The following is a 144179-nucleotide window of genomic DNA, read 5'->3' as shown; positions in this document are numbered from 1 at the left end:
CCAGCTCTCACAAAAATACCTGAGTGACTAATAAATGTATTTTTCACAGGACTACAGGAGCAATCTTTCCTACTGACTGTCATTGCCAAGATAGAACTGACTGAAGCCAAATACAGAGATACCTATATATATAATAGTGACTGAACTTTTTCTATGGCCATCAGAAACATCTGTTAAAAGCAGAGTCCATTGTACGATTAGGGCTCTATAATAAGCATGTATTTATGACAAACAGCATCATCAAACACTGATGATACCAGGTGTTCGCAAAAAGGTGAGCGTATCCTACCCAAGCCATGGCACAGTCACAAATACATGCAATGGCAAGTCAATTGTTCACCTGAATTATTTTAAATGTCCACCACACGTCAACAAAATACATTTTGAAAGTTTCACCAAGGCCGTGAATGGTGTAGCCCCGATCAAACAACTTTTGAACAAGAGTATGTATCCTTCTGAAAAGTTTGAATGGGAATAAATCAAATTTATTTCAATTTCCAGGGTGGGATATACATAGTAACACTGGTCGAATGGTACGCCTATTTCCCTTCCACAGCGCTCTTTGCCTTGACGGAATGCATAGTGATGGGATGGCTCTACGGTAAGAAGCCTGAGTGATGCTATAACACTTCTGAATTATTTATGAAGGAATATGGCATTTAATTCACCACTATAACGTCATTTTGCCTTCATATTCTTTCAGATCTTAAAGATCGCATATTGCAGAGAAGCATTTAAACAACAGATGTTTGAAGAGTATTACATGATCGTTAATAAATGAAGACTGGTGACCTTGAGGATATAATTATTCATCACCGTCTATTGTCTGACAAACCCCGAAATTGTGCGTGCATGTTCCTACCAAAATTGAAATTGCAATGTGTTGTGTGTTGTGGGGCTTGAGTCTTCGTACTTTGAGGGTCCAATCAGGACAAAGACAAGAGCGTTATATCTCCTGTTACAAGAGGTATGGGATATCAAAAATGATATGAGAGAACTTTCGGAAAAAAAACAGAGGTTGCAATCTAGTTTCATCACTTTTTTGCCTTTACACCCTATTGAATCTGTTTCGGCAGATAATCAAGGCTGATTATTCCCCACTCGTGGTTGGTCAAAGCCTTCATTGCTTTTGTCTCCACTCGCTAACTATAAGAACCTCTGCATGTTTGGAATGAATCATTGCTTGTATTTCCCCAATGTGTTTTAATAGTTTTTTGATAAGAACTAAGTTCACTGTATATTGAACTCAGGTGGTCATTACTATGTTTATACCGTTAAGGCACAACGAGACTTCAAGCGGACGTCCAGCTGATGTGGGGGAAGAAGATCCCTGAGCTTTTCATCATGTTAATCAAATTTGCATCGCCATTACTCCTTGTGGTAGGACAGTTTCAGCTTTCAATTTCATTTTACTGAGTCTTGCATTAATGCAATTATTCATTTCAAAGGCAGCATAATTCAACAGATATTATAAGGCATTTCAAGGCAGATGATCACGTCCACACCTTAGTAGCAAAGACTATTTTCATTGTTATCTTATGTAATATTCACATATTTTTTCATATATTAATATATCTTATAAAAGTACTTTTGCGGTGTCTTTAAAATATTAGAAATAATACCTTTAGAATTCAGTATCAGAACATGCACATATCCCAATACCCTATAATCTTATTTTACACGCTTTGTCCCAAGATTGATAAATAATCCCCACAAGAAACCATTTCCTTTAAAATATTCTTGGGAGATGTATACTTGAACAAGGACATTTATTTCATTGTAAATGTTTTGTTGTTGTTGTTTTTAATTCAAGCGGCGAGAAGACTTTTTAAAAAAATATTATAATATCTTGGGAATCTATCAATTGGATTTTGTAATTTTATGTATTATGTGCATTGCACCAAATTATGGAAATGGTTTTGTGGCTTTTATTCAAGAATGCAGTTTAACTGTCAAATTGAATGTCATTGGATGTCCCAACACTGTAATTACTTTGTATGTGTAATGACAAGGGTGGATAAGAGCTATGTAGAGGTCTCAAGGGGTTGGTCCCTTTCTTCAACAGGTCAAAGCTTTGGAACCAATGAAGCGAAGAGAGCAAATAAATAAACTTGTGGCATGGTTCATGTTCATTTGATGGTGTTTAAAATTTAGAGTTTATATATTTTCTCCTCAAAATGTTTTTTGAAAATTTAGTTTTTTCTTGTAGGTTAAGAATAAGGGTAAGTGAAACTAAATAACATCAACAGTGCTACAACAAAACAAATGGGTGATCCACACAAAACACCATAGGTACACTATCAACCATTTTCATGGCATGACCAGGAAAGTCATCATAGATTATAGCACAATAGCGATTTTAGCCAACTGATAGTGGAACCAGCTCACGCATCAAAGATCGAATAAGTAATGTATGTAATAGCTATCTGCAAGTTCCCTTTGTGTCAAAACTGAATATCTAAAAAGTGTTATCACCTCATACATAACTACCACATAGAGTGGCCACATAGAGTGTTTAAAAAATGAATATTTAAATTAATTGTTTGATAGTCATTACTTAGAAGTTGACGGCTGACACAGTAGACACAATTAATGCATAACAGTATCAAAGAAGTTGTTATCCATCAATTGTGTCTACTTTGTCAATATATAAATAGTTTTTGCAATTCATTCTTTTTTCCGTCTGACATCTTTATATCAAGAGGGGGCGTGTAAGGCCCAGTTGTCTTAGGTATCAGTCTCTGTCCTTCTTCCCTTAGTCGTACTAGAATCTTATGATCACTGGGTCAAGAGGAGGCATGTGAGACCCAGCTGTCTAAGGTATCAGTCTCTGTGCGTCCCTTTCTCGATCCCAGATTCACCCTGATTATAATTCTACCTTTGTCAGGGGCACACATCTGGGATCGTGTCCATTTTTCAGTGGGGTATAAATGACTGCGTGTGCTTTCCGTCACTGGCTTTTCTGATTCAGATTGCATTATTTACAGATAACTGGACTATTGCGGACTATCGTTAAACAACATTCACTCACTCAGTCGCCGTGCCATAGAATTTAAAGCACCATACCCGTTCTCGTGCTTTGCACCAAAGTGGTAAACGTCTAGGAACTGCTTCAATTCAGGCTTTCCTTCAACATTAAGCTGACACGCTGTGATATAGCTTGAATGCGGTTTCCAAAGCAGCATTTAACTAAACTCTCTACTGCACTCACCTTATTATTAGGAATATCTCTATCTCTATCTCAAGAATAAGAAATGCAAAGAATGGCACACCCAAGGGTCCCTGTCGTCTTTTCATCCAGATTACCTTCGGCTACTCCCTCTACTCCTACCGACCTCCTAAGTACGAGGACTACACCTTTCCTGCTTGGGCCACCGCCGTCGGCTGGATGATATCCTGTGCCTCCATTATTCCCTTACCTGCCCTCTTCATCTGGGCAGTTTGGCGGACTCCAGGAAACACTCTCATTGAGGTAGCACATACAGCAATATTTAGTGTGACCAACCGTCATGAGTGTCATATGGATGACAAGTATTCACACATGTTTTGTTTATTCGCTACACTAAAGATAGTATGGTAAAGCTGGACGAGCTGTGGTGAGCGGTTGGAAATGTTGTCGTCCTCAAAGTGTTGGCTCAAAGATTTAAAATCGACCACCAGGATTGGATGGACCAACGTTTGTTTATTGTTATAAATTATTATGTGGCACCTATTCTTAATTACACAATCATTTTTTGTTTTATTTCTTGGAGAAAAGATATAATTATGTTCAGGTCAATTTGTTACGTACACAATTTATGGTTATGATATTCTTATGTTTTGATACATTTCAAAACTATACAAATCGTAGCTTTCTTATTCATAGATTCTTGTTGAGCAAACTTTGGCCCAATATTACCATAGAACACTATACTATTCTGGAAAAGAAGCTATGAGAAATTTCAGTGCTTTTACTGAATGAACATGTCGTCACATTGAAGAGCTGTAAATTGATTAATCACAGTGTTATTCCTGGGGATGTTTTACATACTTTTTTTACGATGTTTCAATTAATCTCTTGACGGTTAAGAAAGTCATGCCATTTTCACAAACTATACATTTCAGAAAATTAGACAGTCGCTGCAGCCAAACAAACATTGGGGTGAGCAAGCTCTGGATGCAGCCTCCAACGAAGTTCTACGCACTTAGAAGACATCAACTTTAACCATCGCAAAAACAAAAAGATTATAGATTCATCAAAGACCTGGTGAAGTCATGCCAGACCTTTGATGGTAGACATTCAGAGGAATATATTAAATATGGCACATTGCTTCTCCAATTGCTTGATGTCCTATGCTATGACCTTTAGACCTTCTTACTCAATGGCACGTATTTGAATGACAGTTGTGCGAATAAGGGTGCTGCCAAAAGAGCAGAACATGCTTATCCTGGCGTCATCACTGATTTTCAGTGATCCATTCACAAAAGACTTAATGCTCTTTTGACTTTTACGCAAATCTGTTTCAGCAAATATTTGAGACCGATTATATTCTGGCATTGACGTTTTTAATTTAAGTCATGTGCATTATTCCCATGCAGTATGTATATGACACAATTCAGCACAGACAGCCAGAAAGACGAGTATGTTTATTCAGAATTATTAGTTGGGTGGCCCAGAGAACATTAACTGATAATAGCATTTCTGTACTTGGTTTCAGACGTTTTGACAGTTATCTTCCGATAGCATACCATCAGATCCAGATGAATACGCAAATGAACGCAAAATTGTAAAAACGTGACGACTATCTCCTTTTTTGTATAAATGATACCCTAATCACCTGATGTAACCATACACCATACACATAAGAGCAAACATCAATAAAGGTGGCATTAAATCCATATTTTGGAAGAGTGTTGTATATTAACGAAAAAATGTAACTGTGCTTTATATGACGTGTAGTAAATGAAAATGAAAATAACAACATATCATTTAGTCATTCGTCTGATCAATGTTGTATCAAAAACATACCTGGTAATACGAGGCAGAGAGACACGCGGTAAAAGAGGTATGGAATGAACAATGTCAATACTGGCTGTGACCACCATTTGCATTGATACAGGCGAGGCAAGGGCGGCGATTTCGCCCCGGAAGAGAACGCCATTCTAACTGCCATTAACCAAAATGCTGTTCACATGAAACCTGGACTTATCTGTGAACCCGTACCTGGTTGCGTACGGTTCTGCCTCTGGTTGTTCTGAACCCAGGAATCGTCCGAACTGTTAATGTGGCAGTTTGGTATCGATTTCGCTGATGCCACAGCCGAATATGGATGTCTTCTTGACGTGACGTCACACGTGGACGAGTTACAAGTCATCAGTGTTGCCCTGTTGTAGATGAAGTCTCCAAAGAGACAAAATTATGTTTTGATAATGTCTGGCAACTTCGTTTTGTGCCATTCCTGTTCGCAGAATACCGACAATGCACATACCTTTATTTTCAGCAAACCGTGTCATTGCCAAAACGATATTTACGGTCAGACAACAGTGTTTTTATGAGCACCTGATAGCTAAACATTCATTGTGCGTTGTTCACATTAATGAACTGCATATGTCCGTATATGCATCCACCAAACACACAAACATCCAAATTAACATGCATGTACAAATTGTGAATCACGACCTGTTGGTCGAGAAGATGTCCTCGTGATTATATATGCATTATTTAATCTCAGAATACATTTATTTTTATTGAACTTAATATGAAGCACATTTAATTATTTCCGTTAGTATATAAACAAAAAGTCAACATATAAGTTTATAAAACCCTACGTGGGGTAGCAGCCAAGACGATTTTACAGGAAGGTTCTCTTAGCAATTGGTCACACGCCACTTTCAGCCAGAGGTGACGTGGTGTTGTCTCTGTGATGATGAATTCACGTTTCAAGGACATTGATATATTGTTCTGTTGCAACATACGTTGGTTTTTTTATTGTTGTTATTTTACTGTCCTTTCTCTCGACAAGTGTTTACCTCCAACCTGCTACTATGGCTTAATTTTAACTTACTCACTCACTTGATTTTGCTGGTGTCATCCACTCGGCCTGTCTTCCTCCTCCCTTCATGATGTATCTCAAACTGAACAAGTGTGTGAAACACGAACTCGTCATCTTCGTAGTAGGTAGCACATGGTGCCTATATAGCATTGGTGATTTGGGTTTAATATCTTCATTATATTTGTTATTTCATTTAAACAAAGGGGAAATATATAAAGTTCTATATTTGTTTCGCTAAACTTATGATACTTCACCACTCACTGATGTCAAACACTTGGACAGTGACATTGTCAATCTCATTAAAATCATGATGAAAGGTCGTTCTGACGTGGCACATCGTGGCTGGTCGGTATTAGTTCAAAGTGATGCCATGCTTCGAGAATGCTGCTGCATTATTTCATGGTCTTATCAATGACATGACTAATAGTGTCCGGGTGTTGAAACCTACATCCTAATTCAATCATGAAATGACTTGGAAAGATATGAAAATGATCTTTGTGTTAGCTTAAAGTGTATTTACGCTCTCCGGCCGCGTCATACCAAAAGACGTCAAATTTGGTACTTGGTGTTACCCTGTCTGGCATTAAGGGAGTAAAACAAGGACTGGTCGGCTCGGAGTCAGTTTACTGTGTCTGAGTTGGGTATTCATGTTAAATTGCGGCATGGTATCTCATTGGGCTAGCACTATAAATCGGCATCAGTCCGGACAAGAACAAGCAGCCACACACACACGTGCATGCACGTCGCTGTATAAGTGCAATAATCTTGGACGCGACGTTAAACCCAATTTCACCTCACCTCACCTGTATTTACGCATTTTGAATTCCGTCTACTTGTTGGTTCTACAAAATGCATGAAGCAATAATTTGTTTCTAAATTCAACTAAACACATTAATCAATCACTGATGTACTGAAAAATAAAGTGTTGTGGGTACAAAAAGTTGTTTGGCTTCTTGTTTCAGAGAAATAAATTGTGTTTTGAATATTCTGTCATAAACATATAATCTAAAGTCATGGTTTTTGCCTCCTGTCCTCCATAATTGCCATTTGTGGCAGAAGTAAGATCACTTGATGAAATCAGAAATTATCCTTTTTTTCAGGGATCCTCATTCAGGTTTAGTAAGTTTATTATTCCCCGCCACGAAGTGGAAGGGGGATATAGGAATTGGTGCCGTCCTTCCGTCCACCCGTGCTTCCGTCCGTCACATTTCGTTTCCGGAGCAGAACACAAAAGCCATGAGAGATATCTTAACCAATCTTGGCACATAGATAGGCCTAGTCGGGAACTGGTGCCTTTTGTAGTTTGGGATTTAAAAAAATAAAAATTTCGAGTTTCCATGGCAACTACTTTGACTAAGACTGAAAATTGCGGTAGTCCTCGTTTCCGGAGCAGATCTTGAAAACCATACCATATCTCTTAACCAAACCTGGCACATAGATAGGTCTAGTGGTGAACTGGTGCCTTTTGGTAGTTTGGGAGTTTAAAAAAAAATAAAAAATTCTAGTTTCTATGGAAATGGCTTTGACGTAGACTGAAAATGGCGGTATTCCTCATTTCCGGAGCAGATCTTGAAAAACGTATCATATTTCTTCACCAAACTTGGCACATAATGTCATCTCGCAGTATTGAATACATTTCCTTTCCTGTTGGCACGTTCTGCATTGCTTGTGTGTATGTTCCTCCAAAAGTGTCATGTACACGGTTGTTGCATTCACTGACTAACTACATGCAGAAACTTCAGGATCTCTCAGATGATTGGTGCTGTACTTCTCACTACACCTCATGGCGACCCCTGCTCTCATTGATCTCTAAGTAAAGTAAGAACTCCCTTACTTCTCATTATTGTTAAAGTAATAACACAACTCATTACAAATACAACAGTGTAACTGATCTTAAAACTACACAACTGTATAAACACTGCCTCCTATCCTGTATATATTCTTGTCAACCATACACTGTACTTATTTCATAACGGTGTTAGAACCTGCACCGAAACCATCGCTCCTAATTGTAATAAAGAAGTTGTTCGTCCATATGTCTCATCCTTACTCATTACAAATACAGTTTAATATTCTATCATAAACTGCAGATGGCAGAACAACACCACTAATAACCTTTTTTAGTGCTGCAATTAGGCCATTTACAAAAAGGTCCAGTGAACATAGTTCACAGGAGCTAATGCATTGCACACAACCGGACATGTCATAATGGCGGGGGATATGAGTATTCCATGCTTGTTTCTGTTTTGTAGGCCATCGGCCCACGTACACAGTTGATACAACAATATCATATATATGTGGCAATTAGGTGGTAGATGAGACAATATACTTACTACCAGGTGCATACTTACATTTTAGAGCTTCTTTAACGAACTTAGCACAATTGTTAAGGATTGACACATCATTAGAAGTCAGTAATTTATTAAATTTACAAATGTTTGATTAAATATGCCACTTCAATATGTACGTATATCTCAATCATACATATGCCTCGCGAACAAATATGAAATGGAGTTCATCTTCAGTGGTATTAGTATTACACATCCCACAAATTCGGTTAACAGTTATAGCTTCTTTACATCTGGTATCACAACACAACGGCAGTTCATGCAATCTCAACAAACATATATCTTTTTAATTACCTAACATTGATGTTTGTAAGATAATATTCAACAGTCAGCAATGACTTAATATTCTTATAATGTACAAGTCATTTTGAATCATTGATAATACTAAAACTATTTTGGTTTCCACAATCTTCTAATCTCTGTCTGAACATTGACAGAAAATATCAAAATGTCTCCAATATCTTGACTGACCTATGCATGTCCGAAAACAATACGTGTATAACAACAATCTTATACAGGATGCCAATGTCTTCCTTCCTGCTGAATCTAACTTCTTAATACGTAGGTAACATTGTCTGGGATAACGATCATCTGACATTCAATTTACACCAGTACTTTACACATTTTTGGTAGTAATCTATATAAAGTCCATGTCTGCTGCAGTCAGCTAAAGCTGCACTACTCAGTACATGTTTACCAACACCCTATGCATATTTACAAAAATTATTATGAAATATTTCAATAAGAGCTCTTTCATGGAAGCCCCACACCTCCGCCCAATATAACAAAATAGGTATATTGTTAAAGTGATCAGAAAAAAACCTTTTAAGACGCGCATTTAGAATAGAGGTGAATAACTTCCCAAAAATATCCATCAAAGATATGCCTCTATATTTATTAACACAGTCAAAGCTTCCTTTTTATAGGGCGGTACAATAACACTCTTAGCCTATTCGGATGGAAAATTATCCGTTGGAAATTTATTATCATACATAACTAACAAATATGGAATTAAAACAGAACTGCAACATTGGATCATCTTAGCCTTAATACCATCTGGTCCTGCAGCTTTACCCAGCTTCAGATCTTTTATGGATGATTCGATCTCTTCCTGTGTAATATCACCATTACGAATAGTATTTACATCATCATCAGTACAGAAATCACACAATTGTTCATTATGGTTATTTATAACATAATCTACCTGCTCAATGATGTCCGAGTCCACAAGTATATCAGTATGGTTTAAAATGTTCTTAAAATAATCAAACCAAATCTTCTTGGCAAATCTTGTTGGAAACAGTACTACAACTTGTCTTGTTTGTCAATGCACTTATCTTTTTCCAGAATGTTTACTTTCTCCATTCCTGTCTACAAGTTCACGAAAACAACAAGTCTCTTCGTTACTCTAAACTTGTCAAATACATTAAACATTTTAGTCTTCATATACTCACAGTCTTTATCGTACCATTTATCTACAGATGTACGTTTTGATTTTCTAGCTCTAGAAAGTAATCCGCATGAAATAGAACCATTATGTACAGCACTGGTCAAAGCTTCAACAGCTAAATCAATATTAAAAGACAATAAATGCATAGACATGTGAAGTGCAGACAATGACACAGAAATATTATGTTTAAATGTATCACTTATTTAATTTCTCCATGTATATCTAGGAATATTATTTACATATCGGGTTATGAGTCTGCACGCGAAGTTCCTGGCCCGTTGTCAGACTGATTCAAAATAACAACCTCGCCCTTGTCAATAGCATAGGTGTACACACATCTGTCAATATACAACTTGTCAAATCTTTCAAACGCTCGTTGGTCATTTCTCCTGGCCTCATCATCATCGATTTCAGATGCCTCTCCTAGTGTTGTGTTGATTGTAAGCAAACTGATTGAGGCGCTCGTATATTATAACAAAACGTGACCCCAATCACCAATGCTATATAGGCACCATGTGCTACCTACTACGAAGATAAGGAGTTTGTGTTTCACGCACTTGTTGAGTTTGAGATACATCGTGAAGGGATGAGGAAGACAAGCGGAGTGGATAACACTAGCAAAAGTGAGTGAGTGAGTAAGTTAAAATTAAACCACAGTAGCAGGTTGGAGGTAAATACATGTCGAGAGAAAGGGCAGTAAAGAAACAAAAAAACATAACATAAAGGTTAAAATACCAAAATAAATATACGAGCGGGAAGTGTTACTAAGCACCAACGTATGTTGCAACAGAACAATATATTGACATCCTTGAAACATGAATTCATCATGACAACATCGTGCCAACACAACGTCACCCTGGCTGAAAGTGGCGTGTGACCAATTGTTAAGAGAATCTTCCTGTAAAATCTTCCTTGCTGCTACCCCACGTTGGGTTTGATAAATTCATATGTTGACTTTTTGTTTATATACTAACGGAAATAATAAACTGTGCTTCATATTAAGTTCAATAAAAATAAATGTATTCTGAGATAAAATAATACATATTCTCGACTTACAGGTCTTGATTCACAATTTGCACATGCATGTTAATGTATGACACACAATTTGGATGTCTGTGTGTTTGTTGGGTGCATGTACTCATTTAAAAAATTCTGACATGGTTGTTACGTTTGACCACTTTCTAAATGGCATTGTGTATTCATAGCTTTCGGCCATGGGAGCCGTGCCAATTTACACTTGTCAGAGTGCTACTCAAAGTACGTGATCTAGACTACCAGTTGTCGGACTTTCATTTTGTGGAAGCCTCGGTGGCAGAGTGGGTTAGATCGCTGACTTTGTGTGCTGGCGTTTAGGTGCCTCACTCTGGCAAGTGTGGTTCGAATCCCGGACGGGACTCAACCTAAAAAAGTACGAGAATCTGTACTTTACTAAGAATTTGCATTAAATAAATAAACTGGTAAAATGGTGGAAGCTGTAAAAATAGTGGATGAATATTCAAAATATGTTTCAAATACTCATATCTTAAATCTAAATACAAGTCACATGTGAACGTCATTTTCAACCATATTACTTTTACAGTATTTACAGATACGGTTTTGTAAAGGGACTCTACCGGTTTCTATTTCTTATGGCAGAGTGCCACAACGTAGTTTGCTTAAGATGCTTCTATGTTTTCTTTCTATTGGAGCAGAAGCATAACTCTCTACATTAAAAGAACTTTTAAATAAACGATAAGTGCGAAATTTATTTCCATTTATTTGACCTTTATCATTGCAAATTTGGTTACGCCAATTTTACAAAACTAAATTTTCCAACCATAGTTTACAGTTAACAAAATGTGAAGTTGATATATTGCAAATGTCTGCCGACACTAATTGCCATGAGTTAATAGCTGCACGTACATTATTATACCAGGATTTTCTAAATTTTGGTGACCATTTACTAATAGAACGAACAATTTTACAGGAATTTTCAAGGTGCAGGTGACGCCAATAGCGTACAATTTCAATATTTTGTTTACAGCGTGTTGAAGACCAACCCATTTCCCCCCTTACAGCCAAATTAGGGGTTTTACTACCAACTGACAAAAAAAATATCTACAGACTTTATTTTGTACAGCATTAATGCAACTAAATTCTTCAAGACCCCAAATAGCGGAACCATACGTCAAAATAGGTTGCACTAAATTTGAATAAAGCGTGTTAAAAACGTCATATGCAAACCTCCCTACAGCTTTGGACACTAAGGGCCCGGCTAGCAGATTAAGCAATCTCACTTGCTGTAAACTGTAAATCTAAATAATAATCTGAAACCATAAACCAAGATATATATAGGATACTGAATATTCAGCAGTATCATTTCCCATCATAAACACAAAATCTGAAAGTTGTTTACAACAAGGTCTGAAATGTACAACTTTAGTCTTTTTAATATTTACTTATAGGCGCCATTTCTTACACCAATCTGACACACAGTTCAACATAGCTTGAAGACAATATTCATCCGGCGCAATAATGTCATCGGCATACAATTAACAGTTCAACTTATTTCCATCCATTAGTATACCACAATTAAGATCATTTAACTCTTTCACAAGGTCATTTATATAAACGGAAAACAAAGTGGGCGACATGGCACAACCTTGACGGACACCCGTATTTACCTTGAAGACATCAGTATAGGAGTCGTTGATCTGCACACGGGACCAAGTATTGTTGTTCATAGATTGATTGCTGAAAGGAACTTGCCTTGTAGTCCCAACTAATGAAGCTTATACCATAAACAATGTCGGTTTACCTTATTAAAAGCTTTCATAATGTCAATAAAACATAGAAAGGTAGATTGCTTAGACAAATTTCTATTATTAACCACAGAATAAACACTATAAATGTGATCAACTCCACTGCGTTTTGATCGAAAACCATTTTGCTCTTCAGCTAATAAATCATTGTATTTAAGCCAAGCGCTAAGACGCATATTTAAAACATCAGCAAATATTTTACATGGTACAGATATAAGAGAAATACCCCTATATGATAAAGAGTTGGGTAAATTACTATCAGGTTTAGGTATTGGATTTATGATACTAGAACACCATACATCAGGACAAGTTGAATTAACAAAACAATATGAACACAATTTAAACAGAATGTCAATACACTTGTTTTTCAATGCCTCGACTAGTATTATAGGCATGAAAGTGTTATACATATTTAGATAATTAAAGGGAAGTTAAATCAATAAGGGATAGAAATAAGAGGGAATGTATACCAGATATCATAACAAGAATTGGCACCATCTCAGAGTGTGGGGACACACTCTTCGCCAGAACGGGGGTCGTATTATAGGCATAAAAGTACAGTAATTAACAACTAATTAAAGTAATTAACAATTCATTAAGACACCTACATGATTGTATATAAAGGTCAAGAAGAGGTCAAGAAGAGGAGTTTCAACCAGTAAGATGTAAACATAACACATTGATATATATACGAGACGGGCAACTCTGATAGCTGAAGACTACGGTGAACATACTTGGCCACGAATAACCAGGGGTGAGGGTAGTAGGTCGAGGGTTATACATTAATGAAAAACGATTAACCAGATGGGAAGTGGATAAAAAGTGGAACGGAGATGAGAGGGACAGAGATGTTAGGGACCTGAGACATATATGGTATTGGGGGGAAAAAAGTTCGAATTCCAGAAGGGTGAGAAGCTACATCATAACAAGTCTGAATGAGGTGCTGGTTATTAGATAAGAGTGGGTTAGAATGATCTAGTGTAGGGGGGAAAGGTGGTTGACCAATGATAGATGGAAAAATGAGTAGAGCTGTGACGTAGGTACCGGTTCAAAAAGGGACAAAAGGCCCCAAATCAAGAATTGGCTTAGGACGGGAGAGAACGGCTAGAGAGCGGCTAGGGAGCGGCTAGGGAGCGGCTGGGGAGACTACATCTGGACTGGTGCTCCGCTCTCGGCTTGTTGTCACGATCTTTCGAACCAGAAACCACACCTAGGCACCCGCATTTCAACTTCGGCCTCAAAGCTTCAGTCTCACTACTGTAATGTATAGTTCTCTCTTTTTTATGATTCTATACTAGTTTTATATCTTTTTCTGTGATAAATGTAGCGTTTTTGCTGTCCTTCGATGGCAGGTTTACATTATAAGTTGAATAGTATTTACTATATCAAATCCTTGATAGTCACGATATGGCTGAAATATTGCCGATGTGACTTAAAATTTTAACTCACTCACTCACTAAAACAGTTGTTTTATTAGTCGATAAAACACCATCGACTTCTATTTCCCAGGGAACAAATGTACTTTCACTGTCATTAGAAATTCCAATCTTACCAATACATTTCCAAAATGAACGTGAGTCACTATTATTATGTTTATCCAGTAATCGTCGTTGTTTGTCCATTCTATATTTACGTTTACTTTTATGGAGTAAATAATCAAAGGTCTTTCTTTTTGCTATATATTGTTGACGTACATTTCTTTGTATATTAGTCTTGCATGTTAACCTAACGATAGCGTGCTTTAAACGCTCAAATAACTCCTTGATGCAGTGGCTGCAACACAGGTGCAGTTAGGAGGTAAAAATTTAAATTTTAACGTTTCTCAATACGATAAGTGCATGAGATGGAGCGTTACCTATAAACAGGGAAATTTTCCTTCACTGTGTACGCATCTGTTTATCTCTTCAGCAAATTAAAAAAAAGCTTGGAATTCACCCAAGTTGAATGATGAAAGACGATTTTTTTCCTTATTCGTCAATTGAATGACTAAACAGTTTGTCATTCACTATTGAGTGCATTTAAATGCTGTAAAATAAATGACAAAAGTTGATAAAAATCATCGCCTTTTGTGATTCGCCATTCGAATGTACTTAATGTTGTAAGTTGAAGGACGAAAAATATTCCCTATTCCATTATATTGTAATCTTATAAGTTGAATAACAAATGATGAAATAATTCATCATTCGCCATTCGAATGTATTTTGATGTTGCAAGTTGAATGATGAAAGATTATATTTTTCGTTATTCACCATTCGTCAATCAAATGACGTAACAAAGAAAATATAATTTGATTAATACCTTTAAGAATTAAAACAATTCGCATAATACACTAATGTTGATGAGTATCCTAGACATCTTATGCTTAAGAATTAATAAAAATTGCTTTTCCGTCACAAATTTACATTAAAAAATGGAGACGTCATATAGTGACACTCTTCATTGAACCAATTTATTTTTATACAAAATTACCTAGCCACAGATTACATTTTAGAAACTATTGCAAGAATCGGTGGTGGTTAAATAGACAAAGTCGGATTTAACAGTTCTTTCAATTTCGATTACATTAAAGTATTCTTGCTGTACTTTCTTTTGACCCTCATCGTGTTACTAACCAGGTTTGTCTAAGTTGTTTGAAATATTATTTATTGTATCCCATCCTAGAGGCATTCATTTATGTCTCATAAATATTCATGGTTATTCAGTGATGATACAACGGACGCATGTTACATCATGATGTCACAGTTCTTTGTTTGCACCGACCGTGCATGAAAATATAGTAAAAACTAGTGCACCATTTGGTGGTTTATTGTTTTGTGCAGATCATATCATTGTGTAATATTTTGCCAGCAGGCACACGTAACATAGTCTGACATACTTATGTAAATACATTTTCCGCATCAACGAATGAATACCAACACACAATAGAAGCAAGCATCATGATCAAACAAATATTTAGAGTAATAAAATACCCTTAAAATTTGTTATCAACCTGTTGCACATTTGTACTGTTCAACCTTATCAAATCCAATCATACGTGAATAGTTTGTGAATAATTAAATTATCGTCGTGTTCATTGATATTCCTGCATTCTGATTAGCTGAATTGGTCACGTGTTGTTACATTCATTTCCCGATAAATGTAAAAGATTAAGCCATGCCCACCGAGGCGAACTACATTTTTTACCACGAAATGTCGGGGAATCCCCCAAAATACAGTTGAGCGACTTCGCTTTCTGCCCAAGAGTATCGTTATGCACAGGACACTTTGCGAAATTCATACATATTCATTGTCCAAACAACCCGTTAACCCCCTGGATGCCACAAGGACATATATGTCCCTCCTCTACAACCCTCACTTTGAAGTCGAATAAAATTGAAAAATACATCACCCACACAGATATACTTCACAGTTTTGGATAAGGTGGGAAGTTCCTTGTTCTGTGATATCACCCACTGGCATTTCAGGCCAAGCAAAAGTACTGAAAATGACTTGAATATTAGGTACATCGTAAATGTCGCCATTTTGTACATATTACCAAATCACCACTCACGGCGTTATTTACAGCATGTTTTGAAATCTAAATTTTGGATATTTACTCGGAGAAATGAATTTAAAAAATAGGAAATTAGTGATCACAGGTATCTGACTTTTATCAAATCCCAAATGATGATTCCAAAACGTCTCAGAAAACCCTACAATCGTTTCGAATGTTTAGGAAAATACGCAAAAACGAACGCCGAAGTGAACTTTCCGCCATATTCGATAGTATTTACAAAATCACGTTCACGTACACAGGTTATGAGACGCCTGTAACATCACGTATATTTCAAACTTAGCCGCGATAAACACATCCTTGAATTCCTCATACATTTAAGAATGAAATGACCAATGGTCTTTGTCACCAATACAAATAGGCTTGAAGAAATCAAGCAGAATAAGTTAGGTGTGAAAACGAACGCTGTGCTGGAGAAACTTCACTTGTTTGAAATGTAAACAAAGCAATATTCAGATTTTACACAGTGTAGCATTTTATCCTATTTTGAGCTATCAATTCGTCTATTCGTCACAGATATTGGCTAAACATTTTCAGAATATGCATGGGAAGAGAATCGTAGGAAGAATTAGGGAATTTAAAATAGATACATTGCAATGATTTGATATTTTCAACAGAAATTATCAAAGTTATCGTCCTGTGTGACTCCATGACTGACGCAAAATCACGTACAAAGACAACGGTATTTATAGGAATTTCTGACTATTTCCGTTGGTTTCAATGAAAATTATAACAACAAATACATAGACAGTACATAGATTGTTAGAATGTTTCTGATTGCTTACATATCACATTTATGTTCATACGATCCCTGAATCAACGAAAGTCCCCTCGTAAAATCCCGCGTACTAATGACAGTGAACACACCATTTTGTTAAAGTCGGTCACCGGTAGGGATGCCATACGTCAACATTGTTGTACATATTTGGTAATTTCGTTGAGGTAAAGGTCCTTGAATGAGAGTGCTCACGATCATTGTACCATGCTGTTTACAGTTTCAGTTATGATGTAGATTTTGCATATCTTTTATACATTTTTTCACACAAATAATTTCACTTTGGATATTTGTCAATGTTCAAAATGATATATGTTAATATAGGCCACAACATGTATGAACGAACCCTTGATAATCTCCTGTTTGTTTGAACATAAGAATAACATAAGAATTGATAAATCTTTAGTGTCAAATACGATTGTTCTTTCCTTCGGACAAGTGTTCAAGTTTATATAACCAATGTCCATGAATAGCCGTTTCACTTGTTTTATAACTAAAACTGAATATTGCTTTAACGAAAAGGATAATATTTTTCGTTAAAATATATGCACACATCTCTAAAAGAATTGTCTTGGTCTTGGAATTGTTTTTTTTAATGTCGTTTGATACACAGAACAGTGATATCTAACGATTCGCTAGGTGTGGATTAGTCACAAACAATTTACGAATTATTCCTCTCGTTTTGCATCATATAATCAATGGGTTCATTCTTTTTTCAAGAATATTAAACTGTATAAGGTATAGGTTAGATAGGGCCATCCATTTCTCTACTACCTCTTTTTATATGAAGTACGATTTCATAATTTCTTATGTTTTTTTTAAATAACTAAACGTATACAGTTCCAATATTGATATTTGTGTTGGATTAGTTTGGTTCCTCGTGAACAAAACACCACGAAAATATAGTGTCCTTACTCTAGGCCTAAGCTAATTCTCACCAACTGCCCCGAGTTACAGTGCTAAGCATAGCGGAGTAATGCCCCCTTTTCTTTGTACGTGTGTAACCTCTCTTTCGGCTTTTGACGTCATAGAGAAAAGTCAGTTTTCGTCATTTACGGCATGCTATTTTTGGCATTGAATGTATGTCGTTACACATACGCATATAACTCCATTTGATATGTAGTTATGTTGTTCAGATATTAGGCAGTATTTTGTTCATTCACAGTTTCTGTAAAGCTTCTAAATAAAAAAAAGAAGTCACAAAGTACTTTTATTGGTGCACGATAAAAAGCGGACAAATTTACTGTTTTTCAACGCAGAATACATTCTCGGACAACACTTAGAAGTGTCTTTTTTTAAACCGGTTTAATATTTGCAGTAAACTTTACACCATCAAATAGGAAATTTAATATTCTCCACCTCTGCGTAATTTTATGACCAGAGGTAGATCCAGTGCCGCGTGAGCGCAATTCGTGCACAACCTTCACTTTCCCTATCTTAGGAAAATGTGCGTCAGAAATAAAACACAATACCGAAGCCAACCAGACCTACAGAGGTCCCTATCCATCAGCCGACATGTACGATCCCGATGGCACGTCTCCCACGGAACGCACCGCCTTCCTCCAGTGGCATGCCAAGAAAGTTCAAGAAGGAGCCTTGTTTGACTTGAAAGAAAAACTCTTAGCCTACTGCCAGAGCGATGTCGATATTTTGAGACGTTGATGCGCTAACTTCCAGACAGAACTTCATCAGGACGGATCGCATGGATCCCTTTGTAGAGGCGACAACACTCCCTGCGCTCTGCATGAAAACCTCCAGAAAACATGATCTGAAACCCCAAACCATAGCCATTCTTGCACCTCAAGGTTACAAACCCAAGAGAAAATATTCCCAGGCCTGTATGAAACTAGTTATGTGACCTCATGGAGACTGACCCCGATCTGCACATCCAGCACAAAAGACGTTCACGCGCGGAGAGAGAGGGTAAACATCGTTACAGTGGGGATGGGTACGATCCAGTGACAGGCACCGTCTATGAATTCATGGGCTGTTTCTGGAATGGGTGCCAGAAATGTCACAAGACCGAATGTGGAGAACCTCATGCTGTCCTGGGCACAGCGAAGGGAACACGTCATACCAACACCAACTATCGCCTGGGTCTCTTGAACCAACACCCTGATGTAAAACGTATCATCACCTTGTGGGAGCATGAATGGGAAAAACAGCAACGGTGAGACCCTGCTTTGCGCGCTTTCTTGCAGAGACCCCACGGTACTAACCTACCTGGGCCGCTAAACCCTCGCGACGCCTTCTGTGGAGGACAAACCAATGCCACGCAATTATGCTCCCACGCCCAAGAAGGTGAAACCATCAAGTATATCGATATCTTTTCGCTTTATCCCCACATTTGCAAGACCAGAGAGTTTCCCACGGGACACCCGACCATTCTCCATCAACGCCCTGTGGAGACGTTGTCTGATCTGAAAGCGCTTAACCAATGTCGTGTCTTAACCAATGTCGTGTCCTACCCCCTAGACGGCTCTACCATCCGCTACTGCCCTACAGATCGGGTGGAAAACTGCTCTGTCCTTTGTGACGCACGTGTGCCGATACCCGGTCAGACCCGCCGCGCGAGCACACGGACGAATAGTGGGTTTGGGTGGGCATGTACACCACCGTAGACACTCCATGAAGCCGTGAAGATGCAAAGTATGACACCAACACCCAGGAAGAAGGACTCTTTTACCGCAATATCGATAGTCTTTTTCAAGCAGAAGCTTGAAGCCAGTGGATAGCCCGAGGAATGTAGCGATCACGATGCTTACATCGAGGAGATCTATGGGAAAGAAGGCATCCGGTTGGACAAGGACAACATCAAAAAGAACCCAGGATTCCGCGCTCATGGCCAAGCTCTGTCTCAATTCGCTCTGGGGCAAGTTCGGACAGCGCTTAGACTATAGTCGGACCGTCTTTATGAACGAACATGCCCAGTACTTTGCTTTGTGGAGAGATGAACGAAATACCATCGATGATATCACCGTCTTCAACGAACATGTAGTGGAGGTGACCTATACCCACAAGGAAGAATTCCAAACCCCTCATCCTCATTTCAATGCAGTGGCTGCTTGGCTCACCACACAAGCGTGTCTCAAGCTGTATGAGAGCCTCACCCTGGCGGGTTGCAGGGCCTTGCAGTTCAACAAGGAGAGCCTGATTTACATTCACCGACCCCACGAAACGAATCCATAGTTGGGCCATTCGCTGGGTGAGTTTACAGACGAGCTGAACGGAAACACCATCAAGGCGTTTGTGTCAGGATGTCCCAAAAACTATGGTTATGAGTTAATGAAACCAAGACCCGATGGAATGTGCAGCACGGTCTGCAAAGTCCAAGGGTTCACCTTGAATTACAGAAACCAACAACACCTCAACTTTGATACCATGAAAGGACTGATTATGGGACAACGGCCTGGGAAGGAGGGGGAGAAAATCGGCTTGCATTACCCCCATCAGATCATTTGTAAAGGCCCTCATCATGGTAAACATCTTGTGACCCGACCTACCTGAAAGGACTACCGTGCCATTTACAACAAGCGATGGATCGTCTACGATGAAAACACAGGTCTGCCTGCAGACACGCTCATCTTTGGGTACAGGGACTAGACCATTTTGTTTTCATGATGTTACCCTAATTTTGCCTAGACGGGTGGTAAGATGGGCCCCATCCTATCAATCAGCTGGTCATGCCAAGCCCTGTGCATGCATATTGTGTAGCACAAATTTATCCAAACGTTTTGTTTTGCCTTGGCTAAATGTTTTTTTGTATGAATTTCAACTGTTTACGATATGACTGAAATATTGCTGATGTGACTCAACATTTCACTTTCTCACTCGAATGTATAATTCCAAATTCGTAAATTGCCTAGAGTCTTATGCCCAGAAGGCGGTGGCTCATGGGCAAATCTGGTGGAAAAATTGATCTTTTGATTTTTCTGCTTGAGTATATCATCCGAGTATCCTTGGTGCTGCAAGTCGGAGGTCTACTTGCATTTAGCATTGTGATACCCCATGGTGTGTGGGGAGCTCAGGTGATGAAAATTACACACTAAACATGGATTACGAAACCCCCCTAAAAAACCCAAACGTCCTCTTGACACTGATCATGATGATAACGAACGTAGACCATCCACATCCATCAAAACTGGCCAAGACGCCTCTTAAATTAAACCCCTTTGCCATATCAAAGGGTATTCAGGGCATTGCAGGCGAGGTGAAAAACATCAAACGATTACAATATGGCTCTATCTTATATCTTAGTAGAATGTAACAGAAAACCTCAATCTACTAACCTCTTGTCAACAGAACTGTTTGTTGGAGTCCCGGTCTTGATCTCTGCTCACAGAACTCTGAACACGAGCAAAGGGATTGTGAGAGATAGAGACAGATTATTCACTGACATGGCTGAGATTGACATTGTTTCTGAGATGAAAGATCAAGGAGTTATCTTCGTCAAAAGGTTCACAACCCATAAGAACAACCAAATTCAACCAACCATCACATACCTCTTTTCTTTCTCCTCTCCGACTGCTCCAAAATCAATGAAGGCAGGGTACTGCAGTATCAATGTTGATACATACATTCCAAATCCTTTGCGATGTTTTGAATGTATAATGTATAAATACTTGCACATTGGCTGTTACATGTGCTCACTACAGTGAGAATACACATGTAACAGAAAAATGTGACAGCAACTTTAAGAAGTGCACCAACTGTTCGGGAAACCACTCATCCTTCTCCAAAGAATGTCCCATCTGGAAAAAACAAATGGAGATCAACAAAATTAAATTCCCTCAAAACATTAGTTTTGCAGATGCAAAACAACTTGTTCAAACTCATGAACCAAATGAATCTTATGCGTTCATTACCAGTGCACCAGCTGAACCAACACACAAAGTACCCACTTCATCTGTAACACACCTTCAACATACTGCCAAACAGACTGAACATGGGTTACCTCGGACATGCCTGAAATTTTCTCAAATGAACAGTCCACTCAGGCTGCAGAATCTCAACTTCACTCACAATCATCTTCTACATCTCAGAAAGAATCATCATCCCAGTCAGCGTCAAACCATCAATCACAAACAAACTTTATAACAAGCTGGGTTCTCTTGAGGACATGGATCGATGTGTCCGAAAACATCAAGCATAGGGCACATGGCTTGTCGCCCTCAAGGAAAGTCCGGGACAGATCGCCGGTTAATCCTCCGAAGAGATAGTTTCTTCACATGTTGTACAGTGGAATTGTAGAGGCCTAAAAAATAATAACCGATTACAACCTACTCAATGAATTTGAATGGTCAGTCCACAATGACCTTTGTGGAAGTGACCATTTCCCAACTATCCTATCAACTGTAAATCCGTTTGATGTTCCTCCTTCTACATGATGGAATTTTACAAAGGCAAACTGGTCTTTGTTTCAAACACTGTGCCTAAATAGAATAACTGGTGTTTCTGATCCTATTCAGGATTTTTCTGACGTTTTAACTGGAATTGCTGACGAATGTATACCTAAATCCTCTACAATTCCACATATACGTAAACCATGGTTTAACACCGAATGTAAACCAGTTAGAAAAGCTAGGAAAAGGGCAGAGAAATATTTTAGACGCCACCCTACTGTCCACAATTTGAATAAATTTAAAATTTTAAATGCAAAAGCTCGTCGTGCATTTAAACAAAATAAACGCCAATCATGGCAGAGCTATGTCTCTAAAATAAATTCCCGTACCACAATATCAAAGGGTTGGAATACGGTGCAAAGGATAAAGGGAATGGTTCAAGTGTTCACCATCTTAAGGAAGGTGACACACTATTAACCGATAAAAGTGATATAGCAAACAAATTAGGAGAAACTCTAGCTACTAGTAAACATTCTTCCTCATCAAATTATACACCAAAATTTCAAAAATTTAAAGCCCAACACGAAAAAAAGACAATTAATTTTAATTCGGATAATGGTGAGGATTATATCGAATTTTTTTCCATCAATATTTTTGATTTAGAAAAAGTGTATGATACCACCTGAAAACAGGGAATTTTAGAAGATCTTTATTACATGGGATTGAGAGGGCGTTTGTCTAATTTCGTCCCAATTGCGTGGATCGATGCTCATGATATTAATCACTGGATTGTCTGGTCCAGACAATTACAACTCCCATTAAAGTTGTAAAAGAAGCACAATTTTTAGGAATAATTTTTGACCATCACCTTACTTTCTTATCGCATATTAAATATTTGAAAGCCAAATGTCTGAAGGCATTAGATTTATTAAAGGCTGTTTCTAATTCCAAATGGGGAGGAGATCAGACCACCCTCCTTCACTTGTATAGATCACTTGTCTGTTCTAAACTCGACTATAGCTCCATCATCTATGGTGGAGCATGTAAAAGCAACCTTATACTGACAGATACAATCCATCATCAAGGTCTAAGACCCTGTCTTGGATCTTTCCGAACCTCTCCTATTGACAGTTTGTACATTGAGGCCGACGAACCAACTCTTAAACAGCGCCCTATTAAACTTTCATTGCAATACATCACAAAGTTATATTCTAATCAGTCCAACCCTGCATACAGTGTATTTAATCCCCTGTATAGTAAAAAGTCATCTCTTATTCAGCCTCTCGGAATAAGAATTATACCTTTTATTTCTGCTGCTGATATACCTGAAAATATATCTCCTTTCCGGCTGCTTTCTTCCCCTCCTTGGCAATTGATAAAGCCACAGGTGGATCTTACATTGTTTAAACTCAAGAAATCTGACACTAACCAACTACAATATCAACAAGATTGTAATCAGTTAAGAAGCGAATATAACACTTTCAAATTAATATTTACAGATGAATCCAGTGCCACTATCATTGGATCCAGAACTATATTAAACAGATTACCAGATGACGCTTCAGTTTTTACAGTTGAATCAAAGGCCATATCATATGATATAGAATATATCAATAAACAATCTAAACATAAGGAATTCATTATTTTTTCAGACTCCTTATCCTGTCTTCAGGCAATAAAAAATACTTCGTGTCAACATCCAATTTTACTCAACGTCATTGAATTACATAATAATCTTGCTACTGGCTAATGCAACATCGTCTTTTGTTGGATGCCGAGCCATGTTGGAATTGTTGGTAATACAATGGCTGATGCTGCCGCAAAAGCAGCACTTAACAAATCTGTGACACCACTTCTTATACCATACAGTGATTATAAACCTGTCATTAGATGTTACATCAGAGATTTAATGCAGAAGAAGTGGGACACCCAAGTGGGTAGAAATAAGTTACATGCAATAAAAGCAAATATCGGTTATACCTACTTGGGTTATCAGTTCAGATTTGAAGAGGTCGTATTAAGACGATGTCGTATTGACCATTCTAGATATACTCATGAATATTTATTAAAAGGTAAAGATCCTCCATTCTGCATCCCTTGTGATGAAAGAATCACGGTCAAGCATGTCCTGCTTGACTGCATTGATTTTTCCAGCACAAGGGATCAATAATTGAAAGTTTCAGCATCAAGGATCATTTTCAGATTTCCCAGAAACAATCTTAGATTTCTTGTCACAGGCAACAGCTACAAGGACTAACGTTTGCTCCCTGTTCATATCTTCTAAATATGAATCCTTAGAATAATCAGTATGACTCAGTCATGTATTCCTAGACCCAACATCGAATGCTGACAAAATGGCTGAACGAAGACAAGGAAGACTAATGACAATGTTGCTAGAAGACACGGTGGGTGTCGTTTGTGAGCAACTACACCACATGAAGAAGGGGAAAAGAGAGCAACCTGTCCCAAGCCATTTCTTTTGTACATTGAACTGCATAGCCAATCACTAACTGTAAATTAGGTCTTAACATAAACTTATAGTTGCCATGTGGCAGTATACTGTTATGTATCGTAGGGACGGCGGGGTATCCTAGTGGGTAAAACGTTCGCTCGTCACGCCTAAGATCCGGGTTCGATTCCCCAACAACAACAATCTCAACAACAGTTTTAACATTAACATGCATGTTGTTATCTCAATATTGCCAGAGTATGAAGTTATCCTTTCAATAACATTTCGCCGCTGGGAGTGTCGAGCTTACTGTGGAAAAGTTGAGTTCCTCGGCAAAATTCTTCTGGTCTGCAATACATGATGTTCGTTTGTGGACTCGCTATATAAGTGCAATAATCTTGGACGCAACGTTAAACCCCATTTCACCTCACCTCGTTTGATGACACACAGTTCCACGTAGTGTTATAATATAAATAAGTAGTCGTCCTTGAAAGTTGTCCAAGAAGATTTGGTTTACACAGTGTAACAATGCACCTAAAAGTTGTCCTGGAAGATGTCAAACATGCAGTTTTACGATACACCTAATAGATTGTCCAAGAATATGTCAGACATGCAGTTTCACAGCACAAATAATAGTTGTCATAGAATAAGTCGATCATCAAGTTATTGTTGAATACGTCAATCATACAGTTGTACGATGTAACATAGAATATGTTAAGCATACAGTTTTGTGGTGCAAATAAGAATTATTTAAGAATATGTTAAACATGCATTTTTGCAATGAAACTAAAGGTTGTCATACGTATACAGCATGTCAATATGCAGTTTCGCGAGGTATACAGAGGTTTACGATGCATGATGCCATCCCATACTCTGACCTTCACTCCTTACTCACGGGCACTGACTTCTATTGGGCCTTGACGGCAAAACAGTCTTGTACATTATATGATTCTACCATGATATTGAAGGATGGTTGGTGCTGACTGGTTAGAAAGAGGTATCCTTATTCCTACTGACACCTCCTTTAAATAAAGCCATTTCACACAATAACCGTGCGTATGACTACACGTTCTATGAGCGATGCATATAACAATGGCTGCCGATAACCAATTAGAATATTGCATACTTTCGATATCAGAAGAACATGATGAAATTGTCACATTTTGAATCAGCCACAAAGGCAAATTCAGTTTTAATCAAGATTTATTCCCTCTCTTAAGTTAACTTTAAAGCCCAATAACAATATTTAAATGCACATTAATTCCAAATTCACTAACAATTAACTAAACTAGCTTAACTTATCCTATCCTACTTCTATTACAAATGTCCTACTACTAACAATAATAACATCTACTACTAATACTAATATTTTATTACTAACGATACGAATAGCTACTACTAACAATACAAATATCTACTACTTACAATACAACTATCACGATACTGCTATACTAATAGTAATAGTCTACTTCTAACAATACTAACACAACACTAATACAAATGTTCTAAAACATAACACAACTAATACACATTAATAACTTCATGGATGTACTTATATACCACAAACACACACACACACACACACACACACACACACACACACACACACACACACACACACACCAAAAAAAGCCACTCCACTGTCACTCTCACATCAGCTGTATACAGAAAACTCAAGAATCTCTGATGTCACTGATCAGTTCACACGAGGATACTTCCTCGTATTATAGAATGGTGATCTTTACTCACAAATTAGCCCATTGTGTTTGTTGATTTAGTTGAGTGAAAACAGTGCAAATAAACAACGGTTTTTTATGTACAAATGCAAATATAAGGTTTCAAGTGCAACATCAATTTTATTACTCAAAATATTAATTTGATCGTGATGCTTGCTTTTGTTGTGTAATAGTATTTGTTCTTTGATGTGGAAAATGTATTTACGTAAGTACGTCACACTTGGTTACGTGTACCTGTTGGCATAATACTACACAATTAAACTACTCTAATGCACCAAATGGTGCACAAGTTTCTACCATGTTTTCATGCACGATCTTTGCAGGCAAAAAATTGTGACATGTTGATGTACCATGTATCAGTTATACCATCACTGAATTACCATGAATATTTAGACATAAATGTATGGCTCTAGAATGGGATACAATAAATAATATTTCAAACAACTCAGACAAAACCTGGTAAGTAACATGATGAAGGTCAAAAGGAAGTACAGCGAGATTACTTTAATGTAATCGAAATTGAAAGAACTCTTGTTAAATCCGACTTTATCTATTTAACCATCACCGATTCTTGCAACAGTTTCTGAATTGTAATCTATGGCTGGGTAATTTGGTATAAAAATGAATTGGTTCAATGAAGAGTGGTGTGAGAAATGATTTTGTCACCACATGACCCCTACATGTTTTAAATGTAACTTTGTGGCGAAAAAGCAAGTTTTTTTTATTTTCAAGCATAAGATGTCTAAGATACTCATCAACATTAGTGTATTATGCGAATTGTTTTAACTTTTTCGAACTGTTTCGTCATTTGATTGACGAATAGCGAAACAAGTCGTCTTTCATAATTCAACTTGGGTGAATTCCCAGCTTTTTTTCTAATTTGCTGAACAGATAAACAGATGCGTACACGGTGAAGGAAAATTCCTCTGTTTATATGTAACGCTCCATCTCATGCAAACATCGTATTGAGAAACGTGAAAACTGAAATGTTTATGTCCTAACTGCACCTCTGTGTTGCAGCCACTCCATCAAGGAGTTATTTGAGCGTTCAAAACACGCGATCGTAAGCTGGTATAAAAATCACTTGTGTCTCGAATGGACATCACCATAAACCGGATGTTTTCACTGGTCCCAACCAAGTCCGAATGAGGGGAACCACTCAGCTGTGGTGATCCGATTACAACCCGGGTCGTCTTATTTTTAGAGCTTCACTGTGCCTTGGTTGTCTAGCCATGCATGAGTGGTTTCTCCATGGCTAAGTGTAATCCGTGTTATCAATTACTTGTATAATCTGTTTGGGAGAGGGTATCAATATGGTTTAGGGGTGTTTGGGTAGGGTCATCTTGAGATGGAGGTGAATAAAGCAGTGTATTTATTGAAATTCTTAGTATAAGGCTAAGATTAATTAAAGTTTTTTTTCAATCAAGAAAAGGTACGTGAAATAACATAGTTTCACAATATTGTGATTATTAGCAGATTGTCGATAGAGCTTCAAATCACATGTAGGTTGATCGGTAGTTACTTGATATTTCAACAGCAACATTCTGTGTTGTTGATATGCTATATGTGAATACAGATACCTGCAGTAAAACTTGTAAAACTTTGCCAGTGCCATTTTATTGTTTATATGAAAACTATATAAAGGAAGCTACTCCATGCTATCTTGTTACCGACATCTATTTTAAGAATCATGTTTGAGCACTGGTGGGACGAACACTTCAATGTAAAGCACACACACCCACCACTAATGCAATGATAGATGCTGGCACTGAAGGGATATCTAATGAGAAGTTAACACACGCTTTAAAAACGATTTTTCAGGGTCTGTTTCTTGATCACTGGATTGTTCTTTGGAGTCCTCAACCGCAGTAGGATAAAATGCCCTTCACGACGGGTTTCATCCACAGCTTGATCGTCGCAGATGTGACATCCGGATCTATTTCTTGATCCATAGATCTATTGTATCATTGGCCCCACTAAGACAACATTGTAAGGGATAGTGAATTTGAACTGCTCAGGAGTGTGGTATATGGGCGACGTCGGCGAAGGCGGATATGCAGCAACGATTTTGTCGAAAGTGCCGTCAGCTTGAGGTCTGCTGTTACGATTTTACTACGTACATGTACGTTGTAAAATCGTAACAGCAGACCTCAAGTACTGTCATCCATGGAGTCCACATGTGCAGAATGTCAGAAGGCGTTCTCAAGGAAATATGTTATGTTACAAGAAACAAGCACCAGATGTATACTCTTTGTAGATTTTTCTCTAGGGTTCAGCTGTTGTACTGTTTAGAATAAGTCATCCCGTAAGATATTCAGGTGATATGTCGTGAATGTTGTATCTGTAGATAAATGTTTGAGGGTACAACTCAGAAGACGTGATATGTTGACGTAAAAGGATGATACTTAAAAGCTTGTTACCCTTCCTGGCGCTCGTCATTACGGGACTAAACAAGCACTGGTCGGCTCGGGGTCAGTATAGCTGTATTGTGAGAAGACAAGTTGTCATCGTATTACCCCGGCCCACAATTGGTGTGGAGGCAAACAAATCGAAACATGAGATGAGTCAATGTTGCTCCTTCATAAAATTGAAATTACAATATGACTGCTGTATTCTTAAATAATGCCCATATTTTCTATTAAGCGGCTTATACCCTCGATTCAAATTTATGGTGGCATGATTTCATGTAGCTAAATATTATTTTCTAAGGCACCAGAGCTTTATGATCTCAACAACAAAACATTCTGCCTCAAACACAAATCGCATATCGTTGTGCAAGAGAGCTTTCAACGCAGCAGCACCATGATTCAAGCGTCATGAATATTCTGCAGAAAGTATATGCAGCCCATCACTACCATTCTCATGTGTATAGCGATTGAGATCTTAGTCAAGCTATGGACTTTTTGAAAAGATGAATTTTAAGCAGAGATTTAAAAGCGTTGAATATTCATGACGCTTTAATGATGGTGCTGCTGCTGCTTCGAAAGTTCTCTCGCGCAACGATATGGGATTTGTGTTTGAGGCAGAATTTGTCAGAGGTGTTCATCTGTGTTCGGTCCGACTTGGCCCGGGTTGTCAAAATCAACTTTAAACCCACAGATGTATCATCAAATGTGTTTACATCTATAGACTTGTGTTATATCTACCTATATACCACTTTATAATGGCACAGTACATCGCATTGAAAGACAACTGGTCCATTAAAGTCAAGCACTTCTACTGTATTTCCTCAAGAAAATTTCTGTCACATGTGTTTGGCCCCAACCCGGACTGTCAACTTAAACCTCATCTATAACCGTTTAAGCTGGCTCACCCTGATATAACTTGAAGGGTTCCGGTGGTTAAAGAGTTCGTTAGTCATGCTGAAAGCCCGAATTCGATTCCCCACATGGGTACAATGTGTGAAGTCCATTTCTGGGGTTCCCCGCCTTGAACCCAAATCACATCACTACACAGCCACTCACCAAATACGCACGTTGACCTTAATAACTGAGCGGCAAACAGAGCGTTAAAGGTGGCATGGGTGGCCGAGTCGTCTGAGGCGCTGCGATTCGCTGTGCAGAGTTGCGTCCCTTGGGCACGCCAGAAACCTATGATTGTAAGTTGGCATCCTGGTTCGGCCTGGTTATGTTTCTAGGTTTGTCAGCACCATACCCGTGCGCGTGGGTTTCACCGAAGTGGTAAACGTCTGAGACCTGCATCACTTCGGGCTTTCCTCCCACATTAAGCTGACACGCCGCGATATAACTGGGATACTGTTAAAAGCGGCGTTAAACCCAACTTCCTCACTCAGAGACGTGAATATACCATTCTGAAGGGACGCAGCTTTGGTTCGCCTACAAAAGAGAAGAGGAGCTTCACCACAGAGACAAAATAAGGAACAATCTAAGTGGCGAAACGGCAATTACCTCCTGTAAAATGTAAACAAGAGAAAAAACAGAATCACTGACTTTAGACACAAAAAGACGACTTGAGGGGCACTGTCTAACACTGCCCGCTAGGGCACACTAGCTGCCGTGAGTCGATTTGCTCGCTAACACAACTAAGTGTGACAAGAGACTGGGCTACCCTCTGTAAGGACAGCATAAATAAACTTTGAGGCAATATCAAGACACATTTGTGAACACTGTTAATTCATTTCTTGAACCTAAACAAACAGACAAAAAGAACGATGGAAGCTAATAGGAGGTTGTTATTTGGAAGTAATTACAGTTTAATCTAAAAAAAATATCCCTGCAGTGTCGCTTGCCATATCCGGCAAGTTACGCTCGTTCACAGACAGGCAGAGAGACAGATATTTTTATCACAGTCTCACACCAATTCATTACCACACTGTTACATAATAAAATACTTATATGGTCTACTCCATACAGAGTTAAGAGAGACAGTAATCACATATTTAGCATATATATTAAAGTTGACTAGCAGATGTATAAACACTTTTTCCCTTTTGTAAATTGTCGTTGCGGGTTTTGGCGTAAGAGGACACATCATATTATCCGACAAAATATAGGTTAATTTCTGTACATCAAACATGTTGATAAAAGTTGAATTTAACTCATGGCACTTGTTTAAGAGACCACGTTGCTCAACATTATACACAGGACAATTCATTCATCTTCAAAACGTTAAGACAATGAAGACAACTTCCTAAAGGCACGTTACTATACCGTCCTATTTAAATTTGGATAGGAGGGGTGCCACATCTGAACATAGCTAAAACCCTTCTGTGGGCACGCGTCATAGGGCGGGTGATATACTCATCAACAGTATAGTCCTGCTTAAAACACGTGCGCGATGGACCAATGTGGTGTGAAAGTGCATTTTCCATTTAATTCATGTGGCTCAGTTCGATGTTGGAATGAGATTATGACGTCTATGCGTTTATCTCTGAACAGGATTTTTCCTTAACTGTCTACGCATCAATTGAAGTCGTACAAGCAAACAGCTGGTACTTCACCCAAGCCTTTCGATTGGTCGTCCACGTAACTAGAATCGCGAGAACTGGGAGCGATCGATAATGACAATCAGTATTAACCGCGAGTTATTGACAGGCTGAAGTTACCACTGAGTTAATCTAACTTAGCCGAGTTTCTCGTTAGCAGCTGAGTAAATACAAATCAACAAAGCGGACAAGAAGTCGGTAAGAACAATATGATTACATGCAGGATTGGCATTATTGTTTTAGCTGACAGTGACTGAGCTTACTTCAAAGTAAGAGAACATACGGTCCGATTGTTTTGGGGGACCGTAATTTTACTCGGAATTTGACAGAGGCCGATACTGTACTTAGGCGATGAACAGGGCAATGACATTGATTCGTTATCCGTTGTGAGGGTTCCCTGTCGGGAGTCAGGTTTGTCTGGCCTGGCGTCCCGGAGTCCCGGAGTCCCTAGGTAACCTCCATGTAACCAGTCGTTACACGTAGAAGGCTAAACAATAGTAATAGCCTCAAACGTTTTGAGATGGTCAATGAGTCGATCATAATCAAAAGGATGCTTTTTTTTGCCTTGTTTAGTTGGGAAAATGTACCTATTTTCGCCCGATATCTGATCATGTCGGAGAGCTGTTGGAAACGCGACTACCCTCCTCGCGCATGCCCCATGATGATATACATGAAGTAGTATAGGTAATGGTGATTCTGCCGCAACCCCACTGGAGCCAGATTTATATACCTACCACCACTACAGGTGGCATTTTCTATGTTAAATGACTATGCGATTCAACGATCGTCATGAGATTAAACTAAATTGACTCTAGCTCACCACCACCTGGAGTCAGTCAATGCTTCTATGATATAAATTTTATAGGTAATAGGGGTTCTGGACCACTTCCACTGGAGCCAGATTCATATACCTATACTACTACTACAGATGGAATTTTTTATGTCTCCATCGGACTTCTTTATAGAATACATCTTAGGTCTTAATCCGACATACTCCGCTATAGGGGTCCCAGCACATTCATCCTTCATCTTACCTAACAGCTTTTTATTTACTATGCTGTGCAGTGGATTATCTTTTGGGTAATCGCTCGTGTCGTACATATCTATTTTTTTCTGCCATATCTTTATACACATCCTCAGTTTGTATTTCCATCAACAAAGAATCTGTGTCGGCATATAACACCTCGCATTTATCGCCGTATTGCTTCTTAAGTTCATTGTAATAAAAGTCATACATTAAGTGTTTTGACAAGTCAAGAATACTCATACCAACGTACACCGGTCTGTTGAATTTTATATTACTTTTCTGCACATGCAACGCGGCTAAGTCGTTTTCGAATATCTTGCTTCTGTTAAAAGCCAGACTGGCTATAAGTTTCCTAAGTCTTTCTTCCTCATTAGATCTGACTAATTCAACATCAACACGCTTCCTTAGATTCTCCATAGTTTTACCAAATACTGAGTTATTCATGAGCTTATATAGATTCTTTTCGAAATCGCTAGTAGCTATCTTTCTTAAATCTGTGTTCAGTCTTATATAGGGCTCCATCCAAGGGCTTTGATCAAACTTTAGAACTCTGTGTATTTTCTTTAGTTTCATACCTAACAATAGATATAACTGGAGATTTCTGTAGTGAACTATATATTTTGTCTTATCCATCAAATTTTGTACGAGTTTTTCTACGTTTGCTAACTTACCTTACCCATCAAGGAGTGTTGATATTCCGACATCCAATCTTTATTAACCATTAATCTTTCAGGAGCTAGCGGATAACTGTTATGGGCTTTATGTAACGAATTTGGATATTCCAAGTCCACTTCCCTTTTTTCAAATCATTCGCATTGATATCATCAACCCACTCAAAACCCCCTGTGGGTAAAGGTTGACTCATACCCCATCCGTACAAATTGTTAGTGTCGAGATATGATATGTGCATGTCGGGTTTACTCAGATCATATCCTTCCACTAATTTATTATCAGCCTTAGAATACCTTTTTGCTACCATCGATATACCACCTCTTAATCCTTTCTCAACAAACAAGTGCATATCGTAATCGGTGAGTAATTTTAGTTGTACACTGGTCTTCTTCAACAATGCATCCCACGATAGTCTGGGACTGGAATAGTACCATGCCGGATCCAAGCCGTATTGTTTTAAACATGTCTTTCTAAATATCTCGAATATATCGGCGAGTAACAGTACATCGGTTTTTAAGTACAGATCGTGATAATCACCTAAATTCTTACAACCTAATTTATCCCACACCGTCAGAGCGTGTTCATAATCGGCATCTGTTATTTTAGATTCTGTTAAGTTACTATAGAATGATTCAAGAGGTGGTAATTTAGTTTCGTCGAATCTAGACCAATCATCCATATATTCGTAAGGATAAACACCTTTGCTCAGCAACAAATGACGAGTTAACCTATCCGTATATTGATTTGTTATCGCAAAGTCATCGGGATTGTTCGCATTAGCTAAATTGTCCAGGGAAGATAACAGAAACTGTACGGAGTCTATGAATCTAAGCCCATTACTTTGCTTTATTCTGGCTTTCCCATCCTTGTCTGTATAATGTATAGTTTTAGTCAACGAGAACAATATATATTTTTCCATATTGTTAGGAATGCACTTTAAGCCGCCGTCGGTCTTTGAGATAGCTTGCATGATGAGATGTGAATCGTATCCTCTAAGGTTATGAAACACAACGGGGATGGGTATTGTTTGAGAATTCATTTTTAGTTTCAAGTTACACTCGTTATGCGCGGCTCCCCGATAATTACCCGTGACGTGGCACTGATCTCTTACGGAATCCCCATTCAGGGGTTTATTACAAACATGACAACTCGTTGACCTCTTATAGGCCCTCCAATTATCCCTCGTCATACACATGGGTTTCTTACACGATAAATTTTCCCTGATTATTCTCTCTTCATTTTGTAGATATTCTAGGAACTTTCCCACTGCATCGGGACCTCTGTTAATCACGGGCTGGTTTTTTTCCCCCATCATACCTTACAACTATATATCCAAACCCACAAGGAATATGTTCTTGAGTTTTGTACGTATCTTGATTATTATCTTGATTATTTTCTATAGGTTTGATAAGCGCTTCGAAGTCAGCGTAAATTACCTACGGTACTAGCATTTGATTACAATAATGTTCAAATTTTAATATATTTTTCCCCTCTTTAATCATATCGATTCTGATAGCAGTCTGTCCAACACCTCTACAGTCTTCTTAATGCGCTTCTAATAGATCTTGTCTGCTGTACCCATGTTGGCATTTTTCGCAGAAATATTTCTTTCCTGCATGTTTTGTTTGATCGCATAATTGTCTGCTTAAACTCTTTATCCATGTATAATGATTTTTTCCATCTTTTTCGATCAGAAATGAATTGATTCTGGGGATATGTTCTGGAGCGCAGCTTATCCTGTGTACAACAATTCCTTTAGAAGAATGTCCGAAAACATTTATAGCTAAATTATTTTGCTTTTCCACCTTATCAATTTGTGATATTGGTGTAGGTTCGCCTATACCATCGAGGTTGAGCCCATCGTTTTGAGGATAGCTAGAAGGTCTTTTTGCAATTTTAGAACTACGGGGAACAATGCAGATCTTATCATCATTCTTAAACAGTCATCGGAATTTTTTTTACATTAATTATGGCTTTTTTCTTTTTATAATACGGAGGTAAATCTATATTAATCCAACTTTGAAGGGTATATAATTTGCTATATCTAAATATAAACTATCGATTTTATCTACACCCCAACCCGAACCTCTGTTAGTCCAACGTTCTAAAGTTTCCTGTATCCTCTGAATTGATGTATCTAATGATGCGTTTATAGTATCGGATTCGGTTATAACTTCTTGATTGGTACAGAAATATGGTTCAGTATATTCAGTGCTATCGTCTGTGTTACTTTTACTCAATGACATTTTAATTGTCAGCTGGTATTTTATACTATGTAAATCATCTAACTCCTCGTTAATTTTTCTCGATATGATGGGCTTAACATCATTAACATCCATGTTGGAATTAATATCCATCTTCCAACCTCTTAGATATTTACCAATGCCGGCAGAGTTGGGTCAAAATATTAATTCTTGTTGTTGATTATTATCACATCGTCAACTGATTTATTATCAACATCATTATTATCTAGTAAAGCGATCAATTCAACTCTTCTCATTCGAGAATAACCTCTCAGCCCACTGTTTTTTGCTTGAGCTTTGAGTTCTCTAACAGTCTGGGGTTTGTTGTATTCCAAACTGAGTAAATCGATCAATTCAGCTTTTCTCATTCGAGAATATCCACGTAGACCACATTGCTTTGCCATAGCCTTCAACTCTCTGACAAAAACCATTGTGGTTAAATGGTATATGCAAAATGATTTTTTGTCTAATTGGTTATTTTTCATATATCTAAATACGTATTCTCCCCAACCTATTTCTCTCATTGATGTAATCTCTCTTCCTAGCATAAATAATCTGGTTCCTGACCCTATCAGCACCGTGTTTCTTACATAAACAATAACGACCTTTGACCCCTATCCCACATACAGAACATGTATGGTTTATATTTCCCTGCCTGATGTAATAAGAGTGTATACCACAGTAAATACCAACAGAACGTCGGTTACATTGAGTCTGCTTTCCCATGAGTGTAAATCTGCATAGATTCATGGTTATACATCTAGCATATCATTTGTCTAAATGCAAATCACATTTCCACTGGTGAGACATGGCTATTTATTGATTTTCAGTCGCTCGCCTAGGTCATGGTTTATGCGTAGTTATTGTGTAACTATAAATAGCCACAGCAGTCAACCCCATTATGATGAATTTTACCTCGCGTTTTTTTTTAGCCTCTGATGGTGTATAAAACTGACTCATTGTTGGTCTCGGCATAGGGTCAAGTTTTTTCCCATAAATGAGGAAGTATTCGTGCATGGCAGATTTGACATCCTTAAACGTTTGAATTGAATGTCCTTGTTTACGTAGTTCTTCATGAATAAAATCTAATCTTAATATCCTATTTCTGGTCCATTGTGACTGGGCTGCTTCGAGTTGTTCAAATGCTTTATTATGTCTTTTCTGCTCAGAACCTCTCATACTAGAAAATAAAAAATTACTCCCCAAAAAAGCTAGAGCATTAACAACAGCTCCACCGACCATCATCGCAATTGATGCCATGTTTATATGAATATAAAATATTCAAATGTTTAATTACTTCATTATGTCTTCCGGGATAAGCCCTTGTTTGATGAGCATATCTTTTGTTGCCATAGCCAATCCTATATGAAGATTGGCCATACCGATATCATAACCATTAAAATCTAGCTTGGGTGGTGTGGCTTTAGTAATCATTTTAGCCATACGAGCATAGCCAATGGCCAAGCCGCTGACCACTGCTGAATGATACGTTGCGTTTACCAACATTTTACCGTCTGTAACTGGAGTAGTCATGCTTCTTATAGCATTGTCATAGCGACTGATTTACGACTACCATTGTCTGAAGTACATTTGACTCCAAAGGCAAATTACCCTGTAGCCATGTCTCCATAACTTAATTGTCATTACGTTTTAGGCGCTAATCCCCATTGTTAATCCTCACCAACATTTCATTGTATATTGACTGACAGCCAAACTGGGCTACTTTATCACTTCCCGTTAATTACTGTTATTTATAGTATGACATTTATTGCCTTAATTGTTCATCCCCTGAGTTGTGTCGGTACGTCACCCCCGGAAGTCCCATGTCCAGAGCAACGTCATTTTATTTCCATTGTTCAGTACTATATATGTGCTACCATTACACAGTTACTACGGTGTTAGTCAGGCTTGGTATTCCGAGTGCTGGCATAGGGACGACCTCGAGCAGGATGTGCCGCTCAAAGGAATAGCTGGATCTCCGCTCACCTCTTGTACGCCTGAGCTCACCAGTTGTCAACGCGCATGTTAACTGGGAATTAGCTCTTGGGGGAATAAAGGACAAAATCGACATCACTGTCCCCGAACGCTTTATGCACAACATGTAAACAATAAACAACAATTGCACAATGAGGGGAATACCTGCTCTGACAACACAAACACAGCCATGAGCGGACCTTCCAGCTCAGGCGTACAAGAGGTGAGCGGAGCTCCAGCTCACCTCAGGGTGTTTCCTACGAGCGGCACATCCTGCTCGAGGTCGTCTCTATGCCAGCACTTGGAATACCAAGCCTGACTAACACCTTTGAATTCAGGAGTCTGGCTTGGCGGTGCAACTCAGTTCCGATTAATGATAATGAGTAATGTCATAAAAAGTACGACTTAAACATCTCAGCAAATATTTCGCATAAAGAAATTTGAAACCAGGAGTCTAGCTTTACCGCATGACTCAAACGGTACTTGTGGGTACGTTTGCCCTTTTAAGTACAATGGGTGCTCTTCCCGTGTCTTTGACGGAGCTTGTCCAGATATTGTTTTTGCGATACCCAAGAAAATAAAAATCCTTAATTCCGACATCAAAACTCTGAAATGCTGAATACTGCTGTGCTGTTAATTACTTAATACTGACATACAATAAACATATGTGTGGGGTTGGCTTACCCAAGAATATCCCTAATCTGAATTCAAAGTCCTAGACAATACATTCAATTTTGTACCAAATTGTGCACATTAATAACATGTAACAAATGACAAATTTTGTCGTTTAGATGTTTGAAATTACGAGTCTAGCTTAAAGGTGTAACTCGATAGGTTTGTCTGGGCCCGATCTGCATGATGATGACTGTGGTCAGGATCACTGTGGGATAGATGTTTATACTTCTTTGGTCCTGTGTATGAACGAAATCTTGAGAGATTCGGAGAGATTCCTGTTGTTTTCTTCAACCTTGTTTCTTCATGGCTTGAGTTGATGATTGTTCTTCAGGGTGGTAGGCATACAGAGAGGATACTGGATCGGGAGTTAACTCAAGAGTTACTCCAGCCGGATTCTAACACCAGTTGTCAACGCGCATGTTGACAGGGAATTAGCCATTGGGGAAAAGAAAGACAAAATCTACATAACTGTCCAGGAACGCTTTATGCACAACATGTAAACAATGAACAGCAATTGCACAATGAGCGGAATACCTGCTCTGACAACACAAACACAGCCATGAGCGGACCTTCGAGCTCAGGCATACAAGAGGTAAGTGGAGCTCCAGCTCACCTCAGGGTGTTTCCTACGAGCGGCACATCCTGCTCGAGGTCGTCCCTATGCCAGCACTCGGAATACCAAGCCTGACTAACACCGTAGTAACTGTGTAATGGTAGCACATATATAGTACTGAACAATGGAAATAAAATGACGTTGCTCTGGACATGGGACTTCCGGGGGTGATGTACCGACACAACTCAGGGGATGAACAATTAAGGCAATAAATGTCATACTATAAATAACAGTAATTAACGGGAAGTGATAAAGTAGCCCAGTTTGGCTGTCAGTCAATATACAATGAAATGTTGGTGAGGATTAACAATGGGGATTAGCGCCTAAAACGTAATGACAATTAAGTTATGGAGACATGGCTACAGGGTAATTTGCCTTTGGAGTCAAATGTACTTCAGACAATGGTAGTCGTAAATCAGTCGCTATGACAGCATTATATGAGGGCTAACCTCTAATTGAACTTGTTGTTGTGACATCGGGGGTGACGTTTTCTCTTCTCCGGTCTTATAAAACAAACATACAGCTGCTATAGCAACAACTCCTACTAGTGCCCAAGTTTTTATCGGATCAATATTTGAATTATTCATTAGTTTCCCTTTGCGAGCGAGTCCGCCCATCCTTCCTGCTGCTATTTTTGGGGGGTTCCTAGTAACTCTGGCTTGTTTTTGTGGTATTTCCTCATTCACTCGTTGTGATTGTTGAGTCTCCATTATTATTAAGTGGGCATGTATGTTTAAATTGACAATACCTAGCCGTTATTAAAGCTGTGGTGAGTGGAGCTAAGAACATTCCGTATCTATGATAAAACTCACAGCTCACTGAGCTTATAGCGTGTTCGATGAATGGGTCTTTCTCTAGAGATTCGCATAAATACATGCGATGTTCTGCCGGGGAAGGGAGAAACGTACTAGCTACGACTGTGTATAGTTGTAATATAGCCGACCCTATCGTTTTAGTCATGCTAGCTCCGAGTCTAGACTCGTAACGCGCGTACAGTTTTTTAATTTCTTCGTCGGTCATGTTATCAATTTTTTCGATGGTATAATTTTCCCCCAAATATTGGGAACATTTTCCACCAGCTACCAAAGCCGAGAGTCTTTCTCTATGTTGATCTAAAGATTTATCTGTAACTACTTCTCCATGTTGATCAGATTCTTTGAGCATTTGTTCGATGAGTTCGTCACATTCCATAAATATAATACCTAAGGAGATATTTAAGTCTAACATAATATAATATGACATATCCAATACATCCCGTAATAATAAACTGTTGCGAAAGAATGAGTATTTCAGACCATATTATGTCATATTAACCGCTAATGTTCAATTTATCCCATTTTTTCGCTATAATTTTGCTATATTTGCTATAATTTTGCTATATTTGCTACATTTTGCCACATTTTGCTATAATTTTGTCATATTTTATTAAGCAATTGCATAAGCAGCTGGTTGATCGGTTTTTAATACGAGTTTACAGTGCTTCATTGCTGCTAACAGTTTTCTGACTTTATCTCGTTCAAGCTTGGTATAAATAACATCATTTTCGCGTAGACATTCCTCGAATGAATCTCGGTCTTTGCAATGAAACAGGGCTACCCATTTGGTCTGCTCTCTGAGATCTTTCAGGACAGAGTTGTATTTTTGAGTAAGTACCCAAACGCTATGCTGAGTATGCCGTTCAACTGCCGTGTAGTTGGTCATCATCCGTTGTTCGCATGTCGAGCCATAGCGCGTACTTCGTGGTGAGGTATTCACCCATCGATACACCCCCGAGAGACAGATCTTTCACGACCACGTTAACTTCTGGACTTCGTTTTATAGAAGGGAGTTTTTGAATCTCATCCCACTGTTGATACGCTAGAATTCCTTGACTATATAGTTGATTAGGAACGCCCTCGATAGTCAATTCTACTTTTGTAATCTTGGGATTGTAGAACTTCTCGGTATTTCTTTTAAATGCATCGGAGGGGTCCTCGAACAACATTAAAATACCCTTCAACAATCTCGTGGGGACGTTCAGATTGATATTCCAAGTCGTATTTTTTTGGTTCCTCGTGATCTTTCGATGTCGCAGCACGCGATCGTACAAAATGGCTAAACTTCCTGCATACTTGTTACGAATTTGTCTGGCTAATTCAGGATCTGTTATCATCTCATACTCCAGCGAGATGTCAATGGAATAGCTAGCATCTTCAGCAGCTCTGATTACTCTACCGTAGTCATTAAAAGTGAGTTCGTATTCTAACCTATCGCCTAGGGATCCTTGATAAAAGGGCATGTGGGAATCTAGTAATTCAAAGTTTAGGGGAATATAGAATTGGTTACCTAATGCGTCGGCAACGGCCTGATCTTTTACGACGGTACTATCACCACTAGAAGCATCTACACGCAGTCTCAATGTGTTCCGATTACAAATACCTTGGTACTGTAAGTTTTCCCGCTCTTTATCCGTTCTCATGAGATCCATGTAACAATAGTATATATCGCTATCGTCGATACTGAAAACCTCATTACCGCTAATTTTAATGGCGATTTTCTTAACGATAGCACGACCTATGTTCTGAATGGGCTCCCTGTTAACGTCGGCAGAAGTCAAAATAATCGTAAATGCTAGTCGGACAGTTCCCAGAAATAACACATCGTGTGCGCCGAGATTAGGAAAGCGAACCAGAAGCGTTTGATTCTGATCAATGGTACTAGGGTTATTAGTTATAGTTACAGACTGATGAATTGCTTTGACCCTAAATGGATCTCGAAGTCTACGTTGTGGGTTTAACTTGCGTCCGTATTGCGAAGACATTGTTATATTGAAATTATGTAACCTTATGTTTCATATAAAAATGGATGATTTTTATCTAGATGATTTTGATAACCCTAGTACAATCGAAGAAGGTACTGGTGAAACCAGCTTTGGTGGCATAAATCTTAATGATAAACTTTTACAATCAACCGTCAATGATTATTACGATACCTTTAAAGATGTTAGTCCTATTGGTCGTGACTATTCAAAGTTTGAATTAGATAGTAAAGGAATATTGTGACTGTGTGGCGCTCCGGATATTGATCTTATGAATTCTCGTACTCGTAAGCCCCTAGCCTTGCCTACGATAGCCGCTAAACACGGCATCAGCACTGTTCGTGATGAATTAGGTTTTGTAGACTACTCACAATGCGAAAAACTTTCTGCGAAGACTACTAAGGTTCTTCGGACTGTGCGTACTGAACTCGGTAACATAGATAATTTGGAAGAAAGCTCGAAGGTGGCCTCGGACGGACTCGGAGAAATCTTGGATATCTACTACGATAATTCCACGTTACAGGCACCATATTCAGAGTTCAGTATTAGGGAATTACGAGGTCTTGACAAGGCAATGCAAACAATACGGGGAGAACTCATCAATAATATAGCCAAGCTATCCGAACTCGACAAGCATATTGCTTATGAGAAAACAAAACTTGAACAGGTGGGTGATGAATTCAGTAGACGCTGCGTTGGAGAAAGATTGCTTAACTTAGAAGACGAAAGATCGGTCCGCCTCGAGGCTGCTTCGAGTAATAGAAAGGCACTTCGTTCACAAATCATTTGAATTTGAGAAACTATCGATCAAGTCCTCAACGATGACACTACACTGGCCGATAAAATCAAAACATTGTTCAGAGAACAGGGAATAACCATTGCCAGTATTTTAACCGCATTGGTATTTATTATATCAACTTTGACTCTCGGTGGTGGTACAGGCGGTACAGGTGGTAGCGGATGACCGCCTACTGATAGGGATAGTATAAAGGAGTGGATAAAAAAGCACTTAAAAGCATTAGGTTCAACACTGGGAAAGCTCGCTGGGAAAGCCGCACCTGCACTTCCTGGTATAATAGGGAGTATTGTTTTCTGGCTCTTGAATTTATTAGCTAAGACCACCACTTGGCTTAGTCAAAACTAGTGGGCACTGATCGTAGCAATTGCAGGGCTGTTGTATGTATCTGCTAAGAACTATTTAACCAAATAATGAGTAAACCAGCCGTGACTCAACCTACTATAAGCGCTGTTTTTTTATCGATACGTTGTTGATTTTTAGCTGCAATATGTGTTGGCACTTGTGGTTATGCGTTAGTAGATGGTTGAGCGTTAGAAGATATCTGTGGCTTGACTATTCCCGTATGTCAACTGGTGAATAAATAGCGTCCTCAACATTTCCGCCAAACTGTTTTTGTGCATCGAGCGCCGTACCAGAACCAATGATGGACATTCGTGTTTGAGATTGTGCACCGAGAATTGCCCATACATAAGTTCTTATTGATTCATTAACTCTTACAACTCCTGGGTTAGTAAAATTATTTTCTGTTTTATCATTAAGAAATTCATTCCAAGCGTTTGCGGTATCGTTCAGTTGTACAAATTTTGTAACAATATAAGCCAAACCACCCTTAAAACTCATAAGGGAACCTCTCCAATCGTTACTCGAAAGTGTCCAAGGTACTTTTAAGATGTTAATGGACGGTAATTGTTGTTAATTAAGGTAGCAATTCGTGGACCTCTTCACCTGAACTACGGTAATCCCCTCGTTCCTGGTGCTGACGGTCAGGGATGAGTGAGAGGTACAATGTCAGTACCCGAGGGCCTTGGACCTATTATCGTAGTTCCTCCAACAAGCACAAAGAGTGTTCTTTATTTAACAACTTTTATTCCCACTTTGTGTTGCCGGTCAACCCACTCTACTGTCACTTAAATACGAGTCTTCGGCCGCAAAGCTTCGGTGAAATGCTGGTGCTTAAGTTTGGTTTCTGGTTCGAAAGATCGTGACAACAAGCTGAGAACGGAGCACCAGTCCAGATGTCGTCTCCCCAGCCGCTCTCCCGATCTGGAGGCTTTTTGGCCGAGAACGGAGCACCAGTCTTGATGTAGTCTCCCCAGCCGCTCTCTAGCCGCTCTCTAGCCGCTCTCTCGATCTGGGGGCTTTTGCCCCTTTTTAAACCGGTACCTACGTCACAGTTCTACTCGTTTTTCCATGTATCATTGTCAACCACCTTTCCCCCCTACACTAGATCATTCTAATCCACTCTTGACTAACCTCAAGGTCCTTTTTAGGACTTGTGGTAATGTGACCACCTCAACCCCCGGAATCTGGACTATTCCCCCCCAAAACCATATATGAACCCGAGGGCAATTTTCTCTACGTTTCCTCTCCCAATCTATTTTGTCTCTGGCAACTTGCATATTCTCTTGCTATGTTACTTTTATTGTTTTGCTCTAGTACTCCGACCCTCGACCTACTACTGTCATCCCTGGTTATTATTATGTTACTTTTATCGTTTTGCTCTAGTACTCCAACCCTCAACCTACTACCGTCACCCCTGGTAATCAGTGGCCCAGCATGTTTCTTGTGCTCCTCAATCCCTACATCGCCTGCCCTCAATATATCTTTCCATGTGTTATACCTATATCTTACTGTTTTAGCCCCTCATATTGCCTACTTACATAATTACTGTAGATGTCTTAATGAGTAGCTAATTACCATTATTTCATGCCTATAATAAAAGTTCCCAGCCATGATTAAGATTATGCATTCTTACAAAAAGATTGTTTTTCTGTAACAACTTAAATGGATCAAATGGTTGATGAGTTTTTTAACTAAATCATCGCTTTCTTCTTAAAAAGTTTTTTGTCCGCTGTACGGAACACCTAGACCATGGTTAATTCCTTTAATACGCCAATCTTTACTCTTAGCAATATTAAATTCCTGACGAATACGTTCGAATGCCCACCTATTGTACGGATTATTTGTGGAATTCCATGCTAGATCCTGCGGTAATGGAGCACTAATTTCTCTAAGTATACGTCTAATCTGATAGTACACGTGAAATGTTACAACAGACTTATTTAGTTCAAATCCTGGAGCATAAAGAGATACACCACATCCCGTTGTGGCACACCATATGGCAAAGTTTAACTGATTCTGCCAAAATTGCATCGGATTGTGAAACCAATCGTGCACCATTTTATCACTAGTTGCCGTGACCCTGTACTTTTCAAATATATCAGGGAATTTAACGAAAAACTCAGCACCAGAGGCACTTACTACAATCGACTGATTAGTAATGTAAATTGATTTCATATTTAAGTTATGATATAGTATCATTGTATATTTAATATGTATGTTACACTCCCGGGAATAAAAAATGGTCAGTCTATTCAACTGCTTCATACTATCGATAACTCGGATGGACAACTTGAAGTCGCCCTATGCGATGTAACGTATTACCCGCTGTAGACCAATATAAGTGCTGCAAGAGGTATTAATGAGGTATGGATATCAGGTATTGGAAAACTCATTATACCTGATGGGTATTACAGCGTTTGCTCGCTCAATGATGAAATTTTTAAGCCTCATGGAGTTAGTCTCACACGAAATGAGTCGAATGGGATGCTGAAATTAGACGCTGGAGAAAAGCAAGTATTGCTTTACAAGAACATATCAGATACACTTGGTTTTTCACTCGGAGATAAAACAGTAATCAAGACATCAGCACAGGGAATTAAATTACCCGATTTAGTTCCCTATAAAGAATTGTGCATCCATCTTGATCAGATCAGTACAACGGATAATATTCAGCTAGAAAGTCCTTCAACTCTACTCAGATCTATTCCAGTGCAAAATGAAAAATACAATAGCGGTAGAAAGGAATCTTTCTGAACATTACAATATAAAAAATTTAGACCTTAAAATTTCTGTATTAGATGTAAAACACCAACCTGTACATATAGGATACTTAAGTGTAACACTCCATATTATTAATGATGGTTGATTCATCAGGCCCTGGAACACTCAGACAATGTAATACAATTGCGCTTTCCGATCTCGGAGACACAGAAGGATTTGATAAACCCGGTACCGATGGTAAGTTATACGCTTTACACTTACAAGATAATGTATACAAGCGGAAAGAAGTTACATCCACAGGTAATCTAGGAGATTTAAGCGATGTCAACGTTGTGAGTAGACTCCTTAAAAAAACCACTTCATACAATCTTACTCACAACGATGATAATAAATGGACTATGGTCGAAGCAAACATCGAGTGGCTACTGAGTATCGTCATTACCCCACCGTAGGTGATGATGGGTAAGGCACATAATTTAATAGTGGCATCGTGGGCATCGTACTCAGGGCTTATATCTCCTCAAAACGTAAAAGTGTGGTAGTCTCTCCCCTGCCAGAAAACCCAGGTCATATGTTATATAGTCGTCCGGCCGTAAAAAATGTTAGTTTAAATTCGGTTACTGAATTCAATTATATTAAAGTTAACTTGAGTGCAATACCTAATCTTTCTACGCTTATTATTGAAGTCTTGTTCGGAGATGCACCGGTAGAAGCCTTTGAAATATTACCAGGACTATCGATTAAATGGCTCAAGAAACACGAGCGTCGACGTAGTATTATTCATATTGGAGCATCACCCGTTGCAACCCTTGAGGGGGTACAAATTATTAAAAGTGACAGCATTTCTCTAACTAAGATATTCTTGCCATATAATATACATTTAATAAGGTTGATGTATACTCTCAAAACATTTAAGCAAGATCAATCAAAGACTATTATATGACCGTAATATACACTATGAGTTTATATCCGGTGCTCGGTGAGGCATTTGAAAAGATGGATACTGTTGATGGATTTTGATTACATCAAATAGGCAACATAAAACATCGAATAGAAAAGGAGAGGGAGTTTAGACTTGGATTGTATAAAAAGTATCGCAGAGCCGTAAATGCTCTGGACGGAGTTGACACCGTGCTTGTAACAGCTGGCAACGGACTCGGTGTAGCCGGTGTTGGTTTACTATCAACTATGATTGCCGCGCCTATCGTACTTGGCATGGAAATAGCCGCCGGAGTCTCAGGACTGGCAGGAATAACGATAAAATTCATTTCTCGTAAGTTGCAAAAGAAAGCATTAAAACACCATAATATTCGGATACTCGCCGAAGCAAAGTTGAACAGCATTGAGGATCATATTTCGACAGCAATGGCTGATTGTAAGATATCCGAGGAGGAGTTTCGTTTAGTGTTGTCGGAACTCACCAAATACAATGTAATGAAGCAGGAGATTCGATCCAATTCTCATGACCAGTGGTATTAGCGAAGATGAGAAAAAAAAGTTCATAGAACAGGGGAGGCAACAAGCGCGTCAATTATTCCGTGCCAAAACCAAAGAACTGGTTGGAGATTAAAAATAGATTGCTTACTATCATTAGATCACATTTAAACGAATGTTAAAGTAAGTATATAATAATGGAGAATTACAAACCAACAAAGGAAGAACTCGAAAAAGCTATTAAAACTTTTATGCTCAGGGACAAAATTATCAAATGGAGAGAATTACCACAAGGTATATATTATATCAGTGATGTCAAACCAACCAATACGGTCATCAATTGTTTCTTTCCAATTACCAAGAAGAGTATATAGTTTGGTCTCCTAGTAAAATGAACGAAGAACTTAGTAAAAATTTTGAATATCACTTCGTTAAAAATAATGGTATACGTATGAGTAAAAATAATAGAGAATATTTCCATTACAATTTAGTTTAATCTCATGACAATCGTTGAATCACATCATCATTTTTGCATAAAAAATTCCATCTGTAGTTGTGGTATGGGTATATAAATCTGGCTCCAGTGGGGCTGCGGCAGAATCACCATTACCTATACTACTCATGAATATACCCTACCCACAAGTTGGGATAAATGTTCTAACATATTACATAAATGTAATGGAGAACCATGCATCCAAATGAATGAAACAGGTAATATACAACAATAGTCTCCATACCCGCTGGGTGACACTTGGGTGTAGATTAAGCCCACTGCACACTGGAAAGGAATACAGCGCTGTTCTAAAGAATAAGCACCTATATTCTGACCATTCTATATGCGCATATATGATTAAATAACTAACTGCGCTATTGTATAAATTACTAGCCTTATGTGACTCAATGACGTTTTTAATGATGCAGTATTATAGATATGAATTTTGTCGAAGATTAAACTCGAACATGTGTCTGTTTGTAACACAGGGATGGCAGGAGAAAGATGGCGGCATCATATGGACTACATCATCACCCTGTTTGGTTCCAGTGTTGGATCAGGGACATTTATAAAGTTCCCATATTTGTGTATGCGTAATGGTGGAGGTGAGACTTTGTTACAACAATATTTATGTATATCACAACCTGAAATCTTAAGGTGTATATCGTACCCATATTGCATTTCCGTCTGGTGTGCTTAACATTTATCTAGGTCTGCCATATGGTTTGAACATATTTTTATTCATTGAAATGAGTTGGGATTGGTGAACAAGCTTTACAGCTTATGTTAACACCGCCCCCATACAACATATATTACATGTTGAAATGAAGGATGTGAAGTCATCGATATAGACATTATTTAAATAATATGTTTGTACATATTACATCAAATACAAATACAAACTGAACATAAATAGAAAGTTACAGCCTGTGTGTGTCTAACAAGTCGTTTGTAACAAAAGTAATAGTCAATCATGAGGTTATTGTCCGGAAAATTTTATTATTAGTTTGTGAAGAGCTGAAACGTTTTGTCTTGATGATGAAATCGTGAACGGATTCAGCTAATTTCTGGTTTCCAAGTTCATTGTTTCCGTTCATAATAGTATCCAGGTTATAACCAGTAGTGTAAAAGTGCATATTAAGTCTTATCTGAGTAAAGTTACAGCAAGTAAAAAAATAATGTAGGGCATTTTCACTCTGATATCCACAGGAGCAACACGGACTGTCAATTAAATGTCTGTTATAAAACTTATCGGCGTTTAGGTCGCTACAACCGAGTCTGAGGCGGCAGTAAGCGATTTGACAGAATCGAGTACCATAGCTAAGGTCAAAATAAGTCTTTTGTTCGGTTTTCGTAATTAGGTTTTTAAATTCTGACAGACTACTAGACTCTTTGGACTTTGGTAGAGCATTCCATATCGCCATGATTCAAATTTGGTCGTAATTCTATGTCACCATTGCTGGGATAATGCACAAAATGTTCTGAAAAAGTGTGTGTATTACTTACACAATCGTAACCAACGCCAGTCAGAGTACCTCGGAACAAGCATGTATCATCGAACGCGACATAACTGCTAACCAAACGCATTTAGGTGTCATATATCATTTGAGATTATTGCAGGCATGTGTTTGTGCTATCCTTCTGTTCTCTTACTGTAGCATGTGCAAACAGCCTTACAATACATTCAGTTTTGAATTCCATTGAATCCCACTCCAATTGAAGGTTTACCAATGTTCATGTTGTTGTCTAGGGGCGTTTCTGATACCTTTCGCGCTGTTCACCATAATCGCCGTCATACCTTGTGTATTCCTGGATATGGTGATTGGTCAGTTCTCCCAGAGCGGACCAATCAACGCATGGAATATGTGTCCACCGTTCAAAGGTACACATAGGCCCATACTGGCAACCTCCTTTGGTTGTAAAACATTTAAGAAAAGTTTATGAAGAAAACTAATCATGTGTGTTCAATCAAGATTTGTATTAACATTACCTTTCTCTATTTGGTTAAGTGTTCTCGAGCGTAAATATAAATATTACTGACCTAGAAGTGTGATCAGATGTGCATTATCTTCAGAATAAATTTGGATTAGGTTTCATAAACATTTTATAGTCCTTGTAAACACATCTGTGTTATAGCGAATGTATACTATTCAAAATAAGTTAAAGAACACCCAATTCCTCTTTATTACTATAGTTAATCTGCCATAGTATGACAGATGAACCATAATAATATGAAATAATCGGATTCTTTTGAATAGTATATATGTTCATTTGATGATATTATTATATTTTTCTTCCAGGAATTGGTGTTGGTATCTTGATTCTGCTGTGGATTTTCTTGTCACTTTACAATGCCATATTTTCCTGGTTTGTCTACTTCTTCTACTACTCGTTTTCGCCCACCCTACCTTGGGCCAATTGCGACAACGACTGGAACACCCCCTCGTGTATATCTGACAGTGGCATCAATAAGACGTATATGAACCACACGGAAGTTACAAACTGCACCGCCTACAGTCATCACGTAAACGTCACTGGAGGAGCGTATGCTTGTAGAACATCTGCAGAAGAGTTTTGGAGGTACGTAAGCATTGATTTCATCCCATAAAAAGAACTTAGTTTTGATAGTATCCAGTTTTAAAGCAAAGGCATGGCTCCTAGGTTTATCCTTCTGAAGAAAGGAAAAAATTCATTTTTTATCAGATCCAATCGATGAAACTACCAGCTATGATTTGCAGAAAATATATTTTCATTCATATCAGTCACCATGCTTTATGATCCGTGTTGAATTATTTCTTCTCAATAAATTTACTCAGGAAAGATTCTACACCATTCAGCCTAGAGTGAGTTGAGTTTAACTCTTGGGTTCAAAATAAACATGGTTTGATTTACATTGCTAATAATAGATGAATAGTGAGTGAGCCGTGTTTAACGCGGAATTACAAAGATGTTCCGTTCTTGGTTCAAATGAGATTCAAAACTCTAAAGCGTCAATGCCAGAGAATAATCCGTCTCGAATACCTTCCGAAAAAAATTCCATAAGGCGAAAAAAGCAAAATAGTGATATGAATGAAAATCGGTGATGACAGCAGGTTTTCACGAAAAAAGGTCAGGGCTGTCCTTATACACAGGACACGTAATATCTGAGCGAGTTAATGACGACTGTAAGAGTATACCAGTTATAACATGGCATTATGTTAGCGAAAAGAAGTGAAGATGCGGTTTAGGATGGATCTTCCGGAACCCATGATGTGTCGTAAGAGGCGACTAACTGGATCGGGTGGTCAGGCTCAGTGGCTAGTTTAATGCATGTTGTCGTATCCAAATTGCGCAGAAGTCAATCACTGGATTGTCTGGTCCAGACTTGATTATTTCAAAACCGCCGTAATATAGCTGGAATATTATTCAGTGCGGCGTTAAACAACAAACTAGAAAACACACAACAACAAGAGTAGAGAAGTGATATTCACCGCATTGGTTAAACCTAATTGCGTGGAGTGCTGCCGACAGAACAAGGATCTGGGTGAAACTGGGTCTTGAGTTCTGAGCGAGTTAATGACGACTGTAAGAGTATTTCATGATCAGTATTATTATAGCATAATGTTGCAAGGAGAGGTGAGGTGAAATGGGTTTTAACCTGTCCTTGTACTAATCTGGTTTAGCATGGCTAGCCCACTCAGACACAGCATATAGACTCCGAGCCGACCAGTCCTTGTTTTATTCCCCTAATGCCGAGCGCCAGGCAGGGTAACAAGTAGTACCATCTTCTGACGTCTTTTGGTAGACGCGGTCGGGGATCGTAACACCCGCGCTACCACATTCTTGGGAGACGCTCTGTGACGTTTCCAACATTTGGGACTCCTGATTGTGCAGAATACTGCTGACCGAACTTTATGAAAGATCATGGTGAAACTGGGTCTTAACCCAAGCCGACAGACAGAGGTTGCAACTGAACTGCAGGGCAAGAGAACGTGTACACCCATGCTTGATGGTGGCTAAAATGGAAACAAATAAGACATGGTTATTCAATGGTGATGTATTTGTTACGGTCATAATAGTTGTGTTTTGGACATTACGTTTGCAGTGTTCGGTGACTACACAGAATACTCCATACATGAATGAGCATAGATTCATACAGATTTAACATTGATTAACACGTAGTTGCTTGTGTCAATCCACTGAAACAGCTTTCATTAGTCGTAAAAGGTAAAATAACAGTGAAAATTATATGAATGGACCACTGAAAATCAGTGCTCTCTCCAGGTGTTCAATTTGAGCATTCCTCCCACATGAAGGTGACAATTGGATTACTGTCAGATTGCAGGTGTTGCAGTTGACTGATGGTTTACAGGACATGGGTGGAGTAAGGTGGCCTCTGGTTCTGTGTCTGGCCATAACATACTTCCTTTTGTTTGTTTGCCAGTGTCGAGGAATCAGGGTGACTGGAAAGGTAAATAAAAGGGAAAAACACTTTCCATATTCATAAACAAATTTCCGCTAAAAGCAGAGTGGATTTATTTATTTTGACAATGTCATGAGCATGTGTGTATGAATCACTATCAAATGATGATGGTGTCAGGTGTCTGCGGAACGGTTAGCGTCTCTTGTCCCACTGGTGGTACCTGTCACAAACGCATGCAAAGGCAAGTCAATTGTAATAACTCTGAAGGTAGAGTTAAGTATGCAGGGATTTTCGTGTCACGGAAATACTTCTTTTTTGACGCGAATGTAATCCAAAATACTCCAAATCAAGTTTTCATTTTGGCGTATTTTACACAAAATATTGATATAAGTAAGTACAAGTTGCTTAAAAAAACATCCCAGAGACCGTAACGTTATTGTAATGCTTTTCAATCTACGCAGTGGTAATGATGGAATTTGTGTCATGTTATATAATATTTTTGACTAAAAATAATTCATGACTCCAAAGTTATCCAAATGAGCCCCATGAAAATATCAGAAAAAATCATACTCATTCACCTTATGCCACATCATCCTGGTCTGTAAGTGTGAATTATTCTCTTCCGAATCCACAAGACAAAAGAATCGTGAATTTGACATGCAAACATCCAAACATGTTAATAGCTGTTTTGTAGCCATTTTCGTGGAAAACTTGTAACTCGCAGTACCATTTATATGTAGTTTGAACTTCATTTAACCTTGATCCTTGATTTATTTTATTGTACTTCATCTGTACACTTAACCTTGATGCTAAGACCCTTACTCTAAACATAACACCTCACCTAATGACATGATTTATCGCAATCCAAATAATTGATTGTACAATCATTATATATCTTCGTGTGTAATATCACATCTTTTATGTCGATTGATTTAATTTTATCTCATCCATTTTCACGTGATACAATTGCTTAACTGATATCGTTAATGTTTGTTTCCATGTCGTACGCCTCGATGCCTGTTGCAGCTTGTGTACGTCACTGTGGGAGTTCCGTTTGTCCTGATCATCGTCTTCCTCGTCAGGGGATGTCTACTGCCAGGGTCAGCAGAAGGAATGTATTATTTCATCAAACCCAACTTCGATAAGCTTACAGAATCAGGGGTAGGTACACATGTGTTGACTGGCTGCTCTCCATATCATGTTTGTTGTTAGATTCGGCGTTCTCCCTGAGCTTGAAAATGTTTCATTCATCCAAGGGTCATTCTGAAAATCGTTTGTGAAAGAACTGTAACTTCCACTGACATAACATAACCATTATATGTAGGCATCACTAAGCAAAGAACCTGGTATAAGTGAACCATAAAAGATGCAACATATTAGGCCAGTATGTGATCCAGTGGCAGAGCGTCTGCAAGGGGAGCGGAAGGTCGGGGGTTTGATTCCCGGCCGCGTCATACCGAAAGACGTTAAAAGATGGTTGTTACCCTGTCTGCCGCTCGGCATTGAGGGACTGGTCTGCTCGGAGTAAACTGTGGCATGGTATCTTAATGCGCTAGCACCATACAATCTGCATTAGTCCGGACGAGTACAAGAAGCCACACACACACGTGCATGCACGTCGTTATATAAGTGCAATAATCTTGAACGCGACGTTAAACCCGACCTCACATAACCCTGACTCTAAAACTTGAACATGTATTCATTCTTTTTGTTGTACTGGCTGCCAAAGCTCCATCAAAATCCGTACAAAGAGACAAAATATGTACAATGTACGTATGGCATCACTTCTGGTGACCGACATTTACAAAATGACATGTTCACAGACAACAGTAAGTGGGATTTTCAGAGGAGGATTTTCGTTGTTTGAGGGATCGTACTTAAATATGCCATGTAAGTAAACAAAAACAATCGGACAATCTGCGCACTGTTATTTGTTTTATGTTAACAATACAGTCAAGAGAATTTTTCAGAAATGCAGATAACAACCATCGTTGTTGTGCCTGATTTTGCGTCAGTCATGGCGTCACACAGGACGGAAACTTATATGATTTCTGTTGCATTTACCTGATCATTGTATTGTATATATTTGTCATTTTATAATTCGTACTGCGATAATCTTCCCCATGAATATTCCCAAACGCGTGAGCCAATGTATGCAACAATTAAACGAATGGGTACCTCAAAATAGGAGAAAATGCTACAGAGTGTAAAATTTTAATTTAGCTTTGTTTACATTTCAACAAATACAGTTTTCGAGAACAGTGATAGTTTCCACACCTAATTTCGTCGCTTGATTTCATCTGGATAAGTTGCATTAGTGACAAAGACTAGTTGTCATTTGATTCTTGACATCAATGTATTAGGAATTCAGGGATGCATGTATCGCAGCTGAGTTTGAAAGATACGTGATATACTAGGCGCCTCATAACCAGCATACGTGAAATGTGATTTTGTACAAACGACAACATGGTGGCGTGTTTTTGCGTATTTTCCAAAACATCCTGAGGTGAAGGTGAGGTGAGGTGAAATGGGGTTTATCGTCGCGTCCAAGATTATTGCACTTATATAGCGACCTGCATGTACGTGTGTGTTTGTGTGGCTGCTTGTACTAGTCCGGACTGATGCCGATTTATAGTGCTACCTTACTGAGATACCATGCCGCAGTTTAACATGAATATCCCACTCAGACACAGTATACTGACTCCGAGCCGACCAGTCCTTGTTTTAGCCCCTTAATGCCGAGCGCCAGACAGGGTAACAACAAGTACCATCTTTTAACGTCTTTTGGTATGACGCGGCCTGGGATCGAACCCCGGACATTCCGCTCTCCGGGCGGACGCTCTACCACTAGACCACGGAGGCGGTCCCAAAACATCCTGAACTATTCTAGGCTTAAAGGCCACGTTTCAAAATTATCATTAGTGAATATATGAAATACAGATACCCGTGATCACTAATAGGCTATTTTGGAAACTCAATTCATCGATATTTAGATTTCTAAACACACAGCAAATAACGACGTGTATGGCGATTTAGTAATGTGTCAAATATGGCGAGATTAACGATGTACCTTATTGTCAGAGGTCACTTTCAGTAAGTTTGTTTTGCCTAATATGACAGTGAATGATATCACATAAGAGGGAATTTCGAACAGAATGTAAACTGTAAAGTGTTTTAGTGTGCGTGATTTTATTCGACTTCGAAGTGAGGGTTGAAGAGGAGGGTCATATTATGTCGATGTGGCATCCAGGGGTTTACACTCGAAAACACAATAATGTTCCAAACAGACGTAGGTGAACAGTCAATGAGGTAAGTAGTCCGTCATAATCTGACCCCAGATCAACACCATTGAGTAGCCAATCACGGGCCTGGAATTCAATCTCACAGATTCGTTTGTTACCAGTTAATTCAAATGGGTTTCTTACACACCAATATCCCACATTTCACACTTGAGAAAAACTTCATTCCATATTAATAAGAAATCTCTACTGAACGCAGAGTCTATTGTACGATTCTGACTATATCAAGTGTTTATGAATCACTATGAAATAGTGATGATAGTGATGATACCAGGTGTACGTGAAAAGGTGAGTCATTCCGTTTGTAAATATTACAATGTCCCCTCCTAGCAATCTTTTTAATCAGATTAAAAGCCAGTCACTTATTGCATTTCTGAAGGAAATCTACCATTATGATTTAGCTTTGAACAGCAAAAAAATGTTTTATACATTTGACAGTGACATTTGATGCTTCAAGTCACACTTTATATTACTTGGAACATTTTCTATTTGACAGTGTGCTTTTACATAAGATTTCTCGCCGTGAACATTTGCAAAATGAATACGCAATATGGGTACATCAGTTGTGTTTTATCAGAAAATAAACACTAGATACGTCAGTTTCAAATGGCTAGTTTATACAAAATTATAAACTAACCTGTTATTATACGTATTTAAACATATCCGGTCACCCAATATTCTAATTCAATATAAGCCATGGGCTTGAAACATTTTATCCGTCTGCGGTAATCCCACAGGCTACAAGGCAGGGCTTAATTCACTGTATTCCCGGTAATCTCACAGGCTACAAGTCAGGGCTTAAATCTCTGCAATCCCGGTTATCTCACAGGCTACAAGTCAGGGCTTAAATCTCTGTAATCCCGGTAATCTCACAGGCTACAAGTCAGGGCTTAAATCTCTGTATTCCCGGTAATCTCTGTACAATACATATATAAACTGAGGGGCAAAGGGAAGTGCACCGGGTTTGCTTTTAAATAAATGAAAACTGAAACAACTGCTGTTAAATTTGATTATGTCCAGTTAACCATCATCGATTCCTGCAACAGTTTGTTAAATGTAATCTGTGGCTGGGTAATTTGCGTAAACATAAATTGGTTCAATGAATCCTGGGGTAGGGAATGAATTTGCAACCAGATCACCCCTGCCATGTTTGAAATGTTTTAAATCTGTGCCGAAAAAGCAAATCAATTGATTTTCAAAGGTACATTGTCTCAGATACCCATTAGCAGTTGTGTATTATGCAAAAAAATGTTTCAAATGTTTTAAAAGTTTAAATCAAACTATTTAAAAAACAGATCTAGATAAGACCCTTTGTTAGTATTCCTTGAGTGCTGACTAGTAACAGTTTATGTTTTAAATATTGTATAGCCAACTTAAGATATTTGCAATTGAACATTAAACATTATAAATATCAACTTAGAGGTATGTTTTTTTGGATCCTCGGTTTATTTATAACTGCAGACAAGAGTCATTGTTGTGTTGTCTTTTTCACCAGATATGGATTGAAGCATGCAGTTATGCTTTGCTTTCCTTGAATGTTGGCATGGGATTTAATTTAACCTTGTCGAGATACAACAAGGTCAACAATAACTGTTTACGGTAGGTGTCCTTGTAACACTGACCATGCTACCAGTGTGGAAAATAATTTGCATTTTGAAATGAAACAAACATATAATTTGAAACTCTACTGCGTGAATTGTGATCTAATCTGTAATTGTATTTATAACATTAAGACAAGCAATTGTAGCATCATTACTTTTTAAACGTCATCACAAATAATGGTAGTTGTGACATCATAGCCTGCAATGGTAATCACAACATCATCACTGTCAATGGTAATTGTATCAATACCTGAAATGGCTACTGTAACATCATCACTGTCAGTAGTAATTATAACATCTAAACCTGCAAAGATAATTCAAACATCATCCCTGTCAATGGTAATTTTAACATCATGACCTACAATATTAATTGTAACATCATCATCTGCAATGGTAATTGTAATATCTTGCCACGAAATGGTAATTGTAGCATCTTGACCTGCAAAGATAGTTGTAACATCATCGCTGTGAATGGTAATTGTAACGTCACCACATTCAATGGTTACTGTAACATCATAACGCACAATGGTAATTTAACATTGATCTGCAATGGTAACTGGAACATGGCGAACTGCAATGGTAATTGTACCCTCACCAGGAATGGTAATTGTCGCATCCTGAACTGCAAAGATAATTGTTACATCGTCCCTGTCAATGGTTATTGTAATATCATGACCTTTAATAGTAATTGTAACGTCATGACCTTCAATGGTAATTGAAACGTCATCACCTGCAATGGTTACAGTAACATCATCGCGCGCAATAGTAATTGTAACATCATGACCTTCAATGGTAGTTATAAGATCATCACTGTCAATGTTAATTGCAACACAACCAGCAGTGGTAATTGTTACATCCTCGCCTGCAATGGTAATTATAACATAATTATCTGTAATAGAACGTATAACACCAATGACTGTAAATGTAATTATAAAACCATCACCTTCAAGGGTAATTATAACATCATCACCTGTCATGGAACGTATAACATCATCAACTTGCATAACCTATAACAATACCATCATCCATTACCATCCATGAACAGTTCTATCTCGATTTCGATGAATATTCATTTCCATTGTAGAGACGCAGTTTGTGTTTGTATCGTGGATATGCTTGCTACTATCTTGGTTGGATTTTCCTTCTTTTCAATCATCGGTCACGTTGCCTACCAACGTGGAGTGACAGTGGAGGCTTTTGCGTCATCGGGTTAGTTAGCGCTGCTTTAGTCGTGGAGTGCATGTAACCCGGTGATGCTAATGATTGGAGGTTAATACTGAGGCTGGTACAGCAGTACCAGGGTGGCCCAGGAACCGCCTTACATACATTACTTACTGACATACATACACAGGAGTCTACATGCTTTGCAAATATTCGGGTATGTATTCCTTTGTTATTGTAATCGTGCCAGAAAACAAGGATCTTGGGTTCGAGTCCCGGTTCAACCTCACCATGTGTCTAGGTTTGTCTTGTGCTTGTGGGTTTCACCAAAGTGGTAAAATGTCTTAGACCTGCATCACTTCGGGATTTCCTCCCACATCAAGCTGGCAGGTTGTGAGCGACTTAAATTATGATATTATATTTAGCATCACTATGTCTTTTCTGCACACATGTCTTGTGGTTAAAACATTGGTGTCGTGTGCAGACCGAAAACCACATTGTGGCATATTTCGGTCCTGTATTAAATAAAGTCTTCCAGTGTTTTGGTTTCGCTCGATGGTTGTTAGAGTGTTTTTGTCTACGATAGGTCGTCCCAAGCCATATGGATGTTTGTGGTTGATTGACTATTACATCCTGACCACCGTCTCTTTCAGGCTTCAACCTTGCATTTATTGTGTATCCGCAAGTCCTGACTTATCTGCCCCTTCCACAGTTATGGTCAACCTTGACATTTATCATGCTGATGACGCTGGAAATAGATTGTCAGGTAGAATATAAAAGAAGAATAGGTGTTAATGAGTGTGTTATAAGGTAACAATGCCTGTATGAAATGTTCAAGAAATCTCAAATTAATTAGATATGATGATTTGCCAGTTGCAATATTTTTGAGGCACAAGAGGTGGAACAAACCTAACAGACACTGCTGACTTTAAACCAAACATTGGTTATACTTACTTGGGTTGACAATATAGACATGCTATGAAGCATTGATTGCATTTGTCACATTCGTGTTTCTCACGGATATTATATGAAAGCAGAAGCCCTCCACAGTGCACCCCTTGTGATGTGAAATTCACAGTACTCATTCACTGTGACGCTTAAATAAGCTTCCTTTTAGAAAATGCATTGTGTGGGACGAAAAACCACCTTATTTCATAAAAGCGACAAATTACTGTCTTTTCATGTCTATAAGTCATCTCTGCTGAAAAAAACGAGTCCATTGTACGATTCTGATGATAACAGGAGCATATGCTCATAAATCATCAGATATTCTAAACCAGATGAATACAGGTTTGTTCTTTAGAGCTGACTCATCAACACCTATTTAAATGTACAAATGTTAGTTGATGCATACTGTGTCTTGCAGCAGGAGGCCGTTTAACTACATAAAAAGTTTCACAACCCACCCAACAAGCAACATATCCTCACCTGACGAAGCTACCTTTTGTCAGTTATATATGCTTTGTTAATGTTATGAAAAGAATTGCTACGTCATAGTTTTACAGCAACATGTGAGACGTTTACGAGAGATGAAACAACTACACTCGTTTGGCCCCATTTCTATTTACAAGCACTCTGTTAGAAAGAAACCGATGTGTGGGGACTTGTCCATTGAGCTGTCTCTTGCTGCACGTAAAATGTTCTTTCATGTTGACATTTAATTTTACATTTTACAGTTGCCAGCCGTTGAAGTCATATCATCAGCATTTGAAGATATGTTCCCAAGTCTACGTAAGCGGCGATGGCTTCCAACAGCTCTGATCCTCTTAAGCAGTTTCCCTTTTGCCATCATCTATCTTTTACAGGTAAAACCTTTTTTGTACAATATATGGTCGATGATCAGTCCAGCTCTCACAAAAATACCTGAGTGACTAATAAATGTATTTTTCACAGGACTACAGGAGCAATCTTTCCTACTGACTGTCATTGCCCAGATAGAACTGACTGAAGCCAAATACAGAGATACCTATATACATAATAGTAACTGAACTTTTTCTATGGCCATCAGAAACATCTGTTAAAAGCAGAGTCCATTGTACGATTAGGGCTCTATAATAAGCATGTATTTATGACAAACAGCATCATCAAACACTGATGATACCAGGTGTTCGCAAAAAGGTGCGCGTATCCTACCCAAGCCACGGCACAGTCACAAATACATGCAATGGCAAGTCAATTGTTCACCTGAATTATTTTAAATGTCCACCACACGTCTACAAAATACATTTTGAAAGTTTCACCAAGGCCGTGAATGGTGTAGCCCCGATCAAACAACTTTTGAACAAGAGTATGTATCCTTCTAAAAAGTTTGAATGGGAATAAATCAAATTTATTTCAATTTCCAGGGTGGGATATACATAGTAACACTGGTGGAATGGTACGCCTATTTCCCTTCCACAGCGCTCTTTGCCTTGACGGAATGCATAGTGATGGGATGGATCTACGGTAAGAAGCCTGAGTGATGCTATAACACTTCTGAATTATTTATGAAGGAATATGGCATTTAATTCACCACTATAACGTCATTTTGCCTTCATATTCTTTCAGATCTTAAAGATCTCATATTGCAGAGAAGCATTTAAACAATAGATGTTTGAAGAGTATTACATGATCGTTAATAAATGAAGACTGGTGACCTTGAGGATATAATTATTCATAACCGTCTATTGTCTGACAAACCCCGAAATTGTGCGTGCATGTTCCTACCAAAATTGAAATTGCAATGTGTTGTGTGTTGTGGGGCTTAAGTCTTCGTACTTTGAGGGTCCAATCAGGACAAAGACAAGAGTGTTATATCTCCTGTTACAAGAGGTATGGGATATCAAAAATGATATGAGAGAACTTTCGGAATGGAAACAGAGGTTGCAATCTAGTTTCATCACTATTTTGCCTTTACACCCTATTGAATCTGTTTCGGCAGATAATCAAGACTGATTATTCCCCACTCGTGGTTGGTCAAAGCCTTCATTGCTTTTGTCTCCACTCGCTAACTATAAGAACCTCTGCATGTTTGGAATGAATCATTGCTTGTATTTCCCCAATGTGTTTTAATAGTCTTTTGATAAGAACTAAGTTCACTGTATATTGAACTCAGGTGGTCATTACTATGTTTATACCGTTAAGGCACAACGAGACTTCAAGCGGACGTCCAGCTGATGTGGGGGAAGAAGATCCCTGAGCTTTTCATCATGTTAATCAAATTTGCATCGCCATTACTCCTTGTGGTAGGACAGTTTCAGCTTTCAATTTCATTTTACTGAGTCTTGCATTAATGCAATTATTCATTTCAAAGGCAGCATAATTCAACAGATATTATAAGGCATTTCAAGGCAGATGATCACGTCCACACCTTAGTAGCAAAGACTATTTTCATTGTTATCTTATGTAATATTCACATATTTTTTCATATATTAATATATCTTATAAAAGTACTTTTGCGGTGTCTTTAAAATATTAGAAATAATACCTTTAGAATTCAGTATCAGAACATGCACATATCCCAATACCCTATAATCTTATTTTACACGCTTTGTCCCAAGATTGATAAATAATCCCCACAAGAAACCATTTCCTTTAAAATATTCTTGGGAGATGTATACTTGAACAAGGACATTTATTTCATTGTAAATGTTTTGTTGTTGTTGTTTTTAATTCAAGCGGCGAGAAGACTTTTTAAAAAAATATTATAATATCTTGGGAATCTATCAATTGGATTTTGTAATTTTATGTATTATGTGCATTGCACCAAATTATGGAAATGGTTTTGTGGCTTTTATTCAAGAATGCAGTTTAACTGTCAAATTGAATGTCATTGGATGTCCCAACACTGTAATTACTTTGTATGTGTAATGACAAGGGTGGATAAGAGCTATGTAGAGGTCTCAAGGGGTTGGTCCCTTTCTTCAACAGGTCAAAGCTTTGGAACCAATGAAGCGAAGAGAGCAAATAAATAAACTTGTGGCATGGTTCATGTTCATTTGATGGTGTTTAAAATTTAGAGTTTATATATTTTCTCCTCAAAATGTTTTTTGAAAATTTAGTTTTTTCTTGTAGGTTAAGAATAAGGGTAAGTGAAACTAAATAACATCAACAGTGCTACAACAAAACAAATGGGTGATCCACACAAAACACCATAGGTACACTATCAACCATTTTCATGGCATGACCAGGAAAGTCATCATAGATTATAGCACAATAGCGATTTTAGCCAACTGATAGTGGAACCAGCTCACGCATCAAAGATCGAATAAGTAATGTATGTAATAGCTATCTGCAAGTTCCCTTTGTGTCAAAACTGAATATCTAAAAAGTGTTATCACCTCATACATAACTACCACATAGAGTGGCCACATAGAGTGTCTCAAAAATGAATATATAAATTAATTGTTTGATAGTCATTACTGAGAAGTTGACGGCTGACACAGTAGACACAATTAATGCATAACAGTATCAAAGAAGTTGTTATCCATCAATTGTGTCTACTTTGTCAATATATAAATAGTTTTTGCAATTCATTCTTTTTTCCGTCTGACATCTTTATATCAAGAGGGGGCGTGTAAGGCCCAGTTGTCTTAGGTATCAGTCTCTGTCCTTCTTCCCTTAGTCGTACTAGAATCTTATGATCACTGGGTCAAGAGGAGGCATGTGAGACCCAGCTGTCTAAGGTATCAGTCTCTGTGCGTCCCTTTCTCGATCCCAGATTCACCCTGATTATAATTCTACCTTTGTCAGGGGCACACATCTGGGATCGTGTCCATTTTTCAGTGGAGTATAAATGACTGCGTGTGCTTTCCGTCACTGGCTTTTCTGATTCAGATTGCATTATTTACAGATAACTGGACTATTGCGGACTATCGTTAAACAACATTCACTCACTCAGTCGCCGTGCCATAGAATTTAAAGCACCATACCCGTTCTCGTGCTTTGCACCAAAGTGGTAAACGTCTAGGAACTGCTTCAATTCAGGCTTTCCTTCAACATTAAGCTGACACGCTGTGATATAGCTTGAATGCGGTTTCCAAAGCAGCATTTAACTAAACTCTCTACTGCACTCACCTTATTATTAGGAATATCTCGATCTCTATCTCAAGAATAAGAAATGCAAAGAATGGCACACCCAAGGGTCCCTGTCGTCTTTTCATCCAGATTACCTTCGGCTACTCCCTCTACTCCTACCGACCTCCTAAGTACGAGGACTACACCTTTCCTGCTTGGGCCACCGCCGTCGGCTGGATGATATCCTGTGCCTCCATTATTCCCTTACCTGCCCTCTTCATCTGGGCAGTTTGGCGGACTCCAGGAAACACTCTCATTGAGGTAGCACATACAGCAATATTTAGTGTGACCAACCGTCATGAGTGTCATATGGATGACAAGTATTCACACATGTTTTGTTTATTCGCTACACTAAAGATAGTATGGTAAAGCTGGACGAGCTGTGGTGAGCGGTTGGAAATGTTGTCGTCCTCAAAGTGTTGGCTCAAAGATTTAAAATCGACCACCAGGATTGGATGGACCAACGTTTGTTTATTGTTATAAATTATTATGTGGCACCTATTCTTAATTACACAATCATTTTTTGGTTTATTTCTTGGAGAAAAGATATAATTATGTTCAGGTCAATTTGTTACGTACACAATTTATGGTTATGATATTCTTATGTTTTGATACATTTCAAAACTATACAAATCGTAGCTTTCTTATTCATAGATTCTTGTTGAGCAAACTTTGGCCCAATATTACCATAGAACACTATACTATTCTGGAAAAGAAGCTATGAGAAATTTCAGTGCTTTTACTGAATGAACATGTCGTCACATTGAAGAGCTGTAAATTGATTAATCACAGTGTTATTCCTGGGGATGTTTTACATACTTTTTTACGATGTTTCAATTAATCTCTTGACGGTTAAGAAAGTCATGCCATTTTCACAAACTATACATTTCAGAAAATTAGACAGTCGCTGCAGCCAAACAAACATTGGGGTGAGCAAGCTCTGGATGCAGCCTCCAACGAAGTTCTACGCACTTAGAAGACATCAACTTTAACCATCGCAAAAACAAAAAGATTATAGATTCATCAAAGACCTGGTGAAGTCATGCCAGACCTTTGATGGTAGACATTCAGAGGAATATATTAAATATGGCACATTGCTTCTCCAATTGCTTGATGTCCTATGCTATGACCTTTAGACCTTCTTACTCAATGGCACGTATTTGAATGACAGTTGTGCGAATAAGGGTGCTGCCAAAAGAGCAGAACATGCTTATCCTGGCGTCATCACTGATTTTCAGTGATCCATTCACAAAAGACTTAATGCTCTTTTGACTTTTACGCAAATCTGTTTCAGCAAATATTTGAGACCGATTATATTCTGGCATTGACGTTTTTAATTTAAGTCATGTGCATTATTCCCATGCAGTATGTATATGACACAATTCAGCACAGACAGCCAGAAAGACGAGTATGTTTATTCAGAATTATTAGTTGGGTGGCCCAGAGAACATTAACTGATAATAGCATTTCTGTACTTGGTTTCAGACGTTTTGACAGTTATCTTCCGATAGCATACCATCAGATCCAGATGAATACGCAAATGAACGCAAAATTGTAAAAACGTGACGACTATCTCCTTTTTTGTATAAATGATACCCTAATCACCTGATGTAACCATACACCATACACATAAGAGCAAACATCAATAAAGGTGGCATTAAATCCATATTTTGGAAGAGTGTTGTATATTAACGGAAAAATGTAACTGTGCTTTATATGACGTGTAGTAAATGAAAATGAAAATAACAACATATCATTTAGTCATTCGTCTGATCAATGTTGTATCAAAAACATACCTGGTAATACGAGGCAGAGAGACACGCGGTAAAAGAGGTATGGAATGAACAATGTCAATACTGGCTGTGACCACCATTTGCATTGATACAGGCGAGGCAAGGGCGGCGATTTCGCCCCGGAAGAGAACGCCATTCTAACTGCCATTAACCAAAATGCTGTTCACATGAAACCTGGACTTATCTGTGAACCCGTACCTGGTTGCGTACGGTTCTGCCTCTGGTTGTTCTGAACCCAGGAATCGTCCGAACTGTTAATGTGGCAGTTTGGTATCGATTTCGCTGATGCCACAGCCGAATATGGATGTCTTCTTGACGTGACGTCACACGTGGACGAGTTACAAGTCATCAGTGTTGCCCTGTTGTAGATGAAGTCTCCAAAGAGACAAAATTATGTTTTGATAATGTCTGGCAACTTCGTTTTGTGCCATTCCTGTTCGCAGAATACCGACAATGCACATACCTTTATTTTCAGCAAACCGTGTCATTGCCAAAACGATATTTACGGTCAGACAACATTGTTTTTATGAGCACCTGATAGCTAAACATTCATTGTGCGTTGTTCACATTAATGAACTGCATATGTCCGTATATGCATCCACCAAACACACAAACATCCAAATTAACATGCATGTACAAATTGTGAATCACGACCTGTTGGTCGAGAAGATGTCCTCGTGATTATATATGCATTATTTAATCTCAGAATACATTTATTTTTATTGATCTTAATATGAAGCACAGTTAATTATTTCCGTTAGTATATAAACAAAAAGTCAACATATAAGTTTATAAAACCCTACGTGGGGTAGCAGCCAAGACGATTTTACAGGAAGGTTCTCTTAGCAATTGGTCACACGCCACTTTCAGCCAGAGGTGACGTGGTGTTGTCTCTGTGATGATGAATTCACGTTTCAAGGACATTGATATATTGTTCTGTTGCAACATACGTTGGTTTTTTTATTGTTGTTATTTTACTGTCCTTTCTCTCGACAAGTGTTTACCTCCAACCTGCTACTATGGCTTAATTTTAACTTACTCACTCACTTGATTTTGCTGGTGTCATCCACTCGGCCTGTCTTCCTCCTCCCTTCATGATGTATCTCAAACTGAACAAGTGTGTGAAACACGAACTCGTCATCTTCGTAGTAGGTAGCACATGGTGCCTATATAGCATTGGTGATTTGGGTTTAATATCTTCATTATATTTGTTATTTCATTTAAACAAAGGGGAAATATATAAAGTTCTATATTTGTTTCGCTAAACTTATGATACTTCACCACTCACTGATGTCAAACACTTGGACAGTGACATTGTCAATCTCATTAAAATCATGATGAAAGGTCGTTCTGACGTGGCACATCGTGGCTGGTCGGTATTAGTTCAAAGTGATGCCATGCTTCGAGAATGCTGCTGCATTATTTCATGGTCTTATCAATGACATGACTAATAGTGTCCGGGTGTTGAAACCTACATCCTAATTCAATCATGAAATGACTTGGAAAGATATGAAAATGATCTTTGTGTTAGCTTAAAGTGTATTTACGCTCTCCGGCCGCGTCATACCAAAAGACGTCAAATTTGGTACTTGGTGTTACCCTGTCTGGCATTAAGGGAGTAAAACAAGGACTGGTCGGCTCGGAGTCAGTTTACTGTGTCTGAGTTGGGTATTCATGTTAAATTGCGGCATGGTATCTCATTGGGCTAGCACTATAAATCGGCATCAGTCCGGACAAGAACAAGCAGCCACACACACACGTGCATGCACGTCGCTGTATAAGTGCAATAATCTTGGACGCGACGTTAAACCCAATTTCACCTCACCTCACCTGTATTTACGCATTTTGAATTCCGTCTACTTGTTGGTTCTACAAAATGCATGAAGCAATAATTTGTTTCTAAATTCAACTAAACACATTAATCAATCACTGATGTACTGAAAAATAAAGTGTTGTGGGTACAAAAAGTTGTTTGGCTTCTTGTTTCAGAGAAATAAATTGTGTTTTGAATATTCTGTCATAAACATATAATCTAAAGTCATGGTTTTTGCCTCCTGTCCTCCATAATTGCCATTTGTGGCAGAAGTAAGATCACTTGATGAAATCAGAAATTATCCTTTTTTTCAGGGATCCTCATTCAGGTTTAGTAAGTTTATTATTCCCCGCCACGAAGTGGAAGGGGGATATAGGAATTGGTGCCGTCCTTCCGTCCACCCGTGCTTCCGTCCGTCACATTTCGTTTCCGGAGCAGAACACAAAAGCCATGAGAGATATCTTAACCAATCTTGGCACATAGATAGGCCTAGTCGGGAACTGGTGCCTTTTGTAGTTTGGGATTTAAAAAAATAAAAATTTCGAGTTTCCATGGCAACTACTTTGACTAAGACTGAAAATTGCGGTAGTCCTCGTTTCCGGAGCAGATCTTGAAAACCATACCATATCTCTTAACCAAACCTGGCACATAGATAGGTCTAGTGGTGAACTGGTGCCTTTTGGTAGTTTGGGAGTTTAAAAAAAATTAAAAAATTCTAGTTTCTATGGCAATGGCTTTGACGTAGACTGAAAATGGCGGTATTCCTCATTTCCGGAGCAGATCTTGAAAAAGGTATCATATTTCTTCACCAAACTTGGCACATAATGTCATCTCGCAGTATTGAATACATTTCCTTTCCTGTTGGCACGTTCTGCATTGCTTGTGTGTATGTTCCTCCAAAAGTGTCATGTACACGGTTGTTGCATTCACTGACTAACTACATGCAGAAACTTCAGGATCTCTCAGATGATTGGTGCTGTACTTCTCACTACACCTCATGGCGACCCCTGCTCTCATTGATCTCTAAGTAAAGTAAGAACTCCCTTACTTCTCATTATTGTTAAAGTAATAACACAACTCATTACAAATACAACAGTGTAACTGATCTTAAAACTACACAACTGTATAAACACTGCCTCCTATCCTGTATATATTCTTGTCAACCATACACTGTACTTATTTCATAACGGTGTTAGAACCTGCACCGAAACCATCGCTCCTAATTGTAATAAAGAAGTTGTTCGTCCATATGTCTCATCCTTACTCATTACAAATACAGTTTAATATTCTATCATAAACTGCAGATGACAGAACAACACCACTAATAACCTTTTTTAGTGCTGCAATTAGGCCATTTACAAAAAGGTCCAGTGAACATAGTTCACAGGAGCTAATGCATTGCACACAACCGGACATGTCATATTGGCGGGGGATATGAGTATTCCATGCTTGTTTTGTAGGCCATCGGCCCATGTACACAGTTGATACAACAATATCATATATATGTGGCAATAAGGCGGTAGATGAGACAATATACTTACTATCAGGTGCATACTTACATTTTAGAGCTTCTTTAACGAACTTAGCACGTTTGTTAAGGATTGACACATCATTAGAAGTCAGTAATTTATTAAATTTACAAATGTTTGATGAAATATGCCACTTCAATATGTACGTATTTCTCAATCATACATATGCCTTGCAAACAAATATGAAATGGAGTTCATCTTCAGTGGTATTAGTATTACACATCCTACAAATTCGGTTAACAGTTATAGCTTCTTTACATCTGATATTACAACACAACGGCAGTTCATGCAATCTCAACAAACATATATCTTTTTAATTCCCTAACATTGATGTTTGTAACATAATATTCAACAGTCAGCAATGACTTAATATTCTTATAATGTACAAGTCATTTTGATAATACTAAAACTATTTTGGTTTCCACAATCTTCTAATCTCTGTCTGAACATTGACAGAAAATATCAAAATGTCTCCAATATCTTGACTGACCCATGCATATCCCAAACCATACGTGTGTAACAACAATCTTACACAGGATGCCCATGTCTTCCTTCCTGCTGAATCTAACTTCTTAATACGTAGGTAACATTGTCTGGGCAACGATCATCTGACATTCAATTTACACCAGTACTTTACACATTTTTGGTAGTAATCTATATAAAGTCCATGTCTACCGCAGTCAGCTAAAGCTGCACTATTCGGTACATGTTTACCAACACCCTATGCATATTTACAAAAATTATTATGAAATATTTCAATAAGAGCTCTTTCATGGAAGGCCCACACCTCCGCCCGATATAACAAAATAGGTTTTATTTCACAATCAAACAACTTAAATAACATATTTAGGGAATATTTTGGTATTTATGCTGTAATTGCTTTATAACAAACAGAGCTTTACTGGCTTTGGAACAAGAGTATTTGTACACACTGTCCATGACAACCTGGTGGAAAACATAATACATAAATAATTATGATACGTGTATGCCTATTGTAGCTCTCCAATCAAAATACTAATTCTCATAAAGTCGTAAATAACCACCATTTAAAAAAACTAACATTTCTGTCTTATCCATATTTATCTGTAAACCCAATGATTTACAATATTTACATAAAATGTCAATCTTTCTTTGCAAACCAATAAGGCTGCCATCAAAAATACATAAATCATAAGCATACAATAATAACAGTAGTTCCAAATATTCTACAACTATGAATATACCTCTTACATCTGCATCTCCAATCATGGATTGAGTTTCTAACATTGCAAATAAAAACGGGCTGATAACACAACCTTGTCTGACTCCACTTAAACTATCAAAATAATCAGTAATAGTAGTGTTGGATACTCTTACAGCTGCTTTTACATTTGAATACATATTTGTCGGTACAGAGAATAATTTACCAGGAACGCCATTATTCATTATTGAATACCAAAGTTATTTCCTATTAACAGAATCAAATTCTTTCTTGAAGTCTACATAAATACAGTCAAGACGTCCGCCACTTTCAGATTAATACTTTTGTACAAGACATTGCAAAGTGAAAATATTATCCGTTGTGCAATAGCCGTTCTTAAATCCTGCGTGGGCCACAGGTATATTGTTAAAGTGATCAGAAAAAAACCGTTTATGACGCGCATTTAGAATAGAGGTGAATAACTTCCCAAAAATGTCCATCAAAGATGCCTCTATAATTATTAAGACAGTCAAAGCTTCCTGTTTTATCGGGTGGTACAATAACACTCTTAGCCCATTCGGATGGAAAATTACGCGTTGACAAAATATTATTATACATATCAACAAATATGGAATTAAAACAGAACTGCAACATTGGATCATCTCAGCCTTAATACCATCTGGGCCTGCAGCTTTATCCAGCTTCAGATCTTTTATGGATGATTCGATCTCTTCCTGTGTAATATCACCATTAAGAATATTATTTACATCATCATCAGTACAGAAATCACACAATTGTTCATTATGGTTATTTATAACATAATCTACCTGCTCAATAATATCCGAGTCCACAAGTACATCAGTATGGTTTAAAATGTTCTTAAAATAATCAAACCAATCTTCTTGGCAAATCTTGTTGGAAACAGTACTACAACTTGTCTTGTTTGTCAATGCACTTATCTTTTTCCAGAATGTTTACTTTCTCCACTCCTGTCTACAAGTTCACGAACACAAGTCTCTTCGTATTCTAATCTTTTCTTCCTGCATAAAGACCTGTAACTATTCCTTAATGTAGAATATTTAGAAAGAATCTCCTTATCACCAGTAACTTTAAACTTATCCAATACATTAAACCTTTTTGTCTTCATATCCTCAGTCTTTATCGAACCATTTATCTCCAGATGTACGTTTTGATTTTCTACCTCTAGAAAGTAATCCGCATGAAATAGAACCATTATGTACAGCACTGGTCAAAGCTTCAACAGCTAAATCAACATTAAATGACAATAAATGCATAAACTCATCCATGTGAAGTGCAGACAATGACTCAGAAACATTATGTTTAAAGGTATCACATATTTCATTTCTCCATGTATATCTAGGAATAATATTTACATGTATTTCATTAACATCATCAACCTGTCTATCACATCAATGGAGGGTAAGTATGATAGGAAAGTGATCTGATTCACAGCGAGTATGTATGCTAAAGTCGGAAATGTTGTCAAACAAAGTAGTTGAGCATAGTATATAATCATCCAAACTAGCTCCACCCTCCTTAAAACAAGTAAATGATCCGTCCTTATCCCCAGCAAATCGTCCATTAATAATATGGAAAGAAAAAGTACAACAAAAGTCTACCAGATCCCTTCCGTATGTATTACACACATCATCTCTGGTACTGCGGGGAACGTCAAATACGTCCGATATATACTCCGTGTCTTCTAAACATGTAATAAATATGTTGTTGTCGTCGATAATAAAATCTTTCAGATTACCACACCGTGCATTATAGTCACAAGGAAGAATAATTTCGCAATCTGGATGTTCATATAACACAGCAGACAAGCTTTTATCTAAGTACTCTATACCCTTATGGATTCTATTGTCTGTCATTACTGGAGAATTTACAGGATGGATATATACAAAACCAATAAGTAAATTACGTTTGAGATTAAATATGCTCTTATCAAATAACATAAATATCATGTCTGTGTAGTCAGTAATAACACGGCGCAGACCATGTAACAGTGAAGTGTGAACACACACAGACACGCCCACTCGGTAGTTGTATGTCTCTGTAGCTCGTGTAGACACTGTACTCGGGGAACATAGTCTCTATGCTTTCCTTGGTGGAGTTGTTCCATACCTCTACAAGACCAAAAATACTTTGATCAGTGCAAAAATACTTGAAGCTTTCATTATTTAGCTTATTTTTCAAACCGTTCACGTTCCAACACATGACAGACAGGTCGTTGGTGTTGTCAATTTCATGTTCACGCAAGGCCGGGCCGCACTCCTGTCTGTGTTGACTAGCGTTGAAATTGACATCGGGTTGTGAGTCTGCACGTGAAGTTCCTGGCCCGTTGTCAGCCTGATTCAAAATAACAACCTCGCCCTTGTCATTATCGTAGGTGTACATACATCTGTCAATATACAACTTGTCAAATCTTTGAAAAGCTCGTTGGTCATTTCTCCTGGCCTCATCATCATCGATTTCAGATGTCTCCTCTAGTGTAGTGTTGATTGTAAGCAAACTGATTAAAGCGCTCGTATAATATAACTTTTGGGGGGAACACTTGACCCAGTTGTATGGTTGTAAACCTCATCCTGTCCCTTTCAATATGATCAGTTGGTTGTTCATTGATCTTGTGTGGTTACAACTTAGTTGGTTCCTACCGAATTCTGGATTAACCTGTGTTTTATTTTGGGAATCAACACGTAACAATACATTGCTGCAAATACTAATGCAGTAAGGCTGTCATAAAGGAGGTGATCACTGTAGGCCCTGTCGTTTGTTTCGTCCCTAAGGCGTTTGAGAAAGCATCCCCCCCTCAGGTTGGAATCCTGGATCTCCCTGATTATGTTTCTAGGTTTTCTCTCACACCCACTTGACATGCCGTGACTTAACAGAAATCAAAGTGATGTGAAGCTGTACTCTCATTCACTTACATCCAAAAGATGGCAATCTCAAATTAAAAACATTAACAAATCCTGAATATCTATGTAATCATGTTCCTCCTAATGTCTCAGCGGGCGCTTGTTACAATTTAAGGACTTCTTCACAGCTACAGACTGTAAATGCTAGAAACGTTAATTTCTTGAGGATCCTACACATTACTTCTTTTCATATCATAACTACTGCAATCTTCATTACAATCTTTCACTTTAATTTTTTTTTTTTTAGTTGTTCTAGACTGTCAAGAAAAAAACTTCAACACGATCACAAGGTTATAAACCTGTTGAATGTTATCCTGTGAAATCTATCACAAATTTGATGCTTTCCCCATGTTCAGTCGACCCGTGAATATTCCGGGGTAGAATAGGTCTTCAGCAACCCATGCTTGCCGTAAAAGGTGACGATGCTTGTCGTAAGAGGCGACTAACGGGATCGGGTGGTCTGGTTCGCTGACTTGGTTGATGCATGTCATCGATCCCAATTGCTTGGATCGATGCTCATGACATTAATCACTGGATTGTCTGGTCTGGATTATTTACAGACCGCCGTCATATAGCTGGAATATTGCTGAGTGCGGCGTTAAACAACAAACAAACAAACGAAAAAACACTGTCGTCGGGTGGATGATATCCTGTGCCCCCTTTGTTCCCTTGCAAACACATACACGTACATGCACGTCGCTATATAAGTGCAATAATCTTGGACGCGACGTTAAACCCCATTTCACCTCACCTCACCCTTGCCTGCCCTCTTCATCTGGGCGGTTTGGCGGACTCCAGGAAACACTCTCACTGAGGTAGCACATCCAGCTATCTGTAGTATGAACAACCATTATGGGTACCTATGACACCTTGAAGTGTCTGATGGATGACAAGTATTCACACAGTTAACTCTCCTTCCATCTTGTTTTCATTTCGCTACACCAAAGATAGTGTGGTATTAGTGTTAGGAGAACAGATATATGATGTGTTTAGATCAATTTTATACTGTAAAATAATTTGTTTTGTATACAATTTGTGGTTATGATAATCTTATGTTTTGATACACATAAACATTATTGCTTTTATTCATAATTTCATGGCGAACAAAGTTAGTCCAAATAAGCAACCTTTGGACCAATATTACCATAGAACACTGTTCTATCTTGATATGTATTATACCGGGAAGCTACGCGTATGCACAAATGCAAAGTAGTTTGGCCCTGTGAATGGATTGTCCATTAATTGATCACATATAATTCCATCTATATCTGATAGATTCAAAATGTCGGTAAAGTTTCTTTCTTGAAAAGATGCTAAGACACATTTCGGTGTTTTTAAGGGAAATAAATGACGCATCATGTAAGACCTGTAAATTGATCAAACACAATGTTATTCCTGGGAAGGTTTCACATTCTATTCATCAATGCTTCAGCTAATCTCTTACCGATTCAGAAAACCACGCTTGTTTTCACAAATATACATTTTAGAAAATTAGACGAAGTTCTATGCACTTAGAAGACATCAAGTTCAACCGTTCTTTTGGTTTCACTATCAAATGTCTGGTGAAGTCGTGTGAGACATTTGATGGTAGGTTTTTATGAGCACCTGAAAGCTGATCATTGTGTGGTGTTCACATTAAAACATCTCGTGTCTGAGTGTCATGCTCCCTGCAAACATCCAAATTGTGCTCCATGCATGAACATGCATGTGCAAAATGTGAATCACAACCTTAAAATGTCTACATAAACATATATTTAATTTGGTCTGTTAGTGTTCAAATACACGTTTTTTAAAAATATATGAAATGCTACTTGTTATTTTTCTGAACTTTGTCGACAAGTGTTCGACATCCTACATGGCTGAAATACTGCCACTGTGATTTAATTTTCACTCACTCACTCACTCACTCTTGAGGGTGTTATCCACTTTGCTTTTCTTACTCATTCCCACCATGATGTATTTCCCCTATTTTCGCGAAATTTTCTCGCCACTATTGCGGCACTAACGCGGAATTATCATACTGTGTTAAACACGTGACCACATGTACGAGAGAGACATGTGATATTGTGTTAAACACGTGGCCACATGCACGGCAGTGACATCTCATATTGTGTTAAACACGCTGACACATGTACGAGAATGACATGTCATACTGTGTAAAACAAGCTGACACATGTACGAGAGTGACATGTCATACTGTGTTAAACAAGCTGACACATGTACGAGAGTGACATGTCATATTGTGTTAAACACGCGGACACATGTACGAGAGTGACATCTCATATTGTATTAAACACGCGGACACATGTACGAGAATGACATGTCATACTGTGTAAAACAAGCTGACACATGTACGAGAGTGACATGTCATATTGTGTTAAACAAGCTGACACATGTACGAGAGTGACATGTCATATTGTGTTAAACACGTGGCAACATGTACGAGAGTGACATGTCATATTGTGTTAAACATGCGGACACATGTACGAGAGTGGCATGTCATATTGTCAAACACGTGGCCGCATGCACGAGAGTAACATGTCATATTGTGTTAAACACGCCGACATATGTAGGGCAGTGACATGTCATACTGTGTGAAAAAAGGATCCGTCCCAGGTCGCGTCCCACGAAGAGACGTTGAAAGATAGTACTTCTTATTAACCTGCCTTGTGCTCGGCACTAGGGGGCTAAAACAAGGACTGGGAGATGTCTGATATGTACGCGCGTCTGTGGCTGCTCGTACTGGCCCAGACAAAATATAATGTCGAGTTTATTGTTCTCGTCCACCGAGATACCATTGGACCACGGAGGCGGTCTGATTATTTCCTGGCCGCCATGAAATAGACGGAATAGGGCTGAATGCGGCGGTAAACAACATTCACATACTACTCACCTACGGTCATTTACAACTCCACTTTCATCAAAGCTGTGGACATTGTATATTGGGAAATAGACCAGTAATTGATACCACGATCGATACATTTTAAAAGTCTATCAACGCCGTGTGACAAACATCCCTGAAACATATAATCAAATTATATATCACTTGTCACTGTCACGATCCCTCTTGGTGATACCGGGTTAGAATATTTCTCCAGCAACCTAGGAACCGGTACACTGACCCAAACATTGTGGCCACCGGTCACCGTGTAATGTGTATTGACCACAACTATGGACTAAGTTCCTCATCCGGAATCAGCACGGGGACTCCTTCTAAAGAGTTTTACCGCAAGAATAGGTCTCCAGCAAGCTATGCCGGTCGTAAGAGGCGGCCAAATGGATGGGGTAGTCAGGCTCGGTGACATGGCTGATAGCATGGCATTGTACCCCGATGGCGTCGGTCGTTGCTGACAATATTAGTCACCTCATTGTCTGGTTGATACTCGATTATTTATAGGCCACCGTCATATTTATGAGTGCAGCGTTGAACAACAAACAAGTAAAACCGTCCTGACAGGTTAAGAAAATTATTTTAGAACGATCGCAAAACTGTGAAATGGACAAATGGTGAAGCGCTCGTAAAATATCAAAGTCGATGATGTATACATTCATTATATCATTATATAAATAATGCTGGTCGTTATGCAGACGGTTTCGTTGTTCTTATACGTTGTATACTCATATAGAATCTCTCTCGTGTCGCGACCGCCTCCGTGGTCTAGTGGATAGAGTGTCTGCCCGGAGAGCGGAATGTCGTGGGTTCGATCCCTGGCCGCGTCTTACCAAAAGTCGTTAAATTAGGGGACGAATTTTCAAGTTACAGGTCGCACAAATGTTAAATTAAAAAAGATATAAAAGTTAAAAACATGATAGCATATTTTTTCAGAAAATAAACTTTGCACTGCACCTCTTCTATTGATTTGAAAACCTTTCCCTATGTTTGAAAAAATCCATGGAGTTGTTTTCAAGTTATAGGCTTTAGGTTAGAAGTAATTCTATGTAAAAAAAAATACATGTAGTAATAACTGTATGCTTTCAGAAATCCAAATATTGAAATAAAACTTCGCACAGCACCTCTCCTATTGGTATACAATATGTCGTTGTTTTCAAGTTATAGGTCGCACAAATGTCCTCGGAAGGTGGACGGACAGACGGAATTCCTTGGTACTACTATATGTTATAATAAAATGTTTTTCCAGCCTCTGAGACTTTTGTAACAAGTCCAATTAGCATGCTATAATTGATTATTCTAGTATCATTCAAGCTGACTGCCAAACGAAGACCGCCTCCTTTGTCTAGTAGAGCAGTGGAAGGTCGGGGGTTCGATCCTGGCCGTGTCATACCAAAAACACGTTTTGCGATACTACTTATTGTTACCCTGCCTGGCGTTCGGCATGAAGGTAATACAAGCGTATAGTCGACGACGTCATCTATATTGCTCCTTAATATCCAATGGCACCAGTTCTGTTCAGTATGTGCTTTATATATAGAGATGCAATGTTTGGCAATCCTTTTAATTCACATAACACATGAAAAAATCTACAATTTTTTTCAATACATCAACCCCTTAGCATATTGACAAGTTACTTACAAAAGTACGAAAAAGCCAATACATGTTATACCATTTGCCTTACGTTTGACAGAAACTAAGATCATTTGGCAATTAATATTTGTTTGTTTGTTGTGTAACGTCACACTCAGCCAATATTTCAGCTATATGACGGCAGTCTGTATATAATCTAGTCGGGACTACACAATCTTTGATTAAAAAATAATGAGCATTGATCTACGCAACTGGGATACGATGACATGCATCAACCAAGTCAGCGAGCCTGAAGACCCGATCCAGTCAGTGGCCTCTTACGACAAGCATGGGTTGCTTTACACAAATTCTTACACGGATCTTCACGGTTACAAAGTATAAGTTAGGCGGAACAGTCTGAAGCATGATTATATTTTACAAGAATTGTCTGGGACAATTTATTCTTTTTGATAAAATCCAAGGCCCCTTCCAGAATATTAAATGGTCTGACCCTTGTCACTCGTTTCCATGGGACAATTCATGACAACTAACAGTACTAATTATCAATTAATGTCAAGTATGATGATAAATAATATTGCAGTATCAAGGTCAAAGTTCATAACACAGTGGGGGGCACGGGGGGCCCAGTCGTCTAAGGCGCCGCGATTCGCTGTGCAGAGTTGCGTCCCTTGGGCACGCCAGAAACCTATGATTGTGGGTTCGAATCCCGGTTCGCCCCAATTATGTTTCTAGGTTTGTCAGCACCATACCCGTGCTCGTGGGTTTCACCGAAGTGGTAAACGTCTGAGACCTGCATCACTTCGGGCTTTCCTCCCACATTAAGCTGACACGTCGTGATATAACTGGAATAATGTAAAAAGCGGCGTTAAACCCAACTCACTCACTCACTCACTCACTCACTCACTCATAACACAGTGCGGACATTCATCCCCCCCCCCCCCCTCCCCTCCTCCCCTCCGAGCATTGTAAAGGCCGTAGCCTTCCTGAATGATGTTTCACAACACAGCAGCATTCTCCTTTTATGATATTCACACGTACTTCCTCAACAGCACACGGGTGACCGACCATGTGATATTTTGGTGTGATTGAGATGTATCGAAATAATTTTGGTGGCAGGAATTTCTTTTTTCTCTCCTAACATTATGAGGCATGGTTAGAATTTTCTTAGACAATTATTTAATTCTATAAAATCCCATAATATCAAATAGTCTGTCCCTTCACTGCATACATAAAGGCACTCATGATTATTTCTGAATCCTCCAGTCCCCGTAATATATATGACGGAATATCTCTCCAGTGGTGGTGTTCCAGCTTTTTATATCTGTGGCGTTGTGTTCTGGACGGTGAAACCGAATCCACAAATGAACAGCATAATTTTTAGCCCGCCAGTCATACAGCTGCCCTTCCTTGTACAACTGGGGCAACTCTCCCCAGTTCGGACGATGCATAGAAGTAGCTTCTGTATGTATAAGATTCGGGAATCTCCTGGCCAAAATGGCAGGAAGCTTAACTGAATGATAAGCCCAGTTCCTATCGTCAAATGTTTTATATTCTTTATGCCATATCCTGAAGAAATCAGCCCATGCTCTTCCAATCATTATTCCATTGCATAAACCATCTGGTGTTTCATATCCCATTGTAACATCATAGTTAAGTAGAGGGCCTAACGGTTTGAGTACCATAGCGTCCAGGTCAAAGTAGAACCCTCCATATTCCATAATAGCTTCCAGACGTACCACATCAGTCAGATGCTCAGCAACTGTGACCTTCCGACCACGGATTTCGGTCGGGGTTTCTCGATACACAAGTGTGAGTTCTGGCACTTTGTCCTTCAGCTCCGTCCAGTAAGGCCCCTCTGGGACCATGTCGTGCCAGAACAGGACCTTGTCGGGTTTCAGGAACTTATGTGCAGCAAGAATGGACAGGAGGTGATGGAACCGGAAAGTATTTCCCTTAGCTTTTCCTCCGTACCAGGTGAAGTGAGAAATACTTGGGACGATTCTATAATTATGGCTTATATTCAACTTCAAATCCACGTCAGATTCCACCCTACTCAGAAAATCCGGAAGGCGTATATATTTGTACACCTTCTCCGATGTCTTGTCTTTGCACAAATTTCCATAGATGCATATTTTTCCTTTAGTAGGCAGTGGTGTCAATTTCCAGTCTCCGTAATAGATATATCTAAATATCTCACCTACGGTAGTGTTCCAATATTTGATATCCTCAGGGTTGTGTTCAGTTTTATGAAACCGTATCCAAAGATGAACTGCGAAGTTATCGACTCTCCACTTGAACAACTTCCCTTCTGTATACAACACATCCCGTTCGATATAGTTAGGTCGATGCATGGACGTTGCTTCCGTGTGTATCAGATTGGGGTGCGCCTTGGCTAGATGTGCTGGTAGAACTACGGAATGGTAATTCCAGTTGCTGTCATCGAAAGTCTTGTATTCTCGGTGCCAAATCTTCAGGAAATCGGCCCAGGGTTTCCCGATTATTATTCCGTTACATAAACCATCAGGCGCTTCATAACCCATAACTACGTCGTATTTCAACAGAGCGTCCAATGGTTTCAGAACAATAGCATCAAGATCAAAATACATTCCACCATATTCTAACACTGCTTCTAAGCGCACAACATCCGTCAAGTGCTCTGGAACCGCTACCTTCCTGCCACGTATTTCAGACGGGGCTCCGCGGTACACAAGTACAACCTCCGGGACTTTTTGAAGCAGCTCTTTCCAGTAATTTCCATTTGGTACCATGTCATGCCAGAATAATATGTGATCCGGTTTGATAAATTTGTGAGCTGCTAGAACAGCAATAAGGTGATGAAATCGAAATTCATTACCCTTCGTCTGTCCGCCATACCAAGTAAAATGAACAATATTCGGGATGACTCTCACTTGATGATTAATCTTTCGTTTCCGATCTACCGGCGAATCGATATTTTGAAGAAAATCGGCCTGTCTCTGATAGGTATATACTTTAGAGCTGTCATTCGTCCTGCATATGTTATTAAGTATACATGATTTTCTTGAAACAGTACTTGGAGGGCGTGTGCGATTGACATGTTGCCCAGGCAACTGCAGTTTCCAGTCGCCATAGTAGATCCATCTGAACATTTCCCCAACTGTAGTGTTCCATGTCTTAATATCGTTAGGATTATGTTCCACTTTATGAAGTCGAATCCACAAATGGCTGGCATAATTATTTTTCCTCCAGTCATAAAGCTTCCCAACAGTATATAACCTATCCAGCTCCATCCAATTGGGTCTGTGAAGAGAGGTGTCTTCAGTGTGCACAAGATTGGGGTACTGCTTTGCTAGCCTTCCAGGAATCTGAACAGAGTGAACGTTCCACTGATGATCCTGAAAAGACTTATATTCCTTGTGCCAGATCTTGAAAAAATCGGCCCATGCCGTACCAATCATGATGCCATTGCACAATCCCCCTGGCGTCTCGTATCCCATGGCAACGTCGAATTTAAGGAGGGGATCCAGGGGCTTGAGTATCATGACATCGAGATCAAAATACATTCCCCCGAATTCCATCACTGCCTCAAGTCTCACCACGTCTGTCACATGTTCCGCCACGACGACTTTCCGCCCTCGAATTTCCGTCGGCCCTTTCCGGAAAACAAGGCACAGTTCCGGAACCTTTTCCTTCACCTCTTTCCAGTAATCTCCAGTCGGAACCATGTCGTGCCAAAAATATATTCTACTGGGTTTGATGAATTTATGAGCTGACAAAATAGCCAGCATGTGATGGAACCGGAAGTTGTTTCCTCGTTTCAACCCCCCGTACCATGCGTAATGAACAATATGGGGAACGACCTCTCTCTGGTGGGTGATGTTCCTCTTCAAGTCAATCCCCTTCTCGATGAGTTTGTAGAAATTAGCATGCCGTATGTAGGTATACACGTTCCCGTCAGTGTTGTTTTTGCATATATTCTCCTCAATACAGTACCGTCCATGCGTGGTGGCTCGATGGATTATAAGGATTTGGTTTCCTGGGAAACTCGGCTTTTCAGGACTGGACTGGACCAAATATTTGGGTACGATGACGTTGTATAAGAGTAGCAGGCACACACACGAAAGCAATACTGCCACGAACCATGATCGGCTGTGTTTCATACTGGGTTAGGTAGTCTGTCAAGTTGTCAGCTTTAAGACGGTGTCACTGTGGTAAGACAATATTCACGTCGCTCGGCAACACCTGAAAAATCGATAATAGGTGAACTGAATTTAAAAAATTAATGCGCTTGAAGGTTAATGTTGCCGATAACTGATACTGTAAGAAGAATATACATTTATAATTAACTGCCGCGACATCACATGACGACACATTCTTGCTGTGTAAAATGTCACTGAGTCCCCATGCACTACTGCGTTGAAACCACTTTGTCAGTAGAGACAGTAACTAGGGAGACATTTGATCTTAGTTGGTTGTTTGTTGTATAACGTCACACTCAGAAATATTTCAGCTATATGACGGCGGTCTGTATATAATCGAGTTTGGACTACACAATCCTGTGATTAACATTATGAGCATTGATCTACGCAATTGGGATCGATGACGTGCATCAACCAAATCAGCGAGCCTGACCACCTGATCCCGTTAGTCGCCTTTTACGACAAGCATAGTCGCTTTTTTACAGCAAGCATTGGTTGCTGAAGACCTATTCTACCCCGGATCTTCACGGATCCATTTCAACTGAGATCATTCATTGATTGAGGGCGGGCTGAGATTTTGTGTGGAGACTATAGTCCTCGCCATTTGAAACAGAATGAATTTCGAAATATCTCGATGAGTAATCAACGATCATAGCTGCATGTGTGCTAATACTTATAAAGTGAAAATAAGCCATTCCGCCGAAAACGAATATTACTTACAGCAATGACAAACATTGCAAAGTGCGCATTTTATGAAATGTCAAATTTTTTAGTGATAAACATCATCCGTGAGTTTTGATCACGTAGTTTCAATCTGGATAAGAATCAACAGTCTTACTGCGATTGGATATATTTAGCACTGACCTTGGTCATGCGCTTTAAATACCACGTGTTTTTCATTCAGTTCGTGCTTGTACGCACGCTGGCAACGCTACTGAATATAGTCGCCCGCAGTCACGTGACTGCCGATCCTCAGTCGGAATGTAACCATGTGATCCAAACTCAAAGATGATTGTTATCGCCAGCAAAAGGAATGTTTCTTAGAAACAGCACTTTTCAATTTTTTGTCATTACTGTAAGTGTTATTCTTATCGCCGGAATGGCTTCTTTTCACTTTATAAGTATTAGCACACACGTTCACCAATAATCGGGGCGGTCGGGTAGCCTAGTGGTTAAAGCGTTCGCTCGTCACGCTGAAGACCCGGGTTCGATTCCCAACATGGGTACAATGTGTGAAGCCCATTTCTGGTGTCCCCCCGCCGTGATATTGCTGGAATATTGCTAAAAGCGGCGTAACACCATACTCACTCACTCACTCACCACTAATCGCAATTATGGAGAGGAATATACACATGGTTTGGTGGAAACTGATCTTGCCGACAAATGTCCGAGCGGAGTGGATCGATCGGTGTTGACACTTTCGTAAAATATTATTTTCTTAATCTATTGGATAGATCTTGTGATGAAATTCCATGCCTTTAACTAAATTCTTAATCTACGACTATTTTGCATCCCAAAGTCGCACTCGGATATTACCTGTACCAATTTAGGGGCGGTCGGGTAGCCTAGTGGTTAAAGCGTTCGCTCCTCACGTCGAAGACCCGGGTTCGATTCCCGACATGGTTACAATGTGTGAAGCCCATTTCTTGTGTCCCCCGCCCCGATATTGCTGGAATATTGCTAAAAGCGGCGTAAAACAATACTCACTAACTTGTACCAATTTCTTGGCAAGAAATATAGGTCCCGTAATTAAAGTCAAATTTCTCAAATCTTACAGTAAAGTACACTACACCATTCCATAACCTTGCAGGACCCTCATACTTCCTGTAAGGACTTTGGAGGTTCTGTTAGTCATTGGACACCCCGGTTGTGTGTTCTGTGTGACCTTTTGACGCGGAAGTTTTTCCGTGTATTATTTATGATCAGAATCTCGGGCGACTGTACCCATGTGGTGACTTTAATGCACGTTGCAGATACCTTTGAGTCATATCCCACTATTCAATGGCTCATTTCGGCCTCAAGGCTCATGCAGATATGGAACACTAAAATTCAAATCCTTTTCAAGGCTTTCAAGCCTTCAATCTATCAATATTTTGTTTTAATCCAGCATACGATATTCTAGTTATAAGACCCGTAAAAAGAGGTATGATGATCACAAATCAACTACTTTATTTATTTTCACAACCAACAAATAAAATAAATTAAGTTTGTTATTAATTGTAATACTTTTTATAAACACGTATAATGCATGTTGTACAAATTCAAACCTTTTCAAGCGATTTTTGGGATTTTTAAGGCTTTAAAATTTGACACTTAAACTGAAGGCTTTTCAAGAGAGACCACAAGATTTAAGGCCTTTTCAAGCCTGTATGATGTTTGTTTTGTTTGTTTGTTGTTTAACGCCGCACTCAGCAATATTCCAGCTAAATGACGGCGGTCTGTAAATAATCGAGTCTGGACCAGACAATCCAGTGACTGACTTCATGAGCATCGATCCACGCAATTGGGACCGATGACATGCATCAACCAAGTCAGCGAGCCTGAGCATACGATCCCGTTAGTCGCCTCTTACGACGAGCACAGTCGCCTTTTACGGCAAGTATGGGTTCTACCCCGGATCTTCACGGGTCGGTCAAATGAGTTAATGTAATGACGTAATGAGCTTCGATCTTCGCGCGCGAGTATGTGTGTGTGTGCGTGCGTGCGTGCGTGCGTGCGTGCGTGTGTCTGTGCTTGCACTATTCCTGACTCATGCACGTTTTATAGCGCAGCTCACCAAGATACCATGCCGCAGTTTAACATGAATACCACACTCAGACACAGTATACTGACTCCGAGCCGACCAGTCCTTGGTAGTTTTATTACAACTATGCGCCTATCTATTGTTGCAAGTGTGTATGTCGGACATAACAGAATTCTAACGTTCGCTTTTGATAATTTGATAACGGTGTAAGCAACAGTATCTCCCAAGAAAAACAGGAAGCAGTAAGGGTCAAATGTTCAGCGTGACCTACAGCCTGAGCGCACATTGTACCAACATGGCACCATGCATGCGGGGAATCCTGCATCTAGAGGCTGAAGGCTGGCACTTGACTCAACAGCCTCAGTGTTGTGTTATTCCACATCCACAATAATGACAGTTATTTATGATCATATTTGGGGATGGTCATGGAAAAAGGACATTTCATAGTATGATATTAGCGATTTGGCATTATGAGGGACGGTCTTTACAAAATGTACAAGGTGAAGGTGAAATGGAGTTAAACGTCGCGTCCAAGATTATTGCACGTATATAGCGACGTGCATGTACGTGTGTGTGTTTGTGTGGCTGCTTGTACTTGTCCGGACTGATACCGATTTATAGTGCTCGCACACGGAGATACCATGCCGCAGTTAAACATGAATACCCCACTCAGACACAGTATACTGACTCCGAGCCGACCAGTCCGTGTTTTAGCCCCTTAACAACAAGTACCATCTTTTAACGTCTTTTGGTATGACGCGGCCGCGGCCGGGGATCGACCCCGGACCTTCCGCTCTCCGGGCGGACGCTCTACCAGTAGACCACGGAGGCGGTCACAAAATCTACAAGAGTATGGGGTGGGTCACCCAAAAATATGTCAAGCATTAGAGGAAGGTAATTTTTTTTCAGTACATTAGTGCATACAAAAGAAAACGAAACCCCGGTAATAATTGACCGGTCCCTTATTGGGGATGAAAAATAGCCAAACAGATATTTTATGTATGACGTATATTCTGAATAGAATATCAAAAAAGTTGTAAATACGTACATAGCAAATACGATGATGTTTCATACAAAGGCTCAGTCATAGCTTTCTATGACTTTCTAACTATCTTTGATTTTCAAAACGGCTCCAAATATAGAATGAGTGAGTGAGTTGGGTTTAACGCCGCTTTTAACAGTATTCCAGTTATATCGCGGCGTGTGAGCCCGAAGTGATGCAGGTCTTAGACGTTTACCACTTCTGTGAAACCCACGAGCACGGGTATGGTGCTGACAAACCTAGAAACATAATCGGTGCGAACCGGGATTCGAACCCACAATCATATTTTTCTGGCGTGCCCAAGGGATTCAACTCTGCACAGCGAACAGCGGCGCCTTAGATGGATGTGCAAACCGTGCCCCCTACAGATCTAGAGCTGTTAAAATATGTATGTATATAACAGTATGTATCGACGGGGTTATTCCTTTTCAACATGACATCATCATTAGAGAAAATATAACAGTATATCTTGACAGTTCTTTTCAGTTCTTTTTTAACATTGGGGCACGGGCGGTCCAGTTGTCTAATGCGCCGCAATTCGCTTCGAAGAGTTGCCTCCCTTTGGCAGAAACCTGTGATCGTTGCTTCGAATCCTGGTTCGCCCAGATTAAATTTCTAGGTTTGTCAGCACCATATTGATGATCGTCGGTTTCTCCAAAGTGGTAAACGTCTCAGACCTGCATCAGTTTAGGCTTTCCTTCCACATTAAGCTGACACGCCTTTGTATAACTGTGATATTCAGGGATAGAAACATTTTAGTCCACTAGTCCTTAAAATGATAAGTAGCAAAAGCCTTATAAAGGGTAAATTTCTACCAGTCCTTATGATACCTTAATCATTGGGCGGTTTCGCAAGGACTACAGGACTAGACCAATTTCTTACGCTGGATATTGTACAATATATATATGGTTCCGTGTAAACGCCCCTTTTCAACTGTGAATTAAGGTGTCAAACACCCAGTGCGCGAAATCAAAATTATGACTTTACTCACCCCAATCACCCCCGCTTTAACGTCGTGTCACTCATATGTTATACAGTGTTACGGATTGCGAAATATGGTGAGATTAGTAAAGTGGCTACAGCACTTGTCGACGTTTGAACTTCAAGCGAATGAGGGCGAATTTTGATTATTAATATGTATCCATGTCACATGCACGTAACTATTTTAGTATCAGAGAGCCAGTTTGAAAAATAAATCGGATCAGACTGGTCAGCAACGTTAGAAATTGGCACTAGTCCTATAAACCTGTCATCATAAGGACCAGTAGAGATTTGCCAGTTTTCAGGGTTTGGCTATATGTTATCATTACCATAAGGAGTAGTGGACTAAAACTGTTAGTTTCTATCACTGGTCGGAAAGATCCACTTTTCCCCTCTGTAATCCTGATATTAATTGTAACTATACTGTGAAAAAACAGTTACTGTAGTATTTCCTTCTTTCACCCAAGTTATCGTTTCCCTCGTATGACAATTTGCCTACTATACTGCTTTTTAGCGACCACTAATCCCCGTTATTGCGCACGCTCGTGATCGCATCTCGTTTTACTTTCGCTTGTATTCATTTGAAGAGGGAAATAATTATCTAAAAATGATGAAGGAAATTGAAACATTTTTTTGCAAAAAGACACTTCGTAATCACACCGCTCAAATGCACGTGTCACGTGACTAATTCGAATGTTGCAAAAATCTAGCACCACGATGACGCATATTGAGTTATGGTTTTGCTCAGTATATGATTAATGTAATTTGTATAACTGAAGCAGTGCGCGTGATCACGTTGCTGAGGACAATACCAGGCGCAGTCAGTTGACGGAAGGTTCTATCTAAACTGTTTTGATTCTCTCTCGCAGAGTTAAAAAATGAATGAAATCAGCTCAAACCATTTCCCTAGACAGAAAAATCCGCATGAGACTATAGTACATAAGTAATAAAAACTATTGGCACCGTCAACGTTATTATGGACTACTTCAGAAATAACACGACAAAATGGCCATAACTGATCGGCGTCCATTAAACCCCTTGTGCTTTCAAATTCAAGCATTACATTTGGCCAATTATTTAACGTTTTAAGCTTTTTATAAATTAAATTTAAAATATTAATATCACACTATAACACCCGAAGTGTAGAGAAGCGGTCTTCGTGATTTCACAACCTAGCGATGCTTTTTTGCTTGTATCACATGGCGCCCGAGTTACGAGTGACCGAAAATAGGTTTACTGATCATGAATATATTTGCTGCCGTTGAAAATGTTCAAACGAATTTGATTGAATCTACGTGTACCTACTCTTCGATGATAGTACGTTAGTACTTGGTAATTATGAATAAATATTAATGATGTCCGGTATTGAAATGTCAATTTGCGGTTTGTTTGGGCTTTTTAGCCATGTTTTATTTTTTGTTCATTGTAAATGCCTGATATCAACTACCCCGAAGTTGTTTTTATCACCAATGAAAGAGCGCTGACGCAGAAGCCTCTATCGACGTAACCAGGTTTTCATCAAGATAAATATACTGTCATTCGTACTGTAACATAAACTTTGAAACAGCCTGCGTATGAATTAATCACTGCCACTTCCGTCAATTTTGTTTTGACGTCAAAACACTACCAATTGCATCGGGATATTATTTTATCGGTATGTTGAACTCACGGACAATTTTCAATGAATGTATAATAATAATAATAATAATAATAATAATAATAATAATGATAATAATAATCCATTTATATGGCGCTGTACTCTATGCATAAGCATGTTATAAACGTATATATTAGTCATTTATTAGCATGGTCAATGGATCAGTGTGTTCTCAACAATCATTCTCACCCTCCTGGGGAGTATACAACCCTAGCTCCCTAACTGGCGCTAGAAGGTTAACAACGACATTGCCATCTCATCCTACCGGGTACCCATTCACTGCTGGGTGAACAGAGGCACAATTCGAACAAAGTCACTTGCCCAAGGAGACACCACATCTGCTGCACGTGCTTCAGTGGGGGGCAGGACCGAAGCCCTAGAAATTCTCCGGAGCCGAGCTGCGCGAATTCGGTCACCCATCCAAGGACTCTCCTCGACCTACGTTGCTTATAGTTTGAGATAAATGTTTAATGTGTATCACCGTTAGAATATGTACTTCACAATGATATGAATTATTGGACATCTTGATTTCAAACAAGGGAGCTTACTTGACTTTACTTGCCACAATCGGGTACTTCCATATTACGATTAATGTAGAAAAGTTGCAAACTTAGAATACCGGCACTTTCACAGACGGCTAGGCTGTGCATGTATACCTTTGGGAATTGCTAAATTAACACTCTGCTGGAGAGACAATCGACTCTAGTTGAACGTTATACAATTTTGTTACACTGTGTGCAGAAATAAGAACGTTGAAACGCGTCTGACGGCCAGGCACCATCTCACACTATCTTTAACATAAATTTCAATGTTATGGTATATTCAAAATTTCAAAGCAGATTCAAATGTAAGGTCTTGATAATGCCGAACTGCATTATGAGCCTATTGTGAAACGTGACAGAGCCCACTTGGGCTGGGACGGGTAACTCGGGTACTCGGGTCGGGTGGGTCATGAACAGGACCCGGGGATCCACGGGACCACCCGGACCCGTGTGATATATTGTTTATGTCAAAATCTCACTGTAGCTCAGAGGTTACACTACATGTCGCTATATTCGCATTTCTTTCTGACGATACATCCATTCCTTTTGACTTTCATATGTTTTAGTAAAGATAACGCTTCAGTCAACTTCCGTGTACGCATGATCTGATCGTTTGATACATGTATCTAAACAGCTACTGCCTGGGCTGCGGTGAAACAATTCTTGAGACCTGCAGTGGGTACCCGAGTAGGGTCGGGTAATAGGGGGTCGGATACCCGGGTAGTAGATTTGGACTAATCCCAGCCCATGAGCCCACTGTACTCTGATGTCCAGCCACTGGGCGTCATTTACCTTAGTCTACATCCTTGCAAGCAGCGAGCACTGGCGGGCATCAATTTCCAGAAATTGATTATTTTATTACATAGCGTATCAACAAATTGCACGGGTCATTTAAATATACTTTTTGTCTAGAGACTGGAACATCTTTAAACAATAGGTTCAGTTTGGGCTCACGCGGTCTTTTGAATGATAAGCCTAGTCTAACCCCAATCTTACGGTGCTCTATGTCAGAAATAGCATATTCAAACGAAAATAGAGTCCCTAAACGGTAATATGCAGTTGAAAACTCGTGAATATAGTACAAACACACAATAAATATCACACGGTATACGAGAAATTACCATAGGAAAGCTATTACCTCGTAATATGTGGGCTATATGCAAGGCTTCTCTTTCCTTCGGCGGAGCGGTCAAGGACAGACCTAAGGGAGATCACTCTATATGCCAGAAATGTGCCAGATATAATTTCTGCTGCAGTTGATACATCGTAAACGATGTTAACGTTCAACCTATCGCAACACAACACTGTTGGGCAGAAGTATACACTTTAAAGTGGAATTTGAAAAACAATACAAACGTTATCATTTTGTTACTAGTTCTAGGTTGAAAACAGTCACCGAAACCAAGGCCGTAGTTAACTTTTTTGGACGGGGTGGGGGGGAGGGGTCGAACACACAACTACGATACCGGAATACATGACCAGCCTCCATGAAACATGGGTGGATTAATAGAGTCCGAAATCCACCGAGTTCAAGATTAAAGAGTCTAAATGATCAGAAACAACGCTTCTGTATGTATTCGTGTTAGGGTACTGGGTTTTCCCGGGAATGTGGAAGTAGTCCGTCAGTGTTTACGTCATTTCATCAGTCTCGTACAACACCTATGAGCGTCAAATTGTGTCGATCATACATTTATGAATGTCAGTTTTACGGTCAAATGACCGGCCTCTCTTCCGATAATAAAGCCGTATATCATGTAAACTAAACATAAACAAATATTTATTGTTTAACGTTTCACTCAGCTATATTCCAGTCAGCTATATTCGGTCTGTAAATAATCGATTCTGGCCTAGACTATCCAGAGATTGACATCGTGAGCATCGATCTTAAGAATACGATGACATGAAATTATCCGCGTTACCGAGTTTAGTCGCCTCTAGCGACAAGCAGAGACTTCGCGGAATCTATATTCTTACCCGAAAACCCCACGGGTCGATGTTGAGCCTCTTATTATAAATAAATAACAATTGGATGCTTTTACATATGAAATGTCGTTGCAATGTGTTTATGACAGACACTACCGTAACAGCGTTATCTCTGTGATTGTACAACACTATCTGACAACTGATAACAAATATTCATGTTTTATTATAATGTAAATCGTGATGCGCTTTAAAGCACAAATTTAAAATACTAGGCACGATATGACAAAATCATTTCGTAAGAACTGTACTCACATGTACACGTGCCTACTGCTCATCTCCTACATGGATCTTCAAATTAAGACCGCATACAAAATAGTAACTATGACAACGCAACAGTTTGCTTCAGGTGACAACATCAATCATCAACTATCTCCCAGCAATATGACGATTGACACCCCAACAGTAATTTAATATGATAAATGTAGTTTAACTGCAAGCCGATTAGAAAGGAATACGAAACCTCTCATAAATATATTAATTTGAAGCATTATATATAGGTCGGATTGTTTTTTTTTATCTTAACAATTTTGGATACAAAAATGTACGATATGTCATACTTACGATTTGAAAGGGATAACAGTATTGAATAGATCTCGAATTCTCCCTTGCCTTGCGCAAGGTGCGACTCAGTGGGACTGGTGGCCATATGCATATGACGGTTGAGTTGGAATAATATTTATATAGATTTACACCGGATGAACACCCAACATCTGTCGTGACTTGGTCAGCGTGGCATTGTATCCTAAGTGACGTCAAGACCTCTGCACTTTCAGACATCTGTATTGCCATTCTGTGTAATCTCTAAATATTCAAAGCACATCATTTCCCGACTTTCCCTTTGAACCTTGTCCAGTTTCACAAGCGGTCGTTGCGGTATAGCAGATGTAATGGCGACTCACCAGTATAGTCAGTCCTACGGCAATCGTTGCGCTGCGATCGCTTTGAAACAGGAAGGTTTTATAGTCATGTACCGTGATTAACGTTTTAAAAATAAAGGTTTAGAAGCGTTTATCCGAAATATGTTAAAAATACTAGTACGCAACAACTGTTTGAAAATATAGTTGCAACACGTACTGTGACTGTAAACAAAAGCTGTAGCATCTGCCCGTGGCAAGGGAGTTAACTGAGTTTAAAAGTCCAGTTCATACAGTTTATAGTATATGTCTTACACAGTTTGTAATGTATGCCTTATACAGTTTGTAATATAATCCTTATACAGTTTGTAATATATGCCTTACACAGTTTGTAATATATGTCTTATACAGTTTGTAATATAATCCTTATACAGTTTGTAATATATTCCTTATACAGTTTGTAATATAATCCTTATACAGTTTGTAATATATTCCTTATACAGTTTGTAATATAATCCTTATACAGTTTGTAATATATGCCTTACACAGTTTGTAATGTATGTCTTACACAGTTTGTAATGTATGCCTTACACAGTTTGTAATATATGCCTTATACAGTTTGTAATATAATCCTTATACAGTTTGTAATATATGCCTTATACAGTTTGTAATGTATGCCTTATACAGTTTGTAATATATGCCTTATACAGTTTATAGTATATGCCTTACACAGTTTGTAATGTATGCCTTATACAGTTTATAGTATATGCCTTACACAGTTTGTAATGTATGCCTTATACAGTTTATAGTATATGCCTTACACAGTTTGTAATGTATGCCTTATACAGTTTGTAATGTATGTCTTACACAGTTTGTAATGTATGCCTTACACAGTTTGTAATGTATGCCTTATACAGTTTATAGTATATGCCTTACACAGTTTGTAATGTATGCCTTATACAGTTTATAGTATATGCCTTACACAGTTTGTAATGTATGCCTTATACAGTTTATAGTATATGCCTTACACAGTTTGTAATGTATGCCTTATACAGTTTGTAATGTATGTCTTACACAGTTTGTAATATATGTCTTACACAGTTTGTAATGTATGTCTTACACAGTTTGTAATGTATGTCTTACACAGTTTGTAATGTATGCCTTATACAGTTTGTAATGTATGCCTTACACAGTTTGTAATGTATGCCTTATACAGTTTGTAATGTATGTCTTACACAGTTTGTAATGTATGCCTTATACAGTTTGTAATGTATGCCTTATACAGTTTGTAATATATGCCTTATACAGTTTATAGTATATGCCTTACACAGTTTGTAATGTATGCCTTATACAGTTTATAGTATATGCCTTACACAGTTTGTAATGTATGCCTTATACAGTTTGTAATGTATGTCTTACACAGTTTGTAATGTATGCCTTATACAGTTTGTAATGTATGCCTTACACAGTTTGTAATGTATGCCTTATACAGTTTGTAATGTATGTCTTACACAGTTTGTAATGTATGTCTTACACAGTTTGTAATGTATGCCTTATACAGTTTGTAATGTATGTCTTACACAGTTTGTAATATATTCCTTATACAGTTTGTAATGTATGCCTTACACAGTTTGTAATGTATGCCTTATACAGTTTGTAATGTATGCCTTATACAGTTTATAGTATATGCCTTACACAGTTTGTAATGTATGCCTTATACAGTTTATAGTATATGCCTTACACAGTTTGTAATGTATGCCTTATACAGTTTATAGTATATGCCTTACACAGTTTGTAATGTATGCCTTACACAGTTTGTAATGTATGTCTTACACAGTTTGTAATGTATGCCTTATACAGTTTGTAATGTATGCCTTATACAGTTTGTAATGTATGTCTTACACAGTTTGTAATGTATGCCTTATACAGTTTATAGTATATGCCTTACACAGTTTGTAATGTATGCCTTATACAGTTTATAGTATATGCCTTACACAGTTTGTAATGTATGCCTTACACAGTTTGTAATGTATGTCTTACACAGTTTGTAATGTATGTCTTACACAGTTTGTAATGTATGCCTTATACAGTTTGTAATGTATGTCTTACACAGTTTGTAATGTATGCCTTATACAGTTTATAGTATATGCCTTACACAGTTTGTAATGTATGCCTTATACAGTTTATAGTATATGCCTTACACAGTTTGTAATGTATGCCTTATACAGTTTGTAATGTATGTCTTACACAGTTTGTAATGTATGCCTTATACAGTTTATAGTATATGCCTTATGCAGTTTGTAATATATGTCTTACACAGTTTGTAATGTATGCCTTATACAGTTTATAGTATATGCCTTACACAGTTTGTAATGTATGCCTTATACAGTTTATAGTATATGCCTTACACAGTTTGTAATGTATGCCTTATACAGTTTGTAATATATTCCTTATACAGTTTATAGTATATGCCTTATACAGTTTGTAATATATGTCTTATGCAGTTTGTAATATATTCCTTATACAGTTTATAGTATATGTCTTATGCAGTTTGTAATATATTCCTTATACAGTTTATAGTATATGCCTTATACAGTTTGTAATGTATGCCTTACACAGTTTGTAATGTATGCCTTATACAGTTTATAGTATATGCCTTACACAGTTTGTAATGTATGCCTTATACAGTTTGTAATGTATGTCTTACACAGTTTGTAATGTATGCCTTATACAGTTTATAGTATATGCCTTACACAGTTTGTAATGTATGCCTTATACAGTTTGTAATGTATGTCTTACACAGTTTGTAATGTATGCCTTATACAGTTTATAGTATATGCCTTATACAGTTTGTAATATATGCCTTACACAGTTTGTAATATATGTCTTATACAGTTTATAGTATATGCCTTACACAGTTTGTAATATATGCCTTATACAGTTTATAGTATATGCCTTACACAGTTTGTAATATATGCCTTATACAGTTTGTAATGTATGTCTTACACAGTTTGTAATGTATGCCTTATACAGTTTGTAATGTATGTCTTATACAGTTTGTAATGTATGCCTTATACAGTTTATAGTATATGCCTTACACAGTTTGTAATATATGCCTTATACAGTTTGTAATGTATGTCTTACACAGTTTGTAATGTATGCCTTATACAGTTTGTAATGTATGTCTTATACAGTTTGTAATGTATGCCTTATACAGTTTGTAATGTATGCCTTATACAGTTTGTAATGTATGTCTTACACAGTTTGTAATGTATGCCTTACACAGTTTGTAATGTATGCCTTATACAGTTTGTAATGTATGTCTTACACAGTTTGTAATGTATGCCTTATACAGTTTATAGTATATGCCTTACACAGTTTGTAATATATGCCTTATACAGTTTATAGAATATGCCTTACACAGTTTGTAATATATGCCTTATACAGTTTGTAATGTATGTCTTACACAGTTTGTAATGTATGCCTTATACAGTTTGTAATGTATGTCTTATACAGTTTGTAATGTATGCCTTATACAGTTTATAGTATATGCCTTATACAGTTTGTAATATATGCCTTACACAGTTTGTAATATATGTCTTATACAGTTTATAGTATATGCCTTACACAGTTTGTAATATATGCCTTATACAGTTTGTAATGTATGTCTTATACAGTTTGTAATGTATGTCTTACACAGTTTGTAATATATGCCTTATACAGTTTGTAATGTATGCCTTACACAGTTTGTAATATATGTCTTATACAGTTTGTAATGTATGCCTTACACAGTTTATAGTATATGCCTTATACAGTTTGTAATGTATGCCTTATACAGTTTGTAATGTATGCCTTATACAGTTTATAGTATATGCCTTACACAGTTTGTAATGTATGCCTTATACAGTTTGTAATGTATGCCTTACACAGTTTGTAATATATGCCTTATACAGTTTGTAATATATGCCTTATACAGTTTGTAATGTATGCCTTATACAGTTTGTAATGTATGCCTTACACAGTTTGTAATGTATGCCTTATACAGTTTGTAATATATGCCTTATACAGTTTGTAATATATGCCTTATACAGTTTGTAATATATTCCTTATACAGTTTGTAATGTATGCCTTATACAGTTTGTAATGTATGCCTTATACAGTTTGTAATATATGTCTTATACAGTTTGTAATATATTCCTTATACAGTTTGTAATGTATGCCTTATACAGTTTGTAATGTATGCCTTACACAGTTTGTAATGTATGCCTTATACAGTTTGTAATATATGCCTTATACAGTTTGTAATATATGCCTTATACAGTTTGTAATATATGCCTTATACAGTTTGTAATATATTCCTTATACAGTTTGTAATGTATGCCTTATACAGTTTGTAATGTATGCCTTATACAGTTTGTAATATATTCCTTATACAGTTTGTAATATATTCCTTATACAGTTTGTAATGTATGCCTTATACAGTTTGTAATATATTCCTTATACAGTTTGTAATATATTCCTTATACAGTTTGTAATATATTCCTTATACAGTTTGTAATGTATGCCTTATACAGTTTGTAATATATGCCTTATACAGTTTGTAATGTATGCCTTATACAGTTTGTAATATATTCCTTATACAGTTTGTAATATATTCCTTATACAGTTTGTAATATATTCCTTATACAGTTTGTAATATATGCCTTATACAGTTTGTAATATATTCCTTATACAGTTTGTAATATATGCCTTATACAGTTTGTAATATATTCCTTATACAGTTTGTAATATATGCCTTATACAGTTTATAGTATATGCCTTATACAGTTTGTAATATATTCCTTATACAGTTTGTAATGTATGCCTTATACAGTTTGTAATATATTCCTTATACAGTTTGTAATATATTCCTTATACAGTTTGTAATATATTCCTTATACAGTTTGTAATGTATGCCTTATACAGTTTGTAATATATGCCTTATACAGTTTGTAATGTATGCCTTATACAGTTTGTAATATATTCCTTATACAGTTTGTAATATATTCCTTATACAGTTTGTAATATATTCCTTATACAGTTTGTAATATATGCCTTATACAGTTTGTAATATATTCCTTATACAGTTTGTAATATATGCCTTATACAGTTTGTAATATATTCCTTATACAGTTTGTAATATATGCCTTATACAGTTTGTAATATATTCCTTATACAGTTTGTAATATATGCCTTATACAGTTTGTAATGTATGCCTTATACAGTTTGTAATATATTCCTTATACAGTTTGTAATATATTCCTTATACAGTTTGTAATATATGCCTTATACAGTTTGTAATATAATCCTTATACAGTTTGTAATATATGCCTTATACAGTTTGTAATATATTCCTTATACAGTTTGTAATATATGCCTTATACAGTTTGTAATATATTCCTTATACAGTTTGTAATATATGCCTTATACAGTTTGTAATATATTCCTTATACAGTTTGTAATATATGCCTTATACAGTTTGTAATGTATGCCTTATACAGTTTGTAATATATTCCTTATACAGTTTGTAATATATTCCTTATACAGTTTGTAATATATGCCTTATACAGTTTGTAATATATTCCTTATACAGTTTGTAATATATGCCTTATACAGTTTGTAATATAATCCTTATACAGTTTGTAATATATTCCTTATACAGTTTGTAATATATTCCTTATACAGTTTGTAATATATGCCTTATACAGTTTGTAATATATGCCTTATACAGTTTGTAATATATGCCTTATACAGTTTGTAATATAATCCTTATACAGTTTGTAATATATGCCTTATACAGTTTGTAATGTATGCCTTATACAGTTTGTAATATAATCCTTACACAGTTTGTAATATATGCCTTATACAGTTTGTAATGTATGCCTTATACAGTTTGTAATGTATGCCTTATACAGTTTGTAATATAATCCTTATACAGTTTGTAATATATGCCTTATACAGTTTGTAATGTATGCCTTATACAGTTTGTAATATAATCCTTACACAGTTTGTAATATATGCCTTATACAGTTTGTAATGTATGCCTTATACAGTTTGTAATATAATCCTTATACAGTTTGTAATATATGCCTTATGCAGTTTATAATATATATGCTATTACAGTTTGTAATACATATATACGATATACAGTTTGTCATATATATGTTTTTTACAGTTTGTAATGTATGCCTTATACAGTTTATAATATATATGTCTTATACAGTTTATAATACATATGCTATATACAATTTGTAATTTATGCCTTATACAGTTTGTAATATATGCCTTATACAGTTTATAATATACGTCTTATTCAGTTAATAATATGAGCCAAGACTCAAAACACTCTGGAGTGATCACAGCCTGGGTCCAAATCACTTTGGTCATGAGCCTCTGACACCCGCTTGGCCTGCAAGCCGGTCAGGTACTACCCCCAGCCGGGTACAGAATGGACGCGTTAACTTAAGGGTGGGGAGACCTGGTTTGTATTTGTAATACAGGTATAAATTCTATGTTTGTCCAGGGTACGGCTGGTGGGGGCGTGTCGAGTAACCGTGATCTAACATCATTTCTATAATTATAACATTGTAAAATGTCCCTGCCGTTATAAAGACAAATATCGATTGATCTTTATTGACAATTAGTGCTAATGAACCAGAACAATGTTTGTCTCACCTACAGTCACTCATCTCACAACTACATGCACCTGCGGTAGATTATTGCATAAGGCTTGTCAGCAGTCAGTAAGTGACACGGATTCACATAGTCAATGACATGTAGACTCATTTTTGCAGTGCGAATTCAAGACTGCAAAAGGATATTGTGATTTGGAGAAAAAAAACTATTGTCACCGTCAGAGTTGGATATATCGGCAAGATAAAATCATGATACCGCCAAAGTGAACGGAGTAAGTACGATCGATGCTTCATCAGCTAATATTCTAAACAAGGAAATGTCTCACAAATATAATTTAAAGTACCGAAACGCGAACAATAAACTAATAGAAGAAATGGCATGTTTCACATCGTTTTCTCACCAAATAGTGAACTCAAATTGTGATATACATGGCCTTTGTCACATTTCCGTTATTTATTGAAAGAGGAATATATATACAACGGTGTTACTATCTATAATTGTGCAAAGTTGTAGGTACCCATGCGAAAAGCACTTTAAGGTCTTTGCCAAACGGTTTATAAAGTTATGTGGCGTGCAAACATGTTGCTGTAACCAAATATAACCATATCCACATTCATAAAATATGTCTTTAACTGTCCAGCGTCAAATACTATGCCAAAAGGTAGGGGACATTGGGAATCATCAAGACATAACTTCTAATCTATATCGTATTGGCAAATGGAAATGTTAAGATCATATCTGCTGTAGGCGCAGACATTAAATGGGTTCTAATGGTTGGTGTGATGAGATGGTAGCGCACTACGCCACTAATATCGGGGAAAACCAACCAGACATGCATGAATTCTTCGAGGCGTGCTCTGATTCAACCAATGACAGCTTGTTTCACTCATGAGTGGGGACAACACCGAGGTCATTGAGGGTGGTGAGTGGCGGGTGGCTTTTGACGTTGACGTACACGTCTGCCAATGACGTCCCAGACGTGTTCAATGGGAGGGAGAGGTCAGGACTGAGTGCTCGCCAGGGCATGACATGGATGTTTTGCTGCTGGAGGAATTAGGTCATTATCCTGGCACGATGAGCACGTCAATTATCTTTAAGATGAAACGTTGCCCAGCACGTTGTGGTGCAATTATGTCCCGATAGCATTGACCTGTGACTGCCAAGGACAATATGGAGCCCAGTTCGGCCAGTCAATGTGATACGACCCCATACCCTTTTTCACCCAACACCCAAAACGATCATGCTGTACGGCGTTAATGGCCACAAAACTCCCAATAGGACGTCTCCAAACTCGACTCATTCGGTCATGGAAATCGAGAGTGATCCTCGATTCGTGAGAAAACATGACCAACGTCGATTATCCCAGTGCTGACGTTCCCCACACCGCTGGCGTCTCTGATTCAAATTACGTGCATTAAGTTGTGGGATGACACGTGGACGTAGTGAGCGCAAATGTGCAGACGATTTCGCACCGTCTGGCATGTACTCTTATCCTGTCGGGGCGGTCAGGTAGCCTAGTGGTTAAAGCGTTCACTCGTCACGCCGAAGACCCGGGTTCGATTCCCGTCATGGGTACAATGTGTGAAGCCCATTTCTGGTGTCCCCCGCCGTGATTTTGCTGGAATATTGCTAAAAGTGGCGTAAAACCACACTCACTCACTCTTATCCTGTCACTTATCTGAGTGAGAGTTTGCAACCGATATCTTAATGGAAACGTTCTGCTAATCTGGGCTGGAGTTGTTTCCCTTGGGCGTCCAGAGCCGCGTCGATCTTCGGCGTGATGTGTTTGTTGCTATCAGGCCCACAAGCTGCTGATGGCAGATTGAAATTGAGATTGGGCAACAATATTCTCACGTGTGCTCACCAATTACCTGTATTATTTGACAAAGTTTATCTTCTTGTAAAACATACGCCTACGTATTTATTAATTAAATGAAACAACTTCTTCAGTTTTTTTCCCATACAACGCCTTTTTTTCTTCTATTGATAAGTTACCACCGTTTTTAAACACTAACTTTGTTTTGTCCATATTTACAGCGTTCAGTACGGTGATCAATGCTGTGCGGGGCTGATGGGAGAGCCAACAGAGATGGTGGCAGCTTAATGATGCAGGGGGGCGGTCGGGTAGCCTAGTGGTTAAAGCGTTCGCTCGTCACGCCGAAGATCCGGGTTCGATTCCCGACATGGGTACAAAGTGTGAAGCCCATTTCTGGTGTCCCCCGCCATGATATTGCTGGAATATTGCTAAAAGCGGCGTAAAACCATACTCACTCACTAATGGTGCGGGTTTTTTTCTCACAAACTGTAGAATAAACCTGATGCCAAGTGCCGTGACAACCCAGAGTTATTCTGATGAAATCCTACGGCCTACACAGTTCTCATACTTTTGATATTGTCATGTTCCGCGTAATGTTTATATATTGAACACATGTCAACTGTCGTCCTGTGTCACTGTTGCAATGTGTCATCACTCATCAAGCGTCTGGGTGTGCAGATCAAGTCGCTTTGCTTTTTTAATGAACATAGCTGAATAAAGATCAAGCTGACCTGGGTTTTTATGAGTGTGCAATGGGAGTAGTATTTTTTTATCACGCATAATTGAGCGGCGGAGGAAATTGAGATACGAAGCCATTTTTATCATTTCACGTCGGAATGAAAATTCAGGGCGGGCGGGGTATGGAAACACCTGATGCATTAATAAACTAGCGGGCAAAAAAACCGCCACCCAATAAATAATGGTTGTCATTGTGCACCCCTGGGACCAACTTGGACGCAGGCCTCGGAAATACCGTTTTTGAATAATTGTTTTTTTTATAATAATATTACATCAACTGTTACTAAATTTTGCGTCTGTTTTATTTAAGACCAGAAAATTGTTTGGTTGCGTTTCTTTTGCCCGTTAGTCTATATACTAGCAGAAGAAAAGTATTAACAAAATTAAATTTATTCTGAAATTAAATATGCATCTTTCAATACATATTCTCATCACGAGTGTCTTTGTCATATGGGAAATATCAACTTAGTCTCAGTTATTTTTTTTATATTCGCATTATAGGTGAGGTGAGGTGAAATGGGGTTTAACGTCGCGTCCAAGATTATTGCACTTATATAGTGACGTGCATCACAAGACCAAGGAGCGTCCATTCCAATTTGGAATGATATGATATACATATATACAAAACAGGATATGCATTTAATAAATATTTACCATAATATGGATTTCCGAATATATAAACGACTTCAACGTTGATATTTCAGACAAAAACTTTTAACGTTCAGGGGAAAAGGGTTTGCTTTCACAAATGAACATTTGTTTTCAGCAATTGACAATCAAATCAAGCCAAAAACACGAAAAATACATATATATGGTTGGCGACCGTCATTATACATCGAGGGGGAAAATTCGTCTGCTCTAACTGCCTTCACAAAAACATTCCAGCCCTTAATTACCGAGGCAGCTGTGACGTATTAGCATTACATTCGCTGCGTTTGCAGCATATAAGATGTGTAATCTGTGGAGTAACTAAAGTAATATTACGTCTGAAATCTTACTTGCATGGTTGTTTTAATAGAAAACTTCGTGGTTTTATGACGGGAGATCAGACGAACCGTGAAGCAGGGGCATGCGACGTAATTACACCTAAAGGTGATAGAACCAGGGTTTTGTCTCTTCAACTGGCTAATTGACGGGATTGCCTAAAAGTCGGACCGGGCCGGGCCAAGACGGGCCAAAGTTGTATCGGATAATTACTCCATTATCGGCGACCATACCTATATATCATTGATGCAACACACACACATGACATAAATGAACAATTATCAACCATGAACGTGCACCATAATTAAGTGATTCGGAGTAAATCGCTTGAAAACCAGAACGTGGAGCTGTGTGTAAGCGTCGCTGATCTAGGTAACATGTAAAAGGGCAATCGTTAAACGAAATAGGATTTGAAACGTATCAAATATCCAAGGTACTTTTAACACCTTAATTACAGGCGTTAATTGGTGTTAATTAACCGGAGTGTAACAGTCGTTACCTCCTCACCTGAACCACGGCAATCCCCTCGTTCTTGGTGCTGACAGACTGGGATGAGCGAGAGGTACAATGTCAGTACCCGAGGGCCTTGGATGAATTACCGTAGATCTCCCAATGAGCACAAAGAGTTTTCTTTCGTTGATGACTGTTTATTCAATCACATAAGATTGATCACCAACTTCTAGTCACGATGGTTTATGGACTTTATCCGCGAAGCTTCAGTCCTGGCCGAAATACTGGAGGTGTAGACTGGTGTTTTTCAAGAGTAAGGTCGAGATCGTGGTGCTCAATTGGGATCCTCCAGTCTCCCGAACCTTGGGTCTCCCCGTCTTTTTACCCCCCAGCTTACGTCCGGGTCTTACCCATTTTTTCCTATTTCATTGGTCAAACACCTTTCTCCCCTTACCTTAGGTCATTCTTCCCCACTCTTCTCTAATAACCAGAACCCTATTCGGACTTGCCATCATGTAGCTTCTCACCCTTTTGGAATTCGGACTATTTCCCTCCCATACCATATATGTCCAAAGTCCCTGACGTTCCCGTACCTCCCAACTCTATTCTACCCCTTTATCTATTACCTCATCTGTTGATCATTTTTCGTTTATGTATAGCCCTCGACCTACTACCCTCACCCCTGGATGCTCGTGGTCAGGCATGCTCCCGTAGTCTTCAACTAACCAGAGCTGCCTGTATTATATATATTCCCGACTTACCGACCCCAACTCCCCCTCTTGATCTTTTATATAATCAGTATGTCTCTTAATGCTTTATTAATTACTTTAATTATTTGTTAAATATCTAAATATATATTACACTTTTATGCCTATAATACGACCCCCGTTCTGGCGAAGAGTGTGTCCCCACACTCTGAGATGGTGCACATTCTTGTTATATTATCTGGTATATATTCCCTCTTATTTCTATGACCTATTGATTTAACTACCCTTTAATTATCTAAATATGTATTACGCTTTCATGCCTATAATACAAATACTTCTAGCTATCGTGATACAAATTTCCATCTGTCGGCATAGCGTTTATCTTTATAGGACAGTACTATATCTAAGTAAATACCACTTAATAATGTCACTGTTCATCGTATTTAAAGCAGACACGTTGGTTAAAGTAGACCTCTTCTCCCCATACTCTCAACAGTCTCACAAGTGTTCGGTCCGACTTGGCCCGGGCTGTCAAAATCAACTTTAAACACACATATGTATCATCAAATGTGTTTACATCTATAGAGATCTAACTATATACCACTTTATAATGGCACAGTACATCGCATTGAAAGAAAACTGATCCGTTAAAGTCAAACACTTTTACTGTATTTTCTTAAGAAAATCTTTGTTAGAGGTGTTCGTTCCGACTTGACCTGGGCTGTCAAAATCAACTAAACCTCACAGATGTAACATCAAATGGTTTCACATCTATCAACTAGTATAATATCTACCTATATATCACTTTGTAGTGTCACAGATCGCGGTATTTAAAGAAAACAATTGCAAGGCGCTCAAAGTGAAGCCCTTTTCCCTCTCCATTCTCAACATAGTCTCCATCAAAAGTGTTTGGCTTGTGTTGGGTCCGACTTGGTCCGGGCTGTCAAAATCAACTTTAAAATCACAGATGTATCATCAAATGGGTTTACATCTATAAATTTGTATTATATCTGCCTTTATACTACTTTATAATGTCACAGATCGCGGTATTTAAAGAGAGTAAGGAGCTCAAAGTGAAGCCCTTTTCCCTCTACATCTGTCAGAAGTGTTTGGCTCAATTCTCATATTGTTTCCACATCATTATAATACACTTGTTTTAAAATAAACTTGTTATAATGTGCTTTCTCTGTATGTTGATTGTACTTATGTGTTTTGCACTTATTGTGCATATATTTTGAAGTTTGTTATAGTGTAATATTGCCACTGTTTCGTCATGGAATGTTACGCAATACATATCTCATCTTCCACATCTTTGTTGTATGATAGTTTGTTACAGTTGTGTACGGGGGCACGGTTGGCCAAAGTCGCCTTATGCGCTGCAATTCGTTATGCAGGGTGGTGTCTCTTGGGCACGCCAGAAACCTATGACAGTGTGTTCGAATCCCGGTTCGACCCGATTATGTTGTCAGCACTATACCCGTGCTCATGGGTCTCACAACAGTGGTGAACGTCTAATACCTGCATCACTTCGGGCTTTCCTTCCACATCAAGCTGACACGCCGTGATATAACTGGAATTATACTATTCAAAGCGGCGTTAAACCCAACTCACTCACTCACTACTCTTGTGTACGGTTCCGTTTGGTTAACTGGGTTTGTGTTGTGATTACTTCCGGCCTAAATTTGAAGTATGTTCAGAAGAATGTTACTATGTTCAAGCCAAACATCGTGAATATATCATGCAACCGAATTATTTTTCAGGAGAATAATTGCAAACTAAGGGCCAACATATTGATTTCCCATGTATCCAGAAGCAAAGAACTTATACGGGTGTATAATCTCTACAGGAAGTTAAAACAACTGTCAATACAATAAACCATGCAGAACCATAAACCGCCGTATGAAACGGTATGAATCATATTTTACAAACAGTGAACTACTTGAAACTGTGCTCAAATCTGCACAGCAAGCACCATACATGTGATTGTTAAGACAGCTTATTACAAATATTTGATATCAAACCCGTTGTTTTACATGTGTTGTTTGTTGAACAAAGCCATGCTTCATAGAAACCTGGGATTTAATCGTGTTGAACAATAAGTTGCAATAGCAGTGTAAAGGGAGAACGACTGAGTGCGCGTTACATGCTTGACCTTAATTCATTCCTGGAACCATTCTCGCTCTCTGCCTGAATAACATACGATACATTGCAAAGGTAGTGCGCAAAAGAGCTATTCGGGTAAGGGAGATTATCACTCAGTGATACAGCTTGAATAAGATACGATGTACAGCTTTGCAAGGTCGCGCTTGATAAAGCTCTATACTACGCATACATCTAAAGGAGATAATCGCTCAATGCGCAATAGGTAGATTTGTTAGTAAATTTATTGAACCTAATAAAGTCGATATATTTAATATCATAGATACAAATATGAAATTTTTGAGTCCGATAGTCACATGTTGTCGTTGTACAAAGGCATTGAAAACTGTTCATTGTCATGTCACATAAGGCAACAAGGGTGCGCTGAACTCAGTATCTCGTGTAACCACCCTTGGCAGCAATCACGGCTCAATCACCAGCTGTCAATATACAAAAGAGAATAATACATCAAGATGACAGTTTTCATGTAAAGATTAAGTTTTTCTGAGCAAATTAAAGATACATATATCTAGATATTGTACATATCTTTAAGTTTCTTAGAAATACTTAATCGTTACATGGAAACTGTCATCTTGATGTATTATAATGTATTGTATATTGACAGCTTGCGATTAATTGTTACCAGATGGCTCCAGCTGGGGTAGCGGGAGTAGTGCACTTTACCGGGCGCCCTCTACAGATCGAATTAGCGCTGTGGGCTCGAACGCTCTGCTCTAATGATGTCCCCTGGGAGGTGAAACATGATAGTGGTATATCTATAGATAGAGGTGTAGTCTTGAATACATGGAAAGATGAATACAGTTCTCTATTCCCTGAGAGTACATCTCCTAGTTTTGATGATGGTCACTTCCATAAGATTTGTGATGAGTTGGCAAATAACCAGGTGAGAGTGGACTGTCAGTTTGATACCCGTGACCTAGATTCACCGATTACAGTGTCGGAAGTTGTTCGTGCAGTTGCACGAGCAAAGCGCTGGAAAGCAGTTGGTTTTGACCTACTCCCGGCTGAGGCCCTAAAGAACGATACTTGCATCGATATCTTATTTAGAATGTTTTCCTATTGCTTTGATAACAAGGTATATATGCCCCGACTCGTGGCGAACAAGTTTGATTAACCCAATTAAAAAAAGTGACACTGATCCCCGCGACCCGTTGGGCTACCGGGGTATTGCTCTCCTGTCCGTGCCTTGTAAGATTTATTCTGATATATTAAATTGTCGTTTTAGTAATTGGCTAGAGGTAAATAACATACTGGTAGTTGAACAAAACGGATTCCGATCAAAGAGAAATACACAAGAGCACATTTACAGCTTATTCACAGTGATAAATAATAGGAAACTATCAAAACAATCGACATTTGTGTGTTACATTGATGCTATGAAAGCTTTTGATAAAATTAATCGTAAATGTCTATGGTATAAACTTATGAAAATCGGTGTTAACGGTAATTTTCTGCAAGCAGTCCAGGCAATGTATGACGATACTTGGTCATATGTTAGAGTAAATGATCACCACACAGACCGCTTTCCAGTAGACTCAGGTGTACGCCAAGGGTGTGTTTTATCACCAACTTTGTTCTCTGTATTTATAAATGATTTAGCTGCTGAAATTAATAGCTTACACTGTGGTATCCACCTGGACACTGACATGCTGAGTATCCTAATGTATGCTGACGATGTTGCTCTCGTAGCACCTGACGAGCACTCTTTACAGCGGATGTTAGACTGTGTAGCAAACTGGTGCGCACGTTGGCGCTTACTTGTCAACATCAAGAAAACTAAAGTTGTGCACTATCGTCCCAGTTACATTAAAATGTCCGATTTTGTTTTTACAATTGGGTCTGACCAGGTTGAAAGTACTCACGCTTATAAATACCTAGGTGTTTGGCTACAGGAACATCTTGATTTGAATTTTACAGTTAAAGAAATAGCTAAATCTGCAAATAGGGCACTTGGTGTTATAATTTGTAAATTCAAAGCAGTTGGTGGTTTAGCTTATAACATTTTTACAACTTTGTACAATAACTTGGTCCAGCCTATCTTATCTTATGGATCGGCAATTTGGGGAACTAAGGAATTTAGCTGTATAAATGCTGTCCAAAACCGAGCGTGTAGATTTTTCTTAGCAGTCGGTAGAAAGACTCCAAATTTGGCTGTCCGTGGTGAAATGGGCTGGACATCCTCATTTACAAAACAAAAGATTGAAATTCTTCGGTTCTGGCGCAGTTTGCATGCTGCAGATCAATCCCGAATGCTGAGTATTATTTGCAGATGGTCAGTAAAATTCCGTAGATCCTGGAATAATACAGTTTTCAACTACTTTGTCAGTTTACATTTACCAATTTATGATCTAAATAATATTTCTACTGAAGAGTTTAACTTGTCTAAAGTATGTCTGTTATCCTTAGACCATTCTGATTGGTTACATGGACTCTGGAACGATACGGGCCAGGTAAATGGTAATAAGTTACGTACATACAGATTATTTAAAGATTCTTTATCAGTAGAACCCTATGTCAGTTTATTGATGAACAGATGTCAGCGCAGTATATTAAGTAAGTTTCGCTGCGGCTCACTGCCATTAGAAATAGAATTGGGAAGATTCACCCGCCCGAAAACACCGCTTACTGAACGTATGTGTAAATTTTGTAATTGCAATGCTGTTGAGGATGAAATACACTTTTTTGCTGAATGTTCTCTCTATACAGATTTACGCTATGATTTATGGAATTTAGCTTCTCAATCAAATCCAAACTTTATACAGATGTCCGCTGCCGACCAGACCGTGTTCTTTATGCGGAACAATAAGGTGGTCAGACCCCTAGCCGCGCTTCTTCACCACATGTATGAGCGAAGACAACTGTGTCTTTCGTCTCTACAAGCCTAGTTCCATGTATCTTAGTATCAGAATGTTCTGATAACTGGTGATAACCGGTGATAACTGGTGATAACTCATTTTTATGTATATTTCTCATTTTTACTCATATGTATGTGACGTCCTGCGTGTCTCGTAGGCCATAATGGCCGGACACTGTACACACTATTTGTGTATTTTTATTGTCACTGCTGTACAGTGTGTGACACGAAAATAAAATAATCTTCTTCTTCTTCTTTCTTCTTTCTTCTTTCTTCTAATGCGTTGATTAGCCGACGCTCTACCACTGGACCACAGGCGCTATCACATGTAATCAGTGCTCGTTTAACGGGTCATTAGAATCCCCATTGTCGTGCATGCGTAATTCAGTAAACGATGAATTGCGCATGCGTGTGACGTCACGTTCCGCTCTCCCATTCATCTTTGTAAGTTTCCCTAAGACCGAGAACGGGTGTTTGATCTTAAAGATGTGTAAGTTTCTCTAAGACGGTGAACGGGTGTTGGATCGTGAAGCGAGAGTCACCAGAGTGTGAGGCACGGTAACGGTATAACGAGACAGCGGTGGCACTATAGCGCGGTAATTGAGCGGATGGTAGAGCTCGGGCTGCGCCCGGTAAACTGCATTGTTGCTCATAATTTCTCATAATTCTATTGAATGGTTCTGTACATTATATCAATGTTTATTTGTACAAAGCTGTTTTATGTATGTACAGAAGTGAGACATGAATAAATTATTGTCTGTCTACAATGTATACCGTACAATTAAACCGATTACACACAGGAGCTTCACTTTGAGCTCCTTGTTTTCTTTAAATACCGCGATCTGAGACACTATAAAGTGGTATTTAGGTAGACATAATACTTGTCTATAGATGTAAACACATTTGATGTTACATCTGTGATGTTTAAGTTGATTTTGACAGCCCGGGCCAAGTCGGAACCAACACAAACCAAACACTTTTGATAGAGATTATGTTGAGAATGTAGAGGGAAAAGTGCTTCACTTTGAGCACCTTGTTTTCTTTAAATACGATGTACTGTGACATTATAAAGTGGTATACAGGTAGTTAAATATTAAGCTACAGATGTAAACACATTTGATGATACATCTGTGTGTTTAAAGTTGATTTTGACAGCCCGGGCCAAGTCGGAACCAACACAAACCAAACACTTTTGATAGAGACTATGTTGAGAATGTAGAGTGAAAAGGTTCGTATTACCAGCTGGCCCGGCCCGGCCCGGCCCGACTTTTCTTGGCCCGACTATTAGGCAATCCCCTAATTGACCGTACATATAATTGGTAAATATATTCGTTTTGACACCCGTGTTCCATGCGCATCCCGGCTCATAAGCAGAATACAGAAAAATGAGGCCCCGTGATCAGCGGAGCGTGAACAACATGGATGCCGCCTTTCGGCCGTACCGAACAGTCAAGCTGCGACCTCGGAACTGCTCACCCGATTGAATCCAATTGCAAGCGGAGACAAGATTTCCTTCCCTTACCCAAACATGATCGTTGCTTAGAAATGTTCAAATCTATCTTCAGTAAATCATGAAATTAATGCGAGCATGACATTTATGCGAAAAATGCGATCGTCAGTCCCTCTGATTATTTTAATATGTTTCATTTCATCATGATAAAAAAGTTAGTCACTTATAAGGTTACCACGTTGAAAGTGGAAACGATCGTTAACAAAAACAACAAAATGTATTCTCTCATCACTCAGCCTAACAGTGATATAACTGCAAATAAAATAATCAAGTGCGCTAAAGTATTACACATGGTGGGTGGAGGACCAGGGGCACTTTGAGTTTGACAGGTGTCATCAACTGGTCAAGTAACATCACGGTTTGTATATTCACGTTGATTACACAGTCTAGACTGGCGCCAACTAATCATTTTGTCAGCATTTAAATCGTTGCATTCCTGGCTCAATGATTCATTTGACGAAATCTTGTTCCCTGTTTTGAATTACCGTCAGATAGTTCCAGACGGATTATAAAATTTCCAGTCCTATGTGTTGCGCATAAATCTTGTACGAACACTTATCAAAATTCATTTATACCTAGTACTATTATGTACATATGTAAATTAGTTCAAATTATAATAATGAGGCCCTCTATTCTCGAAACGGTCTTTGTTCTACGACAACCGTAAGTCGGTATGGGAAAACAAAATATTTGTTTAATTGTTCAAAGTTCATAGTCAATGTCATATGGTTATAGACAAGGAAGATAAGAAATTAAATATAAAGAGTAGCCACTTTAAATGACAGAAATTCTGTTAGTTAAATTTGCTCATGATTTGGTCTTTTCGTGGTAAATAGTGCCAAAATACTCTTAATTATTTACTTTCATGTCATTACTAATCTCACATAAGGTCAAAAGTTGTACAACGTTTAACAGATATGATAATGACATGTTGTATCCAAACATATCCAAACAAATCCAAACAAATCCAAGCTTGGAAATATGACCTTGACAAATTTTGGAATGGTCATATTTCCATTTGGAATGGTGGTATTTCCAAGTTTTGGATTGTTTGGAATGGATGATATTTTGTCCAGTGCATGTACGTGTGTGTGTTTGTGTGGCTGCTTGTACTAGTCCGGACTGATGCCGATTGATAGTGCTAGCTCACTGAGATACCATGCCGCAGTTTAACATGAATACCCCACTCAGACACAGTATACTGACTCCGAGCCGACCAGTCCTTGTTTAAGCCCCTTAATGCCGACCGCCAGACAGGGTAACAACAAGTACCATCTTTTAACGACTTTTGGTATGACGCGGCCGGGGATCGAACCCCGGACCTTCCGCTCTCAGGGCGGACGTTCTACCACTAGACCACGGAGGCGGTCATCGCATTATAGTATAACTCAAGGACATTATTAACGAATTGTATTCGAACTGTTACAAAAGAGCGCTAGAATATATGTAGTAAATGAATGAATATTATGGTTAACCCTCTGGATGCCGTGTTTTTTTTCTGACGCATATTTTCCTAAAATCGGAAAAGTGAAGGTTGTGCGAGAATTGCGCTTACACGGCACTGGATCTACCCCTGGCTATAAAATTACGCAGAGGTGGAGAATATTAAATTTCCTATTTGATGGTGTAAAGTGTACTGCAAATATTAAACCGGTTTGAAAAATACACTTCTAAGTGTTGTCCGAGAATTTATTCTGGGTTGAAAAACAGTAAATTTCTCCGCTTTTAATGGTACATCGATAAAAGTACTGTGCGACGATTTTTTTTATTTAAAAGCTTTACGGAAACTGTGAGCGAACAAAATACTGCCTTATATCTGAACGACATAACTACATATCAAATGGAGTTATATGCGTATGTATAACGACATACATTCAATGCCAAAATAGCATGCCGTAAATGACGCAAACTGATTTTTCTCAATGACGTCAAAAGGCGACAGAGAGGTTACACACGTACAAAGAAAAGGGGGCATAACTCCGCTATGCTTAGGACTAGTTTATTGTAGTGTGAGTACGTGAGTTGGATTTTACGCCGCTTTTAGCAATATTCCAGCAATATCACGGCGGGGGACACCAGAAAAATGGGCTTCACACATTGTACCCATGTCGGGAATCGAACCCGGGTCTTCGGCGTGACGAGCGAACGCTTTAACCACTAGGCTACCCGACCGCCCCCCCATTGCAATGTTTTCCACTGTTCTCACATACATGTACCTCATTTCTAGGGCTGCAACGAATACACTATGAGGCGATTCATACCACGAATATAGGGTAACTGATACGAATATTAATTCACAATTACAATAACAAGTCAGCAGTTAATGTAGTATTTATTATATTCAGTGAAACAATAACATCATAATTTATTTGACATGGTTTGTTAATTATTAATAAATTATACATTTATATACTGCACTTATCCAGGTACTAGTATCTGCTCAAATGCGACAATGGCGAGTGACAAAAATACTATCAAATTGAATATTATCAGAGTGCTGTCATTGAAAGAAATCTATGCATATAATATGTTGTTTTGGATATTTTTAGGTACAGGGTATGTAAATATACATGATAGCATATTCATAAATATTCGATTCCAGTGGCCATGAATAACGAATTCAATTCATGAATGGTTACGGTTCGATTCACCGAATACGCGAGTGAATCGTAACAGCCCTACAAACTACTGGCTGTTTATTAAGTCCAATATTCTGGAAGTTTGACCAAGCTTTTTTATCTGATATTTAAAATTCCAAACTAAGTGCCTCATGCAAACAGATTGGTGTAAAAACTAAAAAGGTATAATTTCCTTATATTCTGCATTATTTTAGGATGGCATAGATATGTTAAAACTTTTAAAGAGGGACAGTTAACTGACATCTGCTACAGATTTGGGGCTGAATATCAGCCTCTGAGCAGGTCTAGATTTATCCCTGGTGACATGCCCGACCCCATGTTCCAGATGCTTAAATAAAATGTATGTTATGATTCAATTATTACATAATAAAACCAATGTAGCAGTGAGGGGAAATAATGTACTGCTTTGATTTTATCAACGATTGTTTTATGTTTATTCATTAAAAAGACCCACTAACTCTATCCCTTTCAGGTTATATTGGTTTTACTTAGAGTACCAGACAAAAAACGTGGGCAATGTAACTGTTGACAATCTATTTATAGATATTCACTTGATTTTTAACTTGTTCTGTGTTTACGGTTTCCAGTACCTTAAAAAGCTTCCATACACTTAAATTACGATGGAAAGTAAAAACAAAATTTAGTTAATCCACCCTTGGATGAATAATATATTATTGACATGCTGTAAATTGACAATGTAGTATGCTCTGCCTGATATGAGTGCTTCGAAGTGCACGCTTCTAACTTTCAGCCATGGTGACTTCCTCATTGACCGATACACCATTACATCGGACTTGTGACTCACTCTCACTCCCGATATGCAATTACAACTAAAATAGAACCAAAAACAGATCATGTATCACTCTCTTTAGATATTTTTGACACACGACTGGTAACAAAGCATCCTGAGCCAAATTCATCGCCCGCGCATTCAAGTTTCGCCGGCTGTGACGCCAGAGCGAATCACCAGTGTTTGTCCCCCCTAATGCCTTAAATGTTATCTATTCCATGTAAGGTATACACAGACATCCTAAATATGAGGATTCAATCGTGGTTAGAAGATAATAATACATTAGTAGAAGAGCAGAATGGATTCAGACAGAATCGCAGTTGCATAGGTCATGTTTATGCACTTTACAACATCATCAATGTGAGAAAGTCCACTAAAAAGTCAACATTTGTGTGTTTTGTTGACATAAAGAAGGCATTTGACTCTGTTGACAGGCAATGCTTATGGTTCAAGCTTATGAAGTGTGGTATAAAAGGAAAAATTCTTCAATGCATACAGTCACTCTACAACAATGTGCAATGCACAGTTAAATTAAATGACTTGTATACAGATCCATTTGATGTGAATTATGGTGTTAAACAAGGCTGTAAATTATCCCCAACTTTATTTTCTATTTACATCAATGATCTTGCTGAGGAATTGAAAGGTTTACAATGTGGAATTGAAATAGAGAACTATATGTTATCTGTTCTCCTATATGCGGATGACCTAGCATTAATCGCCCCGGATGAAGATTCTCTACAGAAAATGCTATGTATACTCAGTGAATGGTGCAGAAAGTGGAGGTTAGAAATAAACTGTGAGAAAACACAAGTTGTGCATTTCAGACCCAAGTCTACAATCATTTCAGATTACCAGTTTAAATGTGGCTTAAATGTTGTACCATATACAGAGAGCTATAGATACCCTGGCATCTGGTTGAATCAACATATGGACATGCATAAGACTGTAAAAGAACTTAAATCTGCCAGTAGAGCACAATCTGCATTGTACACTAAATTTAGAAGTTGTGGTGGGATGTCCTATGAAGTGTATACCAAGTTGTACAATACCCTTATCAAGCCTGTTTTGTTCTATGAACTGGTATATGGGGGATTAACAAATACAGGGAGGTGCAAGTCATCCAAAACAAAGCTTGTAGATTGTTTCTAGGAACCGGTCAAAATGCATCTAACTTGGCGATTCGCAGCGATATGGGATGGTCATCAAGTGATGTGGATCAATAGATAGAATTATTTAGACAATTCTTCAGATGTGAATCAATGCCAGATAGCAGAATTCCAAATATTATTCATAAGTGGGCAATGTATCAAAGTAAATCTCTTGATAAAAGAACTGAAATGCTGATACGAGACTTAAATGTGGATGGGATTATCAGTGACAGTGACAATAACAAGAAAAAAGTGAACTTACTTAAGGATATCTTGAAAGAGAAAGATAGTGAATCATGGTGTAAACAAGTGTGGGATGATGAGAACAAACCAAATGGTAACAAGCTAAGGACTTTCAGACTTTTCAAATTTGATGTGAATGTGAGCCACTATGTGAAATGTGTGAAGCGAAGGGATTATCGAAGTGTTTTATCTAAGTTTAGGTGTGGTAACCTCCCTCTATTAGTCGAAACAGGCCGCTATTCCAAGCCACCTATTCCTTTAAATGATAGAATATGTAAATTTTGTGCAGAAAAAAATAATTATGTTATTGAGGATGAATCACACTTTTTAATAGATTGTTTTGTATACAGTGACCTGAGATATCAACTACTACACAAGGCAGCTGAATTAAACCAAGACTTTTATTATTTTAATAGCATTCAGCAATTATCTTATTTGATGCAAGAGGTGATTTTACAGCCGCTTTTAGCAAACACATTATACAGCATGTATAGAAGGAGAGTGCATCTCTTCTAGTCTTAACATTGCATATAATATTTTTATTTTGTGTTTTATATTTAATAATGTTATATGTTTTAAATGCTTTTAGAGTGTCTCATAAGCCCTAGAGGCTGGATATTGTACTTTTAATGGCAACTTGCTTTTGTTTAAAATGTGTTTTATGTACAATATGTGACACTTAAATAAACATTTTTTCTTCTTCTTCCTAAAACGAGGACGGCAGTTTGTGGGCGGGGCTTATCGGTCGGGACTGGATCGGTCTATTGATAGTTTAGCGTGTATCTTAATTGGACAGGACACGCATCTGTTTGGCATCAACATACGTAATGAAATACCCAAAAGAATATTTCAAAACAACCAAAATTATATTCAATATTGGACATATATTTGTTCATTACTATGTTATTATTTCTCTTCATCTCGTCTCAGAATTACACAATAAAAGATGCAATGAAAGCTCTGGAGAAATGAAGTAAACAGTTTAATATCTTGTGATCACAATATTGAAAAAAGAATGAACCCATTGATTATATATTGCAAAACGAGAGGAATAATTCGTAAATAGTTTGTGACTAACGCGCACCTGGCGAATCGTTAGATATCACTGTTCTGTGTATCAAACGACATGAAAAACAATTCCAAGACCAAGACAATTCTTTCAGAAATGTGTGCATATATTTTAACGAAAAATATTATTGATTTTGGTAAGGTAATAAATTCAGTTTTAGTTATAAAATGAAATGAAACGGCTGTTCATGGACATTGGTTGTATCAACTTATAATATTGACTATTACGCATCCCAAGAAATACGTACATGCGGCAGTTAAATTTCACTTCATCTTGTCCAAAGGAATAGACTAGAAAGAAATATCGTATTCGACATTAAAAACCTATCAATAGTTATGTAAATAATGTTCAAACAAACAGGAGATTATCAAAGGTTCGTCCATACATGTTGTGGCCTATATTTACGTATGAGACAAATATCCAAAGTGAAATTAATTGTGTGAACAAATGTATAAAAGATATGCAAAATCTACATCATAACTGAAGCAGTACGCGAGATTTTACGAGGGGGCTTTCGTTGATTCAGGGATCGTACATACATAAATGTGACATGTAAGTAATCAGAAACGTTCTGACAATCTATGTACTATTATTTGTTGTTATAATTTTCATTGAAACAAACCGAAATAGTCAGAAGTTCCGATAAATACCGGTGTCGTTGTGCGTGATTTTGCGTCAGTTATGGCGTCACACAGGACGGTAACTTTGACAATTTCTGTTGTAAATATCAAATCATTGCAATGTATCTATTTTAAATTCCCTAATTCTTCCAACGATTCTGACCGCCTCCGTGGTCTAATGGTAGAGCGTCCGCCCGGAGAGCGGAAGGTCCGGGTTTCGATCCCCGGCCGCGTCATACCAAAAGACGTTAAAAGATGGTACTTGTTATTACCCTGCCTGGCGCGCGGCATTAAGGGGCTAAAACAAGGACTGGTCGGCTCGGAGTCAGTATACTGTGTCTGAGTGGGGTATTCATGTTAAACTGTGGCATGGTATCTCAGTGTGCTAGCACTATAAATCGGCATCAGCCCGGACCAGTACAAGCAGCCACACACACACATATAAGTGCAATAATCTTGGACGCGACGTTAAACCCCATTTCACATCACCTCACCAACGATTCCAACGATTCTCTGCCGATGCATATTCTGAAAATGTTGAGCCAATATCTTGAACGAATAGAGTGAGTGAATGAGTGAGTATGGTTTTACGCCGCTTTTAGCAATATTCCAGCAATATCACGGCGGGGGACACCAGAAATGGGCTTCACACATTGTACCCATGTCGGGAATCGAACCCGGGTCTTCGGCGTGACGAGCGAACGCTTTAACCACTAGGCTACCCGACCGCCCCTGAAAGAATAGATGAATGGATAGCTCAAAATAGGAGAAAATGCTACACTGTGTAAAATCTGTATTTTGCTTTGTTTACATTTCAAACAAATGCAGTTTTTCGAGCACAGCGTTCGTTTTCACACCTAACTTTGATTTCATCCAGCCACTTTGTACTGGTGACAAAGACCATTGGTCATTTGATTCTAAAATGTATGAGGAATTCAAGGATGTGTGTATCGCATCTAAGTTTGAAAAATACGTGATGTTACAGGCGCCTCATAACCGGTGTACCTGAAACGTGATTTTGTAAACACTAACCAATATGGCAGAAAGTTCACTTCGGCGTTGGTGTTTGCGTATTTTCCAAAGCATACTAAACGATTCTAGGGTTATCGGAGAATGGAATGAACATTGGTGATTTCTTAAAAGACAGATACCCGTGATCACTAATATGCTTTTTTGAAATTCATTTCTCCCAGTAAATATCCGATATTTAGATTTAAAAACATGCTGTAAATAACGCCGTTAGTGGTGATTTTGTAATGTAAAAAATGGCGATATTTACGATGTACCTAATTTTCAGAGGTCATTTTCAGTACTTTTGCTTGGCCTAAAATGTCAGTGGATGATATATCAGAACAGTGAATTCCCCACATTATTCAAAACTGTGAAGTGTATTTGTGTGGATGATGTATTTTGAATTTTATTCGACTGCAAAGTGATATATGTTCCTGTGGCATCCATGGGGTTAAATAATATATATATAGAATACTAAACTCGCTCCCGTGTAATACCAATTTTATGTCTGGTGTCCCCCGCCGTGATATTGCTGGAATATTGCTAGAATCGGCGTAAAATCATACTCAATAACTCACTCTATGGCCTGATGTTGTATGTATTTAATGCAAGTGTTTTATGTCTAATGTGTACGCATACAACATGTGACACATAAATAAAATATATTCTTCTTTTTTTCTTCTCACGGGTTACAAATTTTTTAGCAGTCGCTTTTTATAAGAAATATGTTTAACAACATGCTTACCTTCTCTGAGTATTCCACCAGCTGGGGTTGTCATAACATTCCGAAATAGCAAGTTCTGTCACGGCATTCCGAAACAACAGCTAGCTACACATCTGTTCTGTCATAACTGCGACGCATAATACACCAACATACGCTGTGAACGCGCTCTTGACATTAGTAATTTGACCCCGTAGTCCCAATCATTTGAATGATAGCATTGCATGACAGCGTGGAAACACAACACTACGGCATGTCGTCTTTTGTTTCCTGCTGCAAGTAACAAAGGCCGCGAGTTTTATCAAATCTTGACTCGCTAGTAGTTTAGATATGATTTATTGTTCGAATACAAATGCCTACAATAGATTGTATGAGGCTTGCAAAGACTTCATAACTGTTTACGTTAATGTGGTATAAACGTACACAACCAGTGCGTATACTTTAAAACATTTTAAGTCCATTCTTATAACTAAACACGTCAATAATAACTTCCAAGGCTGCTTATTTATTAATCATTAACACGCACAAACAAACAACAATACGAAATCAGCGACTTCGTTCACCACAAAAGTGTAACTCAACCCCCACTTGTTATATTATCAGCCAATCAGATCAGAGGTCCGTCGGGTGAAGGGACTACTGGTAGTCCAGGATACGTTGAACCAACTCACAAAACGCATTTGAGACAAGTATGCGGTGCACAGAATCTGGGCAAAATATTTGTTTTGTTTACAGGTAGAGAGGGCGTACGTATGTTGTGCACGTGCAGGTCATGACGATGAAATTGACACAGCTCTCGCTGACACATCACATCAGCACGTACCATTATAAGCTACAGAACTCGTTGTCAGCCGAGACAGGACACGCACATATCCAGCCGGGGGTAGAATAGCTCTTCAGGAACCAATGCTCGTCGTAAAAGGCGACTAACGGGAACGGGTGGTCAGGATCGCTGACTTGGTTGATTCATGTCATCGAACCCAAATGCGCGGATCGATGCTCACGATATCGATCAGTGGATTGGCTGGTCCAGACTCGATTATTTACAGACCGCAGTAATATAACTGGAATATTGCTGAGTGCGGCGTAAAACAACAACCAACCCACCCGCGGACCACCAACAACCCCTTTCTTTAGAATGGTATGCGCCAGTGGGTGGACCTCATATCTAGTTATACGGGATTAATTAACAGGTCACAAATCAGCTTATCCTGGTGTAGCAGTAATTACTTGCGGTTAATAATACCATGAACACTGTTTCTGCGATTGTGAAACCGGTGTCCCACGCGTATCAGGGAAACAAACATGTGGCAGGTGTTTGTAATATAATCGGAGGTAGCAACAAGTGCAGTTGCTGCAGTGTGCGAGCTTAGCCTCAATTTTGTAATTGATATCTTTTCCCGTAAAAACCAAGCCTCGTTCTCAAGTGCGACCTACAAACAGTAAATACAATTTGCTAGCAGATGACATATTCACTCTATAGTCTCTGTCAACTGGAGTTTTTAAACAGAGGTTTCTACTGAAACAACTTTTTTGTACTTTTATTAGCTTTCCATGTTACAAAATATATTCACTGGATATTAATGCTTTTCACCTGGATAATAAGGTTTATTCATTTCATGATGAGGATCATCTTTTTTTAAATTGTCCCAACTGTATGCATACCTGACAAGGACGACATTGGCTACCATTATGTTACGATGTCTTACATTTTTCTCAGGTGGAATGCCATTATTTTTTCTTTTGTTTCTATTTTTTCTGACTTGTTGGATGGCATAAATGCACATATATTCACAAGATGCAAAATTCTACTAGCGTTTAAACTTCTATATAATATTAATGCATACACAAGCCTTATTGGTATAAATGTACTCTTGATATTTTCCACTTGAAAATTCATTAGTTATTGAGGTGCCAGAATTCCAATATGTTCATACCTTTCTTGACAAATCTCCAGTGGTGTCACTTGGAAGTCGCATCATGATAAATAGTTAGTAAGAGACTGGTATTCCAAGTGAGTTCCAAGAAAATAACAGTTGAAACACACAATTTAGCCAAGGTATAATCCAAAAGTAATCGTCCACCACAACAGTAAAAGAAGTATACTGCTACAGCAGACGATAGGTTTGAGCCAATCATTTTACTGATAGAGGTCACGTGACTAAAATCTTGACAACTTCCGGTGGTGTGAAGGGTTACTTTCCCTAATTAAAACTAACAAACCAATACATATTTGAGATTTAAGTTCTGATTTATTTAAGCGCAAATGTCTGTTCAGTGTGATAACACTGACAAACTATGTCCAGACAGCTTAAGACAGAAAGAACCAAATGTCAAACACCACAACCTGTAAACCATCAGTTTAGACCCCTGACACACAAATTAGTCCCTCAATGACATATCAGTCAACTCAAATTTAAACAAACGGTGTTAAACTGCCCTAAAGTAACATATCTGTCACTAGAATGTGATGCTATCAGTAAGATGCCAGATTTATTTATGTTTCTGGCCGCTCTGTGTGGGACTTCTTGGTCACTTCGAGGGGGAAACTGGGGACTGTCTTTTATCCAATTAAAAACATGTTTACATTTGTAGCTCCTCCTGTTTTAAGTTGGATATAGTAAGCTTAGTGATCAGTGATTGCAGGAAACATAGGAATTGGCCCCTCCTCCCTTTAAGATAGATGGAACCCATATTTTTGTGAATGACTTCTACCCTGTGAGAGAATATTTTGAGGTCACGTGACTTCAATAAACATGTTCTCACAGCCTCTACAGTGCATGGATGGGTTATATTTAGGTATTATTTTGGTAAATTGACATATGTGGAAATGGGAAATATATGAAAACATTACATGTACATATAGGATTTGTAATAAAAGGTTTATATGAGGTAGGTGTAGAGCCCAGGATTTTTCACTTCCTGTGACAGGGGCTGTGACGTCACTATGGGGCCTTTAGCATTGAATCTATTTATAACCTGTGTGAAAGCGAGGCTTGGTTTTCATCTATAAGCGGTAACATAGCCTGAGCTCGCACACTGCTGTATCTTTGGCTGATGTATATAACGCGTATTTGTTCATGCCTACCTTTTAGATTGATATTGTTGATTAATTGGGTAATAATATTATTAGATCCTGAAAACAAAGCAAAGCGCTTTCCTTGTCCAATATGTTTGACGCGATTTTGATATAAAAATGTTCAAGATGAAATTCATTGAATGTGATTTAAAAAAGGGACGATTTCTAAAAAAAAAATTGCGTTGTATCCTCTATATCGCCAGGGCTCGCCAGGCAAACCTACTATTACCACTGGATCCATTCCCGTGATTCTCAAATTACTCGCTATGTATAGTGTTCGGATATCAGCATATATAATCTGATACAAAGAAAAGCGTTACTGTATGTGAGTGGCGGGGGGGGCTGTGTGTTACTCTGTGTGACGGGCAGGCTGTTTTTGAGTGTGTATGTGTGTGTGTGTGTGTGTGTGTGTGGATGGGTGGAGTGTTACTATGTGGGTGGGGTTGTACTTGGTGTGTGTGCGTGCGTGCGTGCGTGCGTGCGTGCGTGCGTGTGTGTGTGTGTTTACTGCTAATTCAGATGTCAAGCGTTCCCGTTGTATGAAAACTGCGAGATCTTTCATTTGCGTGTTAGTCACTCTTTAATTCAAAGTGAAAGACATTTTAACTGAAACTCTGTTGCTACCATGTTAAAACATTTGTTGTTTCTCGAGACTTTTTGTACGATGGGCACAATTGAAAATAGTTAAGGGTCTATCGCAGTAATCAGATATCTTACATAGTCTGCTTCTGCTTCCTTCTGCGTGAACAGAGAGTAACAGAATCACACAATGTCACGTGCCGAAACTAATGGCGAGAACGTGTAACCCACAACGCACGGAGACGGTCACTGCTGTCAAGCGTCGTGATATATTGATTATTTCAAATGCTCTTATCATATTTCCTAAAACAAGCTATTCAAAGTCAAATACAATGGCTTATGGTAGGAAACTACTTTATATTACCTGATTCAACTTGTCATGCAACAAGCTTTCTGTCTTAAGCTGTCTGGACATAGTTTGTCAGTGTTATCACACTGAACAGTCATTTGCGCTTAAATAAATCAGAACTTAAATCTCGAAGTATTGCAGGCAGGCTCGAAAGTGTAATTGTCATGTGAAATATGTAATCTCTGTTTCCTCCTCTGTGTTGATCATCCGGGTTAGAACTGATCTTTAGCAACCATTCGTGTCCCCCCTCTATATACATTTAGACACTTTGCGTGTATGACATAATATATCCGTAAAGAAAAAAAAATCACACCCCTCTATATACATTTAGACACTTGTCATACACGCGATCATCGAGTTCCTGTGCATTAAGCTGACAAGCCGTGATATAACTGGAATACTGTTAAAAGCGGCGTGAAACACAACTAATACACTTTAACGCTGCTTCATCAGTAATACAGCAAGACAATATCTCCTCCGAGAAGGGGGCACGGGTGGCCAAGTCGTCTAAGGCGCCGCAATTCGCTGTGCACATGCCGAGACCTATGATTGTGGGTTCGAATCCCGGTTCGCCCCAATTATGTTTCTAGGTTTGTCAGCACAAAACCCGTGCTCGTGGGTTTCACCGAAGTGGTGAACGTCTAGGACCTGCATCACAACGGGCTTTCCTCCCACATCAAGCTGATACGACGTGATATAACTGGAATACTGTTAAAAGCGGCACCATCCTTGCCAATCCATGTGGTTTGACGTAATGAACTGCACTTTGACGATTTAAAACACTTAGCTCCTGCTTTCTAACCGCAAAATCGTAGTGATACATTATAATTATTAAAATGTTCATTTTTCAAAATTCATAATACATTATAATAAATTTCATCTCAAATGTTCAATTCACTCCTTATCCCAGCCTGAGGAGAAATCTTAGCTCGTTCTGCCTGTTCCACCTTCCTGACTACCTCCACAAATCGGTAGATGTCGGGATGTCGGTGAGGGAGACCTCGGTTGAGTCGGTTATGAAAGCCTTCCAGGTTGTTGTTCGTCCTGGGACCTGTTGTACCGTGATGGTTCCACAGTGGTAGGGGGAATCGTGTTCCGTGGTCGACCCAGGTAGAGACGATGTAGTCGTTGAAGGCGACAGCTCTTGGTACATCTGGTGTGTTGTCCATTGCGTCAACCCACGTGTCCTGGATCTTGTTCTGGGGGAGTAGGGGTACGCCAGCTGCTCTTCGTATCCACTTGCAGACTTCAGGATCTTCTCGATACGCGACAGCTAGTCCCAGATCCTGGACCTTCCTCCATATCGCCTGGCAGTAATAGAAAGAAACATCCCTTCACATCGGCAGTAGGAAACACGACTTGGACAGCACGAATAGCAGCCATCTCAAAGTCTCTCTGGATGCTTGACGGGGCAAGTGGTCTGTTTAGTCTCTGTTGAACTTCATCCTTGAGTAGCCTGAAGAGTCTTGAGTAGGTGTCTGTCTGACGGTCGGGGAGTAAGGCGAAGATGAGGGGATAGGTCTCCGAGTCTTGCATGGATGATGTACACTTGATTCCACAGTCCAGGGCAGGTAGTGAACGTTCCATCCATGTATAGAATCTCAGATGACTGCAAGGCCTCGAGACTCTCTAGACTGCCAAACGCCAGAAATATTGTCATCATCACCGTCAGCAAACAGGAGGAAGGGTCGTCCATCTTCTGGCTACGTCAAGGAATCCTGAAGATCCACCTCCGATCTTGTCTGTGGCACAACAGGAATCGTCTTCTGTCTGTGCCGGTGTCCCGGTATAAACTCTCCCCCGTACAAATTCTCCCCCCGGAGATTTTATACCGGTACAGATTCTCCCCCGGAGAATCTGTTCTGAAATAAAATCTCCCCCGGGCGGATATGTTTCGCGCCCCCCTCAGTATAAAGTCTCCCCCCTGATTATTCGGTTTGTTGCAATGTCTTTAAGTACTATATTCTTTAAGTAGTTATCTTTAATGTAAGGAGGGTTACTTTAAAAAATAGATTATGAAATATGGTCATAATGAATTGATATTTCAGCATATTTTATTTGGTAACTGTACCTTCCATCCTAAAATAATTATAAGACATAATCATACCAAACAAATTTGAATGAAATGACTTAATGTAACAAAAACATGTACGGTTACTGTTGTAACAGAATTCAGAAATCTTATTTATCCTCGCAAACATTCGGTTTTAACACTAACTACGTAAAAACTGTCAATATATCCACGCGCGCCTCCAGGTCAGGCTGTCCGTTATACTCGGATTTTTTTTATCTAAAATATATTCCTTAATACAGGCTACGATATGAAAAGGGTATCAGTGTAATATCAGTGGCTAGAATATCATGGTGCAAGCAGGTTTCGGTTAAACATACAACATCATAAATATCTAATTCAGCACTGATAAAATCTACTTTATATAATATATAATCTTTAAATCTGGACTATGCAAAGGTCCTGGATTCGGATGGATATCACCGCAGCAGAAGAGAAAAAGTAAAACTAAGAATGATAATCGGAAATTATATAAGCAAAGTAACCCAAAATATAGAGAAATGTGTATCATCTTCCCGAAGTGATTAGCATGTAGAATAGATTCAAAAACACCCACCACCAGCCTGTATTGAACAACATCAACCGGCATCGACAAAGCAAAGTGATCATGTAATTGTTACAATCGGGCTGGCGGTGAATCTGAGAAGGGATTCATACGTTATATACAACTTTAAACAAATATGATTATGAAAAACGAAAGGAAAGGTGCCTGGAGGAATATGAAAATGTGTAATGTTAAAGCACGAAGACACGATAAACTGTACCAATTACAATGTTCCCCGTTATGCATGCTTTACCTGGGTTACATACGGGTGATCTAAGTTAGAAATATATGACTGATATAAATTCTTTAACACACGTTAATATCGAATATGCTTGGATTATCTTTTTTTTTCAAATGTGCTCCATTCAAGAAAAGTTATATAGAATTATATATTTACTCTCCCCCATGTATTTTGCTCTTTTATGTAAAAGCTTTTTCACCTTACACATTTTAATTACAGATTCCTTTGTTTTGATTTTAATTCAAACAAACCAGGCTTTTGAAATGCTATACAAAAACTATGCTTAAAAGTTTACAGAGTTTGTTGTCTCTAATACAGTTTTTGTTGTCTGTATACATTTTTTTAATATAGCAGTATGAGTCTACATGTGAACACAATCGATGGTTGAAATGTTAATCTAAGAACAAAACATGAACTAATTCTCAAGAACTCTGATGTATAAAGTTACCTTCATCTTTGATTGACTGATGTATTTTCAATCTTTATTCAGCACTGAAGAGGCCACAGGCCTCTAGTACGAGTTTATGAATAATCAGCGTTGATTTTGACTCCATAAACTGTCATAAAGTATTCATAAAGTATCAGGGGTCATTTAAACTTGCAAAATGATTGACATACCCCTTTATAGAGCAAGGATTGGGCTGTTTTCCAACCCGATTGACTGATATTACAACATTCACATGGTTTAGAATGGTACAATGAATGGTAAAGCATGCAAATTACACTAATACGCGATATTTCATAAGTAAACATCATATCTCCGTTAAAACATAAAACCAATATTTATGAGTCTACATATTGATATAAGACTTTATCACTGTATCCAATTCCAAAATTTTAGATATAAACTTTCGGACAGTTCAGTTCAAAATTCTTCAACCTTTAATACATCACAGGATTTGTAGCTAGACGACGGGAATCTACAGTCTTGACTGTGTGTTTTCTTTGATGAGAATGTTTCTCCCCGACTTTACTTACTTACTTACTTACTTACTTTGGAGATTTAACGTGCGCTTTCCGACTGATGCGTATTTCGCACACGGGCCCGGTCAGGCCATTTAATGTGTTTCCGAAAAGGGCGAAAGTGGTGTGTGCAACACAAGAGGGGGCTTTAGGGGTTGCTTATATAGAATTTGGGAATTTTGAGATTTGGAATAGATGCCGATGGGGTAGGGGAGGAGAACTAAGGGAGCTGGGTATGGTGGATGTTTGTGTGTTTATGTAATTTTGATTTAGTGGATTATAGTGTTTTTAGATGCGTTTTATTAGTTCCGTTTTTATTAAGAATACGCCTAAGGCCTTGAAGTTTTCTAGTTTATTTTGTGGGTTTAGTATTGCTTCTAGAGGGGGAGCCTTGTTTAGATTGAGGGTGGTTTGTAATGCGGTTCGATGTGTCAGGTAGTGTGTGCAGTAGATGAGTGCGTGTTCTGGGGTTTCTAGTTGTTTGCAGTGTGGGCAGTTACCTGTAGTATGTTTTTTTATTTTTTTTAGGTGGTTATTTAGGTTGGTGTGTCCTGTTTGGAGTTTAGTGATTACTCTGTCGATTTTTTTTGATGGATGGTGAATTTTTGGTGTGGTTAGTGGTTTGCTGAGTACTTTTTTGATTTGGCTGTTTGAGTTTAGATATAGGTTATGCCATTTTTTGGTGTTTTTTGCTTATTTACACTTTTAATTTATGATTTTGAGATGGGTAAGTTTAAGCTTATTTCTGGGATTTTGAGGGATAGTTTAGCTGCTTTATCGGCGTTTTCATTACCGTATATTCCTACGTGGGCGGGTATCCACAAGAAGGTTATTTGTTTGCCTGCCTTAGTTAGGTCGTTGGAGCTTTTAAGTATTAGATTTATTAATTTAGGTCGGTTTTTGGTATTTTTGTTTTGGAGGGCTTGCAGTCCACTTCGGGAGTCGGTAAGTATTAGGATTTTATTGTGGTTTTTGAATTCTCGACTATGGAGGGCTGAGGCCATGCCCATTAGTTCTGCCGTGAATATTGATTGGTTGTTTGGGAGTCGGAAGGATTTTGTAGTTTTAGTTGGTTGTGTGGTATGGACTCCGAAACCTGTGTGTTTGGAGGTCGGATCTGAAGATCCGTCCGTGTAAATGTGACACCAATTTGGCCAATTTTCGTGTATGTATGCTAGTGTGGTGGTTTTAGCTATGTTTGGGTCGGTTTGTTTATTTATTTGGCTAGCTAGTGTTGTGTCTATTTTGGGTATTTTAAGTTTAGGGGTGAAGATATTTGATCGTTTGCAGTTTTGTTTAAGATTTTTAATTTGGTGTTCATTTAGGTAGTTTGTTATTCTTTGGGATATTGGGGTAAGTAAGGGGTGTTTACGAGCTAGAGCTTGGTTTTTGGGGCTGATATTTTGGTTTATTAAGTTTTGGATCAGAGGGTTTGATTGGGATGCGGCCCAGAAATTTAAGCTTAGCTATTCCCTGCGTAGACTTAGTGGCATTTCTCCTGTTAAGGCCTGAAGTGAAGTGTAGGAGGTGCCATGTTGGGTGCGTGTAATTAGTTTGAGAGCCTGATATTGTATTGAGTCAAGTTTTTTAGATAGAGAGTTGTTTAGGGTGTTGTATATGGCGCAGCCGTAGTCTAGTTTTGATCTAATTAGTGATATGTAGAGAGAGAGGAGGGTATCTTTGGAGGATCCCCAGTTTGAGCCAGTGAGGCAACTTAGGGTGTTTAGGTCTTTACTGCATTTAGTTGTTAGGTTTTGGATGTGAGCATCCCAGGTGAGATGTTCATCGAAAATAAGTCCTAAGAATTTGGTTTGTTTTTGAAATTTGATTGTTTGGTTGTTTAGCTGGAGGATTGGGGAGGCGGGTTTCACGTTTTTATGTTTGAATACTATTCCTGTTGTTTTTTCTGAGTTAAGGGAGAAGCCCCATTTGTCAGCCCATTGTTGTATTTTATTAAGAGATTTTTGGAGTAAATTTTGGGCCATATTAATGCTTTTTGTGTGGATCCAGAGGGCTCCATCATCCGCGAATTTGGATGTGTTTATTTTAGGGGATAGGCCCTCGAAGAGATCGTTTATCATTATATTAAAGAGTGTGGGGCTGAGGATACTGCCCTGGGGAGTGCCATTTTCTAGGGGACACTGGTCCGATAGAGTATGGTCTATCCCCACTGTTATTTTACGTTCGTTTAGAAAGTCCTGAATGTAGTTTATTATTTGTCCTTTTAGTCCTATTTTTTAAAGTTTTTGTATTAGCCCGTTGTGCCAAACCATGTCGAATGCTTTGGAGGAATCCAGAAAGATGCCTGTTGTGTATTGTTTGTTGAGTTGTCCTGTCTTGATGTCCTGTTCTAGTCGGGCGAGATTATCTAAGGTTGAGCGGCCAGGAGTGAAACCGCTTTGATCTGTGTTTATGATGTTATTTTGAGTTAAGTAGTGTTGTAGTCTATTTTTGGCAATAGATTCCATTACTTTACATAGGTTTGAGGTTAGGGATATTGGTCTATACGAATTTGCCTGGTTAGTTGGTTTATCGGGTTTAGGGATAGGGATGACTAGTGCCTGTTTCCAGGGAGTTGGTACCTGTCCGTTTTGATAGATTAGGTTATATAGTTTAAGTAGTGCCTGGAGTAGGTTGGGGGGGGGGGGGGGGGGGGGGGGGGAGTTTTTTGATTATTTGGTAGGATGTTAGGTCTAGTCCTGGGGCAGTTCCCTTTTTCCTATTTTGGAGTACTTACTGGAGTTCTTCCATTGAGTAAGGTTGGTTTATTTCGAGGTTATCATTATTTGGTTCTTTACTTTACATAAGTTTGAAGTTAGGGTCTTCAACAATGTAATAAACTGATAATTATAGCTACATACCGAGAGTTCATACCGAAAAGTCAGTGTCTTGACTGTGTCTTTACTTTGATGAGAAGGTTTCTCACCGACCTTAGCGTGCAGGGGTGTGATGTTCTGGGCAGGAATTCGAAATGACAGTGTTTTGACTACTCTTCTTTCATTAATTAACGTGTTTGGTATACCTAATTAACCTTTACTAATTCATGTTAAACCAACACAGGATGTTTTCTGCAATGGATATTCGCGAATGTCATAGGACTGACACGACACGTGTTAATAACTGCCAAAGCGCTTCTAAAATTACAACGCATACTTTACATCTATAGACTAATTATAATATCATATCTACCTATATAACACTTTAGTGTCTCATATTGCAGTAGCAAACACGGTGCTTAAAAGTGAAGACCTTTTCCCGCTACAATCTCTCTATCAGAAGTGTTTGTCTTGTGTTGGGTCCGACTTGGCCCGGGCGGTCAAAATCAACTTTAAACACACAGACGTATCTTCCAATGTGTTTACATCTATAGATTAGTGTTATATCTACCTATATACCACTTTATAATGTCACGGTACATCGTATTTAAAGAAAACAAGGGGCTCAAAGTAAAGCCCTTTTCCCTTTACATTCTCAACATAGTCTCTATCAGAAGTGTTTGGCTTGTGTTGGGTCCGACTTGGCCCGGGAGGTCAAAATCAACTTAACACACAGATCTAACTTCAAATGTGTTTACATCCATAGATTAGTGTTATATCTACCTATGTACCACTTTATAATGTCACAGTTTATCGCATTTAAAGAAAACCATGAGTTCAAAGTAAAGCCCTTTTCCCTTTACATTCTCAACATAGTCTCTATCAGAAGTGTTTGGCTTGTGTTGGGTCCGACTTGGCCCGGGAGGTCAAAATCAACTTAACACACAGATCTAACTTCAAATGTGTTTACATCCATAGATTAGTGTTATATCTACCTATGTACCACTTTATAATGTCACAGTTTATCGCATTTAAAGAAAACCATGAGTTCAAAGTGAAGCCCTTTTCCCTCTACATTCTCAACATGACTAGTATTATATCTACCTATATAACACTTAATAATGTTGCACGATAACTCAAAGAAAACTGGTCTGTTAAAGTCGAACACTTTCACTGTATCTTCTCAAGAAAATTTCACCAAATGTGTTGGAGTGAAGTATAGTCTTTAAAGCGAAGCCCTTTTTTCATGGTATGTGTCTGGTCGGAAAATCCCTTGCTTTTACCTAATCCGTCGTGGGTATTTTCAAGGATCATACTCACAGGGTAACACTTGGAGAAGGTAAGGTGAGACTTTGCATTTCAGGATAAACCTCTCCCTCAACCCTGCTTAATGCTTCTTTTATCTATGAGTGTGTTTAGGAAAACAGGATTATCTGAGACAGTTGTAATCTGCCATACCGCGAGAATACGTGCTGCATCTCCGAGCAGCTCGTTCTGTGAAAACACACTTCTCCTGAACCTGACTTGGACCACTCAGTATTATTGTCGTGATGGTTAATAGACGCCATAAATTAAAGTTCTCTATATATCTAGCAACTTTTTTTTTTATCTTGGAAACATCTACCATAAAACTTTTCAAAATTTTCAAACAGCCATCAGGGCACTTAAATGAAACCCCACCTTCCATCTTCCAAATTATCCCCGGAACACCTAACATCCAGACTCAAACCCCCCTCCATTCTAAAACCAGATAATGGTGTTCATTCAGTGGAATTGTAATGGCATCGCCTCAAACGGGCATGAGCTTAAGGCCCTCATCGCCCTTGGAAAAATTTCTCCATTATTAATCGCAGTACAGGAAACCAAAATATCCCCCCAAAAAGCCTTCAAAATTCCAGGCTATCTTTTCATTCGACCCCGCCCCACTAACAACCCCGGACCGCCACATGGAGGCCTGTGCATATTTATCAAAGACCATCTCAACTATGAAACAATAGATATCGCAACTCCAAACCTTGAATGCCTGGCTATCAAAACCACCATCAATCAAACTAAAATCAGTATTATAAATGTTTACCATACTAGAACAAAACCATTCACAGGTGAAGACCTAGATGTATTAACTAAATATATTGATCAAAACACTATTTTTCTAGGCGATTTCAATGCCCACCATCCACTGTGGGGCACAAAAAACTTCACAGACAAATTCGGAAAACTCATCTACGAATGAACAGAAACAAACAACCTTTATTGCTTAAATGACAACCAACCCACCTCCAATCCCCTACAGCAGTAGATCTAACTATCAGCACCCCCCATCTCCAATCAAAACTATGCTTGGAGGTACATTCGGACACCTTGGGCAGTGACCACATGCCCATCAAAATTTCTATCTCCCTTCCCACTCAAAATTTACCCCAATCTCAAACCCTATCTCAAATCGACCCCCCTTTAGACTATACCTCCCAGCAACCCAAATTTAACTTTAAAAAGGCTGACTGGAAAACTTTCCATACACTCTGCAACCAAATAAACATCCACCATATCCACAACATAGACAATGACACTTTTAACTCAAACTTCACAAACACTATACATAAAATAGCCACACAATGCATTCAAACAGTCAAAACTTCACCCAATCACACTCCTGTCCCTTGGTGGAGCCCAGAAATTGAAAAATCTAGAAAACTTAGAAAAAAAGCATTGAATAAAGCCAAGCGGGACATAACCAAACTCCACCTGGCTAGAAATCTCAGAAACTCAACTAAACAACTCATAAGAGCAGCCAAAAGGAAACATTGGGAATCATTTACCAGCTCCTTGAAAATGGGGAAACAAAATACCAAATTTCTATGGAAAAAACTTAAGGCCATAAAGGGCACTTCAAAATCCTTCTCAGCCCCCTCTTTTCCTAATTTAAATACCGATAAAGAAAAGGCAAATGCCATGGCTGCTCACTTCTCGGCCACTAGCAGCTCCGCCAATCACACTCCCCACATGCAAAACACAATAAAAAACCACCCCACATATACACACAGACCACCCCTCTCACACATGCCACTCAACAAAATAATCAACATTCATGAACTACAAACAGCAATCAAAAACAAAAACACAGCCACAGCCACAGCCACAGCCACAGGCCCAGACAACATCAGCTACACTATCCCTAATCACCTTCCCCCCAAAATTTAAAAACTACTTCTTCAACTTTTTAATCAAATTTGGATATCTGGCTCCCTCCCCCACTCATGGAAAACAGCCCAAGTGGTACCGGTTCTTAAACCAGGCAAGGCCCCAGGAGAACCGGATTCCTATCGGCCCATCTCACTAACATCCCATATTTGTAAAATAATGGAATCCATTATAAATAATAGACTAAAATTCCAAATTACCTCCCGTAATTTGCTTAATGAGGACCAGAGTGGCTTTATGTCAAACCGACAAACTTTAGACCACGTTTTACATTTAGAACATGACGTTAAAACAGCACTCGCCCAGAAACAATACACTCTGGCCATTTTCATAGATTTCAGTAAAGCAATTGACATGGTTTGGCATCATGGCCTAATTCAAAAACTTAAAGAAAAAGCCATAGATGGTAGAATACTAAATTTCATTCAATCTTTCTTAACAGACAGAGACGTTACAGTAAAAACAATAAAACTCTTTATCAGACCCACATCATTTAGAAAATGGCACCCCACAGGGAAGTATAATATCACCTACTCTCTTTAATTTCATGATTGACGACATTTTTCCGCCTATAACTAAAAATATAACCACTGCAAAATTTGCTGATGACATTTCCTTCTGGACGTCGTCAACATCTCTAAAACAAATCAAAAAAAGAAATCAACCCCTTCTTAATCACCTAGAACACTGGGCAGCCCAGTGGGGATTCCAAATTAACACTAAAAAAACCATCGGCCTACTATTCAAAAACAGACACATGCCAAATTGTCCACCCAAACTCACCTTAAACAATCAAAACATTATATTCAAAAAGGAAGCTAAATTTCTGGGAATCATCTTTGACCAACAACTAACATGGGCTCCCCATATTCATAACTTGGTCTCATCCTGTCAAAAAGATCTAAATCTAATGAGAGCCATCAGCGGCTCCTATTGGGGCGCTGACAAACAAACATTACTTAATATATATAAATCACTTATTCAACCCTAATTAGACTATGCTGCTCCAGTCCTCAACATTCACACTACACCCAGACATAAAAAACCTAGACAAAAAAGCAATAACCAACAACTACATACACCAAAACTGGCCAAATCATACCCATATCTATACCGATGCATCCCAAACAATCAACAATATAACAGGACTCGGCCTACAGATTACACAACCCACATCAATCACCACAAACTTCCACTATACAAACTACACACATATTAACACAGCTGAACTACTCGCCATCCAATGTGCTTATCACTACATAAAATTATCTAACGACACAAACTTTTTAATAATTTCAGACTCATTAGGCTCACTAATTCAGATCCACAACAAAAAATCCAAATCAAGGCAAGACATTATAAACAACATTATTGACATACATACATACATCACAGAAACAAACAAAACAACAACTCTCCTATGGGCACCTGCACACACTGGCATAACAGGCAACCAACTAGCAGACACAGCAGCAAAACTAGCCATTACCCAGCCATCCCCAAGCATTAACTTCACTACCAGTAAAGCCGAGATCAAATCACTCATTAGGAAAAACACTTTATCTCAAAATTTCAAAATTAATATTCAAAATTGTAAATCCACATGGACAAAATCCCTCTTTAGTAAACCAATCACAAAGTGCCGCAACTTCACAAGGTCTATTCTAACAGATAAAATTATAAACAGAATGCTAAGCGGCCAAATGAACCTAAACGAAACACTCCATAAACAAAACAGACACCCACACCCAAACTGCTCCTACTGTAACATACCCGAAAATCTAGATCACATATTCAACCACTGCACACAATATAAACAACAACAAGCCCAACTATACAATTCCCTTCCCCCTCAGTTCAAAAACAATATTACATTACTACTAAACCCCTCTAATCACCCAGCTAAATTCTTCCATATAGCTACATTCCTTAAAACAACAAATCTCCTAAGCAAACTTTAGAAAAATCCCAACAAATCACAGCATTAATACTATTTACAAAATCCACACTTTTTCAATTTAGGATCGGGATGTGTGTGTGACGTGGATACATATATCTAAGCGTATAGAAGAAACGTCAACAAACTTGTAACTATGTATAAAATAATACATAATCCATGTCCTTCATATGTAACTGATCTTATACCACCAGCTGTGTCACAGAAGGTCAGTTATAATCTCAGAAACCGCCATGATTTTGTAGTTCCATTTGCACGGACATCTACGTTTAAAAGGTCTTATATTATAGATACATTAGGCCAATGGAATAATCTATCAACAGGAATCAGGGATAGTCCGTCATTATCTTATTTTAAAGCTGTCGCATCTGAGCAGCCTACATCACCACCTATGCACAATAATTGCGGTGAAAGATCTGCAAACATATTGCACACTAGATTGAGACACAATTGTAGCACACTAAATTCCAACCTGTTTCGTGTTAATTATCTGATACTATTTCCTGTAAACGCGGAGCTCCTTGTGAAAATTCATTCCATTTCTTCTTCCAATGTACCTTATATGATGATATTAGGGAGACATTACTGACAGCTATCGATAATCTTGGAGGACAAAAAACTCTAAATAGTATTCTTTTTTGTGATCCCAACTTAGATGTTTTCCTGAATACAAAAATATTCTTGTCTGTACACAAATTTATAGAAACGACTTACAGATTCAGTAGCTAGCATATTATTGTTTCCAAACTGTTAATCATTAATATTGTTAAATCTATATACAACACTAACATGTATAATATTAGCATATGTATGAGATGCACACTGTCTTCACTTTCCAGCACATTGTACATATCCTTCATATGAGCACTGTATATAAATTTATATTGCGCACTATGTTTCCACAATGTGATGCTTCAACTGTAAATTGTTAATTTTTTTATTATGCAATATTATGTATAACTGTATATAGGGAGAAGGTGGTAATAAGTGCTGCACTTGTGTCCAATCCCTTTGTCTTTTTGGACAATACAATATGTTTAATAATAATAATAATAATAATAAACAACCAATGTATTATGATCAGGGTCCATTGGTATCCCTTCAGCAAGTGCGAATCAGGTCCTAACACATTTTTTGTTTTGTCATGTATCACGCGCTATACAGTCGAACCTCGCTTATCCGGACAATTGCTTTTTCTATGACCAGAAGTCCTTCCCCTACCTCAATTCTACCGAGGCATATGTGAAATGAATCGCAAAAATATGATTTATGAAGGATCGACCAATTAATAATAAAATACATTGTGCTGTACAAACCTACGCAGCATGCTGTGACAGCGCACTGCATTATGAAACGGCTGAAGCAATGCAAATGTAGCCTAGTTTAGACTTTGCATTGTTTTGTATACACATACGACGGCGAGGTTGGGGCAACCTGACACACATGAGCATTAACAGCCATATTCACCTTTACTAGTTGAGAGCAAAGGTTGAAGTTATTCATGTGTGAAAAATGTTGTCGAGGCATCTGTAAACGGCTAAAGAAATGCAAATGTAGCCTAGTTTAGACTATGCACTTGCTTTGTGTACAGATGTGACGGCGAGGTAAGGGCAACCTGACACACATGAGCATTAATAGCCATGTTTACCTGTACTTGTACTTGACTCCCAAAAATGCTGTCGAGGCATCTGTACATCTTCTTTGTCGAATTGCATTATTAAAGTACATCAAGATGAGACATCATATACATTCATATATATACGAAACCTTGAAGTGTAGCCAGGACATTTCCAAGAAACTATGGGCGGCCATGTAGCTTCAATATCTTATAAATTATATCACTGAACATAGGTCATAGGTGTATTCAGTAAACAAAGATCTGAAGGGCTGTATTTCCTTCATCGAACACACTATGCGTTCATCACAGTTTGTTACGGATTACGGATACGAACGAACTAGCACTTGTTAGGCAGGTAGCTTTTGCTAAGATTTGTTATCTTGTTCTCTCTCTACCCTCTACTTCCTTAATCACAATTTAAATCCTAAATAGACTTTCGGGCCTAACACTGTGGCAATTTTAGACCCTCTGTTTCTGTATTTACTTGAGCTCATTTCCCCTAAGGTTTACACATCTCATAAGACTAAGTCATCAATGATGTCAAAGCTGTCTGACATGTTTCTTATGAACAGTTTATGAAGCTAAACAATGTCCAAGTGACTTAAGCACAAAAATACGCGAAAACTTCTGACATAGAATTTCTTAAGAAAATACAGTAAAAATGCTTCACTTTGAGCCACTTGTTTTCTTTAAGTACAGCGATCTGAGACACTATAAACTGGTATTTAGGTAGATATAATACTAATCTAAAGATGTGAATCCATTTGATGATACATCTGTGAGGTTAAAGTTGATTTTGACAGCCCGGGCCAAGTCGGACCGAACACTTCCGACAGAGATTTTCTTAAGAAAATACAGTAAAAATGCTTCACTTTGAGCCCCTTGTTTCTTTAAATACGATGTACCGTGACATAATAAAGTAGTATTTAGGTAGATATAATACTAATCTAAAGATGTGAATCCATTTGATGATACATCTGTGAGGTTTAAGTTGATTTTGACAGCCCGGGCCAAGTCGGACCCAACACTTCTGACATAGAATTTCTCAAGAAAATACATTAAAAATGCTTCAATTTGAGTACCTTGTTTTCTTTAAATACGATGTACCGTGACATTATAAAGTGGTATATAGGTAGATATAACACTAATCTATAGATGTAAACACATTTGAAGATACATCTGTGTGTTTAAAGTTGATTTTGACCGCCCGGGCCAAGTCGGACCCAACACAAGACAAACACTTCTGATAGAGACTATGTTGAGAATGTAAAGTGAAAAGGGCTTCACTTTGAGCCCCTTGTTTTCTTTAAGTACAGCGATCTGAGACACTATAAACTGGTATTTAGGTAGATATAATACTAATCTAAAGATGTGAATCCATTTGATGATACATCTGTGAGGTTTAAGTTGATTTTGACAGCCCGGGCCAAGTCGGACCCAACACTTCTGACATAGATTTTCTCAAGAAAATACATTGAAAATGCTTCACTTTGAGTACCTTGTTTTCTTTAAATACGATGTACCGTGACATTATAAAGTGGTATATAGGTAGATATAACACTAATCTATAGATGTAAACACATTTGAAGATACATCTGTGTGTTTAAAGTTGATTTTAACCGCCCGGGCCAAGTCGGACCCAACACAAGACAAACACTTCTGATAGAGACTATGTTGAGAATGTAAAGTGAAAAGGGCTTCACTTTGAGCCCCTTGTTTTCTTTAAGTACAGCGATCTGAGACACTATAAACTGGTATTTAGGTAGATATAATACTAATCTAAAGATGTGAATCCATTTGATGATACATCTGTGAGGTTTAAGTTGATTTTGACAGCCCGGGCCAAGTCGGACCCAACACTTCTGACATAGATTTTCTCAAGAAAATACATTGAAAATGCTTCACTTTGAGTACCTTGTTTTCTTTAAATACGATGTACCGTGACATTATAAAGTGGTATATAGGTAGATATAACACTAATCTATAGATGTAAACACATTTTAAGATACATCTGTGTGTTTAAAGTTGATTTTAACCGCCCGGGCCAAGTCGGACCCAACACAAGACAAACACTTCTGATAGAGACTATGTTGAGAATGTAAAGTGAAAAGGGCTTCACTTTGAGCCCCTTGTTTTCTTTAAGTACAGCGATCTGAGACACTATAAAGTGGTATTTAGGTAGATATAATACTAATCTAAAGATGTGAATCCATTTGATGATACATCTGTGAGGTTTAAGTTGATTTTGACAGCCCGGGCCAAGTCGGACCGAACACTTCCGACAGAGATTTTCTTAAGAAAATACAGTAAAAATGCTTCACTTTGAGCCCCTTGTTTTCTTTAAATACGATGTACCGTGACATAATAAAGTGGTATTTAGGTAGATGTAATACTAATCTAAAGATGTGAGTCCATTTGATGATACATCTGTGAGGTTAAAGTTGATTTTGACAGCCCGGGCCAAGTCGGACCGAACACTTCTGACAGAGATTTTCTCAAGAAAATAAATTTAAAATGCTTCACTTTGAGTACCTTGTTTTCTTTAAATACGATGTACCGTGACATAATAAAGTGGTATTTAGGTAGATATAATACTAATCTAAAGATGTGAATCCATTTGATGATACATCTGTGAGGTTTAAAGTGATTTTGACAGCCCTGGCCAAGTCAGACCGAACACTTCTGATAGAGATTTTTTTAAAGAAAATACACTAAAAATGCTTCACTTTGAGTACCTTGTTTTCTTTAAATACGATGTACCGTGACATAATAAAGTGGTATATAGGTAGATATAATACTAATCTAAAGATGTGAATCCATTTGATGATACATCTGTGAGGTTTAAGTTGATTTTGACAGCCCGGGCCAAGTCGGACCGAACACTTCTGACATAGAATTTCTCAAGAAAATACATTAAAAATTATTCACTTTGAGTACCTTGTTTTCTTTAAATACGATGTACCGTGACATTATAAAGTGGTATATAGGTAGATATAACACTAATCTATAGATGTAAACACATTTGAAGATACATCTGTGTGTTTAAAGTTGATTTTGACCGCCCGGGCCAAGTCGGACCCAACACAAGACAAACACTTCTGATAGAGACTATGTTGAGACTGTAAAGGGAAAAGGGCTTCACTTTGAGCCCCTTGTTTTCTTTAAGTACAGCGATCTGAGACACTATAAACTGGTATTTAGGTAGATATAATACTAATCTAAAGATGTGAATCCATTTGATGATACATCTGTGAGGTTTAAGTTGATTTTGACAGCCTTGGCCAAGTCGGACCGAACACTTCTGACATAGATTTTCTCTAGAGAATACAGTGAAAATGCTTCACTTTGAGTACCTTGTTTTCTTTAAATACGATGTACCGTGACATAATAAAGTGATATATAGGTAGATTATAACACTAATCTATAGATGTAAATACATTTGAAGATACATCTGTGTGTTTAAAGTTGATTTTGACCGCCCGGGCCAAGTCGGACCCAACACAAGACAAACACTTCTGATAGAGACTATGTTGAGAATGTAGAGGGAAAAGGGCTTCACTTTGAGCCCCTTGTTTTCTTTAAGTACAGCGATCTGAGACACTATAAAGTGGTATTTAGGTAGATATAATACTAATCTAAAGATGTGAATCCATTTGATGATACATCTGTGAGGTTTAAGTTGATTTTGACAGCCCGGGCCAAGTCAGACCGAACACTTCTGATAGAGATTTTTTTAAAGAAAATACAATAAAAATGCTTCACTTTGAGTACCTTGTTTTCTTTAAATACGATGTACCGTGACATAATAACGTGGTATTTAGGTAGATATAATACTAATCTAAAGATGTGAATCCATTTGATGATACATTTGTGAGGTTTAAGTTGATTTTGACCGCCCGGGCCAAGTCAGACCGAACACTTCTGACATAGAATTTCTCAAGAAAATACATTAAAAATGATTTACTTTGAGTACCTTGTTTTCTTTAAATACGATGTACCGTGACATAATAACGTGGTATTTAGGTAGATATAACACTAATCTATAGATGTAAACACATTTGAAGATACATCTGTGTGTTTAAAGTTGATTTTGACCGCCCGGGCCAAGTCGGACCCAACACAAGACAAACACTTCTGATAGAGACTATGTTGAGAATGTAGAGGGAAAAGGGCTTCACTTTGAGCCCCTTGTTTTCTTTAAGTAGAGCGATCTGAGACACTATAAAGTGGTATTTAGGTAGATATAATACTAATCTAAAGATGTGAATCCATTTGATGATACATCTGTGAGGTTTAAGTTGATTTTGACAGCCTTGGCCAAGTCAGACCGAACACTTCTGACATAGATTTTCTCTAGAGAATACAGTGAAAATGCTTCACTTTGAGTACCTTGTTTTCTTTAAATACGATGTACCGTGACATAATAAAGTGGTATTTAGGTAGATATAATACTAATCTAAAGATGTGAATCCATTTGATGATACATCTGTGAGGTTTAAGTTGATTTTGACAGCCCGGGCCAAGTCGGACCGAACACTTCTGACATAGAATTTCTCAAGAAAATACATTCAAAATGATTTACTTTGAGTACCTTGTTTTCTTTAAATACGATGTACCGTGACATAATAACGTGGTATTTAGGTAGATATAACACTAATCTATAGATGTAAACACATTTGAAGATACATCTGTGTGTTTAAAGTTGATTTTGACTGCCCGGGCCAAGTCGGACCCAACACAAGACAAACACTTCTGATAGAGACTATGTTGAGAATGTAAAGGGAAAAGGGCTTCACTTTGAGCCCCTTGTTTTCTTTAAGTAGAGCGATCTGAGACACAATTAACTGGTATTTAGGTAGATATAATACTAATCTAAAGATGTGAATCCATTTGATGATACATCTGTGAGGTTAAAGTTAATTTTGACAGCCCGGACCAAATCGGACCGAACACTTCTGACAGAGATTTTCTTAAGAAAATACAATAAAAATGCTTCACTTTGAGCCCCTTGTTTTCTTTAAATACGATGTACCGTGACATAATAAAGTGGTATTTAGGTAGATATAATACTAATCTAAAGATGTGAATCCATTTGATGATACATCTGTGAGGTTTAAGTTGATTTTGACAGCCCGGGCCAAGTCGGACCGAACACTTCTGACATAGAATTTCTCAAGAAAATACATTAAAAATTATTCACTTTGAGTACCTTGTTTTCTTTAAATACGATGTACCGTGACATTATAAAGTGGTATATAGGTAGATATAACACTAATCTATAGATGTAAACACATTTGAAGATACATTTGTGTGTTTAAAGTTGATTTTGACAGCCCGGGCCAAGTCGGACCCAACACAAGACAAACACTTCTGATAGAGACTATGTTGAGAATGTAGAGGGAAAAGGGCTTCACTTTGAGCCCCTTGTTTTCTTTAAGTACAGCGATCTGAGACACTATAAACTGGTATTTAGGTAGATATAATACTAATCTAAAGATGTGAATCCATTTGATGATACATCTGTGAGGTTTAAGTTGATTTTGACAGCCCTGGCCAAGTCAGACCGAACACTTCTGATAGAGATTTTTTTAAAGAAAATACACTAAAAATGCTTCACTTTGAGTACCTTGTTTTCTTTAAATACGATGTACCGTGACATAATAACGTGGTATTTAGGTAGATATAATACTAATCTAAAGATGTGAATCCATTTGATGATACATCTGTGAGGTTTAAGTTGATTTTGACAGCCCGGGTCAAGTCGGACCGAACACTTCTGACATAGAATTTCTCAAGAAAATACAGTGAAAATGCTTCACTTTGAGCCCCTTGTTTTCTTTAAATACGATGTACCGTGACATAATAAAGTGGTATATAGGTAGATATAACACTAATCTATACCTGTTAACACATTTGAAGATACATCTGTGTGTTTAAAGTTGATTTTGACCGCCCGGGCCAAGTCGGACCCAACACAAGACAAACACTTCTGATAGAGACTATGTTGAGAATGTAAAGGGAAAAGGGCTTCACTTTGAGCCCCTTGTTTTCTTTAAGTACAGTGATGTGAGACACTATAAACTGGTATTTAGGTAGATATAATACTAATCTAAAGATGTGAATCCATTTGATGATACATCTGTGAGGTTAAAGTTGATTTTGAAAGCCCGGGCCAAGTCGGACCGAACACTTCCGACAGAGACTTTCTTAAGAAAATACATTAAAAATGCTTCACTTTGAGCCCCTTGATTCTTTAAATACGATGTACCGTGACATAATAAAGTGGTATTTAGGTAGATATAACACTAGTCTATAGATGTAAACACATTTAAAGATAGATCTGTGAGGTTTAAGTTGATTTTGACAGCCCGGGCCAAGTCGGACCGAACACTTCTGACAGAGATTTTCTTAAGAAAATACAGTAAAAATGCTTCACTTTGAGCCCCTTGTTTTCTTAAAATACGATGTACCGTGACATAATAAAGTGGTATTTAGGTAGATATAATACTAATCTAAAGATGTGAATCCATTTGATGATACATCTGTGAGGTTTAAGTTGATTTTGACGGACCGGCCCAAGTCGGATCCAACAGAAGCAAACCACTTCTGATAGAGACTATGTTGAGAATGTAAAGGGAAAAGGGCTTCACTTTGAGGCCCTTGTTTTCTTTAAGTACAGCGATCTGAGTCACTATAAAGTGGTATTTAGGTAGATATAACACTAGTCTATAGATGTAAACACATTTAAAGATAGATCTGTGAGGTTTAAGTTGATTTTGAATGCCCGGGCCAAGTCGGACCGAACACTTCTGATAGAGATTTTCTTAAGAAAATACAGTAAAAATGCTTCACTTTGAGTACCTTGTTTTCTTTAAGTACAGCGATCTGAGACACTATAAAGTGGTATTTAGGTAGATATACTACTAATCTAAAGATGTGAATCTATTTGATGATACATCTGTGAGGTTTAAGTTGATTGTGACAGCCCGGGCCAAGTCGGACCGAACACTTCTGACAAAGATTTTCTTAAGAAAATACAGTGAAAATGCTTCACTTTGAGCCTCTTGTTTTCTTTAAATACGATGTACCGTGACATTATAAAGTGGTATTTAGGTATATATAATACTAATCTATAGATGTAAACACATTTGAAGATACATCTGTGTGTTTAAAGTTGATTTTGACCGCCCGGGCCAAGTCGGATCCAACACAAGACAAACACTTCTGATAGAGACTATGTTGAGAATGTAAAGTGAAAAGGGCTTCACTTTGAGCACCTTGTTTTCTTTAAGTACAGCGTTCTGAGACACTATAAAGTGGTATATAGGTAGATATAACACTAGTCTCTAGATGTAAATCCATTTGATGATACATCTGTGAGGTTTAAGTTGATTTTGAAAGCCCGGGCCAAGTCGGACCGAACACTTCTGACATAGATTTTCTAAAGAAAATACACTAAAAATGCTTCACTTTGAGCCCCTTGTTTTCTTTAAGTACAGCGATCTGAGACACTATAAAGTGGTATTTAGGTAGATATACTACTAATCTAAAGATGTGAATCTATTTGATGATACATCTGTGAGGTTTAAGTTGATTGTGACAGCCCTGGCCAAGTCGGACCGAACACTTCTGACAAAGATTTTCTTAAGAAAATACAGTGAAAATGCTTCACTTTGAGCCCCTTGTTTTCTTTAAATACGATGTACCGTGACATTATAAAGTGGTATTTAGGTATATATAATACTAATCTATAGATGTAAATACATTTGAAGATAGGTCTGTGTGTTTAAAGTTGATTTTGACCGACCGGGCCAAGTCGGACCCAACACAAGACAAACACTTCTGATAGAGACTATGTTGAGAATGTAAAGTGAAAAGGGCTTCACTTTGAGCCCCTTGTTTTCTTTAAGTACAGCGTTCTGAGACACTATAAAGTGGTATATAGGTAGATATAACACTAGTCTATAGATGTAAATCCATTTGATGATACATCTGTGAGGTTGAAGTTGATTTTGAAAGCCCGGGCCAAGTCGGACCGAACACTTCTGACATAGATTTTCTAAAGAAAATACAGTAAAAATGCTTCACTTTGAGCACCTTGTTTTCTCTAAGTACAGTGATCTGAGACACTATAAAGTGGTATTTAGGTAGATATTATACTAGTTTATAGATGTGAATCCATTTGATGATAGATATGTGAGTTTAAAGTTGATTTTGACAGCCCGGGCCAAGTCGGACCGAACACCTGTGTGACTTTTGAGAGTATAGGGAGAAGAGGTCTACTTTAACCAACGTGTCTGCTTTAAATACGACGATCAGTGACATTATAAAGTGGTATTTACTTATATATAGAACGTTCCTATAAATATAAACACTATGCTCACAGATGGAAATTTGTATCACGATAGCTAGAAGTATTTGATACGTTTCAAATCTTACTTCGTTTAACGATTGCTCTTTTACATGTTACCAAGATCAGCGACGCTTACACACCGCTCCACTTTCTGGTTTTCAAGCGATTTACTCCGAATTACTTATTTATGGTGCACTTTTTTGTTTGGTGATTGTTCATTAATGTCATGTGTGTATGTTGCATCAATTATATGTAGGTATGATCGCCGATAATGAAGTAATTAGCCAGTAATACTTTGGCCCGTCTTGGCCCGGCCCTGCCCGACTATTAGGCAATGCCGATATTGTCTTTTGATATATATCGATAGGAACATGGAGAGTCTGAAATATAGACATGCATGGGATCTTTTGGATAGTTTACTTCACGATTAGACTAACGCTTAGTCTCTGAAAACATATTATTTTGAATAAAACGAGAAACTATATTTAAATTTAAAAGGAGCCCCAGTGGGATGGCATTGTCAGCCTGAACCTGTTGAACACCTAGGCTTGTTTCATTTGGGGCTATAGCAATGCACTAAGGCCTGGGCGGAAGGGAAAATTATATGGTTCATGGACTGTGAGACAAACTACATGTACTTCACGGTCTGTATCGCCGTCGTGATCTTTAGAGCTAAGAAATTTGAGCCATCTCAGACAGAGCGACTCGACACCTGTTTGCACCCATCAGATACCAGTCACTACTTCTCTCTCCAAACGAAAAGAATACGAAACATGTCGGTAGCGTATATTTTTATCCTTCGAATTTACCATTTAGATACATGTTTTAACTTTAAAGTAAGTATATGTATCTCATGTTAAAAAATGTATTATTGGTATCTGTGATGCTGGTACCGTTTTCGTCGCCATTGTGCAGCTTTTGTGGAGTTATTATGATTATCAAAAACATGTATTGAAATATGGATTTGTAAAAGAGCTCATTATTGAACCATATGCACTCTAAGCCATTTAATTGGCGTGTATGGATATATTATCCATCTACTTATACAAACTTATTCTGGACATATAATAATTTCATTGTACCTTATTATTAAAAAAATTACCCGTGCAAATCCGGGTTAGAATAGGCCTTCAACAACACATGTTTGTACGAAGGCGACTAACATATATTCGGGCGGTCAGGCTCGCTGACTTGGTTGATGCATGTCATCGTATCCCAATTGCGCAGATCGATGCTCTTGGTGTTAATAACTGGAATGTATGGTCCAGACTGGATTATTTACAAACCACCGTCATGTAGCTGGTATTTTGTTGCGTGCGGCGTTAAACAACAATCAAACAAAAACTATTATTAAACACCTTCCAACATGTAGAAATTAAACTTGTGTTTTCTATATATTTAGTTTTATTTATAAAATAATTGGATTAATAATTTAATCATTGCGTTGCTTTCTTTTCTGTCATGCAATACACATGTTCAAACCCCTAAACTTTGAATATTTGATTTTTCACAAATGATTACGTCACTGAGTTGCCTCGATCTCTGGTTACCTACTCACAGGAACAGATTTTCACGATTTGGTTTTATTATCTTTTCATATTTCGGTTTATTTAATTCAAAATAAAAAATTAACAATTTACTTATCACAGTATGGATCATATTCGTTTATATCACTATCTGATGTTTTATTTCAGAAATTATAATGAATTAAAAATGTAAAGAGATACACAATTTGCCATTATTTGAAATGGAATATTTCTCAACTTTTAAACTATATATAGTATAATATAATGAATAGAAAGCCTGTAACGGGC

At 38.3% G+C, this 144179-nt stretch overlaps 2 protein-coding genes and 1 long non-coding RNA gene across 5 annotated transcripts; 2 read left to right on the top strand and 1 right to left on the bottom strand.

Moving 5' to 3' along the window:
• Nucleotides 1–59370: 59370 nt before the first annotated feature.
• Nucleotides 59371–66099, top strand: LOC124127205 (sodium-dependent noradrenaline transporter-like). The gene is made up of 5 exons (XM_046490657.2): nucleotides 59371–59489; nucleotides 60030–60129; nucleotides 60808–60908; nucleotides 62830–63000; nucleotides 63632–66099. Exons 1-5 carry the CDS (start codon nucleotides 59400–59402, stop codon nucleotides 63713–63715), a joined length of 546 nt encoding a protein of 181 aa, XP_046346613.2. The 5' UTR covers nucleotides 59371–59399; the 3' UTR covers nucleotides 63716–66099.
• Nucleotides 66100–77433: 11334 nt separating this feature from the next.
• Nucleotides 77434–116748, bottom strand: LOC124127204. 3 transcript variants are annotated; one of them, XM_048390581.1, is made up of 3 exons: nucleotides 116619–116748; nucleotides 90164–90541; nucleotides 77434–80697 (listed from the first exon to the last, which is right to left on the bottom strand). In XM_048390581.1, exon 3 carries the CDS (start codon nucleotides 80613–80615, stop codon nucleotides 77721–77723), a length of 2895 nt encoding a protein of 964 aa, XP_048246538.1. In that variant the 5' UTR covers nucleotides 80616–80697; nucleotides 90164–90541; nucleotides 116619–116748; the 3' UTR covers nucleotides 77434–77720. The 3 variants fall into 3 exon arrangements, with proteins under 3 accessions (XP_048246538.1, XP_046346610.2, XP_046346611.2); XM_046490654.2 differs by lacking the exon at nucleotides 90164–90541; XM_046490655.2 differs by lacking the exons at nucleotides 90164–90541; nucleotides 116619–116748 and adding an exon at nucleotides 88758–88814.
• Nucleotides 116749–118651: 1903 nt separating this feature from the next.
• LOC124128505 lies at nucleotides 118652–124645 on the top strand. Its single transcript, XR_006860181.2, has 3 exons — nucleotides 118652–119638; nucleotides 120470–120472; nucleotides 124636–124645. It is a non-coding gene; the product is annotated as an uncharacterized LOC124128505 (long non-coding RNA).
• Nucleotides 124646–144179: the final 19534 nt, after the last annotated feature.

The sequence above is a fragment of the Haliotis rufescens genome, unplaced genomic scaffold (assembly GCF_023055435.1).
Source record: "Haliotis rufescens isolate VD_foot unplaced genomic scaffold, xgHalRufe1.0.p SCAF_10, whole genome shotgun sequence".
Lineage (NCBI taxonomy): Eukaryota > Metazoa > Mollusca > Gastropoda > Lepetellida > Haliotidae > Haliotis > Haliotis rufescens.
The sequence above is the reverse complement of the archived record's forward strand: the minus strand, read 5'-3'. Positions and strand labels throughout refer to the sequence as shown.

What these genes read in the sequence shown, in the direction of transcription:
- LOC124127205 (XM_046490657.2), top strand. Translation starts at nt 59,400, where the DNA reads ATGTTCCCAAGTCTACGTAAGCGGCGATGGCTTCCAACAGCTCTGATC. An exon ending in CATCGCCATTACTCCTTGTG is followed by an intron (nt 60,909 to 62,829) that starts GTAGGACAGTTT and finishes CTTTTCATCCAG; the next exon opens with ATTACCTTCGGCTACTCCCT. An exon ending in CAGGAAACACTCTCATTGAG is followed by an intron (nt 63,001 to 63,631) that starts GTAGCACATACA and finishes TATACATTTCAG; the next exon opens with AAAATTAGACAGTCGCTGCA.
- LOC124127204 (XM_048390581.1), bottom strand. Translation starts at nt 80,615, where the DNA reads ATGAAACACAGCCGATCATGGTTCGTGGCAGTATTGCTTTCGTGTGTG.